Consider the following 144,179-nt stretch of genomic DNA (forward strand, 5'->3'; position numbering starts at 1 on the left):
TGGATGGCCTGTTCTACAGAGCCATGGGGACTGCAGCTTAAACATGTGCACCAAGAAAAGCAGTGTTTGGATCAGCTGGTTTTCAGGCTGGATCCCCAGGCTGGAGTCTGAGGGGCAGCTGGGGACCAGGGGCTGGCTGGGCAATCCCCATTTTTCTGCAGACAACCATCACCAGCTCCATGGGTGTCACTCTCCCTTTTTGCCTTCAACCTGGCTCCCCCCAGGTCCCATGGATCCCATGTCCATCAGCACCCACTGCTGCTCTGCTGGACCACTGGACACCATGGAAACATTCGGCTCCATCACACACATTTCCCCCCAAGAGCTCTGACAGCCCCAGACCCTCCATGAGATGTGGAAAACCACAGGGGACAAATGATTCTGTGGGGACATCCAGGTTGGATATTTGGGAAATTTTCTTCAGCATGGTCGGGCACTAGAACAGGGAAGTTGTGGATTTACCCTCTCTGGAAGTATTCAAAACTTGTGTGCATGTGGCCCTTGAGGACATTGGTTAGCAGTGAGCACAGTGGGGCTGAGGGGACAGCTGCACTCAATGATCTTAGAGAGTTTTTCCAACCTCAACTATTCTGTGATTCCGTGATCCTCCCCTACTGCTGTGGCCAAGAGGGTTTGCTCCAGCCCAAAGCACTCCTGGCAGGGTTGGCACTGTGGTCAGTGTGGAGAGGGGACAGTGGTGACCATCTGGGCTGGGGGACAGCAGTGAGCATCTGGGCTGAGAGACAGTGGTGACCATCTGAGCTGGGGGACAGCAGTGACCATCTGGGCTAAGGGACAGTGGTGACCATCTGGGCTAAGGAACAGTAGTGACAATCTGTGCTGTCACAGCAGCCCAGGCCCCACATGGGGAATGTCACCACCATCACCTGGGGAATGTCACAGCTCTGAAGGCAGCACAGAGATGTTCTCAGGTGCCAGAACCTGCTGCAGATCTCAGGATGTGCACAGAGGGACAGACAGCCACTGCCTGCAGTGTGTGACTCCAGAGTGGAGGCACAGACAGTGCTGAGGGCACTCAGGACTGCCCCCCACACCCCCCCAAAAAAAATTCATTTTGAGATGAAAAAATAAATTCATTTGAGGCCACGAGGCTGCTCAGGAGGCTCAAACAGAGCTGACTGGCCACAGACACACTGGGCTGCCCATGTTTGCCATCAGCCAGTGCCACCAAGGCATGAAAAGTGGTGATGCACATAACCCACGTCCCAGAAGACTCATTGGTTTGTTTAAGCACCGTATTCACACCCAGAGAAGAAAACTGCCTGCGTGAAGGAGAACAAATTAAAATTCAATTTCGTCTATACCAAATAAACGCTCTCATCAGTGGGAGGATGCTAGAGATATATTGGTGCTCACATAATTCCTTGGTGGATTTTATGGGCCAATTGATAAAAAATATTCTCATGAGAGCAATGCACATTATTTCTAGAGCTCCAGTATTTTACTAGCGAGGCAACGTAGGGATGTGTGATTTACACACTGTGTGCAGAGGGCTACCCCGTATGGGCAGCACAAGCACAAGGGCTCCGTGGGGAATTCTCCCCTGGAATCAAGGCACAATGCCTCTGTTTGGCCTGTGGAGAAATGACAGCCTAAGCCAGGATCTTTGTGCGTGTCTGTTGTGGGCCAAGGTGGCTCATGAAGCGCACAGGGTGCAGTCAGAGCTCCAGTGCACTTTCTGTGTGCACAAAGCCCTCCCTTACCCATGCTCTCAAGGGCATGAGCAGTTAAATAAAAGCAAACAAATATGATTTTTCTGAGCTCTGAGTTTCTGGTTTCTTTGAACCCACAAGTCCTGTCTGTGAGGAATAGAGCTCATTTAGTTAATTAGTGTCATCTACATAGAAAAGAGCACTCTGAAGCTCAAACTCTGAAGCACAAACTTAAAACTCACAGGAAATCCACCCTGAAACTTGGAAATCAGATGCTTGACTGATAACAGCATTTTTGTATTTTACTGCATCCCTGTTGTCTGTTGTCTGCCCTTGCTCTGCTGCCTCTGGCAGATCAGCAAAGCCCAGGACTCCAAGGAAGATTTTCCATGGGATTCTCCTCACCCAGCTCAAACTCCTCACTCCAGGCACAATCTCCCACCTCTGGAGCTGGGAAGGAGACATGGCTGTGACAGAGGACTGTGCCAGAAATATTTACTAATTTAAAATAGTAAATTTTATTTACTACTTATTAAATAAATATTTAATATTTATTTAATATTAAATAAATATTAAATTTATTTAAATTTAAATATTTAAATTATTTACCCAACATCCACCTGTTGGGTTTTTATTTATTTATTTATGTACCTTTCATTGATATATATCATAGCTCAGCCAGTGCTTTTTGGCATAAATTTATAATAAAATAATTCAAGGTGGTTTAAACCAAAACTGACTTCATTACTTCTGACTGTACCAATCACTGTGATCAACTTTGACATGTTTCAGGCCACTCAGCAGTTTTGTCTCTGCTCATCTGTACTGACACATGTATCTATTTTATTAAAATCTAATCCAGCTACAGAATAAATAAAAAATCCAATAGTAATACTGAGGTCTAATTAAAGATAAAAATCTGTTGCCATCTTTCTAGATTGAACTGTCTTTGTTTTACTTCACAGATTTTTCACTCATTCCAATCAGCTCATCAGGCTTTTCTAGGCATGTAGACAATTCCAGGGGAGGGATGGGAGTCCTGGAAAGGCACCCTGGTGATGGTGACATGACCTGAGCACTGCTCAGGCAGGTTGAGGTAAAAATGCAGCATTTGATTTTGCTGATGACATCTTGGGTTGCTTGAATCAAATCCTACTTTCTAAAAGGCATCTCCGTGGCTTCAGGGCATTCACCATGATTTTTGGTATTTCTTGGGTATTTTCAACAGCAGGAATGGAATGGCTGCTGCATCCCTCAGCCAGAGATACCAAATTTAGCCTCTCGTGGGAGGCAGCTGGTCACAGTTGGCAGGGCTGCCTTGGGGGCTGCAGCCTCTGTGTCTGTCACGAGAGAGCTGAGTGTTTGTGAGCTGCTAACACTGGGATCTGTCAGATCTCAACAGATTGTGCAGATCCATGTGCAGAGCAGACCCAGCAGATCAGACACTGAAGATTTCCAGGCAGAACACTCACTTTGAAATCAGATGTTGCTGCTGTGTCAGCCTGGGTCCTTGTATTCTCCCTCTGGCCTCCCATTCCTCTCTTTAAACTGCAGGAGTAACTTCTCAGAGCACCCAAACTGACCCAAACTGTGAGAAGACACAGGGATGTGACCATACACTTTCAGTGAGCAGTGATTGGAATCTCCAGGGCCAGCACCACAAGGATTTGCAGCAGTTCCCTCCAACACGACGTGCCTGTGCTGCTTTGTGGGACTGGGGGGCTTCTCTGGCTCCCCAAACTACAACAAACACACATAAAAACACATCCTAATCAATAATTTATTGCACTGAGAGGGCAGCATAATTAAGTAACCGGAGGGCTTTGGGCAAATACCTGGTAGCAGCATAAGGTGCGAGGGGATTTTGGCACGAGTTTTATTTAAACACGTTGGATCAATTTGAATCAATCTGACATGTACACACTTCAGGGCATGGCCAGTTTCAAATCAATTAAACTCCTTATGACTTTATGATTAGAAACCTGAGGTTAAAAACATTCATATAAAATCGCAGTTTAAAAAAGTGAAAAGTAAAATCCCAGCGTAATGTTTCATGAAGATCACAGGAATCATTATGTAAGCTTCATTAAACAAACAAGGTAAGAGTAATTAGGCTGTAAATTGAGCACAGTAGTTAAAAAAAGAGGAAACTATAATTAGGAGGTGATGGCCACTTAGCTAAAGATAAGGAATTATGGAGAACTGTGCAATTTCAAACAAAAACACAGTTGATTTCCTCCTGGGATGGTGTTTCCAAATGAAACCTTCCATGGCAAAAGCTGGTTGGAGCAAATAGATGCAGGACAAGCAAGCGAAGAAACTGGTCTGAAATTGGCCTGAGAAGAGATAAAAACACCACATTAGGCAGCAAGGTACTGATAGTGCTGGTATAAAATAGTGAATAAAATCCTAATTTGTATCACTGTGCTCTGAAGCTGTGATTGTGCAGAGTACTGAGCAGGTGCTTGGGTCTTCCCTGTGGGGACAATGTACATCTAAGTCCCACTAACTTACACAGACAGGACTAAAATGTGACCATAATCACCTGGGCTGATGAGGAATGAGAGATTTGGGAACATTTCTAGAGGAAGCCCTGCAAGTAGATTTTTGCCTTCTTGTGCATTTAGTGTAAGAATTGCCAAATGCAAACATGCCACCCCCTACTAGGACAATTAACAAAAATCTCACAAGAACAAAATCCTTCCAATCAGCATTTAGAGCATGATGATTTTGCTGGTTCTCTGGCTTGGCACAAATGATCCAAACAGATCCAAACCATCCCCAGCACAATCTGCATCCTCATGCAGATTCAGGCCAGCTCATCCTTCCAAACACTCTGAGAGAGCCTGTGAGTGATTCTCCTTCAGAAATACAGATAACCACGTTGTGTGAGTTTTATCTGCCCTACCCAAAACATATTTGTTAATACAAAAACCTGCTGTGGATGAGAAAATGGAAGGGGCTTCCCAGCAGCTCCCTCTCTCACCCACTGGGCATAAATCCCTTCTGAGGGCACTCAGCCACAAGTACCAAAGGGCAGGGTCCAAAGTCCTTGAAGTTATCAGAAAAATTCATCAGCCTCAGTGAGCTTTGCACAGGGCCTGGTGCCAGCAGATCTCCTTCACTCTTTGTTTTAATGGGGTTGAACAGGGGAAGCCCATATGTGGCTGTGGGAACTTAACCTTTGCTCACACCCAGATGGATGTTTCTGTGGAGATGTGGAGGGTCTGAAGAACAAAAATGGAAAATGTAGAATAAAAGAATCATTAGAAGGGTTAGAAGGGACCCTAGAGATCATCAAGGACAATCCTAATGGATTCCAGGCAGAAGAAGGACTTCCAGCAGACCCTGCTGTGCAGGCAGCCCAGGTCAGGTATTGTCCTCTGTGGTGGTGTCACAGGAAACCTGGGCAGACCAGTGTCCCCAGTGTCCCCAGTGTCCCCAGTGTGCCCAGTCTCACAGCCAGCTGAATAATAATCTCACATTGCAGCTCAGCTGTTTTCAGGCAGCCCCAGCTCCATGTCCTCCTCTCCCCATCCTTCTCCTTGGAGAGCCCAGGCTCACACAGCCCAGTGTGGGATGTCTGTCAGTGGCCAGATGGGTTCACTTCACACAAAAAGGCATCTGGGTTCCTTCTCCTCTCTCCTCCAGGCCTGCTGGGGGCTGCAGCACCAGCTCAGGCATCATCCTCTGCCCGGAGGGGTCTGCAGCCAACACAGGACCTTTTTCCCAGCCACACACCCAGCCAGGCCACCAGAGCCTCCCAAACTCCACCAACAGCATCCCCAACAGCTCAGAAAATAAGGTGACAAGGCTTGAAACAAACCCCAAATCTGCCACTTTGAACTTCTTGGCAACCAGTTCAGAGCCTTTGAAGCTTCGTCCCGGTCCCACCTCCCTCCCAGTTCAAAGGCCTCTCTCAGCTGGGCAGCACATGGGGACAGCACAGGGATGGGAGGCTGCAGCACCACAACAGACCCACCAGCACCCTAAAAAACCCACCAGCACCCTAAAAAACCCACCAGCACTTCATCAACACTCCAGCAGATGGACCAGCCCCTCAACACCCATGGGCACTCCATGGGCAAGGAGCTGTGCCTCGAGGGAGAAAGTTGTGGGGAAGCAGCAGCTGGGGGTTATTGCAGGGAATTAATAAACAGAAAGAAGGGATGGGCCACTGTGGTGAGGCATAAGGCCCCTGGGATCAGACCCTGAAGGCTGAGGTATCTGAGTCAGGCCCCACAGCCGTGACCTTGGGTTACAGCACGGGGAGGTTTGACTCGCTGCCCAAGGCTCGCCTGGTTCCCTGGTGGGTTTTGGCTCGGTTTTCAGGGGTGGGATGAATCATTTCTCCACGCTTTTCCTCCTGCCCGGAAAGGTGAGAAACTGCTAAAACCCAGAGAAACCCCTGAAGTCGGTGATATTTCCTGTGGCTTTGCTGCAGGCGCCAGAAACCATCTGACCCCCGGGGAAAGGGCTGCGTGTGTGCGAACGGGAGGAGAAAAACTGGTTCTGTCACACAAGTGCTGCTGCCTTGGTCCCAGTGACAGTGTCCAGCCTCCTCCCTGCAGAGGACAGAGCAATGAGCCTTAGGTACGACTTGGGGGGGCTCACAGAGACCCCCTCATACCTGGCTGTGGCAGCACAGGGATCTGGAGAGGGAAGGGGAGCCAGCAAGGGAGGATTTTACGAGCTGGCACAGGGCAAGTGGCCAGGGACGCCTGAGCTCTGGCCAGGAGCCAGCTCGACGCTCCTGCATTTATTAGGGGACCTGCTGGCTTGCCAGGAAATTACACAACAGTTAAATACTTTATACGCTGAACTAGTTTATTAAGGAACTGCTTGAGATTTTTTCATGGAGGGACCCTTCTGGAAATGATGATGCTGCGAGCAGGAGCCGGCCCCACGATGTGGCACAGGCTGTGACAGTGTGAGGCTCAGGGACATGGTGCTGCTGTGCTGCTGCTCCCAGGGAACAGGAGCACAGTGTGCAGGAAAAAGATTCATAAAACCAGAGAGCTCTCCCAGGAGCCTGCAAACAAATCCAGAAGAGCAAATCCCAGCAGGCAGCTACAGTTACACATCAGCAAAGTCACGGCTGCAGCACAGGCTGGCAAACCCACGTGGGTTTTTAATCTGTGAGTGTGGGCAGCGGTGGGCAAAACCCACAGTAGGTTAAATCCCACAGGAAATAAATGATTGTTCTGTGCCTGGAATGTTCACGTTCCCACCAGGGCTCCCTGTGCTCACAGCCCTGCCCTGCTGAGCTCTCTGGAGATGGGATCAGACCCCACTGTGCTTTCTCAGATCTCCTCTAATTTTTCATGGATGTAAACCCAGCTGTGACTCAGCCTGGCCTCACACACCAGGCAGGCTCCAGAGGCTGCCAGGATGGTAAATGCCAGCACAGCAACTAATGAGGAATCATCCCTGCAGGTGAGGAGTGACTCAGGTGCAGACCCCGGGCTCGCAGGTGCCAAAGCCAACACAGATAAATGACAAACAGTAAACCTTGAGACTGGGAATGAAACAATGCACTGAGTGAGAAGGTCACGGTATGGGCTGATCAGAAAAATCATCAAGGATGTTGCAGATAAACAAAGAAAGGAGGAAAAAAAAATCCCCACATTTTCTTATGGCAGCGAAGGAGTGCTGGGCTCCTGTCTGACACAACATGCTGGTGGCAAAGAGGAACTTTGCAGAGGGACATGACCATGGCCAGGGGGTTGCACACTCATCCCTACAACCCACCCAGCCCCAGGGAGCACCCAGGTTTTGGTCAGCAGCCTCAAGCACAGCAGCAATTGTCTGCAGGGACAGGGAGGGGAGGGAAGGGGAACCTTTTTTGATTAGGCAGGAAAATCAGAGAGCCTGTAACTGCCAGGGTGGCTCTGACAGGGAGCTCCTCAAAGGAGGGCGTGAAAATCAATCTTAGATTGGATATTATACACGAAATTACCTGAGATTGGCTATTAGGAAATGTTCTTCACTTGAAGGGTTGTCAAGCCCTGGAACAGGCTGCTCAGGGCAGTGGTGGAGTCGTCATCCCTGGAGGGATTTAAAAGATGTGGATGTGGCACTTGGAGATGTGGGATTTAAGACACATGGATGTGGCACTTGCAGACTTGGGTTAATAGCTGGACTTGATGGTCTTAGAGGCATTTTCCAACCTAAACGATTCTGTGATTCCATGAAAATTGTCCCTGCCAACACAAACCAGGAAGGTGGAGCATGGCAGGAGGGGCACAGCCGTCATTGAGGTAACAGCGGCCGCTCTGCACCTCCCACTGAGGAGCAGCAGAAAATGAGTTTTCTGTGGCCACAACAACTGTCAGCACAGTGTTTGCATCTCATCGATCACCTCTGGAGAGAACGGGGACAATGAGTGTGCTGAATGTGCTGACCTTTCCAGGGAGGCACCGCACGCCCACAGGCCGGCCCTGCCGAGCAGGAGTGCTCAGCTTGGCTGTCACCAGGGAAAAAGGATCTGTCTCGCTCCCCCCAGCCTCGAGGGCACAGGAATAATGTCCTCCCAGTACTGGAAGAATGGATTTCCCCTTGGCTTTGCCAAGAATTCACAGAATCACAGAATCACCAGGTTGGAAGTGATCTCCAAGATCATCAAGTCCAACCCAGCCCCAACATCTCAACTAAACCCTGGCATCAAGTGCCACATCCAGTCTTTCCTTAAACACATCCAGGGATGGTGACTCCACCATCTCCATGGGCAGATCATTCCAGTACTTTATCACTCTTTCTGTAAAAAACTTTTCCCTGATATCCAACCTGTATTTCCCTTGGTGCAGCTCAAGGTTGTGTCCTCTCCTTCTGTCAGTGCTGCCTGGAGAAAGAGACCAACCCCACCTGAGCACAGGCACTTTTCAGGGGGTTGTGGAGAGTGATCAGGTCACCCCTGAGTCTCCTTTTCTCCAGGATAAACACCCCCAGCTCCCTCAGCTGTTCCTCACAGGGTTTGTGTTCCCAGCCCCTCACCAGCCTCGTTCCCTCCTCTGGACGTGCTCAAGTGTCTCAATGTCCTTCCTGAACTGAGGGGCCAGAGCTGGACACAGCACTCAATGTCCTTCCTGAACTGAGGGGCCAGAGCTGGACACAGCACTCAATGTCCACCCTAAACTGAGACACCCAGAACTGGACACAGCACTTGAGGTGAGCCCTCACCAGTGCCAATTCACTACCTTGCTGCTGCACAAGACCTTCTCTCACCACCTGTGCTCCCAATCCTTTCCCTTCTGACTTTGAAGACAAGGTTGTGGGAGGTGCTGGTGGAGCTCAGGAGTGCTCTGCCCTCAGCCCCCTCTGCTCCTGGGCAATCCAGGCACACACAGCCCAGTGGGCACTAGATCATGAACAACTGCTGCAGTGTCACCAGCAAGGATGTGGCAAGCAGCAGCTATGGCCACTCACCCATGAAATGTAAATTTAATGTAACTATTTGCAATGTAAAGTGCTTTGCACTTTGAAAAATATGCTATTATTTGTGCCTTTTATTGGAGAGAGGGGGGAAAAATATATTCAGGAACAGTCTCTTGTGCGTGTTTGGTTCTTTCTGCCTCCAGAGTTACGGAGTTTATATTGAAATTTAGCAGCTGTGGGATCTGTGGACCAACAGTGCCATCACCACTAAATCATCTCTTATTTAGCTAATGCCCTTCATCGCTCGCACTCGCCTGCACAAGCTGCATCTAGAATAGAAAATTACCTGCCAGGCTCCCAGCACACTGGTCAGGAAAATTCCTCCTTCCTTCAGTTCCTCCAAAATGCATCATCCTAATAATACCAACAATGTATTTATAAATATTTCAGGACTAGTGGGTTTACTTTTAGGCAGTTATAATATTTTCCCAAGAGTCTTTTTTTTTTTTTTTTTTTTTTTGTCTACTTTTCATTTCCCTTACCAAAAATATCCACCTCCAGTGACATCCATTGTGAAAGAATAAATGCATTAAAGACTGTTTAATCCACCACAGTCATGATTTTTTTATTCTATTTAATATTATGGTAAAGACTTAACTTCTTAGTTAAAATCATATTGAGGAGCTATTTTTTTTAACTGTACCTCTGTAGTTATTAGCATAACAAGAAAAAAATGTTTGCCAACAGAAAAATTTCAATTAATTCAAAATATCACAATATCAAATATTGATTTTGTGATTTCCTGACTTTCAAATTAACAGAATCATAGAATTAGAGGATGGTTTGGGTTAGTGGGTACCTTAAAGGCCATCTAGATCCAGCTCTTGTGGCAGGTGGCTGCAGGGGACATTCATCAGGGCACAGCCACGCCCAGTCCAGGTGAGCTGCAGGAGTTCCCTCCATCAGCCCTGTGGCACAGAAAATTGAAGATTGATGATGCTGAAGGAGATTTTCATCATTTAGTGAGTTAAGAGGCAGAGATAAACACTCCTGGGGGCTGTAAGGCTGGAGGGAGTGGTCTCACACCTCGTTAAGTTTCCAGAAAGCTCCATCTGCTGTCACTGAGGGCTGCACGAAGGGACGTGGTGGTTTTCCAGAAAACAGCAAAACTTCACCTGAGCACTCTCTAAGCCATAGCCTTAGTGATGACTAATAGAAAAAAAAAAAATAAAATAAAGGGAGAAGAGCAAAATGTGGGTCAGTAAAAACTGTACAGGTGGTTCCCCTCAATTTGCTGCACCACAAAGGACAGTGGGAAGGAAGGAAACCCAGAGCAGAGAAATTCCAAAACCTCATTGCCACATCTCCAATGCTTCTGGCATAGGAAAGAAAGGAACAGAGAGCTGCAGGGCAGCAGGGAATTATTATGAAAGACCATCATTTTCTGGCTCAAATTGGTGAAAATTGGGAGTTACCAAGGTAAAGCCTAAAGTAACAACTAAGGGACAGAAATATCCATCCCAGAAAGCCAGACTGTGCTGAACTGACCCCAAACACGAGGATGTTGGTGCAGGTTCCCTCCTTGGGTGCAGAGGTGATACATTTCCACCTGCAGGGGTTTTGGGCAGGGCAGGCTGGGCTTGGGGAGACCCTGCTCATGGAGCCACAATCCTCATCCCCCAAACACTGGTGCCAGTGCCCCCAGCAGAGCTGTCACTGCAGGGACTGCAGGATTCAGACATCCAGTGCTCCTGTAGGACCTTGCAAGTGTCCAGGTCACTGTCCCCAAGGATGGCAGTGGCAGTGAATTGGGTCAGGCTTGGACTCAGCTCCCCTCACCCCACAGACCCCAGAGACTGGGGCCATGGAGTCCCAGCACATCCATCATCTCCTTCCCAAGCTTCTGCCACTTTCCTGCCTGGTTTTCCTTCTCATTCAGCACACACAGGGACGGGTTAAAACCTAAAGCCATTTATAGTAATTATGCTGAAGGTTGTCTACAGATAATGCAGCAAATAACGCTGGATTTGGAAAAAAATCTCCACTCTTAGCTTTAATAAAAGCATTTCAAAGCCCTGGAAGGTTATTTATAGGGTGTGTAAATGCAACTGGAGGGGAGGCAGAGTAAAGGGAGTTCAAAGGGTGTCTGTGAAAAGAAAAAAAACCCACTGTGTTATTGACACTGTTTCCTGCTTTCTCACACTCAACAACCTTCTTAAAACAAACTAAAGGAAACAACAACAACAAAAAAAGCCACTGAGAGCTATTTGAGATTAAATAATACTTTTTGACAGCTGGTAGGAAAAGGACTGGTTCTGCATTCATGCTTACAATAGCATGCTGCTCCCAACCCTTGCTGGCATTGTGGAAGCATCTGAAAGCCCAGAGGGAGCTGCGGGTCGGGGCTGGCAGGGACACAGGGATGGCAGGGACACGGGGATGGCAGGAGGATGAGGACAGGGATGGCAGGGACACGGGGATGGCAGGAGGATGAGGACAGGGATGGCAGGAGGATGGTGGCTGTGGGAAGAGCTGAGCTCTTTCCTGCAGCATCAGTGGGCTGATGTGCTCTCACAAGGTTCTCCCTTGGGCCATCATCACCCACAGCTCCAGGGGCATCTCTGTAGGATAAGTGGTTTTCATGCCTCCAGGCTGAGCTTGCCGCTCTCCATCTCGTGAGGACCCCGATTATTTTGGGATGCAGCTCTGGCCTCCCTGCCACACTCACTGCCACTGGGCTCTGGTGGGAGACAGCACCAGCTGCTGGGGGCTGCCCACGCAGGCTCAGTTCGGGATACGTGGGAGAAATTTTCCTGGCAGAAAGTTGGCTGCAGGCAAAAAATAAAATCATGTAGCGCCATCGTTTCCTCAGGGCTTTGGAGCACCCGTAGGCTGAACAGGGTGAAGAGGAAGGCTGAGGGCTGCCCTGCAGCTCCCAAATTCTCCAAGGAGCACCTTCCCACTCCTGATCCCTGGCCATGCCTGGCCCTCAGGAAAACCACCCCTGTGCACCTACAGAAACCCCTTGGATTTCTCCTTCACCTGCAAATTCACCCACAGCATTTTCCCTGCAGGATGTTTCCAAACCCAGTGGCTCAGCCCTTTTATTCTGGTCTGGCCGGGGAATGGCCTGAAGATCTTTGGCTGGCAAGAAGTTTAGTTGGAGTTGTAACAAATGTTCTCCACTGTAGCAGTAAGGAAATGAGAAAAAAAAGAAGTGATGGAGGAGGAAAAGAGTTAAATTTCTTGCAGGAATCGGGGTGGGGATGGAGGCACACCTGGGTAAGGATGAGGATTTTATCCCTCCAGTTCATCCAGCCCCAAGAGGGAAAGGGAGGCAGGGGCTCTGCTGTGTCCTCAACTCCCAGCTGGAAACCTGCCCTATCCTCCAGAGCTGACCTTCCACATCTCAAAAATGTTTGCACGGAGTGTTCATGCAGCTGGGAGGATTGGAATCATTGACATGATATCTGCACAAACACAGACCCTGTAAAGTGTCTTCTCCATCTTTTGCTGTTCCCTTAAAATACAAACCAATCAAAGCACATCGCACACGGACTCGCTGAACGAGCAGAGAGCCCCGGGGCACGGAGCCTGAATTCCAAACGAGAGGAAAATCGCTGTGGCCGGCCAGGACCAGCCTGTCAGCCCCGGGCTCTGCTAATGAGCTCTTCCCACAGCTTTGGGGGCTCCATCCCAGCCCTGCTCTCCCCTGGCTCAGGGCAGAGACATCCTTGAGCAGAGGGGAGGAGACTTTGGATGTGCTTGGCTGAGTGGAGCAGCTCAGAGAGGAGTGAAAACATCGGGATTTGAGGCAAAAAGCCAGGGTGGTGCAGGAGAGGCACAGGCTGGGCTGGCTGCTCCCCTCCTGCTCCAGAGATCCAGTGTGTGGGATATTCATCCATTCTGGGTTAACTGTCTCCTCCATTCCTGAACAGCTTCAATTTTCCTGATGTCTCAGGGAATGGTTTATGAGGTAATAGAGCCTTGAGGGTGGACAGATGGAGAAAAATCTCCCTTCTCACCGAATTGATCACTATAATCTTTCATCTGCTCAGCGCAGGCCTGGGCTGCTGGCATGGGGAGGTGGCACAGCTTTACCTGTGGATCAGAGCAGGGGAACTTCTGGAGTGAGGCTGGCAGCAGGATGCACAGCACAAAGCCAGATTATTCCACCTGACAGAAGGGGGGGTTCAGATCCAGGGTCCTGAGCAGCCTCAGGGTTTGCCCACAGAGAGCACTGACACAGATTTAATTGCTGCCCTTGCCCCCCCATCCTCTGCTGCTGCTGTTCTGGGGCATGAAGGAGCTTCACATCCCTGCTGTTAATAAGGAGAGAGGAGAAACCCTCTGTCCTTGTTATTAAGTGTTTGTGTAACAACACATCCACCCCACAGGCTGTAACCAAAACCCAAACAGTGCTGGCAGGGACACACTGGGGGATCTCCAGTGCTGGCAAAGCTCAGGAAGGGGTTAAGTAAACAGTTTCTGGGAATGATTTCGACACAGATCAACCTGCCTGAGGGCAGGAAAATAGACCTCGCAAAGTCTGTTCCCTTCTGGTATTCCCGATGGATTGACATTGCAGATACATTTTTCCCTGCCCAGTTCTGCAAAGTTCTGGGGTTGCTGAAAACATGACCAGCTCAAGCTGGTGCCAGTGGAAGAAACATCTTCCCTCAGTGGGAAACACTGGTTAGCTGCCATTGAGCAAAATAAAAAAGGAACACACAAGGAACCATCCTGGTACCCCAAATTCAACCAGGTCCATTGGGAAGAAGCTGATCTGACACAACCCTACACATGGTAATTCAAGTGCCTACACCCAGACTGGGTGACTCATTTGACCATCATCACCCTTCTGGTCCCCAGACAGTTTCTCAATCCTCCTCCTCCTCCCTCAGGGCTCACTTTTCACTTCCAGGCTGTCCAAGTTGCTCAGGAGAGCAGCCCCAGCCCGCCCAGCTGACCCCAACCTGCTCAGGGGTGGCACCAGGATGGCAGGACAGTGCCCAGCCACCTGGAGGTCTCATGCCAGGATCTCCAGCAGCAGAAGTGAATCCAGAGCTGGGGTGAACACATGGGAGGCCTGTTGGTCAAGCCATGGGGTGAGGCAGCCTCTGAACCAGCACCCAGGGAGATCCTCCACATCCTCCTCTCCTTTGGCTCCAGCCACTCCCACGACTCTCAATTAACATTTAAGATCTCACTGAATAGCTGGCTGATTTATTTCATTTCCAGGGCCAGTAATTTATATGGAAATATATTCTTAAAATCAAACAGAATGCACTTTACTAATAGCTGGGCCATTCTCTGACATTTTGCAGAGTAAATGAGCATTTGTACCCAGTGGCGTGTTGTCCCATGACTGAACCCCCATAAAGGGCTTCAAAAAATATCTATTAGCCAAGCTCATTAGCTTAAATATCATTAAAATAAATTATATTTCTCTACATATAGGCCCCAAAGTGAACACTACTTTCAGTGGTTACAGGTCAAACGCTCACTTACTCTAAGGACTCTGTGCTGAAAATAGAAGGGGTGTTAAAATTAGCTTACACATCTGCAATGGTACAGAAATGATGTGCCCGTGCCTCACTGAGCAGTTTAAAAGCGTTAACATTGCATATGCAGAATTTTCTTTTCCAGAAAAATCAACTTAAAGATTTCCTGCTGGTTCCGTGAGCATTAAAAAGATCTTTACTTTTATTGTTCAGCTTTTTAGATTTATTCATGTTACCCATTTCTCCTGTTTGGAGAGCCAGCGTAAGGGAATAATTCGAAGTGGGTTTATTTTGGTATAGCTCAGTTTATCCCATGTCTGGTTTCATTTCAGGGGGGTGGTTTGTTTATTTTCCCATTAACCAGGCATAGAATAAACAAAAGTAGCACCAGCTCCATTGAAACCACACCAGCTCAATGAGGCTGATTTAAACCACTCCCCATCAGCAGGGCTGATTTACGGCCCCACTCCTGCATCCTGCTGTGCTCCTCTGCCTCCAGCAGCTGCCACCAAGGGACTGGCTGCCCATCTCAGCCCTTGTCCCCAGCCAGGAGGTGGCAAAGGGCTCCCTGGTGGCGCATAAAGCACCACCCTCACACAGCAAACAAGGAGGGTGTGCTCAGGGATACCTGGAGATGATGCTCCAGCCCATAAAGCAGGTATTTTTGAAGAGCAGAGATGATGATTTGAGTTGTGGCGGCTTTGCTGAGCCCTGGGTGCCAAAAGGAAGCTTGTCCTTCTCTTTCTGGTGATGCCTCAACACCCAGCTGTTTCCAAAACTCAAAAAAAAAGTTGCATTTTTGTGGTTGTAGGGGCTTAAAAGGCTGGAAAGGGACTTTTCACAAGAATTGTAGTGACAACCTGAAGGAGGGCAGGTTTAGATTAGACACTAAGAAGAAATTCCTCCCTGTGAGGGTGAGAGGCCCTGGCACAGGGTGCCCAGAGCAGCTGTGGCTGCCCCTGGATCCCTGGAAGTGTCCAAGGCCAGGTTGGACACTGGGGCTTGGAGCAGCCTGGGACAGTGGAAGGTGCCCCAGCCCCTGGCAGTAAAGATGGAACAGGAAGGTCTTTAGGATCCTTTCCAACCCATTCCATGATTCCATGACTTTTGTTAGAATACAGAGGTTAACAGGATGCAGTGCCATCACCAAGGACATAACTAGTGGGGATGTGACTGCAGAGAGGTCCCACAGCCCTTGCTGTGCTCCACTCGACCCGTGTTATGGGCAGAGAGATCCGGGGTGGCTCCAACGGCCCTGGGCTGAATTTGCAGAAGTTCAAGTAACCGATGAATAATCTCGACACGGCACAGCGAGCACGGCAACCCACAGAGTGATTTTCACAGCCAGCTCCTGACAGGCTGAAGCAACAAGACCTTTTGACCTGGAAAGAACACCCTCCCAGAACACAGGTACCTGCACCCCAACCCCACAGCTGCTCTAACTGCAAACCAGGGCTGCATCTCAGTCATCTCAGGAGAGAAAATAACATGTCAGTACCAAAGCGAATTTGAGCGTTGCTATTCTCAAAGCATCCCATGAGTTGTATTTTCCTTGTTTAGCAGCACCTCGAGAACATTGCTGGCAGTGTAAGAGAAACCCAGCACTGAGGTCCCCCCGTCCGGGCTGTGACAGATTGCTCGGAGAAACAACGCGGTGATTGAGGACCTGGACTAATCACAGCAATTGATATAAATTACCGTGTCAGCTACACCGATGCCGCAGTCTGCGGGTTCACACCTCATTAAGCTTCCAAGTGCCAAATGAATCAACAGGGTTCAGCAGAACCGTTCTTAATTAATTGTTGTAGCAATAGGGAAAAAGTAACGGGAAAAGAGAATCGGAACTCCCCGGCGCAGGCGGGCACTGAAACTCTGCTCCCATTTAGAGTTGGAGATTAAAGACGCCCACGGATTAATCTCAGCCTGCAAAGAATTGCCAGGGGCTGGTTTTGGACTAGGGTGGAGTGAAAATTCAGGCTGGCGACTCGCAGCTTTTCCTCGAGTCGTGCAGAGTGTTTTGCATGGAGCTCTTCTGTCGCCTGTGAAATCTCCAGGTTTGGATTTCCCACCCCACCCACAGTGGCCACTGCTGGGCACCTCGGAGCCTCTTGGAGCTGATGGAAATTGCAATTCGGCAGTTTATTTTTAAGCCAGATGTGTCCATTTTTTCCCTGTCTATATTTCCCAAAGCAAGATGCAAATTTACCAGCGAGTGAAGAGGCCAGGAAAGCTGTGGTCTCACCTCTGGCCAAGCTTCCAGCCTCTTTCTTCATGAAAGAGAAGGACAGGCTTCCTTGAGAAGAGAAGGAGGCTGCTGGAAGGACACAAAGTCAAGCTCGGGACAGAAGAGCAGCAGCCACAACTGAGTTTGAAAAGCAAAGCACTCTCCAGCCACAATGTCCTTGTCCCCACAGGGGGCTTTCCTCCAGCACACGGTGTCAGAGTCTGTCCAGGGATGTGATATCCCTCACAACTGTCTCCAATGATTGGGGACTGGGACCCCAGACTCTGAAGGGAGGCCCTGGCCTGGCTGAGGTGGAACATTTGCCAAGTCTCGGAGGACTGGTGTGCATCTCCATGAGAACAGAGTGCAAGAACAATGGGACTGGTCACAGTGGACTGAGCTGAGGCTGCCTGTCCTAACTGGTCTGTCCATACCAGAGGCATGGCTTGCAGCTTGCTCCTAAGCACCAACCTCGACACAAATGGTTCCTGCCTTGGCTCTGTCCCCTCGCTTTGGTCCCTGCCTTGACCAACCTATAAAAAACTCTGGAGATCCCTATTCACTTTTGTGTACACCCCACTGGAGAAGATCATGTCTATGGGCATCTCTAGGCCTCGAGGACTCGTCCCTCCACATTGGTAGCTATAATCCCCTTCCCCTTTTTCTCTATCTTTCTCACTGTTCTTTATTTTCTCTCCCCACTATCGCATTTGTTGGCACTAAATAAAGGTGCGTTTTTTGTTTAAGTAAACTGAGTTATCCCCTGCTGTGTCTTTTGCGCTCTGAGATCCCTAAAACAAACCATCATATGTTTGTGGACCCTGACACATGGCAGCACCCAGAAGTCTCATCAAAGCCTGGAAGCTCAGGGAATGCTGAGGAAAGGCCAGCACAACCTGTGGCCTTGGCTCACTGCTCCCTGCTCAGCAGCTTCTCTGCTCTGCTCCTTCAGCCTTTGCAGCTCCCAGGAAAGCAGGACATGGTGAGGTCTCACCATATCCCAGTGGCAGAATGAGAATGTGGTTGAGCACAGAGCCAGCCTCCACAGGCACTTTTTGGGCCATCTTTAGGATGGATTCAACCCAGCAGCAGCTCCCCAGAGCAGAGTCACAGCAGCACGGCCATGGAATGGATCCAGCCGGGAGCGCGGCTCGCGCTCTCCAGGGGAGGGTTGGATATCTCCTCCTGCCTTCCCTCGCGCACGTTCCGCCAGCTTAAAGCCTCCCTGGAGCTCCCATCTGCTCACCACAGAGCTTGTAATTGCGTGTGTAATGCGAGGGGCAGTTCAGCACTCAAACCACATTCCCAGCCTTGGATGTCTCCGGGTATTTGCACTTTCCCCGCCGCTGCCACTCATCCCGTCCGTTTTCCCCTGATCTATAAAACATCCATCTAAAATTGATATCCCAGCAGGGCCCTGACAGCTTGTAGCTGTCACTGCTGTGCTCCAGCGTTCAGGCCCAGTTACACCAGATCACCCACTTTCTCTGCACCACTGGTTAACCTGTAATCTCAGTAATTTGCCAGCAAAATGTAAATTGAAGAGAAAAATAGAATATGAACACAGATTTCACTGCTTGTGACTGGGGAGCACCACTGCCTGGCAGAGCTTTACTGCTGGAATCTTCAGGGATGTGGGGTGCCAGGAGTGTAAGGGAGGCCATGGCCACTCAAGAAAACAGAGCAATGAGTCAAAATTACCTGTCCTCATCCCTCCTGGTGCCTGGGGTGGGTTCCAGTGGAAATACCCAGCCAATTTCAAGGAACTCGGGGCTGTTTTAAAGTTTTAAAGCAACATTAGCAGGCAGGAAAAGCTGATAGTGCAGCTCCAGCCCTTTGTGCAGGGTCTGGTCGGGTCAGAGCCCATGGGGAAGGAGGATGTGGATCCCTGAGCAGCCACAGGCTCAGGGCTGGGCATTCCCAGCACAAAGCCTCCTGCAGTCCCATGTGCACCAGGATCTGCTTCATATTATCAATGAAAATATCTTCCCATGACTCCCCCAAATCCAACAGATTCTCCTAATGGACTGGTCTGTGACTTTTCTCATATTGAATCACTTCTCTTACCGAGCTAATACATCACTGTTTTATTTAGTTTCTCTTTTTCCCATATAAATCTTTACTTAATTAATAAAACCAACAAATCTTTAAGAAAAAAAACCCTAAACCATACTTCTAAGCCTCAGAATTACTGTTCTAGCAACTAGCAGTATTTAAAAAATGTATTAATTGTAGTTTGAGAAAGAGGTTTTGATAAAGCTGGGTCCAGAAATACTTGTATTATGAATATTTATATTATAAATATTTTGTTCTCTCACACTTATTACTGCAAATCAGTGCGATAACATTTCTGCCCCTGTTTTATTTTAAGAGATTTGAGGTGCAAATTGGAGGATTAGCAATCCAAACAGAGTAGCAAGAACACAAACAGGCTTCCAAGCCCATGTGCAAAAGCCGGTTGCCAAAGAGTCTCTGCTCCCAAGCGAGGAGCCCAACAAGGGAAAGCAGGTTCTTGTGTGGAAAGTCTCTTCACACCTTAATTACAGCTCCTGCCAACCACTTCAGCTCTGGAGTGGGATGTTTTCTCTGGTGAGAGGATACCATTAGCACAAGGAGCAGCATCCAGGGAAATCACCTCGCAGGGAAATCTCCTCAGGCTTCTGTTTTTAGCCACTCTGAAAAGCAAATTGATGAACACACACACACACTCGTGTGGGTGCACACACGCCCTTCCCTGCCCCTGCTGGCTTTGCACTGACACCCAACAGCTTTGCAGTTTATAATCAAAGTGTGATTTAGGACTTTCCATTAGCGTTATTAAGAGCAGGATATTAAGGCTCCACAAGCTGTTTCAGCTATCAGAATCCTGGAATATCCTGAGCTGGAAGGGACCTGTACAGACCATCCATATCCAGACCCTGTCCCTGCACAGGACACCCCAAGAGTCCCACCCTGTCCAAATTGTGAGCATTGAGAGCATTGTCCAAATAATAAAATCGTCCTGTGTAATAAATAGATTCAGGAAAGGTGTATCAGTGCAATTGTTCATTGCTCAAACCTTCAGGATTTCAGAGCATGATTGTGTTAACATCAGTGTCTTCTTGGAATAGAGACTTATCCCAATTTTTAGGCAGTGCTATTCCTCCTACCCTCTGAGAGCCTCCACCCCCTCCACCACTGGCACTGATGGGGTAAAAGGCAACTTCCCCCTGGCGCCCCATGCCCAAATCCTTGTCTAATCCTTCCCACCGTGGATAAAGGACTGGAGCACTGCCAGGCACCTCGGTTCAGTCTCACAGCTCCTGCAGCCCTTTGATGCAGCCTGTGTGGATGCAGCCAGCTGGGATCCTCCCCCAGGGCGCTGCAGGATCACCTGGACACGGCCTGGATCGTGTGTGACTCCTCACAGCATTGCCCCCAGGTGCAGAAACCCACAAAAAGGTGCTAAAGCAATTTAAAACACCACAGGATACACAGCACGACTTTGGCTTTGACAGTGTTCTCCCTCCAGGTGTGCTATCCCCAGGACGTTCCAGCCCCACGTTATGATGGTACACAAGAGGCTCTGGGCAGTTTTTATCCCTCAGGTATTTTCCAGTCGGACTAACAGACTGATCTGCTGAGTTACCTGCTGGAGAACGAGCAGCACATTACCCTGTTGCCACCCCTGATCCATCAGCGACCTGGGAGCAGCTGTGGAGGAATAAAGCTCCTTGCTCAGGACAGCAGCCACTGACAGCTCATCCCGGGCTCTCCTGGCTCCCCCTGCTCCCACAGCCCTGAGCAACTCCTTAAATCCACAGCACAAAGCATCACACTTGGGGTTTTTTGTACTGTCATCCCTGGAACCCAGATTCACAGCTGGGGATGCTTTTGACCTTGGCTGCTGCACACCCACATTGGGATTTCAATATTAATCATCTAATTCCAGGTAAGTGCTTTTAAATTCGGCCGGATGGGGCATGAATCTCGCTGGATGGGAAACGCAGGTCTCTGCAGCGAGATGGATGAAGCCCTGCTCCTCTCCCTGTTTTGTTTCAAGGCTCCGGCAGCAATTGCCTGCTCTAATTCTTGGTGGGAAGACTCGCTGCAGGGTAATTAAACACGCGGGGAGCTCAGGAGAGCCGCCTGCCAGCACCTGGCGGTGGGATTCCCCCTTTTCAGAGGCACCTGCACGAGATGGTAATTCCTCCCCTCCATTTCCCACTCCTTCTCCCGGCAGCTCGGAGGAACAGATGGAGCAATCACCCTCCTCCTCTCCCCAGCACGGACCCCTGCTGCTACCCGCCGCCTCGTGCGGTTGTAATACACATAATTAGGCAAATCAATGGACAATGCAGCATATTAGAGGAGGTGGAGTTACATCAAGGCAAAACACGGATCCCTATTTATTTACGGCGGGAAATGGGACATTTTCTGCGTAATTGCCAAGAATTGCGGGCAGGGGATGAGATGCAATGGCAGCCCTTGGCAGGGAGGGCACAGCCAGCAGGTCACTCACCTGGATTGTTTGGGGGCACAGCTGAGGAGAGCTGGTCCCATCTTGATATTCTGTTGATTTATGCTTTAAACATCTCATTACCGTTTATGAGCTCCACTCCCAAATCTCTCACACGTCCATAATTAGGATTATGAGGGATGTCTGCAGCCATTCGCCCCATCACTGACTCAGGGCCAAAAGCACAAACCGAGGGCTGCAAACCTCAAGCAGCAACTCTCCGTGCCCTATAAATTAATATAATATAATATAATATAATAGTATAGTATAGTATAGTATATAATAGTATATAATATAATAGTATATAATAGAATATAATAGTATATAATATAATAGTATATAATATAATAGTATATAATAGTATATAATAGTATATAGTATATAAATATATAATATAAAATATATTGACATAAAGAGCGTGTGTGCTGCATCCTGTGAGCAGTGATGGGAGCAGGACGACACTCAAGAAAGGGAGTTTTCCACATGGAGAAGAGGGGTACAAACCAAATCAGTGATGAGTGAGAGAGGCTTTTACATTTCTGGGCTCTTCAAGGAAGGTGATCCTCCTGCCAGGGATCTGTTTCCAGGTCTTGCACACACCCAGTGGGTTTTATCCTGGGTGATGGACTCAAAGCCAGCTGTGCCCCAGAACTGCCTGAGGAAAGGACCCAAAGAGCCACCAAAGTCTTGTTCAGGTGGTGCTGAGGCCTCACAGGTGCTCTGGACAGAGGGCTCAGAGGTGTTTTTTGGAGGTACTGACACACAGTGGAACAGAGGCCAGGCCTTCAGACACATTATGGTTTTTAAGAGGTTTCTGGGATTTAATTTTGACCAGCTTTGTCAAATTTCCAGGGATTTAGAGGAGCAGTGCCTGCAGCTGGTGTGGGTGAGCACCTCAGCTCCCAAGGCACTGATGGCCTTGAGTCACTTGGATATTGACACACAGAAAGGTATTCAACAATACATCAGGAATGGCAGATTTTAGCTTCTCCCCCTTGCTCTGCCCAAGTCAGTGGCAGACAGAGAAATCTCCACTGTCAGATTTGAGTTTTACTCCTCTTTACTCTATTTCTGTGCTCCCCTTCCAGAGTCTGGACCTTCCTGAGTTTGGCAGCACATCAACATTAAAGACAGGGAGTGACCACAGAGCTCCTGGGGTCACTGGGGAGTAACATCATCACCTACTGACCTTGATGCTTTCTAGGCCTGAAACTTTTTGTCCTTTTCTGTGTTTATCAATTTTTCCCATAAAAATGAGCTGCTCTTGGGTCAGAGCTGCCCTTCACAGAGCTCTGCCAACATCTCAGTCCTCACCTGAGGGACTCGGGTCTTGTTTTTGTCTCCAAGCATCCTCACAGTGCCACCAGATGTGCTCAGTTGCTGCAGTAGGGTGGCTCGTGGTATGAGAGAACATTTAAAGAAATGCAAACCAGCATTACCAAGTGCATTTTGGATCTGATCTCAGTCAAGTCACCGAATTCAGCATTTGTCAAAGCGGGGCTGTTACTTCTCCAAAACCAAAGGATATAAAAATAACCTGATTTATGGGTACCACAATACTCCAAACCCAGAGTTGTGTCAGTGCAAAACCATGCCTCACATGTGCCCACACACCATGGAAAAGGGGAGGAACAGACCCACAACAGGCTCAGGAAACACTTGGGTGACTCAGACAACTGACACTGACACTGTTTGTTTGTTTGTTTGCTGTAAAGGCAGAAATATCCACTGCTGAAATGTTCAGGAAGGCTCTGCAAGTTCCCATGGGACATTTCCCTGGTGCTCCCCCTGCTCCCTGCAGGGACCCCGGGCTGGGGGGACCCTCTGTGCCCCCTGTGCCACCGCCCAAGTGCCACCACGGCGGCTCCACATTCATTTTCTTCTCCCAGCTTATCTCCCCGCGGCTTTGGAGTGCATTCTCCCTTATCTCGGAGACAAATGGCCTCCACGGAGAGCTCTAAACAGCAGAGCAATTTATCTGCCTGACATGTGTTTCCCTGTTTGTTTTCTGCAGCCTTGAGCCATCGGCTGGGCTGTGACAACACTCAGCTGTGGCACTGCTGGAGGGTCACCCGGCCCCTTCACTCAGGGCTGTGAATCAATGCCTTGGCCATATTTATCATTTATTGCAGTAAATCAACTCTAATCGATGCTTTCTTGTTCTGACGTGCAGCAAAGCCTTTACAAGCTTTTCACAGATCTGTTTGGAATTAGGGAAAGCCAGGGAAAGAAAAGATATTTAATCAATTCAGCTCTAATTTTTAATTTGGGGAAAGAGGGAAATGTGGTGCTGTTCCCATGAGAAAAAGGAATAAAAATCAAATCCTGCTTCTGTTTAGCGCCTTCTGATGGTTTCCAGTGTTTCACTTGTTGCTGTTAACACCTCGGTTTTAAAGTACTACATGAAAAAGGATGTCCCTAAGACATCTCTATCCTTTTCCAGTCAACTCCTCAATTCAAAGGCCTCCCTTCTCTCTTCTAAATAAATGTGACTTCTTAGGAGTTCCTTTTTTGTGTGTGTGTTTGGGGTTTTTTTGGGCTTTTTTTTGTTTTGTTTTCCCCAAGTGTTGATACTTCACAGACTCAGTGAGCCTCAATTTTGGCTAAACAGTATTAAAGCTCCACTTTTCTTTTTTTAAGTCTCTGTGCATTCTTTCAAGGCTTCCTTTTCACACAGACACTGCTCATCCTGAGCACTCCACGTGTGCTGGGGTAGCTCAGCCCCAGGTGAAATTCCAATCACCCCACATGCAAAAACTTCACACCCCACCCCTACAGAGGTCACATAAAACCGCCATCAATCAATCCACAACAATCAACATCCCTTATCAGCCCCACAACCAGAAAACAAAGAGTTTTGCACAGCTTTCTCCAGGCCCTGGTGAGCTGCACAAGTTCCTGAGCTCACCCCTGGACTTTGGGGAGAGCAGGACCATTGCTCTTTTCTCCTGAAGTGCATTTCCCCCCCTTTCTCTCAGACTTTGGCAGCTCCAGTGTGGATTTTATTGCTGGCATTTAGAAGAATAAGTGCTCCCTGCCACACAGGATGGGAAAGGTTTCTCCCCCGGGGAACAGAACACAGAGACTGATTAAGAGACCAGCAGGTATTTAAGAACATAAAACATATTGGCAGGTGAGGGTTGCAGCTCTCACTGAGCAGGAGCTGCTGCAGGAACAGAGCTCACCTGCTGATTTCCAGCAGGGAACAGCTCTGGTAAAGAATAAGTCCTTTAGCTTAGGATTTTTATACGCTTTTTCATAGAAAAAAAAGGTTGAAAAGTAATCAAAACTTGCTTCTCTAGAGGAGTGAATCAGATGCTCCTATTGGGTCTGTGCTCCTGCTGAGCCAAACGTGGTGGTCCAGTTCCACCTTCTCAAATCCTTCTGCAGAAATCAGGTAACAAAAGAGCAGATAATTGGGAGCAGGCCCCTGATTTCAATAACATAAATTAGCCAACAAACTGCACTAACCTGACTGGATTATTGGAACATTTTAAAGGCAAAAAATGAGAAATAAGTTGGGAAAGCTGTGAGCCAGACTAACAAAGCCAGGACTACCCAGGCCAGGTTTGCTTTCAGTCCTGTTCCAAGATCTCCAAACTGTGTGTTGTTCCTTCACTCTGGTTAACACTGCTGTGGTGGAACAGAGAGCATCAGCAGAAAAACATTAAATAATTGGGATTTCTGTTCTTCAAACAGCAACAGAAGTGCTCACATAGAAACATTTCAAAGACAGCACAAAAGAATCAATACATGACAAAACTGCTGAAAGAACTTATTGAAGAACTGCAGAAATATAAACTTCTATCTCTTAGACATAAAAGACACAACCATTGGATCTTGTATTGACAGCATAGACATTTCCTTTATTTGGTACAAAAAATATAGAATTTATATAATTTAAAATAATTTGCCATCGCTATTTAAACTTTTAAACTTATAACCATTACTTGAAGTGGTTTGCTATGAAGCATTTTAAAATAACAGTACAATGTCATAAACAAGTTTTTGCAAACATAATGAGGATATTTTTCAAGTAAATCCCAACAGCTAAAGAAAATTAAAATGAGTCATTTTGGTTGTATTTGATTAGGACATCATTCTATCACTGATTAAGCTTAATGAAAACTGTTTCTAGAAGTTTACTGAAATTATACATTCTCACAATAAATATGAGGCTTGAACTGGAGAAAAATAAAAAAATAACTGTGAAAGTATCACATAGTCCTATCAATTCTTTTCAAAGCAGTCTTGTCCTCCAACAACAAAAAAGAAAAACATCTTTGTGCAGCACAGGAGAGCCTTGGGACAGCTCATTATAGAACAAGCTGGGAGCTTTGTGGGTCACACTGTGCTCCTGCACAGTCCTTTAGTCTTCATCTTCATTTGTGCTGCAGAGAAAAAGCAACGGGTTTGGCTTGGGAGACACCTCCAAGAAATTTCCCTTCCCAGCAGCATCTTCTGAAAATCTGTCAGGCTCTGGTACAGGGTTTTCTTCTTGTTCCTGTGAAATGCAGCCTGCAGTAGCCAATCCTTCAGGCTGCTCTGAAAGTCTCATCGCAGAGCGGATTTGCATTTCTAATTCTTCCACCAGTTTTCCAGGAGGAGTGGTAGACTGCAAGGGAACCTTTGATTTTCCATCACTGACCTCCATTGCTGAAGTGTTTGTGCCCTGCCTCAATCCATTACAGTCAATAAGTGGAGCTGTCCTCTCCTCCTGGAGCACGCCTTGGAAAGAATTTATTTCCCCATCTTCGCTGGTCGAGGACTCCTGCTCATCTGAATCAGAGCCTTCTGTCTCAGATGATGAAGTGCTGCTGGATTCTTCAGAGTCACTTGTCTCCGACTCAGAGCAAAGCAGCTGTTGCTTGGAAACTGTGCCAGCAGCTTTTAACGCCTTCTCTTCCTCCTGTACCAGCACTGCTGCTGCTTCCAGCTCCTCCAGCTCCAGCCCCATGTGGGACTTGCTGAGCGTGGCTTTCTGCAAGGACTCACAGAGTGCAGCCAACTTTTTTGACCTTTAACAGAGAACAAGATATGTTATTGAACCTGACAAACAGAACTTTCCCATTCGATAATGAGGACACGAATCTTAGATGTTTCTTCCATTTGTTTGGTATGCAAACAACTTTCTTCTTCAACCCTGATTGCAAAAGAGGATGTTACAGGAGAAAAAAAAAAGCATCAGAATGATTCATAATTACAATTATTTAGGGCAACTTCTCCCACAAGGTTAGACAATAATATTGCATTGAAAGGCTTTGAGGATACCTTCCTGAATGACCCTGCTGCTGGATGCTTCAGCAGTGCACAGTGAGGGAGAAGAGATTTCAGAACAAACCTTTTCAGGTTTGCTGTCTTTAGCAGCACACTCTGCAGCACAGGCTTGGCTGGCTGAAGTTTATGTGCAGCAAAACCATTTTGGTTTCTTACCCTCCCAGATACATCTGTAAAATGCACCTGAGCCAAGAGAACAGGGCTGATTAGTGATCCTAATGCTGTGATCCTAATTAGTGATTAGATGCTCCTCCTCTCCCACCCAGCCCGGTGCACCCACAATCACAGGAGATGTTCAGTAACTCTGGCTGCTTCACCCTTCACTTGGAATTCAGCTGAAATGTAATTCAGCAGGAGGAACAGGAGCATTTAGATAAATGCCACTAATAAAGCAGACACACCACATTGGCTTCAAATCTCTGGTCCAGCCCCATCCATTTCCTCGAGTGTTGGAAGGCAGCACGTGCTTTACCAGAAAAGGGCACCGTGGATTTATAAATAGAGACTAAAAAGCAAGAGAGTGCCTCGAAATGGGGGGGGGGGGGTGAGGGCAGAGAGGGGAAAATGGGTCTAAAAACCCAAACCTACATCCTGTTTCTTGTTGTGGAGTTTTGCCTCAGACTATCAATCAGCTTTTCACCACTTCCTGCAGCAGCAGGTCTGCTATAAATCCTGCAGTAACTGACTGGGTTTCATTTCCTCTGCCAGAGCTGTGAACCTGCAAGGCACGACACACTGACACTGGAGCAAGGAGCTGGGCATGTAATACACGGCTCCTGCGAGGCAGAAGTTAAAGCACTCCTTCTCTCACTTGAATGATTTTAAAGATCTTTATATTCTATTTCCCAGGGGGCATAATTACTCAGTATAATATAGATGCTTCCACTTTTTTTTTTTTTTCTCCTAAAGGAATTGTATTTTTAAGTGGGGGAAGGGAAATTTAGTGCAGCTTCTTGCACGTTTTTACAGACAGTGCCACGTTTAAATGCTTTAAAAACTTTGAATAAAACACACTTGACTTCCTTAGTTCAACCCACTGACTAGGAAACGGAGAAAGAACTTTCTCAGAAGTAAAGCAACAGAAAACAATTTATACTTCTAGAATTTTTGAATCTAAAGCTAAGGATTAAATGCAACACGTTCTTACCAGCCTCTAATAAAAAAAAAGAGGTACTAAATTTTATGAATGTATTAGAATTATATTTTCTTTCTGGCAACTTATTTCCATTTTTTTTATCAAGTACTTGCATTTTTCTCAAAAAGTTATGGGGAATTTGAGAAATTGCCAACCTAATTGAGAACAAAGCAAGCCTTCTCCCTGCTCCATCAGTAAAGAGAAAGAAAAAGAAGCCAAGTGATACATTGAGAGGTTCATGGAGCCTTGCAGGTAGGTGGGAACAGAACAAGTGGCTGCAGGGAAATCTGTTTCCTGAGCACACTGGGGAGAAGCTGATTTATACCCCGAGTCACAAGAGTTTATATCCCTTTCAGAAAGCATTTCGCTTTGCTTTTCAAACAGCCTCTTTCCTTCCTTCTAACTCTGTCAGTGCCCATGCCCCCGTCCTCTGTGAAAGCTGCTGAGAACATGAAGGTTCAATTCCTTTTCCTCTCCTGTTCCGACTGCCCCCAGCCACAGGAGCTCCAAAGGCTGGGTGTGCCCTGTCACAGAATTCTGCTTTGGCCCATCTTAGGTGGTTCTTTTTAATTTCATTGACACCATGAGCAACTCACCACACACCCTCTGGCACAACAATTTCCCACTGCCGTCTCATCTCCCCTCCCTGTTTCGCTGCTGCCATTATGGCAGAAAAGCAATTTTCAAAGTCCTGTTTCTCCCCCCACTTCCATTATATCTGTCAATTTGTTTCCTAATTCTAATTTTGGTGGTTTTTTTCCTATTTTTTCATGCCTATTTTCCCTGCTCCAGACTCTCAGTCCTTTAAATTCTCTCTACCTCCTTCACTACTCTCTTATAATGCAGTTTGTATAGTAAGATATAGAAACATATCACAGAACTGCATCAAGTATTAAGGAGCTGTATGTCCTAATGTGCTTTTTAGGCATTAATAAATACTTAATTTATTAAGTGCAGGTTACTTAATGCCAAATGTTAAGGAAGAAAATACATAGTGATCAACTTGACTCAACACACATTATGCTACTAAATTTGAAGTGGTCCTGCTGACAGATAAAATAATGATCTCCCTAAAGCAATTAAATTGTTTTTTTTTTAGCTCTTGACCACATCAGGTATTTGGTGCTCATTGTGAGAGGGCTGGACTAGATGGCCTTTAAAGGCCACTTCCAACCCCAAATATTCTGACCCTACAAAAAAGTCTCATTTCAGTTCTCACTAGGTCAAGTGTTTCTTCCCAACTTTCACTCTGCTCATTCAGTCTCTATCAATCTACAGAGCTCAACATTTAATATGAGACAAACTGGAAACTGTCACTTCTTAACTATTTTATACATAAACCCAAAAAACTCCACTCTGTAACACTGCAATCTTGTATTTAAAAAACCCAAACCAACAAAGAACACTTGAACAGGGTTGTTTCGTTTCTGCCCCTGTGCAAGGGACTAAGAGAATTACAATTAGCCATCAGTTCATCTCCTCTAAGGCAATTATCTAATTTGAAGGAGAACCAACTTTCAGGAGTGCATTTCACATCAGCCTTAAGAAAAGGTGGCAGCACTCCCTGGACTAAAAACAAGGCAAACAGACAAAAAAATCAGCATGGAAATGCTTTCAAAGGAAGAACATAGGTCTGAGCTGATGGTTTCCCAAGGTGAAAGATAAGCAACAATTCAGGAAAATAAAAATGAGACACCAGAAATAAGATCTTGTGTATGAGAGACCTGCAGTAAACAGGCCCTGCTGTTTCCAAAATCTTTCGAGTAGTGTTTGAGAGATTAGACAGCAAATACTTTAATTTTTCAAGTATGATTAATGGAATCCATGATTACTTTAAGACATGCTCATTCAGTATGCACATTTGTGGTAATGATATCTTATTATTATGGTAATAGTGTTCTTACATAAACATGCATAATAGGTTTTAAAGGTGCTACACATGATAATTATTAGTTATCACGATGTCAGTTGCTTAAGGAAAATGTTTAATTACAGGTTAAACTGATCAGATGCATGTTTTGTTTAATGCATAGCTTTGAGGAACAATAAGAGAAGCATCTCGAGGCTTGTCCATGTAGTCTGGAATTAAAATTCCAAGACAGAACTACAGTAATCCTTGTCTAAGCACAGGAGAGTTTCTTCAGGTGCTAGAAGAAGAAGAAAAAAAAATCTTGTTCTACAGATCTTAGATTATAAAGGAGTGAAACTGGGCTGAAAAGAACAAAGAATCAAAGGAGATTTAGCAAATAAAAGGAGATGGATAGAACTCTGAGAAAAATAAAAAGAGGATTATGGCAACAGGAAAGGGAAATCATTAGAGGTTTACAGCAAAGGCCACCTGTGGCAGCATGAAGAGAGGAGATGGTGATGGGACTGACTGCAGGACTGGGACACGAGTGACAATCAGTGGGAAAAGAGCAGGACATGGCTCCAGGTAAAGCCCAACTCCTACAAGCTCCAGCTCTGCTCTCTGTTCCAGGGAGTACAGAGAGCACCAGGACCTGAGGAGTCAAGATAGCTGTTATCTCCAGAACATGGAGCTATGAAGAGAAGTCTCACTGCAGACAGACATCAGGGATTTGACTGTTTCCAAGGAACATTTCACATAAGCTGGAAGGGAGGACAAAGATCAAATGCAGGACTTTGGGGGGGGGGGGGGGGGGTTACATCCAACCACAAAATCCTCTAATTTTTCCCAAATTATGAAGTAAAAAAATAATTATGCTTCTGTACACTCTGTCTATCAGTCAGCACTATGTAAGGAAAAAGGTTTAAAGAAAGGGTGTCAATAGCTCAGACCTTCCCATCTGCCTGGTACTTTTCATACATGCAGTACTCTTGTTTTAGCAGTTGTGTTAAAAAGACAAACAACTTAAAGAGAACTTGAAAACACAAAAATCAGCAGTCTGCTCCTCATTCTGAATGATGGTGGCACTGCATACTCAATCATGGCTGGGGAATTGCAGATCTAAAACACTCTGCAAATTATTTGTAAACGTGGGAATGAATGTCACTGCCCAGAGCAGCTGTGGCTGCCCCTGGATCCCTGGCAGTGACCAAGGCCAGGCTGGACAGGGCTTGGAGCACTGTGGAAGGTGTCACTGGTTAAATCTGGCTGATCTTTAAGGTCCCTTCCAATCCAATCCATTCCATGGCTCTATGAAAGATTTCACAGTGCCAGCACAGCCTCCTAAGCTGGAGTCAGTAACATCCTGCTGTGGAATGGAAAGTGACTTTTCCTGCACAGGCACAAGCTCCAGCTTGCTTTTGTTGTTGCAAACAATAGAAGGATTACTTCTACTGGCTCATCAATTTGGCTTTGCATTCACAGTTGTATACAAACATCCCCTGTTCTGAAGTACTCTGTGTAAACAAGGTGTAAGACATGGCACAACCCAGCAGAGCCTCCCTGGGATCTCCCCTGGCTCAGTCCTGGCCAAGTGATGGCTCAGAGCTGCCAGGGCACATCGAGCTGCTCCTGCCCCAGCACAACAGGAAAGGAACCAAGCACAGGACCCTCAGTATCACAAACACTGGCAGCAGCTCTGCTGGCCAGCCTGGTGTTTGAATGGGACCTAACTGATCTTGGAATTCACTAAAAATTATGTTGCTTGCATGTGGTTAGAGCCCACTCAGTGATCCAGTGGGAATCAGTCCTCCATGCTGGCAGGACTCAGCTCCACAGGGCTGACAAGCCCTGTTTGAGAGTGTGAAACGCTTTACATTAATTATCTTTAAGCCTTGCAGGCAAGATAAACAAGTCTCAGAGGCAGCAGAGCCGTCAAGCACAGACGTGCCTTTGGAGCCGTGTCCCTGCCAGCAGCTCCTGGGGATGCATCCACACACAGAGCAGCAGCCTGCTGTGCCCTCAGCAGGCCTGACACACACTGAAAGGGCACTTATTTAACTTATCTCCACCCAGCAGGAGCTCTGGACACACAGGATCCATCTCATAGCAAAGCTGCTGCGTTAAGCTAAAGGCTTCCGGTCTGCTGCCTCACGAGAGCCTTAATTTTATATCTTTAATATACAAGAAAGTTTACCAAATTAGAAGGGAAAGTATCAGGCTATATTTACACTACCTTTCTCCACAAAGCTTGGCAAAACTCAGACTTAGGAGAGAAAGTTTCACAGACAGCCTCTTTCTTTGATAAAACAGATAAAATACCAAGCAATACAGCCAGACCAGTATCCCCACTTTAAATGTGTTCCAAATTACATACCTGGCAGCACTGCTCACAATTTCCCACAATTATTCATTTAGCCAGAGGCACTGCAAGTATTAAGACAATTCTAGAGTTAATATTATCTCAGACATCACCAGATATTATCCCAGAGCCTCAGCACTTCAGATACAGAGTGTGTGCAAATTTACTATCTGCAAGACATTGAAATGTCAGTTAAACTATAAGGAAGAATGAAATTTTCTGTCTTGCCACCAAACTGGTTGAGGACAGGCTGCAATAAGACATCACTGGTGTTTCTGCAGGGTCTGTCACTAGTGAACAAAAGGGCACCTGCAAAGGGACAGGCTCTCCACACCCTCCTGATGGTCTCATTTTCCCCCTGCCCACAAGTAGTTCTTGCTGGATTCCATCACTGTCCTCCATACCAAGCCTCATCTGCCCAGATATCAGGGACATTGTTCAACATCCAGTCTCCAGATAATGCCAAATGAACTTCCCACAGGAAGTCTGTCACCATCCTGATGGAAATTAATATCCCCATGGGAGTAAGTCTACAGCCTAAGTTCTCTCAAAGCAGAAGGCTCAACAAGTTCCAGCCAAACACGAAAGCAGAAGATAAGAAAGTGAGCTCATACAAGAATGACACAGCTGGCAAAGCACCCAACTAGTCCCTGGAGAAGAAAATAAATTGTTCTTTGCTCTAAAATTCAGATGCAGCTTCTGTCTAGTCCAGAACAGCTACTGGAGCAACAACACTGGTGATCTTTGGGGAAAGGTTGAAGCTGGTAACTGAGATCACCCTGGTCACTAATCAGTATATTCTGAAAGCCAGGGGTGGAAGATAAAGCAGAGGAAAGACACATTCTCAAATGGCTGTTACAGAACTTAAATTTCAGGGGTTTATCCCAAAAGTAGCACAATTCCTTCAGAAAGGCAACCAACAATGAGAAACAACCCTCTACACCTGACATGCACTTTCAGGCAGCTTGAAAGAAAAAAAAATCGAATTCTTATGATACAGAATTGACAGACAATTTGATTTTAATAAAATATTCAAGACATGAAAGAGTCTAGGTTTGATCAGCCCTGACTGGTAAGACACAGGAGCAATAACGATGATGGTGTTGAATACTAAAGCAGAATTCATTAATGCAGAAATAGCTCGAGTCAACAGGCACAAAATTGCATAAATGGCCCAACAATGAGGTTAGATCACAAAACCCCTCCAGTTCAAGAAAAGAACCCTCACAAATGGACATTTAGGTGCAATAATAAGAAACTCATCACACTAAAGGCACCATCCATTTGCCCAAACCACTCTTTAAAAAGTCATGGGTTACAACAGAATTTGAGCCTCAGAATCTGCCTGGAGACAAGAGAGTAAGGCTCAATTACACCTTTTAGAGTGTGTTTTATAGCATCTCACATATTTCCCCATTTATTATTTCACTTTCAAGGTTATTTATAATGAGTGCTTCAATTATACACTAGTCAGTGACCTCCAATCACTGTGAAACAGCTTTGAAAAAGCAAGTTCAGGATCAGGGAACAAAAATACTCCAAAGGAAGTTCTGAAGGAAATTCAGAACAGAAAGTAATCTTGGTAAGTGTTAATGGTGCCACCCACTTTGCCTGTCATGTACACTGCTGACATGTGCATGGCTTACAGACTATGACAACAACTAACTTTACACTGGTTTTATTGATAAAATACCTTACTACACACTTTTACCCCAATTCCCCACAAGTTTGGGCAATCTGTGCACAGATTTTTCTTCATCCAGATCTGGGAACACAACTACTCCTTTTAAGTGCTAAAACTTAAAGCACAACAATACTACCATGAAGTTTAAGGCATGAACTGAAAAATACACAAAGCACCTGAACCCTTTGATGGCAGCAAAAGGCCCTCACTCAGAAGAACACAGAAAATATTTTATAATCATCAGAAAGATAAATCAGTAACATCTACTAAGATTTTTCTAGCATTTATTAGCTGGTTGGCTCATCATACTCTATCTGGCTTAGGAGATCTGAAAGAATCATACAAGAGGTCGTACAATTAACAGAGATAAAAACAAACAGCACCATCCAACAGTTTCATGTGCTCAGTTTATTATACACTTTTATAGTAAGAAGGAGAAGCCATAAATAACTCCATTAAAATCTCATTAGCTCTGATCAATGAGTACAGAAGATAATGGAAGAATGTTAGGAAAGGAAAAACAGGACCATTTTCTTCAAGACTTAGGTAAAAATTGACCTAAACTTTAACTAATCTTCTACCTTATCTGCAAGAAAAGACAGATGAGTGTAAACACAACAGCAAAAACACAACATTTGTTCACAGGAATTAGCCCTGGATTAATCACTGTTTTCATAGGAAAGAAACAAACCATCTCCCCAACACATCAAAGACTATTTATTTCTAAACTTCGAGTCAGTACTCAAAAAAAAAGTGCTCAGTCTGTGCAAGATCTTTTATACAACTGCAGGTAAGAATTCATGCTGTGTCTCAATATGATGGATTCTGATTTTTAGCCTAAAATACCTGGATTTACACAGAGTTACACTGTCCATGTCCATACTGACTGCTAATGATTTCCTTTTTAACAACTCCTGGAAACAGCAGACAACTTGATCAAATTTAAGAGCAACTGGAATTTAAAGATCTTTGAATTCCCACATATTTCATGAAAATAAGCAGAGAGATGAATAATGAGCCTCCTGGGACAAGGGTGGCAGGACACAGCTATTGTGTTTTGACTTGGTAGGAGCCAGGGCAGGCACCCACCAGCTGAGCCATGATAATTCCAGCTGTGGATATGCCTCATCCCTGGTGGAGGTGTCAAAGGATGTGGGGAAGGGACAAGAGCACAAGGTTTGGGTTGGGAAGTTTATAAAGTCTTTTTTCCTCCTTTCCTCACAGACACCAGAAAAAGCAGAGGCTGGAAAAGCACTGCCTGCACAGCAAATCTTCACTGCAAACAGGAAAACCACACTGGAAAATGAGCGCTGGTTTCAAAAAAAGCCTGGAAAATGCATCTCCCTGTGAGCAAGATGCACCCACTTCAAATGGAGAGGAGCAGAAATGCAGCACCAAGAGACTTCTCTGGACATGAGAAACTCCCCCCCTTCTGTGCAGGTGACAAAACACAGCCCTGCCCCATAAACAAGGGCTGATGGGGAGAATCCAGCAGGCTTAAGGGCAACATAAAATGCTTTAATCTTGGAATTCTGGCTTTCAAAGGGCATTAGGGGGATTCTGAAACCAAGAGAGTGATGTACTTACACTGCAATCCAACTGGCAGTCTTGTAAACATGAACTGCTATCTACATAGCTTAAAGTATTACAGTTTGTTAACCATAAATCAAATATAAAACACAGCACCATCGTTTCAATTTAAGTGACTTCTTTTATGTTAATAAGTCAGAATGTTTCAAGTGACTTTCCCCCCATATTTATTCTGAAATTCCACAGTGCTTCTTTCATAATGAATCTAAATACTGCATGAGCTGAACTTCACATTTATAAATATTTAAAAAAAAGATGAAGCTTTCCAATATAACATCTTACTTTCATTACTAGGTCTTTTTGATAAGTTGAAGCCAAACAGATCATGGATTATAAAAGAAATCAAGTACAGCTTACTTATGTAGATGATATTATGAAAATATTCATAAAAGAAAACAGACTTGGAATTAATATTGGACTATAAAAAGAAACTCAAGAGTATTTATATGTTTTAAGAATAGTTTAACAGAGCTCTGTTGCCAAAACAGCTCCAGTAAGTTGCAGCCAGTCCAAACATCTAACAATGGCACAGCTTCCAAAGTCATATATGATAAACACAAATAATGAAAGATGAACAGATAACTCACCCCAAAACAGATGCAGAGAGATTTTATAAAATTATAGTAATACTGGCTGTGTTACAGAAATGGAACACTGACAACTGTTCTGTATTAGCCCCATCTCCCTCAAGTTTCTTTGCTGCCATTACCTAGAACTTGGTCTTCACCATCACTGCTGGTGATGTAGGAGAAAGCTCTTCTCATGCTGCAAATCTGCCAATTTGTGTGACAGTCTGGGAATGAAAGGTACTCACACAGCAGGGCAGAAAATGTGAATTTTAGTGTCAGGATAATGCCAGCAAAGTCCTGCATTACAAAAATAACAACAATAGCAGGGAACAGGCTTAAAGGCACAATTACAAACATTACTCCAACATGATCATTCCCTTTTATAACGGAATTTATCCACCAAACAACACAGTGGGGTTGATCAGAGTTTAACTCTTTCACTGCTCCATTGCTGTGACTGACACCCAGGACACTTGAGGGGAAAGCACCACCTGCAGCCTTCTCACTCTCAGTCCATCCTCAACTCACAATCTGAACAGGGAAAAACAGACACCAAACCCCAACATCTTGCTGAGGAGGAAAGCAGATTTTTGCAAGGGCCTAAAGTGAGCAGTTGCCAGTTCCTCCCACATCCCCTGTTGTGTTTGGGCACCTGTTCCCAGCTGCTCTGGGGCACCACTGAACAAGGGGATGGTCTGAAATTGCAGCAGGGTCCAGTTGGATTAGATAGAAGAACAGTTTTTAAACAATGAGGGTAATGCAACACTGGAAAAGGTTGCCCAGAGAAGCTGTGGCTGCCCCATTCCTGGAAATACTCAAGGCCAGGTTGGGCAGGGCTTGGAGCAACCTTACCAAGCTGAGGATGTCCCAGCTCATTGCAGGAGGGTTGGACTGGATGCCTGTGAAGGTCCCTCCCAACCCAAACTGTTCCGTGATTCCATGATCATGCCTCACAAAAATTATTATCATTACTGAGGCTAGCTGCTGAGCAGGTTGGAAACAAAGCAGGGAGATGTTTCCAGCCTGGAGCTCAGCTTCCCCTTTGGACCAGAGCTGCACATTCCACCTGCTCAGAAAGGCAACACTGCACGAGCTCATCCTTCCCCTCATCAAACCAGAAATCCACTCGGCTGAGCTGTGCTGCCAGAAAAGACATGACACAGGTCACTGACCCTTCTGCAGGCACACAGGAGCTGCCTCCCAACAACTTTGGAAAATCAAAGCAGTAGCCTGAGGGGGGGGAAATGGCTTTCTTCTTTGCCTTCTCTGCCCACAGCAAGGTGCATTCAGACACAGCCTGAAGGAATCTGAGCTATAGAAAAGTGATGGAATAAATAGGGAAAAACAACAGAGGGCAGGAGAGCAAAAACATCAAAGGAAACTGCAGCAAGCAGCTGGAAGGAGAGATTAAATCCCTTGTTAAAAATCCATGTTTCTACAGGGCTTGCTAAAACATACATGAGGGGAATTTCTGGTATTATACACACCTGTCTATCACCTTTCTGAGCCCTCGGGGCAGTGTTTTGCCTTAAGGCTCTTAAGTCAGTGTACTGTATTAGTTGGGTATTGTTATTTACAAGTGCTCTGTGTGCACCTCCTGCTTTACAGACACCTGAAGTGACAGCTCAGGCTTTAAACAAGATGCAGGACCTGAGGAGATTCAGTGGCAGCAAACAAACAGAAATTGTATTAAAAACATGCATCAAAACACTGAAAGAAAAGACACATGGAGAATGGGCCTGCAAATTATTAGTTACTATTTTTAAATCCAAGAACTGTAGTCTAAGGTGTAAGAGCAGATGACTTGGGGTGAAAATAAATAAATTAGGGAGTTTTACCACAAGTCAATATACTCTTTGATAAACTGGTAAAGTCCTACTTAAGTTTTAAGGAAAATGATAACACTTGCTGTTTTAGTAGCAAAATAAATTGCTCAAAATCTCCAATACTTTCTGCATCAGACCCAGAGCTCAGGTTTGAACCAAAAGGTGTTTATCTGAGCTGTGCAATTCTGACAGAAACAAGTAAGATTCTACAGAATTACCCAACAGAGGGAGAATGAGTCAACTCAATTATTTTTCACTAGGAAAATGTGAAAGCTTATTGCTGTCTGAATTTTTCCTGTTCAAATAGACCATGTGATTACTTTTTTTATACAACTCAATGGCTAAAATCTGAAATTGCTGTCCCATACACTTGTAGACAAGTCCTAATCAACCTTTAATTTTCTTCCAAAGCACTCCTGAGTTTATTTGATGTCTTGGCTTAACACAGGTCACTCAGCCATTTACATTCATGAAGTATGTTAGCCCCTAATCCACTCCATTTTTCAACATCTTTTTGAACAAGCACTAGAATCAGTGTTTTAACACAGCCTTACAAATGATGCATTTTAAGGTCATGCCACTTCCTTCTTCTAAATGATACTACTCTCCTTCTTCAGCTGAAGTGCACTCACCCTCTCACCTGCTCAGGTTCAAACTGCTCTCAAGCATCACCCAACCTATTTTTCTGAAGCCGTTGCCCTCAACTCTCTTTTATTCTTCAATCCATAACTGGGCTCTACAAGCTTTTACAGAGTGTGTCATTTTAGACTCACTTGTATTAAAATGCACATTGTTCAAATAAGCACTTATGGCCAGTCTGGGGGGCAGACTGTGCAATTCATTTTACACCTTTAATAAGTAACATTTAATGCCACTAAAAAAAAAAAATCCCAAAACTAACAGGACACATTATGTATTTTCTTACAGATTTTTAAATACACATTAAATTAATTTCAAAGACCATCTGAAATAGCCACTCTCATTATTGGTAAGAGCAGCTGGGACAGCTCAAAGTTAATTCAGCACTCCAGGCCACCAAGGAAGTGAATGGGAAGCAAACCCAGCACAGCACGAGCACTCCAGGCAGGCAGCAAAGGCAGTGTTCATGCTGCACACTGAACTCCCTGCCAGCAGCAGTAATGCCAGCTTGTAAAACCTGCTAAGAAGGAATTACAATAATTGGGGATTGTAGTCCTGAGCTACAATAATTAGGGATTGTGGTCCTAAGCTACTGCAGCAAGTCCTCACAGGGTGCAGCCTGAGGAACCCCAGCTGCCTCACCCTGTTCCAGGTGTGAGTGACCACGAGCAGCACCAAGGTTTTGGGGTTTGTCCTTGTACCTGCATGGCTCTTATCAAAGCAGAACAGCAAAGGAAAGATTAGCCTTCAAATTAAAAATCGTCTAAATAGGAGGTTTTTTGTTTTGAAGGGAGTGGGGGCAGAGAATTATGTGGCTTCAGTACATCCACAATGACATTATCATTAAAAAGCTAGCATCAAAAATATAATCTTCTCACTATAAAACAGATCAAACCAGGTCAAGTTAAGGGGTTTTGTCATGGGGTTGTTACACTACCTGATAAGTGAACACAACTGGCTACAGCAGAACATAAACTAAAAACACACGCTAATGGCAAAGCTGCCCTTAAAGCAGCACCATGAAAGCAATTTGACTTTTCTCTGTACCACACACTCTGAAAACTGGAGATTTTATCCAACCTAAAACTACTGGAGCCTCCACTAAACTAAGGCTGACATGGGCAGCAATGAAGGTGAAGTCAAACCCAAACCCAGGCAGAGCAGGGAACAGCTGCCCACGACCCTGTAACACACATGAAACTCGACACCATGAGGGGCATTTTCCCTCACGCCCCAACTGGATGAAGTGCTGTAAACGTGCTGTACAAATCAGATTAATCCCACAGAGCCAAGAGGCAGGATTTTCATCCAGAATATATTACTGCTTATGCCTTTGTTCTTTGGAATCATGGCTGCTGGATCCAGGAGGTTAACAGCTGAAAATTAGCATATTTCTCTAACATTTGAGAATGCTTTAAAGCACCAATTCATTTTTATTATGTGTTAACACATTCCCCTCTTCCCCCATCACAAATCAAAAATTTAATAAACTAACATTAGCAGTGCGCCATTGGAGAACCTTTCAGGGCAGTTTTGTTCCTGAATGCTCCTATCTGAACTCAGTATTTTCAGGGTAGAGATGCTGAGGCTACAAGAGTAACTCCATTCACTAATTTTAGTAGGACAGTCCTGAGTTTCAAAGGTTACAATTAAACCCATCCTAGGAATATGAAAATGGCATAAAGGTGAAATAGGACTTCATGAGTAAAGGCAGGTTTAGATGGGATATTGAGAAGAAATTCCTTCCTGTGATGGTGTTGAGGCCCTGGCACAGGGTGCCCAGAGCAGCTGTGGCTGCCCCTGGATCCCTGGCAGTGTCCAAGTCCAGGTTGGACACTGGGGCTTGGAGAAGCCTGGGACAGTGGGAGGTGTCCCTGCACATGGATGGGGTGGAATGGGACGACCTTTAAGGCCCCTTCCAGCCCAAATCATTCTATTAATCTATGACTATCAACCCTACAACCAGCCAAAAAGCAAATACCAAAAGACTCTTAAAAGCCTGGCTCGTGTCTTTTCAAGTATTTTGAGCTTTTCAAAACCCCAAAACACTTAAGAAAACAAAAATGCCAAGAAGAAACAGCTGCAAGAGTGGTACAATCAAGATCTTTTCTACATACTTTGAAACAATTATCTAAGTTTTCCAGATTTTGGCAAGTAGTAACCAAATCAAATTTCTTCAGTTTGCTGATAAATGATCCATTTCACAAAATATTTTAACATGCCATTGGAATGTATGTTAAAATTCTATTTACATACATTGAAAGATCATATTTGACTACAGAAGCTCAAGGATATTTACGTTACAAAATATTTTCCCAAATCTAACAAAAGCCTGAGGTAAAACCAATGCAATGGACTGAAACTACAATACTTAAACTTGAGTTCTTTACTCCCTTGTGCCCTTTAGGATCTGATGTGACATCGGCAGTAAAAACTGTATCTCACAAATCTTTTTTTTTCCCCTCGAAGTCCTGAACTCCTTCATGCCTTTGCAGCATCAGGCCTTAAACACTTCAGGGCAACATCACACTGTATTGATTAAACAAGGGATTCAGGAAACCTGGGGAAAAGAAAAGGGGGCCTGAACAATCACAGTCGATCTCATCACCTCCGTGACATGCTGTGAATGTAATTAATCCTACAGTTATTTAGGAGAAATTCACATCCTACACATCAAGCAGTAACTCCCTGCTGGCTTCAGACTGGGTAATTACAGTGTAACAAGGACAAGGCTTCGATTGTAAGGAAGAGATGAAAAGGAGAGCAGAGCTATGAGGCCAACCCACCTTTCAGGGGCTGCCTCACCTCCAAACCAGGAGAGGCAAATATGACACGCTCAGGAGTATCTGATTTTAATTTAGTTACTTCCTATATAGACAGCAGCTTCTACAGAGACTGTATAAATGCCACCAGGAATCCTGGCTTTTACTTTAAATCAAGGAGTCCATACTTGAACTGGCATGTTACACCTACAGTCACCAAAATTAGCAACATCCCATTTGTCTCAGGGTGCAGAGCACGTATTTGTGAAGGATAACAAATCAAGTTGCAGATACAGTTCCACAGAACACAGCAAGGCAATTTAACAGCTCAGCTGTCTTAGCTCACAGCTCTCCTTCACTGCACGTGTTGAAGCTACTACAAAATACAACACAAACAATGATCTTTACAATCTTTGATAAGTTAAAAAGTAGAAAAATAGTGATAATGAAAAATATACATGGGATCAAACATTCTCCTGCACACCTTATACCCATAAAACAATAAAACTATGAAAAGTAAACAAGTGTACAACAGGCAGGGGGGATGGATGAGTAACCTGGTTTTGTGGAAGCGTCCCTGCCTGTGGCAAAGGGTTGGAACTGGATGATCTGTACAGTCCCTTTACAGTCTCCTGTACAATCCAAACCATTCTGTGATTCTAGACTGAGAGCACTAAAGCCTGGAAAACAGCCAGCAACACCCACAGCTTCACCTCCAATTCAGGAGCACAGAAAATTCACATTTACAAATATTAAAGTGGTACATGTTTAAAGCTAAATATGCATGCAAATATTAGGTAAAAATACTTTAAATTGCCATGAGCTGGAGCTGTTCCCTTAAGCAGAGATGCAGAACTGCCTGTACTGCCTGCCTGGCCAAGGACTGGAGGAAAACTGTTCAGCCTCCCACCCATGTCATGGCCAGCAGGCACATATGTACAACAGCAGCCAAAAACCACCATGTGAATAGAGCCTGGCACAAAGGGGAACACAAAACACTGGAGAAAGACATCAGGCCACACAAAGGAACCTCAGCACAGCAAGAGACAGTGGGTAAACGATTCTGACTTCTGTAAAGGACACAGCTCCTGTGGGGTCACAGACACAGACTCCTGACAGGAGGGAGAAAAATCTCCCCTGCAGTAAATGCACACCTGGATTGCCCTGTCTCAGCTGCCCACATTGCAGCCATCAACCCACCAGTGGTTCCCCCAAAAATCCTCCTCCTCTCCCTCATCCCCTTCTGCTAAAGGCAGGTGTGAAAGATGGAGAAAACCCCAGACTTAGCACACAAATGCAGTTCTAATTTCACCTCGGAGAGGCTGCCATATGTATCAGAGTGGCTTGTAAAAGCTCGGACCTAAAGAACAAAAGCATGCAAACCAGGCAAATTAAATTTAATTTTATTATGGAAATGAAAGCAATAACAGAAGTGACAGCAGGGTGGATGATAAGCTCACTTAGCAGGGGGATCAAATGAAGTGATGACATGTCATTATGACCTCAGGGGTTAAAGATGCAATTTTCCATCTGGCTGCATCTGGCTTTTCAACAGAAATGTTGACACCACCTGCTGAGATTTACCACAAGCTGCCTCCATAGGTCTTTGTCAAGCTTTTGTTGCCCAGGTTAACATTTACTTTTCTCTCTTTTCTGATAAGTTTGGCTGAGCAACATGCTCCCTTTTCTTCAAAACCTAACAACACTTAAAAGGATTTACATGCCACTTTACACAATGGATGGAATTATTAATAGTCACTTCACAAGCAGCTTAAGGGAAATACTAGGAACCTAGAAAGCAGGTGAAACTGTCTTTAACATTGCAAGCAGAAAAATGAAATTTTAGCTACACTTGCCAATATCTATTGTCTAACACATTTGGAAATCTATTTTTCTCTTAGTAACAGGCACCTGAATTAAGCAATTTTTCTGAAAGAAAAAAAAACCAAAACAAGCCTTTAGAATTCCAGGCCTAGCTTGTACTCCCCACCCCAACTGACTATTAGCCACCTGTGTTTTATTCAGCATCTTCATCATTTCCAATTCCGGATACACTGTGTTTAAAATAAATCAGCTTTTGCCAGCCCAGTGACACATTCACTTATGCATCTAATTTACCCACAGCCAAACTATGATCTCAAACCAGATTTGTAATCAGCTATTGACACACTGCTGGCTACAAGGATTTTGTTTCCACATGGAATATTTAAAAGCTAATACCTACCAGGGGTGTTTCTCTTCATCTGGAATGGGACTGTGTGCTCTCTTTCACTGGATATATCCATTATGGTTTTGCCTGTGCCAAACTTTCTTCCTAAACTCAGTGCTCTGTGCCAGCACAGGTGAGCTGAAGAGCTTGTTTCCAGCTGATTTTAAAGTGCCCAGATTCTTCACTAAAAAGAACCTACAGCCTGTTTTAACTGTTTAAACAGAGGCTCCTGCCTCCATCAGGAGTTCGGTGCTTACAGGGAAAGGAGAAGAAAAGGAAAACACTCAATGGATTTTGAGAGTATCCTCAGCCACAAAAGAACATGAGGAAATGGAGACAAAGGAACTTAATGAAGCATGTATGGAGCAAGTAACAGTTAAGAAACAAAACAGGGAAGTATCCAAACTGACTGGTGATGGAAATAACCACAACACTGAAAGACCACCACAATGACACCTATAAATACCTTCCCCTCCCAAAACTCTTCCACCACAACAGCAATTATAGAATCACAGAATGGTTTGAGTGGGAAGGGACCTTAAAGCTCATCTCAATGGGCAGGGACACCTTTCACTACTCCAGGTTGCTCCAAGCCCAGTCCAACCTGGCCTTGGACACTTCAGGGATCCAGGGACAGCCACAGCTTCTCTGGGGGACTGTGCCAGTGCTTCAGAGGGAATTACCAGAGGGATATTACAATATTTTTTCCCCTGGAAAATGCAGCACCCTCCTCTGCAGGTGCCTCACCTTGGGGAGCTGGGACCCCTTGCCTTGAACAGACAAATCACCACCTTGACAAGCCACATCCTGAATGACAAGTGAGCTTAGCTGTTCCCTTCAACACAAAGGAACAAAACCAAGTGTTCCCATTCCCTTTGCACTTGCTGAACTTCAAACACTGCTGAACTGCACAGCAATGACTGCAGCATATGCTTAAATGCTGTCCTGATTCAGGCCTAAAAATAGGACTGGGTTCTACAGCTCCTCTCTCTCTCTTGCTCTCCTAATGACAGACAGCCATTGTGCCATGTCACTCTGACAATAAGATAGCTTAATTGCCCTCTTTCCAGCAGCTGTCAGTTCTGCTTAACTGGGACATAATGTGAGAGTCTGGGAGGAAATGTGTTAATCTATCAGTCACTTATAGCTACTGTGCATTTTCCTGGGCTGGATTTAAAGAAAACTGGGTTTTATGACTGACTTGCTAGACATTATATTCATTGATATGGGCAGCAGAGGTATTACTGCTTAATGACTCATTTCTTTGTGAAAGACCCATGAAATAACTTTCTCCTTTATTTACTGCACTTTTTCTAGCCAACTTCAACCTGAATTTCCCCATACCTGGTGAATTTCCCACACATTTAAGGTGTGGTTGGAAAAGGCCTTCTCAAATATGACAGTGTAAAATGAACTGGCTGTTTCAGGAATTAAGCAGGATTGATGGATCAAAATGTTTGGAAACACCTGTAATGTTGTTAAAGTATTTTATATCTTGTTACCTATAGGAACAATCACTGAAAGCACACAGAAAATAAGAATCAACATCTACAAACCATCATGAACAGCTATGAACTGAGGGCCTTTAATTCTCCAAGAAATACTGCTAGGGTCACAGCTGAACATAACAGCCTGTGCAGGCTGCTGCAATCCTGTCTCATTCCCCCTTCTGATCACAATTATTACCAAATTCCCTCTATATCCCCTTCAGTGCCTTGTGCACTTCAGATATTTTATCCCCCACAGCCTCTTGTGAAATACAAAGGCTATTTTAGCCACTGGTTTAGGAGGCTGCATTGCTGTATTAACAAATAAAACAATGACATTTTTTGTGTGTCTATTAGTCATGCCTGTTCCAGCTCACACCTTTTGTGGGCTTTCAGAGAAGGCTGTGAAGATATAAAAAGGAAGGAAAAATAATACAAAAGCTGCACAAAAAACAGAATAAATCTGACAAGAACAATATAAAGCTTAGTAAGATTTGAACATGCAGCTTGCTTTAATCATTTAATCCACTTCCCACTGTTTTCCTACTGATACTTTTGGTTTTAAGCCATTAAAACATGCTGGTATTCCAACCAAACTCTGGAAATAAGCCATGCTGGCTCCATGAAAAGAACACAGGTGAGACACAGAAGTGCAGGGGTTTTGTCTGGAAGTGGCAGAGTCCCTCCCTCCTCTCAAGCAGTGGAAGCCAAAGCTTCCCACAGTGCCAGGGAGAGCTGCAGGAGCACAGAGCACATGGGGATTTGTGACACTTGTTCTGGTGTTAATAATCAATTGGTGCAACTGCTACAGCCCATAAATCAATGTTCCATGCAGCTGGGAATGCTTTGCATGTGCTGTCAGTTTTGAACTGGAAGCTCCTTCCAGCCTTTATCCTGAAGTTATATAAGTGCTACATAAACATTTCTCTTCCTAAGAAAGATCACAATAGAATGAGAGTTCCCCAAAGGTTGTTTTTACCTCCCCAAACCCCTATTAATATATAAATGAAAATTCACATTTTTATTTAAAATCCAATCCCTCCTTCCCTTCTCCAGTGGTGTCACTGTATTAAAAAATGCACTGAATGTCTTTGCTTCTGTGTCAAGAATTGCTGGACAGACACAGTTACTAAATGAAAAAACTGATCATATTCTCACATATAGGAGAGAGAATTTATTTTACTGATATTTGTTCATGGATGAAGAACGTTAAAAACATCTCCCACATCAGTAACTACTGAAGAACTTACTTGACTTTCTGGATCCAGATGCAATAGTCTGTAATGAAGAGATCATTGAGGATGTAGGCAGGGTCACTCTCCATAAAAATCTTGTGAATGTCCAGCAGACACTTCAAAACTGCAGCTTTCCCTGCAGGAAACAGGTTTTGGTTTTTGTGACTCACAAGAAATCACAGCAGATGATCTTTATCATCTCCCACCTGACGGTTTAATAACCACAGTATCTACAACCACCTTGGGAACTGGGGCTGATTCCCAGGCTGGGAACAGCAGCACTGTAACTCTGTCCTTCAGCATCCACATCCCTGGGGAAGGGGAGCCTCTGGATCCAGCAGGAATCTCTGCAAGCCCCAAGCCTGCAGGCCCAGCCATGCGTGTAATTCTCCACAGCTGAAGCAGCCCCTTCCCCCAGCACCTCCACTGCTCCCAGCCCTGCTGGCCCAAATTTTGGAACAGACAGGCAGAGAACTGTGTTTAAAAAGAAACAAACTAAGCTGAGAAGCAGCTCACAAATAACAAGAAGTTATGCCCCATCATCTTTCTTAAGAGGAGCATTTTTCCCTTTATGCCTACACAAATATCAGTGCTAGGAAATAATAAGGCTGGGAACACAGCTCACAGCAGGACTAAGCACATGGAATTGTGTGAGGCAATGTAATGATTACCTAACAGCAGATGAGGGCCTGGAGTTAGGGAGAACTTTTCCTACTTTTGCTAGTCACAAAATAGCTTGGCAAAATCAAAAAAAAAACTCACTTCAGGTTCAGGAAGGAGCCATTTGACACACAGGCAATAAACACAGTGAAAGATTAAAAATGTGTTTTCACTCCACAACCAGAAAACTTTCTGTTGTCAGTTTGAATTTTCTCTTCACATTCAGGATTCCAATTAGCTGGAATCTCCCCCCTCAGTTTTCTGATGACAGTTGCTAAAGGGTTAAGTGCTGGAACACTTAAAAAAAATTATTTTCACCATTTAATGGTGGGGAAAAAAACCCCACATTCAAATGAAAACAGCCACCACTGCAAATGGAATCTAATAACCCTCTCCCAAGAGGTTGGCTCCTCCTAGGCTATGAAACCTGAACAGGGATGAAATTACATTTTACAGATTTAGAGGAGAGGAGAGGGAAAAGAAAAAAAAAAAAAAAAAAAAAAAAAAAAGGAAGAAACAAAAAAGATCAGCACTCCCCCTGCCGTTCAAGCACAAAATTTGTTTGCTTATTTGTAAGTAATTCCATGCTGAAAAAACAGGGAGAATAAAAGTTAAGGGTGAGGAAGATGGCAATAAGGATGGGGAACAGGGAGAACAGAAAGCCATGGCAAACAGAACAGAAAAAAATCCACCGGTTTTGGAAACCAAGTCAGCAAAGAATACCTAAAACCCCAAACATCACTAATAACTTTTAAATTGTATCCCCATCAATGCTTGTCAAACATCACTATTTTGACTAATAAGAAGTGTGCCTTTTTACAAAGATATGTGGGGAATTAAAATTTTGCTCATTTTTTCAGGTTCCAGCTGTCAAGCTGTCAGCCCAAACCATTTTCAACATCCACTCCTGTAACTCATCTGCCAAGTAACAATGTACATCAGTGAATGTTACACTAGTTCACAACTAAAAGTGTCTTTCTTCATAAATTAAAAGTTTTGGATTTGCAGTGGCTTAATGAGTCTCTAATGAGAGGCTGCAAATCTTGCCAGACTTGAAACAGGGAATCCTACATCAGACACTATCAAATGTCTGCTTTTAGAACATGGGCCCATGGGATTTAACAGTTTTTGCATAGTTACAGCTCTGCATTATACTGATCAATAAAGTGTTCTTTATGTGCAGATACTGCTTCCTGATTATTCCAAAAACCCCAGTGGCTGTGTTTAAAAGTACAAATAAAAAACTTCCAGCATGTGTAACAGGAAAGTCAGAGAACTTTGTCTCTGCAGATCACTGGATCCTTGTCAAGTTCCTTGCTGAGAGAGCTGCCAGACAACAGCCTGAAAGCTGAATTTTACAGATTCAGAAATTCAGTCCTCCTTCCACAGACTATTTCAAAATGAGGATGAAATCTGACCCCAGCTCTGTATGTGCCATTTGATATGAAAATCCGATTTTACACCCTCGTGAAATTCTACCAGCTTTTATCTTGTGTATTTGGAAGGAAAGTTTGTCATACTTCTCTATTTTACATTCTTTTTCCTCACAGACTTCTGTGTGTTTTTGCACATTTGCAAGGAGAAGCATTCATCTAAAGATAACCTGAATTTTGCTGTAATTCTCTCTTTTTAATGGAACAGTATTCTGAGACACAAGAACAGAACTCTACAAACTTTTAAATTGAAACATCCTGGTAAAAACTTACCCAGTCAGACAATATTTCACTGGATCACTGAATGTTCACTGCAACATCATTTTCTATTGTGTCATTAAAAGAAAAGCAAATTTCTTACCTCTCATGTACTATCCTCCTCAGAAAAAAAACCCCATAGGCTGTCAGCACTGCATCACTGCAGTTTTGTTATCAGAATTTTCTTTTTCACACTTATGAACAGCAACATAAGGCAGTGCAGATAAGTGAGGAGGGACAGCATTTATCTTCCCCTTAAAACTTCACTCCCTGACTGTTCTAATGTCAATAGGATTTTCAATCAGCAACATTTTTTGGCAGCAGTAAAGATTAATATTGCCATTTATGTGGGTTTTTAATCCTGCAACTCACAAACATTTAAAATAAACCACTGAAGCACTGCTTCCAAGTGATCCTTCTGTCCAAAAATTAAATCTAATGCTTTTCTCAAGGAAGTAACTCATGCTAAATGGAAAAGTTGCAGGTAACTTTAACAAGTCAAGGTATAAAGATGGTTGTGTACAACTTCCAGTCCCTGAACACTCACCCAGCTGCAGAATCTTGACTGTGTCATTGAAGGCACTTGTCACCAGCTCAAAATGCCTGTACAGGGGATAGCACAGAACTCTTCTTCCAAAAGATACCAGGACATCATGGATGCTGGAGAAACTCTGTGTGCATCAGTAAAAAAAATGAATTAGTCAGTGTGCTTGTTTGTTTTCCTTTAAGGAAAAAAAGCCATAGCTGAATAGAGGGAGGAGAAAGCAAATTTGATTTATTATGCCTCTAAAAATCTGTATTTGAATAGATATGGAAATGTACATGTTAAATAGAAACAAGATTGAACATTGAGTTTGCATGGCAAGATAACAGAAGTCCTGTACATTTTAGGGGTTTGGGATTAAAAAAAGAACATAGAGAACATGGGAATAAAACATCTCACTCGAGACTTTGCCATCCTTTAGATTAAAGCAATAAATTACATCTGTCCCACATTATTTCATATATATTAAGGAGAAGCTATAAAAAGCCTTTTAAGAATAAAGAAAAATTAAATCCATATGATATTAACCAAATACATGTGTACATATAAGATCTTTAAGAAATGATACATGACTCTGCTTTTCATGAAAAATCTAGACACCCAAGACAGGGATAAATATACCTGCCTGGGGAGAACAGTTCATTGTCCTCCTTCATGAGTGAGGAACACCTTTAATTTACTCAGGCCAGAGGCATTAAGGAGTTATTAAATAATTTCTTAAGAGTGATTTCCCTTCCGGCTTTCACTTTTCAAGACAAAATGCTCCATTTATTAATTAATTTTAAAAAACCCCCTATTTCATCATGAACTCTCAATCTATTAAAATTAATAAAAGCACTTTGCTGACAGCCAGCACCTCTTTTGCATTCTGTGACTACCAATGACCATTGTTCATTTTAATGGATCACCAGCAAGCATTTAAATCATTTATAGTTTGTGATTTAATATTTAGAGGCTAAGGTGTGTACATGGCATGGCCAGCAAAATGGCAGCTCCAACAAACCAGAGCTGAGGCAATTGAGGCAATTTTTTTTTTGTAGAGAATGATGAAAGACAAACCATCAGGGCTGGGAGTTAACAGAGATAGTTACTAACAGCTTGGTGCCAGGATTGTAAGTTTTCTAGGTGTGAAATACACTGTTGGCACAGGCTGCACCAAGAACTGCTCTATCATAGGGTAAACACATGCACAAAACTCCTCCACTATGTTAGATCGTGGATCTGAAAAAAAAAAAATCATGAATTAAGGCAGTGAGGGCATTTTAACTTGCCCTTTGTAACCTGTTACTGCAGGACTCAAAACAAAACTTGTTGTCACAGGACAAGTTGTAACTGAATATTATCATTCAACACTACAGGAAAGTTTGAAGGACTGGACCCAAAAATCTTGTCCAATTTCAGTTTTCATCCTGCAAAGTGAGACTTGGCTCAGTCATTTCAGGACTGAGCTGGGACAGTCCTTTCCACCTTCCTGCATTTTAAGAATTAATGGATTTCAGGCCAGGTCAAGTCCTTTCCACCTCCAGCTCTGTAACAATTTCTTTACACAAGCCTGGGTGAACAATCTGAATGTGGAGAGAATGGAATTCAGTGTTTCCTCTAATGTCTGTTGGTTCCAAAGGGTGAGCAGCAACCAAAACAGGCACTTGGACGCGGTTTAATGGTGAACGTGGTGATTGTGCTGGTAATGGCTGGACCTCAGGATCTTAAAGGTCTTTCTCAACCTTTATTATTCCAAAAATAAAGCTGAAAACCAAAGAGTGGGTAAAGCAACATGTGTCCACTACGTTCTGGAACCCAGAAATCCATTTCTGGTACCAGTAAAAACAGGAGATATAATTAATCTTCAATACTGAAAGAGTAAACTCAACACAGAAAACATAAAACAGCAAAAAAAAAAAAAAAAAAAAAAACCAAAAAAAAAACCCAAACAAAAAACCACAAAAAAAAAAAACCACAAAAAAAACCCACAAAAAAAAACACCACAAAAAAAAAAAAAAAAAACCAAACAAACAAACAAAAAAAACCCCAAGTAATCCAGCAAAAACATAACACAAAACTTTACTTTAACCTTACCTCCAGCCAGCACAACGTTGCACTCAACTTCCTGATGTTCCAAGATGATTCAACCTGATTTTAAGAGAAGACAGTAAAACAAGCATTATCTAATCCAACACTGCTGGCAAACTATTTAAGATAACACTCTGGCAGCAATTTAGGAACCTTTGTGAATAAGAAGCAGTAATTATACCATGTGCATTGAAATGGCCACAGGACAGCATTAAAAATTATATTGCAATGCAGATGTTGAATAACTGAGTTGGTTTCCATAGTGGGATGATCCACTTCATGCACAAAATCTTTAAAATATAATGGCAATACACAGAGAAATGATATTTTAGTGGAATTCTGTCCCTTTGCACAAAGCAAGAGAGACTTGAATTAACAAAAGCCAAGCTCAAATGCCTTGTTTCATGAAAACAGTTCAAGACTCTTGGCTTGCAGAGAGGGTCCTGAAGCCAGCAGTACATGTAAAATGTCATTATTCTTAATATGTGACAGATTCATAGTATTTGAGTGGAAGTGTGGTCCAGTGGGATGACTGGGGCAAAAAGCCAGAAAGCCTTGATCTATAATCCTGGCTCTAGTAAAGATTTGTGTGGCCTGAATGTCTTGGTTTTCCTATTAAATAGGAATAAAAAAAAGGGCAGGAGGGGAAAGGAGAAAAAACCTCACTGTATTTTCCACACACATCACACAGTTACTGCAAAGCCAATAAAGAATTGTACAACTGTGCTCCTGGCACATTTGCAATTCTGTGCAGCTCTAACACGCAACACAACAACAATCCCAGATTATTCTGGTGAATCAGCAGATCTGGACATTTTGCCTGTCTTTCTACAGCCCATGCCCTCCGTGTCAGGCTGATTAAGCCAGAATGGTTTTGATTACATGTGGCAATATTTTGGTTAAAAGCATTGAAAAAACATCTCTTTGGTTTGTATCAGCACAGGAGATGAAAGGCACAAAGTTGTATCTGGGAAGCAATTCCAAGAGGGCAAGGTATCCACACAGACCAAAAAAGAACAGTTATTTTATTAAATTTAATTTGCATAAACGAAGATACAAAAATCAGCATTACACAGAATTGTCTGAAATCTCCACATCTCTCCTATTACAATGCTGCTGCAGAAGAACACTAATATTTAGAAATCCTACTAATCCCCATGTGCACCCAATCTAGAGATATAAAGTCTTTAATTTTAACTCCATCATCTATGTTTAATCCCTGGGAGTAAGTTCACTTTAAAAGGTAAGTTCCCGAAATGGCAGTACAGGGTCCAGCATTAGATGGACTAAAAAATTAAATTTTTTTTTAAACTTACATTCTTGTCCCCTTCATTGACACGGATCTCGTAGCAATATGCCAGAAGAATATCAATTAATCCAAGATATACGTGCTGACGGCTCCTTTTATCCAGAAGGTAAGATTTATTTGTGAACTTTCTCATCTGCTCTCTCTCTTCCTCAGAGAAGACAACTATAAAAAGTAAAAGGATAATTGATTTTGAATTTAAAGCTGGCACGTTCCCTTTAATAGGTGGTAATACTACTTCAACAGTGTCTTTAAAAAGGAGCGTGTAACTAATCACAAGTCACCCATCACTCAAGAAAAAAGCTGAAATCACTCTCGCTTTCCTTTTTAACTTTTATTAAGCTCTGGTATATTTGTGTCAATGTCAGGCTCCAGCACAGCACTGCATGTACACACTGGTGATTTTGAACCTCTCCAGGTGCCAGGGATTTCTGTGGATGCCTGGGTATCTTCTACAGGGATAAAGGCACAATCAGGAGCAGAGTAAAATGAAGATTCTTAAGCCCACACTGTACAGGATAAAAATCCAGAGGCAAGTGACAATTAAGAAATACTATGGCAGTTCTGACTCTGTTTTTTCTGTTCATGCAAAGCAGGTGATCCCTTGAATCACAATTATTGGTGATGTATCTCTATCAGTAAATTTCTAAGTTGATTCTTCATTGTAAACATGAAGCGCACTTCACTTTTAAACAGCAAAGAAACTCCCAGTGAAATTCATGAAATAGAGCAGTAAAGTTTTCTTTCTTTAAATTTCAAACTCTGAAGCATCATAATGACTACAACTGGACTGTAAACACAAAAATTCCAGGTCTATTAAATAACAACAAACTAGATGTAGACTAGACAATTCCCAAAGGTAAATATTACAAGATGTTCATTAAGTTGCTGCAAAGTGCCAGGTGTTCTAAATAAAATCTTTCTCTGAGAAAATACTTCAATGTTAAAAAAAAAAAAATCTATCCATTGCCTGAAGTTTTTGAACAATTAATTATCCAGGCCTGAAACTCATTATTAACACGTCCAAACCACCACCTACTTTGTTTTCCCTGTTCAAAACTTCCAAGTACATGGTGTGAAATTATCAGAACAATTAAAATTGTAATTACATTTCTGCTGTACTAAGCCTGCACACTTCCGTACACTCACACTGCCAAATTTTAGCTAACAATCTGTATCACAATCAGTATTAATCTAATGCAAAGCAGCACTTGCTGCTACTTATCAAGCAAGTTAAATTGGCAAGTTTTTTGTAACTTTGATTTAAATTTCTTTTTGTGTATTTGCCAATGGCAAAACCATGCCAGAGTATAAATGTGTGTTAATATATCCACTTCTAAAGGAGTCAGACATTCATCTCACAAAGTTTCTGACAGATGAGACTGCAGACATTACCTTTACATTTTAATCACCTCTTTTACTTGTTTTAAGCAGGCCATTCCTCATGTTAAAAAAGAAGATACTTCAAATTGTCCTCCAGTAGCAGAGTGTGGGTGAAGCAGAGCTTAATCTCTGAGGGGAGGATGAGGTCTGACAGCCAGAGGGTGTTTTGTTACAGCCCTACTGCTATTTTACACTGTGATAACACCACTTAAATCACTGGGAGATCTGTATCTTCAGACTACTATGACACTTGCAGCTCTCAGCGTGTTAGGGGCACTTAGATAAAATGTGCTGGACCCACACAGAGAGCTGACTCAGTGGTCAGCCAGGAAAGTACAGGTCAGGAAGCACCTCTGACAATCTGCTGGTGAGAGCAGAGCCTCAGTTTATGATCCTGTCAAGCCAAGTCTTGAATCCCACAGCTCTCCCAAAGGAAAGAACTGAGGACAACTAATCCCTCCTTCTCTTTTTTTTTTTCCTTTAAACTAAAATATTATGTTACAATTTTAAGGTTTTTAAATGTGTGCTTCTATCCCTGTAGGTTAAGGAATCAGCAACATCAGATGAAGGAGACTAGTCAGCAGAGAGCAGATTAGTCAGAATAAAGTTAGTTATTGATATTAATCAGTAGCAAACAAGTTTCATTTCAAGCCCTTCCTAAGCCATCACAAGATGAGAGGCAGCACTGCTCTGAATGAAGTCACCCAAAGACTTTGTGCAGGGTCAACATCTTCCCCAGTGCTGGATACTGCCTTAAAAATACTCAATAATAATGTAAATTTAAACAAGTAACTGAAGTAATAAATCTGATTTTGTGTTAAATTGCTTGAATTTGTTGCAGCCAGCTGAGGCATGAGAGGTTAGTGGAACTTCCCACTTCTTCCTTCCTGCACAGACTCTGCCCCTCAAAAGGTGACACTGAAGTCTCAGCAAAAGCTCTTCCCCTCCTAAATTTTTGGAAAGCTGAAGATTGTGGCCATCTTTGAGACTCTCTAAAGCTCTGTCAGGTAAATTGTAATCAGAAGAGCCTCAGTTTTTCAGGAAATAAGCTGAAAGTCCTAAACCCACAAATCTACCCCCTCTGCAGACCCATACTCACAGTAACATGGTCACTCGAGTCTGATTTGTTCATCCCTCCCATATTTGCACTTCTCCCATTCAAATTTTATCTCCTTCATTTATCTTTTCTTCCCTCTCAAGCCTCCAGCTCCACTTCTCAAATCAACACTTCCAGCACATTTCCTCCCCATCACTTCTGACCTCCCTTCTCCAGGCATTCTCCACAGAATCACTGGGCTTGGACAGCCTTGCCTGGCTCTCACAATTTCCTTTATACTCATTTTTCTTACGGGTCTTTAAGGAATCCACAGCTCCTGCAAGCATATCAACACCATACATCATCCTTTCTTCCTACTGTTCTTGCCTTTTAAAACCTGAGATATTTTACAGTGGAGACTGATCATTAAGAGTTTTGCATGAATAAAAAGCAGAATTTCCTCACATAATAAAAACCTGTTATGCAGCAGAGCAGTGCCAGGAAAGAACACATGATGCAAAGCCCTGAAAATAGAGCAAAGCAGGTAGACAGCACAATTGCAGAAATTTGATGAAAAAAGAAAAGTAATCCATCTTAAACTTATGAATCCACCAGCAATGGCATATATTTGAGCCAAGCCTTACTGAAAGGTGGAACTTTGAAAGGAAATTGCTTCTCTTTCTATAAAGGAATAAGAAAGAGAACAGTCACTGTAAGCATGAGAGGTTACCCTGAACAAAATAAGATATCCTTGGAGCATATAAATGTTAGATTAAATACATATGTCAGCCTGAGCCTTTGAAGATTATTGTGTTGCCTAAAGAGGAGTTTTTTACAGTTGTGCAGTTGGAAGTAGAATAAAAATGAACTTTTAACCAAGGTGAATGTGACTGTTAGAAAATACAAACCCTTTCATCTGGAATCTGTAGAGAAGCAAGACACTAATGTAAACTTCAGCAGCAGCAGCAAGCAAGGTTTCCAAAAATCTTATCCCCTCATGGGAAAGGCTGTGCAATTAATAAGGCTTTATGGAGTATTACTTTACTTGAATGAGACATTGTAAGTGTGAACAAAAAGGGCTGGAAGAGAATACACAGTAAGATGTATAAAAAGGACAAAAGAAAGAAAAGACACTTGGGATGAGAAAAAAAAAAATTTAAAGGCAAAATACACAAACCAGGCACACAAGTTGGAGAAAAAGTAAAAAGGTCAAATAAAAATAGATTTGAAGTAAGGACAGAGAGAGATGAAAATGTTAAATGTTAATGAGATGAGCCAAAAAGAGAAAAAAAATTGGTAATGAGGCATTAGAAGGGTCTGATGATGTAAAAACAAAGAGAAAATAACCAGAGATAAATATAAGAGCAGTAATCAACCAAAGAAAATCTTCAGTTAATTGCAATGTCATGCAAAAAATAAAAAAGGCCATCTGTACTTCTAATTACTTCTTGCAGCCAAAGACATTATAAAGACAAAAGTAATCAAGTTTTTGATTCCAAGAAACCAATGAAGATAACAACTGAAAAAACATCAATGTAAGTCAGGAAAAGGAAGAAAAAAAATTCTCTTTATGCAGTGTTTCTGAATAAGAAAAACTTTTAAAGAATCTGCTAATTTTTATGTCTCTTTCCCACTCTAAACTCATTTTTACATTAAACTTGAGGAGCAACACGTCTTTATTCACAAAGAAATCCTTCCTTCACACAGGGGAGACAGGAATTCCTGATTAACTGCCCCATTCCTTTGGCTGGATAAAACAACATAAAACCACAGGGGATACATCCTGCTGATGATCAGATTCCAGGAGGAACAGCCTGGAGCCACCTCCTGCCCTTCTCTATTTCCATTCACGGGAGACCTTCAAATAGAACCTGCACTCCCTCTCATGGTGGTTTCCTTCACCACAGCTCAGGTTTAGGAACCTCCACTTATTTCAGTCACTTATTCAAACAGCACAAATGTTACCAAAACTAAGGTGGTTCCAAGGAAAAAGGTGGGGTTTTTTGTCATTAACATCATCCAAACTCCAGATTGCCTCTCAAATTACTTAAATTTCTTCAAGATTCACAAAACTGCAGGAGTCTCTCCACTCAACCCCATGAAGGTGAGATTTTTTTGATCATTCTTATTAAATAGATTCCTGTTATAGCAAATGGTTTGGAGCAAAGATGATCCTTTATAAAGTCCATTTTCTGTCTAATTTCCACTAGCAGACTTGCCAGGCTTTTGAGGGGTTTGTCTGTTGTTGCCCCTAAAACTCACCAATAGACATGTTTTTCCTCAGTACCTCAGTTTGGAGGAGAAACATTCCTTATCAATAAAATCATGCAGCAGCTCTTCAATTTATTTATATTCCTTATGCCAAGCAAACAGGAGTAGTGTTTCATTTACTAAGGAGTGAATGGATAAAAACAAACAAAGGAACCCCTCATTATAGTATTTTCAAGCCTCTTGTACCTTTGTCCAATGCTTTTTAAATCAAGTGTTTATGATGGACATAATTAACAATTTCTGGCTTCTCAGGCTGAAAAGACACCAGGAATGAAGATCAGATTACATTCACAGCAAAATACACAACATCTACCCAAATTCTATTGTTCTCCCAGAGAAAATGTGGAAGTGCAGGTATTATCAGAACTTCTGGTGAAGGGATTACCGTCATCTACTTCAGGAATATCAGATTTTCATACTACATAGGAAATGAACGAAGAACAATAGAAGAAAATGCACAATAGTAACTTGTAGTGGTTTCTGTAATCAGTGTGTGCAGGGAGGCAGCCTCAGTTATCTGTTGGCAGTGCTCCCACAAGGTCACCTACTCACCCTGGAAACATCCCTTTAGCTTTTCTAAATGGAAACAGAGAGTTTTCTTTGAAAAAAAGTCTCCAAGACCCACAAAGTAATAAATATTAAATGCATTAGAGTAATAAATCTCCTTTAAGAACAATAACCTATAACATGGCACCACAGCAGTTATCATCCAAGCAACAGATGTGTGTGTATTTATATATATTTATACATATATATGTATATTCTCACCAAATGGAGGACTGTCATGTTCCTGATGACTTTCTCCCTGCAAGGCTGTCATCTTCTTATGAGCATCAATCCACCAGGGTTTGTACTTTAAAAGATGCTTAATAGCTTCATCTTCAAAAAAATCAGCCCTAGGGAAAACAGAAAGAACTTTGAAATGCTATTTATTTCAATTCACATTATATGTGGCTACATAGTAACACATCCATAGAATACACCTCACTTGACTTCAGCTTATTTTCCATGTTGGAAATATGTTCTTTGACTTTAAAGCAGAAAATTATTAAAAAATCCCCAATATTCTCCTATCTTTCAGTACTCCTTCCTTACTTCCTCCACCTTTCCTGAGCCACCCAGAAGCTCAGGGAATTGATGAGTGCAGCATCACATGAAGCTGAACCAACCTGATTTGTTCTGAATGCAGCTAAAGGAAAACACTCCAAAGGCTTCTCAGACAAAACATTTGATTTTATTGGGTAGCTCTCCCACTTAAGACCCAGGGAATTTGTGGGGAGAAGTTGTGCAGCTGAAGGGGAAAAGGTGAAGCAGGGATGGGGATGGACTTCAAGCAAGGACATGCAGCAGCAAGGTGGAAAAAGAAGAGTTGTACATGAAGACAAGATCACCTCCATCTCAGCACAAAGCCACTGTGGTAAAAATCTCAATCTAGTAATTCTGGGAGGATTAATCCTAAAGGATTCAATTTCTAAGCCTCCTCTTACCATCTGAGCTTTTTCTTCAAGCCAAACAAATGTAAAAATACTGAGAATTGAAAAAAAAAAAAAAAAAAACCCACAGGAAATTTCTCAGTACCTTTTTAATCACCACACAAAACCTGAACACAGAATGCAATCTGCTTCCCTCTCACACTGACAGATTTTGGTTTTTGCCTCCCTTCAATGTCAAAGCAACTCAGAGAGATCAGCCAGGGTACGTTTTCCTCAAGGCCATCATAATAGCTGTTGGCCCCTATTTCTACCAGAGCTTCTGTTCCCCTCAGGAAAACAATTTTTGTTCAAGAAAGGCTGGTATCATCTGTTCTGAAACAACCAAGACACAGCCATTAAACTAAATAGTATTGCTCTACCAGGCCAGAACAGAGAGTCTAAAATTGAAACTTGAAATTACTGCAATTTGCATCTTATTAGAGGTTAGGAACTACTTCAGTTCTAGTGAAATGTAGCTCAAGAAAACTCTTCTATTTTTTGTGTGTTACAGGAACACATGAGGCTGCCCCTGAAACACTCAACTGAGGAAAAATTCCAGGTTTGCAAAGTTACCTTCTGAAACAACTCAAAATGGGTTAAAGCCTTCCTGTCCCCATAAAACACATCACAGGACTAATTCTCCCCACTGAGGACTACCCTCTTCTCCCACCAGATCCATCTGGCAGGAATCAATCTACATTAATAAAATCTCATGGCTTTCCTTTATTTTACTTATCTGAACCTAACTTGACCTGAAATACTCCAACCTGAAAGGCACAAAGAATCATTTTTACCTCACTACACAGAATGAAGCACAAAAGAAACAAAGTTTTGGTTTGGACATTTTCCTCATTCTGCTGTAAAACAAGTTCCACATGATGGAGGCAAAAACCAAAGAGGCCAAGACAAAATTTCATCACTTTAAAACTCAAATTCCCCCCTCCTAGACAAGTTTGGCTCATTAACCCTTTTTTCATAAGGCAAAAACAAAGTTCTGCATCTGTCAACCCAAAATGCCAGCAGGGAGTGGCTGCTCAGGTGCTGAAGAGATGAAGGATGAAACAAGGTTCTGCAGCAGGTGACAACAGCCCGTTAAACACAGATTTAATCAGTAATTAAACAGTTGAGTAACCCCAAAAGAGACAAGCAATGTTTTGTGTCAGTGTCACACTAAGAACACCCACTAAGGCCTGTTCTGATGAGACAAAACCAGACCAAAAGTACAGCTGTCCTTTCTAAAAGTGACCTTAAATCCAATCATTGGTGAAAAGAGAAATGTGTTTCAGAGGCTCTTGGCCAGGTGAAGTCAATCAGTACTCACAGGTAATGATCAGGCTCAAACTTGGCAGCCTCAGCTGCCAAACGTTTCCTCCTCCGTTCCTCTGCAGGAGTTTGGTCTGGATCCTTAATGTCAATGACATCACTGAGCTCATCCTGCAAAGGGGAACAGAATTGAAGGACCAAGCCACTGGTATGGCACACAGGATTTATTCAGGAAGAATTTAAGGATGCTTGGCAGCATTGCACTGAAATCCCTGGAAAAGCTTCAGCCTCCCTTTCAAGTCCTCCAAATTCAGGCTCCACTATGCAAATAAAACATCAAAATTCCAAGGAAATGCAATTATTTGAAGCTCCTTAGAATTCGTGATATTATCAAGTCTATTCAGGCCACTTTATCATAAGGCAGGGAGGTTATTTTGCATTATGATAAATCTGTAATGTTAAACAAAAGCACACAACCCCAACAAAGACAAGATAAGAATCACACACCATTCTTGTGACTTTTGAGAATACTCTCACTCTCTGAAGTGGCTGTACATGAATTAATAGGCAATTGCAGTGCCCTTTTAAACATCATTAAGTTATTTCCCATCCCATTAATGCTGATGGGAAATCAGCATTTCTTCACAAAAAGTATCAGTAAAGAAATGAGTATTTCTTCACAAACTTCATGGTAACAAAGCAGCAGATATCTCCTAACAGAATGTAAATACTTTCTCCACAAACACCAATCTTGCTCCAAGACCTGTGAATACTACAATCCATACAACAGTAAGTTAGAGTTACATCACTGAGTTGCACTTTTCAAAAGCTGTTGTCTTGTGAGCCAGGAAGTCTACACAGCAAATCACCCAGAATTTCTAACAGAGAAGACAAAATTCATCTACCTGCAGCCTCTGGAACACCCCTGTGCGCAAATTCCCAAATCCATAGGGGTGCTGCAGTGCTGGAGTGCTTTCTTCATAAGGAACCTGCTCCATTTCCCAGTCAAATTCTTCTTCATCCTCTTCAGACAGCTCAGCAGAGGCAGCTGTATTTATGGCATGGTCAGAAAAAGAAAATAATTACATAGAAAAACACGTATTATTTCCTTGAAAGGTTTATTGTACTGCTGGTGTTTGCCTTTCTCATTTTCTGCAGCTTTTAAGAAACCTCACTCAACACTGGGTCATAGAGATCTGTAACCCACAGGTCCTGCTTCAAACTCCCCAACTTTCAAAAATGAACATCAGGAACACTAAATTTAAAATGCACTCCCTCAGACTGAAATACTGCTCCACTGAATTCAACAAGATCAGCATCTGATGCTGTCAGGGAACCCTGACAGAATCTAAGCGATGTTATCAATAATTTAGGGCAGGCATTAAAAAAATCAGAGACAGCCAATCATTGTCTGTTAAATACTGATGTTAAGCAAGACATGCTCTAGAACCTGTGGTTTTAATTAATTTAATTAATTGAGCTAATAGTCTAATTGTAGTTTGTAGAAAGCAGAAGACTCAACTGTGTGTGTGTTCTACAGCCACTAGAGGGGTACAAAGACCTACAGAGCATTTGCATATTTTTAAAGCACATTTTAGGCATATTTTGGAAAACTTTAAACATAACTAAACCTATAAAGTCGTCATGTGTATCATCTACAGCATATTTATTTCTACTCTTATCCATAGTTTGATTTATTCATACCTTGGATTAGTCAATAATAAAAAACTCTGTATTTTTCTACATGTATCACTCCACAGATCTATAACTGTTTCATTACACACATGCATCACCTTGTATAAACAAGATTGATTTTGTCATACCCATCTCTTCTACCAAAGGTTTTGCTGATCTTGATTTCTTTGGTGCTAAAAGAGATGTCAGCATGTCCAGCCCCTCAAAATATTGGCCAGGAACCTCCTTGGGCAACTGAATGGTGAAAGTACCTTAAAAGAAAGTAGAAATATAATTTTTGCATTAAAATATCTGAGATAGAGAGAAGTGCATTTTTCCTCTAAGAGAGAGGCTCAGAGGAAGTAGGACACATGCAGGTGGCATTTCATTTTGCATTGATCCCTGTGCATGTTTTTAACCTTATTTCATAACAATTCAGGATTTTAATGATAAAACATGAAAGAGAATATTTAACTACTTGGAGTCTCCTGACTTACATTGTATAAACACAACCCAACAGAAGAAAGCAAGCTTTATTTAATTTTTAATCCTCCCACCAAACAATGCACAGAAGCTACATTCACCAATCTGATTACTGCCTTAGTCATGTAATAAAGGTTCTGCAAGCATCAATTTATTGCTTTATTGAAGTTTTTTTGTTTGTTTGTTTTAAAGTATAAACTACTGGAGACAGCAACATTTTTTATGACACAGATATCAGTAACATCAACCAATACCTTCATCTGTATTATAAGATGCTTTTTCTCTGCCATCCTCTACAATTCTTCCAGGAAGTGTCAATCTGCAGACAAAAAAAAAAAAAAAAATGAGATGCCTCACTGAAAGCCTGACTAATTCTGCAAGTTAATGTCTCAGCCTATAAAAATGTAAGGCACATTCCAAAAGCAGCACAAAGGATTTAACTACACGACTCTTCTTCACAGTAATGGAATCCATGCAGCTCAATCCCCCTGGATTTCTCCCAAGAAATGACACACTCTACAAAATTTACACCCAGAGAGTTGTCTGGCCATTTAAATTAAAAAGCCATTGTACAGTAAATTTAGAAAAGTATTCCTTTCAACACCCTTTAACATGATTTAATGCCTAGGAACAAAGAGGCCAGATCCAAAAAACCGAATCTTTGCATGAACTGAGCTGTAGTCAACAGAATAAAAGCTGCAGATGAAGAACATTCTGAAGGGACCAAAATTAAGTTCATTTCCTACCATGACGATCAATTTTTGAAACCTTTTTCCACTACTTGCCTGAGAAAGTATGGCTTAGCATAAAACTTGAAATCTTCCCCTTCAAAATAAATGTCAAACTCCGAAGCTCTGGCATAAGGCACTCTGATTTTTACTGTAAGAAAATCTGGATCCTGGGTCAGCTCAAAAGCTGGAGTTATCATGATGAATCCAGCAGGAAAAGCAAACACTGGTAGTGTGACCCTATAGAAATAGGAAAAGAAAGAAAAGATTATTGTAGCTTCCAATTTATGAGAGCAAGTGGTATCTCTTCAAAACTCTGTAAGAACATTTCAGGTTCCCACACAATTATCCTCCATGTGCTCAAGAAGAAAACACTGATGACAATAACAACAATATCAAAGTGTTATCAGAAACATGAAGGCACCACCTCTCTGCACCTCAATAAAACAACTGAATGAAGAGTTGGAGTAGAGGAAAGCACTGGCCACATTCCACACGAAAACCACACTAAAATTCAGTCCTAAAACTTTTCAGCTTTTTGTAACTGTTATTTTTAATTTCGCACACAGCACACCTTAGACCTGTGCAGTTCTCTAGTGAACTGAACACAAACCACTATTAAAAAATGCCTAAAAACAAATAATACTTGCAAAAAAATAGAGCTGTGTTTTATAATTCACACACATATTAGCCAGAATACGAGCAACAGATTCAAGGATAGTTTAGATAACATTCCTCAGAACCATATGTATGGATATACACCAGCATGTGTACATATTTAGCACAAGAAAATGAATTTATATAGTAGTTTTATTCACCTAATATACAACTGTCTGACCTTTCAATAGCTTGCCTCAGGTCTAATTCAGAACCCACTTACAAATTGTTTGGGTTTTGTTCCGTTGTTAGTTTGTTTTGGAAGGCGTGTTTATTAAAGGTCACAAAGTTTTGGAAACTAAAAATATTTTAAATCAAAAATATTTTAACATATAAAACAAATAGAACAATTATTTGGGAAAGAACTACTTTTCACTCACTTTCAGTTATCTTTACTAAACATATCCCCATTCTGACAGCCAGAATTTCATGAACAGCCAGAAATCATTAACCATTAACAAGGCTAAATTAACAAATCACCCTTTTTTCTCATATGAGTAACCAGCCTTGTTTAGCATGTATGGAAAGTATCAAATAAATATTACTATAATATTAATATAATTATTGTTACAATCATTAATATTAATCTACCTATACCAATATTATATATAAGTAACATATTAAGAATATACTATTATATAATTAATATAATATTAATACTAATATAATTAATATTAAATATAACTTAACTGTATTTAAATAAAATATTAAACACATCCCATTTCACCATATCAGGTGATTCCAGGAGCAACATTCCCGCCCATTCCAGGCTGAGAAGCCGCCAGGTGTTTTATGGAATTGTATCTAAATAGGAAACACCTGGCTTGTAGAACACCTGATGCATTTTCCTGTGGATTTTCTTCTCTCAACACCACAAGCACGGCTAAGAGGTGCTAATTGCTCATTCGGGCTCTTCAGGGATGACTTGCCACTGTGCATTTTTATTTTCCCCACTCAGAGGTTTATAAATAAACAGCAGCCCCAAAACCAGGCCCAGCACTCAGAGCATCCCTGGCCCAAGTTAATCATCCCAAACCCTTCTTGAGGGGGTGATATCAATGATCCCCAAATCCTTGATATCTCACAGCTGAGGAACCACTGGGACACAGCATTCAAACCCCAGGTATCCCAAATATTCACGTTTCCAGGCTTCTCCTGTGCATTAGGGAAAGGCAGAGGGAGCAGGGCTGGCAGGGACAGGGATGATCCATGAGTGGCTCGCGTTAAAACACAGAAATCGCTCTGTGGGTTGGGAAGGGGCTGGGGAATCCTCCAAGGCAGGTCATCTACAGCAGGGGACACAGGAATCCCCAGTGGGCTTGGAATGTCCTCAGAGAGGGCCCCCACACTCCCCGGGCAGCCGGATCACTGCTCTGCCACTCATGGAAAAAAGTTCTTCCTCATGCTGAGGCGAAACTTTCTGTGTTATTTTACAGGCACTGCTCCTCGTCCTGTCGCTGCGCGTCCCTGAACAGAGTCTGGTCCTGTCTTCTGACACCTCTCGGCGATATTTATATATATATTAATGAGGGCTTCTCTCAGTTTTCTCTTCTCCAGCCTAACCAGGCCCAGCTCCGCAGCCTCTTATGAAATAGATGCCCCAGACCCCTCATGACCTTCGCCCCCTCCGCCGGACCTTGTCCTTGCTTTTCCTACACTGAGCAGCCCAGAATGGTCACAGCCTCCCGCCGGCGCCCTCACACCGGGCCACGCGGCGTCCCGCGGCCGTACCCTCCCTCAGCCACCCAGCAGCGAGCCCTGCAAGGGGACAGGACCCTCGGGGAAGGCGGCAGAAAGCGGGAGAACCCCGGGAACAGCACCGGGAAGAACACCGGCCATGCCCGCCCGCGTCACTCACTGACTGACCCCCGCGCCGCTCCCGCCGCCGCTTCCCGCGCCCGCCCGCACCGGGGCGGAGTCGCGCATGCGCGCTCAGGTCAAAGCCGCCCCGCTGAGGCCGATCCCTTCATGGCCGCCCCTGAGCACCGCCCCGCGGGCTCTGCCCCCGCTGTTTATACAAGATTGTATTTATAGCTCCGCTCCTTTGCGGGAAACCTGCAGCGGTTTAAAGATCTGCTGTCAATTCCTGCTGCCCGTAAATCTGGCGAGGTGTCCTGATGTTGGCAGGAGTAGTTGGGAAAAGAGCGGTGAACAGCCAGTGAGGGTGTGGGCAGGTGACTGTGTGAGGCCCTGAGGTCGTTTAGGGTGAAATCATAACCCGTCATCAGGACAAATGGAATGAATTCTTACCTGCGAGTGCATAAAGCATCTTGAACAGACTGAGCATATTTTGTTTCAGCAGCTGCTTTTCATAAAGGAGCGTGGAAATTAAACTCGAGTGTGTTGGGGAGATGGTTTGTTTGTTTTCTGTGAAACCGCTGGTTAATCCAGTACTAATTCCTGAGAACAAGTGTGCTGTTTCTGTTATGGTTACACTCATCTGTCTTTTCCTTTGCTGCAGATAAGGTGGGAGATGAGTAAACACAAGGGTGACCCCACGAGCACTGTCGGAGTAGGAATTCCCAATTATGTAAAAATCTACTAAGATTAATGCAAACATTGACAGGGTGAACAGGCGACAGGTCCTGATGGATCAAAACAAATACAGCATGAAGGAGAACAAGATCCAAGAGCAGAAAAGTTGGTTTAAAAGCTGTAATTTATTAAATACATCACCTAATGTAGAGTTAATCTAATTTTTCTGCCTTGGGTCCATGAGGTGTTCTGGTTCTATATAATTCTCTACATTTTAAAATGCTGCTGTCTTCCTCTTACTGCCCCATCTGAAATGCATTCAAATATTTTTCCTGGAGGGAAAAAGCACAATTATGTAACCTCTCCTAATAAAGTTTTCTTAAAAAAAAAAAAAATAAAAATTCCAGGCTAGAAATCCACTGAACACAAATATGACATCAACTTTTGAGAAAACTTCTTTGCTCTTGTACTTAACTGAACCAGCAGTTCAAGAATTGCACAAAAATTTAATCATTTGCTTCAAAATAGATAGTTCTCCCTACTGATTTAAAATTGATGAATGGTTTTAATTTTCAGTGTCCCAGTTTTTCACATGCAGAAATTGAAGACGCATGGCACATAAAGAGCTTTTTTTTTTCGTGTTAAGAAGTTAATGATATCTAATTTCAAATGCTGATTTGTTTTGGACCCAGGCCTCAGTCATGTCCTCAGAAACTTTTGATGCATTTCCAGAGAACTTCAGCACTAATTAACTTTTGGACCTTACAAAGTGATCTGTAATAAGTATATTGGACAGGAAGCTGGATTATGAACCAGTAGGCACCATCTTCTCTAGATAAATTCAAAGTTGCAGGACAAGCCTGTGAAAGATAAAGAAGTTTCATCTGAGAATTTATTCTTGTCTAACTGACATTTTCCAAGATTGCCTCAGAATTATTTTATTAGAGCCTAAGAACTCCCAGCCTTTTCTTCATTATTTTTTTTTGTGCTGATACTTTCCTTGTAAAAGAAGTATTTATATATTGATTTTACTGAAGAAAGTGGTGCATCAGCCATTCTGCTTTTCCATCCAAGTAAAGGACGAAGTAGCATCTCTAAGGAATATGTGTTGCTTTCTTCTGTAAAGTACATACTGATTTTTTTTAGAATTGTAATGAAAAAGTTTTATTTGGAAATGTACAAAGAGTACATCTTTTAGTGCATCTTTCTGATGAAGGGAATTTGGCTGGTATATTTAAAGAGACACAGAAGAATTAAAATGCATTTTCTCCAATGGTTTGGGCAAGTAATTAGGACAACTTGCTTGAGAAATAGAAACATGAAACCTTGCAATTGATAAGCACAATTGGCTCTACATAACTTATAATAATGACTAAATCTGACAACCTTGGAAATGGTAATCCAAAACAAAATGATTAAGAGGGCTTAATTGACACATCTAGAGAAGAAAGTGATTGCATTGATGATACAAAAATCACACATTTGTACAGCTGGAGGATTTCAGCACTGGTGCTCTTTTTCATTGAGTATAAAGTTTGGTAGGATTTTATTATAGTGCATATATTCTTGGGAAAGAGCATATGTTTATGCATTGTGGTTTTTCTGTAGTTTCTCATTTAGTATTGCTATTTTCTCTTAGCATGAAGTAATTTACATTTTCATGTCTGGCCACAATCTGAGTTGGACGAAACTCTTGAAACAGTAGTTGTTCATTGCATTTGAACTGATGCTAAGGGAAAGTACATTTTGGGATACCACGGGTAGAGGCACGTGGTGTGAGCAGTGTAAAATGGACAGGCTGTACAGCTCCACTGCCAAGTGAAAGCCAGTGTCACTTCCAGTGGCTCCATGAGGGCCAGAGGAGGTTCCTTCAGTAATAAACTTGTGAGGCTCCACTTTCCCTCCTCTCCCCTTTCCAACATTGGTGTCTCCATTCTTTGCACAGCTTCTACTCCAGCTCCATGGGGCAGCAAGAATCCTTATATTTCTGCCATTCTGTACATTTCGAGGTTGTAAATCAGATTATGACCCCAACCAGGATTTACTTCTGTGAAGTTCAGTGTTGTGTGATTCCTGCTGATGTTCCCCAGCAAGACTGGCTGGGATGGGTCACACGGGGACAAAGGCACCCACAAGTGAGTTGAGCACCTTGTTCATTCACAGTTCTACAAGGATTGCACTTTATCATTTACCTGCCTTCAGTGGAGATGGAATGAGGAGTTTGTACTGTCTGTGCTGATAAACTGGGGCCACCAGGCAGAGGGAGAGTCGGCTTCCCTGCTGGCACAGGCCGAGGAAACTCACTGCTGGACACCTCAGTCTGGGCTGGACATTGAGGGCTGTGTCCAGCTCTGGCCCGTCAGTTTAGGGTGGACATTGAGTGCTGTGTCCAGCTCTGGCCCCTCAGTTCAGGAAGGACATTGAGACACTTGAGCACGTCCAGAGGAGGGAACGAGGCTGGTGAGGGGCTGGGAACACAAACCCTGTGAGGAACAGCTGAGGGAGCTGGGGGTGTTTATCCTGGAGAAAAGGAGACTCAGGGGTGACCTGATCACTCTCTACAACTCCCTGAAAGGTGCCTGTGCTCAGGTGGGGTTGGTCTCTTTCTCCAGGCAGCAACTGACAGAAGGAGAGGACACAGCCTCGAGCTGTGCCAAGGGAAATACAGGTTGGATATTAGGAAAAAGTTTTTTACAGAAAGAGTAGTAAAGCACTGGAATGGTCTGCTCAGGGGAGTGGTGGAGTCACCATCCCTGGATGTATTTAAAAAAGACTGGATGTGGCACTCAGTGCCAGGGTTTAGTTGAGGTGTTGAGGCTGGTTTGGACTCGATGATCTTGTAGGTCTCTTCCAACCCAGTGATTCTGTGACTCTGTCGAGCTTCCCCTTTTTCTCCTGATCACCTCGCTGTGCACACTCAGGTTCTCCCAGCACTGCCCGCCCGTGAAACCAAACCTACCCCTGATCGCCCGCGGTCCGTGCCTGGCGCTCCCCGCTGTACACAACCCCCCAGCCCGCGGCACGGCGCGGTGTCCGGGCTCTCCCGCGGCCGGGCGGCTACTCCAGGCAGTACGGTAGGCGCGGCCCGCCCCGGCCCGCCCCGTCCCGCCCCGCTCGGGCCGGGCTGTGCGGCCACGTCCCCGCTCGGGCTGTGCCGTGGGGATGCGGGCGGCGGGACGGGGCCGAGCCGGCCATGCGGCGGCCCTGCAAGGTGGCGGCGGCCCTGCTGTGCCTGGCCGTGCTGCTGCTGCTCTATCTGCTGGCGGGCAGCGCGGCCCCGCCGCCCGCGCCCTCCTCCTCCTCCCTCCTGTCCACCGCCCGCCGCCCGCAGCGCCTCGGCCGGAGCCCCCCCAGGAGGAGCCCCGCGGGCGGCGGCAGCACCAGCGCCAGGTAACGGGGGCGGCTCCATCCCCCGGGTCCGTTCCCTCGGGCATCCCCCGGGTCCGTTCCCTCGGGCATCCCCTTGTCCATTCCCTCGGGCATCCCCCGGGTCTGTTCCCTCGGGCATCCCCCGGTCCCTGCCCTCGAGAATCCCCCGGTCCCTGCCCTCGGGCATCCCCAGCCGCTCTGCCCAGCCCCAGCCGTGACCCCCCTCGGCGGTGTCGCTTCGGTCGGGCAATTCTCTCTCCCAGATGTTCTTCCCCCGCTGGCGATGGGTGATGAAAGATCTCTGCGCGAGCTGCTTGAGGTTCACAAGTACAAACTTTTCCCTGCGTGTTTCCCCCCCTGGCAGCGATGCCGCGGAAGGTTTTCGCTGTGCCCGAGCTGGCGGGGGTCCCTCCTCTGCAGGAGAAGCTTCTGAAATAGCGGCTTTTCCATTAGTTCTGGCCTTGTTTCGGAGGTGACGTGGTGCAGGAATAGGTGACTCTGCTGTCACCTCGGGAGCGGCGCTTTGCGGGTTTTCCAGGGAAAAGGGAAGGCTCGTCATTGCCCTGTGGTGCCGGTGGGTTCCCGAACTGCTGAGGTGTTGGCAAATCACAAGCTTTCGAGCTTTTTGCTTTTGAAGGTTTTTTTAATATGTAAATCAACTCAGCAGAACTTTAAAGGTGTTTTAAATCGTGGTGTGGTGTGTTTCCTTTCCCAGCACCTTACAGGCAGGGTATTTTTTTTTAAAAAAAACCTAATTAGTTGAGAAAGGGCAGCTTTCAGTGGGTGGAGGACTTGTTTTCCCCTTTGCATTCCAATTATATTATGGTCAGTGTGACCTCATATATCTAATTAACTTGGTATGTCTTTGTGTCTCTGATTGGTGATTTCACAGAGATGTTCTGAATGAAAGACTATTCCTGTTCCTTGAGCTCTTATACTCCTTAACTTATTAAAGCAGTTGGTTTCCCCCCAGCATTGTTACCCCTCTGAATGCAGGAGATGTTTTCTGGGGCTCAGAGTGGGCCACGGGCAGAATTCAAATGCCGGTATTAAAGCAGGATTATTTCCACTAGCAACTGTACCTCCCGAAGTCATTTTTCTTTAAGGCATATCTCTGTGATTATCATGGAAATCGAGAAGAACACTGAAGGAGGGAGCCCGGGAAGTATGGAACTGCCAGCGAGTGTAAACAACCATTCCACCTCAATGCGCTTTCCAGTGGCATCTTCATGTTTCACAACCTGACGTTATCTAACTTTTTGATTATTTGTTGACTTTGCAAGTCCTTTTTACAAGGTCTGCAACACAACAGCAAAAAAAGAGAGAGGAATTTAGTATTCAAAGTGTACGTTTTTCTTCAGAATTTTGTTTGTGGGGCTTGGTAGTTCTTTTTTTCCCTCGTCATCCTGCACCATCAGCCCCAGCAGGGGTTTGTATAACTGAGAAGCACAATCCTGTGGCTCCTGTTCAGCCATTTCCTGAAAGATTCTGTGTTATGTTAGTTACCACTAAAATTTATTCAGGTGAGGGTATCCATAAAAAGCGTGGGGAGGGTGTGACATAAGTGGTCCAAGTGGAGGTGATGCTTGCCTGGTTGGAAAGACATCAGGTGGTGGGATGTGCTGGGCTTAAAAAGCCTGATCCAAGATAAACTGAAAGCAGTGTGGGGGGCTTGAATTTGGATTGTAAGAAACAGGCCATCGTTATCATTTTAGTTCCTCCTTATGAGCAAAGGAACATTATTTTTTTATTTGATGAGAGAGATCCCACCTTATCTAACTGATTCATGCAGGATAATAACAAATCCGATTAAGACTGCTTAAGATCTTGTTAGGTGATCACAGTGTTCATGCTTGTATGAGACTGCAGAATTGATTAACAGAACTTTAGTGAAATTTTGTCTGTGTGAACATCAAACGTTTCAATTCAGTTTTGTCAGGTCAGTTTGTCAGAGGATGCAAGTTTTGGGCTCAGCTCAAAAGTGTTACTTAGGATTTGTGTTTGCTTCATGAGAATCAGCACCTTACAGGGAAGAAGAATTGTATTTTGACTGGGATTTGTAATATTGCTTTCTGTAGTCACATAATATCAGAAGACATTATTAGGTTTTAAGTTTTAAGAAGTGCAGAATTCTTTTAACATAAGAAGCTATACATAAAGCCTAATGTAGGCACATGCCATCAGCTGGCTGGTGCTTCGCAAATGTTGGCAATTACATTATGTGTCCTGCTTTGGTCATTAGATAATTTTGACAAATCTGGGTAAGTTTTGGCTAGCTTTGAAAACTTGACTTTTGTGGTGGTTTTACTGCTCATTCCTGTTGGAAGTAGCAAGTCCTATGCCTTCGGTAAGACTTTTTTGTATAAAGAATTTTAAATGTGTGCCAAACCTCTGTGTGCAAAGTATCAAAAAGAAGGAGGATTGTTTTACATTTGACAGGCAGATGTGACCATACTCTCTCTTAAACCAGCGTGGCAAAGCTGAGGAAGTGAACCTTGGCCAGCACATTTAGTTCCCTGAAAGTAACTTTTTCAATGCAAAACATCCCTTGCATGGCAACCTGTCAAGATACATTTTCCTTCTGTGCAGCCTGTGCAAGTTTGGCATCAGTTTGATAATAACATGCTGAAACCCCAAGTATTTCATACTTGTTTCATAAAGAGCCCACTTTGTAAAAGGAGAGAGAAACCATTCTGGTTTTGGGTGGCTTTTTCCCCTTTATCTGAGAGGTAAGAGAAGGTTGAATCTTCAGCCATTTTTGGATTGACAGCAGCTAAAGTTGGTTTTGTGCAGTGGCTGCAAAGTGAGAAAGGTTGATATAAAAACATTTGTATTTCAGAGCGTTCAAGAAAATGTGTTTCACATCATGGAGCTGTTGTTGGGACCTTGGCTCAGGGGTGGCTGTCAGGGAAGGAGCCTGTTCAGTGAATCACCACTTTTGATACAATGCCTAAATCTACCCTTGTTTGTGCTGCAAAAAGTAAATGAGATCATAATGGGAAGAAGGTTTCAAAGATTAACAACTATGTTGCATTTTGAAAGTGTCTGCATGCATTATCTTTCAGGAATAAATTTGAAGGCTTGAATAGATTAGCAGGCTGTGTAATGAGGTGGGAATGCATTATTTTGAATGGATTTGGATTGATTTAGACAGGTTTTGGGTTAATTATGTTTGAGACACTTTGGCTGTGACTAATAAGAAAATTACATGTAATCTAAACTTTAAGACCTAGGAATGCACACTGTTGTGCTTGAGCACTCAGGCTGCTCCTGCTGTGTTAGTGCTTTTCTGAAAAAAATTTTCAGTATTCAGAAAATAAAATATGAGTGAACAACTGGATGGGTGTTGCTCTGTATTGTTGGAAAGTCTTTGCTGTAAACATTTTATTGTGCTCCACCTTATCGAGTTCAGTCCTCAGCCACTCCATGGAGATGTGTTCTGCAAGTATTTTGTGATGTTTTCTGAAGTGCTTAATCTTAGTTTGTGTATTTTTTTCTTGTCAAACACATTAAACTTTAGGGCCCAGGTCTCTGCATTGCTTTCAGTGTGTTTAAACATTTAATTTAGGTTATAAAATCCAGCTACAGACTGTTCATAACAGACCAGTTGAACTATAAAGGAATGAATGTAAATGTTAGGAAGAATTGGCTAATTATAATAATTGCATCACTCTGTGGGTCTATGGGCTTTTTAATGTCTCGGGAGTCTCTTGAGGTAGGAGATTCTTAGAGCTGTAACAGCTGTTCTCATTTAGAGGTAGGACAACTTGGTTGTGTCCTGCACATCTTTAGGGGGTGTCCTTTCATCCAGCTGTTGTTCTTCCTGCCCCTTCCATTCTCCTTGCCCTGGATGAGGTGCATGAATGAACAGGGCAGGGAAGGGGAGCTGGGATGTTCTTTGCCATGAGCTGCTTGTTTGGCCTCCAGGCAGTTTGACTTTGCCTCTTCTACACCTGCCCCTTTCTCAGGGTTCTGGGCAATTGTTGTTTTTTAAAGGTTAAGTTAAAATTGCAGTCAAATGCATCCTGCTGTGGCACTGTTTTATCTCCCATTGTAGTTCACCTTTGTTTTCACTGTCTCTCTAAGTTTCTTTACATACTTACAAAGAAAATGCAAAATGTCGTGTCCCAAAATTTTTCCGTACCTCATTGCTGCTTCTCTCACTGGTTATTGCCCTCAGTGCCCCAGTATGACTGATGTAGTTCAATTAGCTCCTTTTTCTGGGATTTTTAATCCAATTCAGGCCACCCCAGGCTCTTGAACCCCGTGTACTGTTGGTAATTCCTCACCTCTAAGGCTCAGCTTTGTCCTCCACGGTGTCTGTGTTGGATGTGTGTTGTTATCCCAACTCCTGTGGGCTTTCCAGGCATTCTGCCTTCACCAGGGATTGCTTCTGCTCAGTCTGTCCTTTGGAAGTCTTGTCTACACATACTGGATTTTCCACTGCAAAACAGCTTCGTAACACAGAGCTCTCTGTGGCTAAAACTGCCCAGGAGAGCTGAGGGCTTTGGTGTGGGGTTTTGAAATATTGCAATAAAAGTGCAGGGTTTAGTCCCTCTCCCAGCAAATTCCATTGCCAGAAACTACATCAAAGCAGCTCCCAGGCTGTGCATGGCTTGATTTAGAGACTCAATTAAGGGGAAACATTACACAGATAGGGAGAAGGGGGAAAAGGTGATCTGTGTGAGCAGCTAATTATTCACGTCAATAATTCAGCGATTTTTACACTAATAGGTTGGAAAGTAAATAGCACTTCACATAGATGTAATATTCTATTATTTATGCACTGATGAAATTGGGGGTTAATTAAGACTACAGCAGAAGATTTTAAACTCTTAATGGAACGTGTTGTTTTGTATAGTCAGTGAAGTGTCAGTGCCTGGTGTTCCTTTACATAGACCTGGGTTACTCTGAAGGGTAAAAGGCTGCCGTTACACAGAGAAGCAGTTCTATGTCTGGAAAAAAAAATAACAGCTTAAAACTGTCATTTTTCTCTTTATTTAGAACTTCCTTTTGTAGCATTAACTCCAATGATTAATTGTGTGTAATTGTGTGTGCTGAGCAGGGCTGGGATTGATGTCCTGTGCTCAGAGATATGTCCAGAGCAGGCAGTGATCTATGATTTGCCTTTTGAACTCTCCAGGAATGATTACTGTGCCTGGGATTTAGTTGCTTGGTCAGCTCCATCCTGTGTGATGGAGGCCAAGTGCCATCTGTGTTGGAATGTGGGTACACCATGGTGCAAGCATTCCTGGAGGATGCATTTTTTACCTTTGTTGCAGACAGGTAAATAATGTTATAAAAGAAAGGTCTTATAAAATATAAAATTAGACCTTGCTCTGCTAAATTGCTAGCTAGGCTGTCACTTCTTTTAAGTGCAGCTAAGTAGTTTGCAAGTTCCCATGTGAAAACAATCTTGGGTCTGAAGAGTTTGTTAACATAACAGCCTATTCCTGGGTGAAAAACAAGTGTACCTGCAGAAATATTAGATCTCTTCCATGAGAAGACACAAAGGAAAAATATAAACAACCTAAATCTTAGCACCTACATACAAATCACCTTATGACCAATAAATGAAGTAGTAAGAAAAGTACCAGGTGTTGCACACAAGATCTGTGAAAACTGTGTGAAATAAGTTATGTGAATAAAGAATTGGCTTTTCCTGCATGAAGGAAATGGAGTCCCATATGATTTGTTACAACATACCTCCACACTAAACACAGAACTAAAAGACTGTTTTCAAAAGGTCTTCAACTCCCCAGGAGAACCTGATTTTTCTGGCCAGCAGGAAACTTCGTTGTGCCTCTTACTGTGCTCCCTTTATCTGAATGAAATGTATTTAAAGCCCACACAGGTGGGTGCTAAGTGGAAATCCCACAGTTTGGCCCTTGGAATATAGTCTGATTCATCTGGGATGTGTGACTATATTTGTTTTCAAAAATCCCTATTTTAGCAAAATCTCATGGATTCCATGGGGTGAAATGGAGAGCAGTCCTTTGAAACTCTGCCAGTGCCTTCAGGCCAGGATTAAGGCATGCATCTTTAATAGCAAAATTAATTAACTGTTAGAACAATTTACATATGGATGGAATGTGGTTTTTTTTTTAAAAAAAAAAAAAAAGTATGAATGTCTTCTTCCAGTCTAGCCATTATGGGCTTGGAAGTAAGGTTGCTGGATGCGATTGTGTGATCTGCACTGTGTTAGAAAGTTGGCTGGGGAGTTGGAACTGTGTTCTGGCTTTGTGATCTCTGGGCTGGGGAAGGACCTGTCGTTTGCACAGGGCAAGGTGGTCTGCTTTGGGGTGCTGTGAAATTGGCTTAAACTGTGTCTGTAGTGCAGTGATTTTTGCAAAGCCAGAAATGTAGGAATAACAGAAATAACCATTTTCTTTATGCTATAATTGTAGCACTATTAATCTGTACCATGGACAGAAATTACCACGCTTGTTCTGTAAACATCTAACCAGAAAAAACCTCCTGATCTCTTACAAAATGATGAAGAAAAAAAGCACCAACCCTGATTTAATGAGGGATTCTATTCATGTCTACCTCGGTGATTTTTACGTGCCTATCCCTGAATTTTCAGGAAGCCTGGAGAGCAGAAGCATCCCAAGGAGCCCTCATCCCTGCAGTGCATGCATCTGGCAGTGGTGGCATGTGGGGACCGGCTGGAGGAGACGCTGATCATGCTGAAATCAGCAGTTCTCTTCAGCAACAGGAGGCTCTGCTTCCACATCTTCGCCGAGGATTCCCTTAAGCCTGAATTTGAGAAGAAGGTGAATTTCTCTGTCATTTGGTAAATAAATAAATGGGTTAGTCATAAGTTGTAAATCTCTGAGAAAAATTACATTGACATCAACAAGTAGCAGCTGAGCACGTTGTTTACCGTACAGTTATAAATTCCTTATGCATGCATTTTTTTTTTTACAAAAACCTCTATAATGTGCAGTGTCTGATTTCCTCCCACCATGTCTTTCAGTTAAAGGAGTGGCCTTCCTCATATACAAAGAAGTTTGAGCCCAACTTTTACCCAATAACCTTCTCGGTAGGAAATGCTCAGGAATGGAAAAAGTTATTCAAACCATGTGCTGCCCAGCGCCTGTTTCTTCCGGTAAGGCACCTGGATTTCTCAGTAGGTTGCTTCAGGAAAAGGTTAATTCCACAGAAAGGAAGCTTTGCTGGTGTAATATTAAAACCGTTTTTAGGCTGAAACGTCTGCTTAAAGATAATTTTAGTCTGTGCTTTAAGACACTGTAAAAAAAACCAACACAGAAATCCAGCCTGGCTTTTTCCTGGCTAACAAAGGATGTGTGTTTCTGATTTGACTCTGGTTCCATGAGCCTCTCAGGCTCTCCAGACTCCAGAGAGAGTGTGAGAGCTCTCTCAGGGCAGATCTTTTGGAGTAGATGCTGTGTGCCTTTTGTAAATAACATTCTTGACCACACGCCCTCTTTACCCACCATCTTCCTTTCCATATGTTAGCCCTCAAATTGATGCTCTCAGCATTCTCTTTTCCTGAGTTTTACTTCTTTTTTCCAAGACTGTCAGAATTGCCCATAAGGTAATAACTCCAGTGTGTTTGAAGTTGGATTTCATGCAAGAGCTTGGTGTATCCTGGACTCTTCAAGTTCACTGAAAAGTTGTATTCTACTCAGTGTCGTAAGCTTGGAGAGAGGGGAGGTGTTGATACCAATTTTACATATCAGAAGTTGAAAGAACGTTTGCATAAAGCAATTTCTGTGGAGCTGAGAACATCTATCAAAAATATCTTGTGGGTTGCTGTTGATTGGGGTGACTCCAGTGAAGTGACAAGCTGTTTGCATGATCCAGATTTCTTCATCGCTGTCTTAGGAGTAGTGAGGGGGGAGACAAAGCAATCTTTCCCCTCTCAGATGGAAGCAATCAGGAGACAGCTGCATGTCCAGAATACATATGTGAGAAAATATGTGCTGTCAGCAGTTCTGCTGGTCTGCCATTTAGGGGTGGACTATCAACAGCACAAAGGCCAGATGGGCTGGAACGAACTCCAACTGCAGCAGGGATCCTCTCTCTCCTGACTAAATATTTGCATCACCTGGAAAATAATCCCTAAGCATTAGCTTATTCCATACAGGGTGTCAGGATGTCCTGGGTAAACAGAAATCTCTGTTCTTCTGTGATACTTTCTGTCATTTTGGGAGACTAATCATAGGAATGACTTAACTTTTATTTATTTTCACTGTTCTGATGACAGAAAGGGTTTATGTGTTCAAGCTGATTCCTTCAGGCTGGGCAGTGCTTCTACTGATTCCTTATTGTCACTCTCACATTGCTGAAGTTCTCCAGTAATTTCTTTTAAGGACTATTAGACTGTTGCATGTTGTGCTAGCAGAATGAAGGGACAGCTTAGACTGCAGATGCTTGTTTCTGCAGGGGCAGTTGCAAAATGCTGTGTGTGGTCAGGCTGAGGTTTCTGGCTTTGTGTAGGAGGGGCTGTCCAAGAGGAGTTGCAGCTGACACGGAGTTGATGTGGGTATAATAAACAAGTTGTAGTCATGGCTGAGGTGCCAAATGTCCTGTGGGACCCTCGAGCTTTTGTGCTCGAGTTCAACCTTGGGCTGTTTCTGGGTAATTCCAGCCATTATTTTGGATTTTTGGTGTTTGATAACTGGGTTCTGATATCCCACTTGAACTGTCTGCACACAGTGGGAGCAGAGGGTTCCAAGTGTTACTATTTAGAGAAATAGTTTGGCTTTTATTTTTAATAAATACCAGCAGAATATCAGGATTTTTTTTTATCTTTCCTCATACTGAGCTGCATTTTTCCCTGCACCAGCATGAAATGTGCCTGGATTTAGGGAGGACCCCAGGAGAGCAGCAGTTATCATCTGTTTAGCTCTCAGTTGTGCAAATTGTTTTGCTCCTGATAATGCTAAGCCCGAGTGGAATGCGAGTCTTTGATTCACAAGTGCCTCTCCTGCCAATGAAATCTCCTCTGCAGCACCAGCAGGCGTGTGAAAGTGGACAGGAGGGTCTGAGGAATGTGTCCAGGAAAAATTGGGTAAGAACCTTTCAGTGGTTTTACCCAGAGATGAAAATAGAGCTGTGGGATGTGACCCTGCAATTTGCAGCACTGAACTGTTCTGTCCTGGGCAACAGGTTGAGGTGCACATTCCCAACTTGTTGGCTCTACCCAGGATGCTAAAATATTAAGGAAGGCTGTAGAGAATCCTGCATTTTTCAGAGGCATTCTGAGACATCTGATCACATTTGTCACTTAGTTGCAGGGGACTTAGATGGAGCCTCTCACAAGTCAGTCTCTTGCTCCACTCAGCTGCAGTAAAACCATCCAGGGCATTTGCAGAGACACAGGGAGGAAGATGTGGATCTTTTTGTAAGCACAGAATGAAACTTTAACATGAAACTAGGAGGGCAGTGCTCTCAGCAGTCACTGGGGACTAGTTTGTGCTCCTGACATGGGTGTTAGGACAGCAGGTGAGGAACATCCTCTGGTCCCAGGGATGCTGGTCCCTCAGGGCTGGCTGCAGCTGTCTCTGTGCTGCTCTTCTGCAGCTCTGAAAACAATCAGCTAAAGTATCCTGAAATGCTTAAGGGATTTTTGGATGATTTTCAGATGAACATTTAGAGCCCTTCTCAAAACACTTAATCTACTTAAGAGCTTTTAAGATAGATTAGCAATATCCCTGTGTTACAGCTTTCCTCTTGAGGGATGCTCAAGTATCCAGCCCAGTGGGAATAGATGCCAGGGCCTTATCTAGACAAAAGTCTCTGCTGAAACTTGAGATAATCTCTTACTACAATGAGGTTTAGTAACTCAACTTTGTGGCACTGTTGCTGTAGCATCAAGCTTAGTGATTTGTCCCTAATTTTGGATAAAGCTATGCTAAGCTGCCACATGAGCCCTCACAAACCCTAAGGTAGCCCAGCTGCACAGTACACCAATGTGTGTTTACTCAGGAGTGTGTTATTCCTTGCCAACCTTGCTAACACAGGGAGAATCTATGGAGACAGAAGTTGTGAAATCAAATTACAGATAATTGAGTATTTAAGTGAAGTGCCAGGCTAAATATAGCCAGTTCTGTGCAGAGCTTTTTGACAGATTTACTAAGAATATTCTATATAGCTGCAAAAAAAAAAAAAAGGAAAAAAAGAAAAAAAAATCACACTTTTAAGCTGTAAGTGCCTGCAGAGCAAGGGGAAGACAAGCAGAGCAAGCCATGTTTCTGGCTATACCTTTCCCAAATCCCAGGCTGTCAGGTGTGTGTGCATGGTTTGTGTGAGCTCAGACCTCCAGACACAGCCTGGCAAAGCTCCTGCTCCAGCTCACTGTGTGTCACTTTTAACCTGCACTGCAGGTTCCTGCTCTCTCTGAGGAACTCCTACAGCTGCAGTTGGGGAAATTAAATCCCCCCCCCCCCCCACCCAAGGCACAGACAGGAGAGATGTGAGCAATTCAAACTGACATCTGCAGCTTTTAAAGGAGTCTTAACACTCAACATGTGAAAGTGGGAAGGGCTTAGAGGAGGTGGCACAGCTCTTTTTTTAGCCAGCTGGGTGTCACTGCAGGGCAACACCTTGGACACAGGAGAAAGAAGAATCTTTTAACCAGCAGAAAGGAGAGAATGTGAGTCCTGAGAGGAGGAATACAAGGTGGGGTCAGGTGCTGGTAGGCACTGCACAAAGAGCTAAAATACCTGCTTCAATCTGTAGGAAAATTATTACAGTCCATAGACTTCCACAGATTAAATTTATTTGTGTGTTGAAAGCTGCTGAAAGAATGTTTTTCTGCTGTAAGAAACAGTGGCCAGGCTGTCACTTATGCTTGGGAAGAATGAGGAAGGTCTGTAGACCCCTCTTAAACTTCCCCTAAATGAGGGTTTTTCCTGCTGGAAAATGCCTCAAAAGTCTTTAAAATCCCCCTTAAAAGTCTTACATGGTGTGCAGTGTGCTGTGGATCCACAGGCAAAGTCCAGTAGCTTCTGCTCTGCTTGTATTCCAGTCTTACCTCCTGTCTCAGACTAAATTTTGGGATGATTTTTCTCTTTTTAATATCTTTTGATTTTATGTGACTTTATATAGCAGGTACCATGAATCAGGGCTCCTAGTCCTAATACACAATACCCAGGATATCCTTAAACTGAAATTTTTTGTCCTTTCAGACTGTCTTTCTTCTATTGATTTACTCTTACAGTAGCTGTCTTTTTTTATTGGTTTGGTTTTTTTAGTATTGGACTTGAGAATACTCAACATCTGCAAATATTTACTCTGAGCTCTTAGTGTATTATTGAACTATTTTTGTCACTTAGTTACTCATAACCTCCCCAGGCAGGTTTGTGGGATTTTTGTGGGAAAATGCTGTATTGCTATAATCTTCTATCCAGCAGAGAGATCTGGATTGTGTTGAATGTGTTTACTCAGAGTTTGTTGTAAGCATAAGTTTTGTTTAAAATGCAGAGACAGTTTCTTCTCCTGCTTGCCCTGTTCTGTAGGAAGAACATGTAGTTATCCTGTCAGAAATACAGGTCAGGGATTTGTTAAACTTGACTAAATGTCAGTCTGAATCCCAAAGTGCTCAGTCAGGTGAAAAATCTCATTTAAATCTTTACTCACGGATTTGGCATCTTAGTGGATTCCTGTTGAGCATGCTTAGAGGTGATATTTTTCACCCACTTGTTGAAAATCCTAATGTTGTTCACTCTATTTCACAGGTAATCCTCAGTCACAACACATTAGAATTTATGTAAAACCCAATTTCTTTGGTAGAATTTATTGTAACCTGCATAAATAGGAGAGTTTGTCGTTAATTTCATTGCAGTTTGATGAGAGTGTGGTTGTTGTGTTCCACATGGTGAAAATCCAAAGCCTTTTGGGTTTGCTTTTCAAAGAAAGAGAGAGAGGTAAATAGGGTTTTTTGCTAGACCAAAGTAAGAAAATTTCAGTCCTTCAGGAAATTTTGGACAGTTTTTGCAAATAATGAAGAAGAGCAACAAAAATGCAGTTGGAAGTGGTGGTCAGCTGTGGGTAATGGTCTTTATTAATTTATAAAGTCTTGGAGCACCAGGTCATTTGTCTCACTGTGGATATTAATGAAGGAGTGTGTAAGGATTTGGGCAGCCACAAGGGGGAACATGGTCAGCAGGAACTTCTGAAATATCTTGGCTCTAATCTGCAGTTTACACCCTTCTGACCTGCCCAAGTGTACTGTGGTTATTCCTCATACAGAATCTGGTAACAGAGCTCAGAACACAACCTGGTGTGTTTTAATGTGACACTTCTGTTTAACAACCAAATTTTGTTCTTCAGGGGGATGCACTTATATTGGTAATCAATGGGGTTGTCTTAATTAATGTGAAACAGTTGTATATATTAATTATATATGAAGGTAAGTCTAAATATTCTGGTCTCCTGGGTTACCCTTTCTGCCAGTGGAGAACACTGTATGCTTCACCACTTACAGATCTTGAAAATAGTTTTGTAAATATATATTATTTACGTGTAATTTCTGAACAGTTACTAAGTAGTCCTTGCAGGTATTTTTGGGAGCTCAGTGAATTGCTGCTTCATAAAAAGGTTAATCCAACCTCAGGGCTCTGGTGGCTCTTTTATTGTGCAGTTAAAAAAATCCCACAGCAAACAACAAGCCAATATTCTGATAACTGTAGTTCCTCTGTGTAATTACATTTAGCCGATAAATCAATAACCTCCAAATTATCAGCTTAAAGTAAAAGTGCCTTTTGCCAATAATCCTTGTGTTTTTTGTCTCTTTGGTTTGTTCCCCATCCCATTGCTCAAACCCCAAAGGTGATTTTGAAGGATGTGGATTCCCTGCTTTACGTGGACACTGATGTGCTGTTCCTGAGGCCCATTGATGACATCTGGCAGCTGCTGAGGGAGTTCAACTCCACCCAGCTGGCTGCCATGGCCCCCGAGCACGAGATCCCCAAGATTGGCTGGTACAGCCGCTTCGCCCGGCACCCCTTTTACGGCACCACCGGCCTCAACTCCGGCGTGATGCTGATGAACCTGACACGGATCCGCAGCGCTCAGTTCAAGGTGAGAGCTGTGGTAATGCACCCCACACACCCAGCAAATGTTTCCACATAGGGAAAGTTTAAGGCTCACCTCTTAAGGTAAAGAATCCAGAAGGTTTGATACCTTTCTGAGAAGGATGGGCTCAGGGCCAAGAGAGAAGCATCTATTGGACTTTGTCACTATTCTTCAAACCCTGTATCTCTCTCTAATGGCTGCAAGCCAAGTTGTCCCTCCTAAAGCAATCAGTATCTAAGAAAGAGCACAAAAGGAAGTAAAGGCATTTCGAGGTGTGGTAGCAAGGTGTCTGAGATTTCTCAGACTCCTGTGCACAGCTTATTATTTGTTTTCTGCAACATTTTGTTATTTTTTCCTTATTAAACCTTTTGATTTACAAACCACCTTCAAGAAGCAGTCTTGCTAATTGTTATAGCCATTTTTCTACAGGCTGGCCCTCAGTGTGAGGCAAACCCACAGAGAACAAATGCAGCTGTTGCAGAAACTCAGAGTTCGTGTATTTGTCACATTGTGGAAAGCTCAGTGTAAAATTGCATAAAGTTCGTAATACAGAGAGTCAGAGAAATACAGAATATTATAATTGGGTACTAAAAGCTGTTGTGAACATGATTATTAAAATAAATGAAGCTTCCTCAGGGCTGTAGCAGTGAGAACTTGCAGCTGAAGCAGTCTGGTAGCAGTGTTAAAAATGGCTTCCCCAACTTGTTACATTTCCCTGAAAAGATTCATGGAAGAAAAAAACTCAGAGATCTTCACTGCAGTCGCGGTGTGGTTTTTAAAATTGGAAAGCTTGATGTGAACACCCAGAGAACTTGGTGATTTTTGCATCTGTTGTGAATAGACTTTTGCATCCTGCTGCAGATAAGTGACTCTGTGAACTGGTGTAAGTGAGAAGGGAACATTTTCATGACAGATCTGTGTCTTTGAGCACATATTCTGTAATCACTAAAACCTTCCTTACCCCAAGTGGTACCTCAGGCAGTACCAGGGGTTTTCCTGCACTGTTAAGGAACAGCTGCAGAAAAAAACCCCAAACATTCCTCTTACTACAATAATTCCCAGGGAAGATAGTCTTTAGTCAGTAATTTTTCTTGCTTTTATATCTTGGTTTTCACCTTGTCCCTGCACTTTTTCCCCCATTTTCACTTTTTTCCCCTCATGTTACTTGGAATAGGAAGATAGTGAATAGCAGGAGCTGACATCAGAGCTGGGCCCAGGGGACTTTGTTTTCCTGTTTAGATAAACACAGTGAGTTCTGCTGTTACAGCCCTGTCCAGGTCTAATGTTTCCTGCCAGTTTTTTGTTTTTCACCTGGGTATCCAACATTGCTTAACAGAACTTAGAGATTTGTGTGTGCCCACTCTGAGTCAGATACCACAGCACTGATCATGATATTAACCCCTTGTTTCTGTTTTCCTGCCTTGCAGAACAGCTTGATACCAGGTGGCTTGACTTGGGAGGAAATGTTATATCCATTGTACCAAAAGTACAAAAATTACATCACGTGGGGAGACCAGGATTTGCTAAATATCATTTTCTACTTTAACCCAGGTAAGGAATGATTCTCAGAGTCATCATTATCTGAGTTGAGAAAACACCTTGAGCTTGATTTTTTTTTTTTTAAACTGCTATTTATTATTTATAATATGTATAAATACTCTGGTATGGAGTTACTGTGTAACTGCATCCTCAAAGGATTTATAACCTGTGAAAATATTTCTGACATTGCTGCAGGTAATGGGGCTTGGACTTGTTCATTGAATATGTAAATCTGTTTTCTGGAGATTTGAGAAAATAATGAGGTATAAAATTAATGAAGTGAAGGGATGAAGTTTGTGTCGTGTGTGTGCTTCAGGGTGTAGCTGCAAAAATGTTTTTGTTTCAGATATTTATCTGAATGTGAAAGTGCCACACTTTCTGCAAAGCTAAGCCCCATTTTTCTGAAATTCAGCTGACTTGTGATACTTATTTGCTTAAGTAACAAGCTAATATAGACAGAAAGTGGATACAGCCATTGGAATATCTCATCTAAAGCAGCTTCCAGCCTCTGAGCTGAGTGACCTGGCCTCAGCAGGCACCAGATGATGTCATCGATGTCCTGCTGGTGAGAAATGCAGAGATTTAAACACTGGAGCATAGCACACACTTCCCAGAGAAGCTGAGAACCTTATTTCATGCTTCTAACTGGATGCTGAGTATCCATCCCTACTGCTTCTCCTGGTTTCCTGTGACCTTGTCACCTCCAGTGATCATATGAATAAAACAAATTTGGAATTATCTTTATTTTTTCTGCTCCCTTTTCTTTGTCTGTAAGGAGTCACAGGGTAGGTAATTGGATATACCCAAATCCAGGCAAACTGCTGCAGTGAGGAGAAGCAAAGCAAAAAGCAAACATCTGTTTATTACAGACAGATGTCAAACATCAGTGTTGCTGACACCCTAGATTACCCCCAGTCCTAGGGAAAAATAGAGTGGCAATACATTTCCAAAAAGAAACGAATATATATATGGGAGTGTGGTCTCCTGGAGAAAGAAAACCATGGAGCCAGATTAATTGTGAAGTCAGATACAAGCTGTTCACTGGGGTGTGCAGAAAAAACAAAGGTACCAAAAATACTTCAATATTGTGATGAGTATTCTCTACAAAAGCCACATGTGGGGACTCCTCTGCACCACAGTCTGTCCTTTCCTTGGAACTAGTAAAGAACTTTTTATGAATTGCATAATATCAGGCTCCTCAAGAAAAGAAACCAAAAGAACTGAATACAATTAACACAGACAACTGGGCTTTTTGGGGGTTTAAGCTCTGGGTTGTTGAGACTGCCTGGGGAGAGAATTGGCCGAGACTGCTGCAGGTGCCTTTTTTATAAATGTGGGATAAAACCACAGAGAGCTCTGTTACCCAGGCCTGAGGAGCTGCTCCCTTTGCCCTTCTCCAAAGACTGCTGTCCCTTTCTGGAGAACTCTGCTCGAGAGGCCTTAAGGGAAGAAAAGTTCAGAAAGTTTTTCTCCTGCTTTTCAAGAACCACACGGGACCAGCTGCAAGCTTCCCAGGAATATTGGAAAGGCCAAGGGAAGAATTCAATCTTCAGTGCTTCTGCCATGCCCTGCTGGCACCAGCCCTGATTCATTGTTCCCCAGGGCCAGGCAGAAAGGTTGCAGGGACTGGAGTGATTTATGACAAGCAGATTGCAAGCACTGTGTGCACAGAGTTTAAAAAAAAAAATCACCAGGAGAAAGGGAGTTATGAGCCTTTGTGAGAAATTAGGCTCATCTCTAAATAACCTAGACCTGCAAAATGAATGGATGTTGGCTCTTTGGAGGGCTGTGGATAAAATACACCAGCCCTTATGCTTTGCTGTGTAACAAATTGCCATAGCCTTTGTGACAGCTTCAGCAGCAAACACTGGATACGCTTTGCAAGTTTTCCCATGCTGGCTCCAGGAGGAGTCCGGATTTTTTATAACCCTCAGTGCTCTGTGTGCTTCCCCTGTGGTTCCTGTCACTCCAAAAACTCCTTGCTATGGCAGAGGGCGATGGACAGTGCCACCTGCTGTGTGCTCTCTGGTTTGATCCTTCCACTTCAGCTTTCTAAAGGGCTCCCTTGGGTTGTGCTCGGTCCCAGGTTTTGTGTTCTCCTGTCTGTTCAGGACCAACATGGGGAGTGTAGTCACCCACGAGGGAGGGAAATGTCTCTATCGGGGTTACTTGCAAAAGATATAACTGAATATTCCCCGATCATCAATGCCAGGCTGGTTTAAATTTGTTGTAGCTCTTGTCTGACATGTCTCTCCTCCTTCCCTGTGCCCTGGTGCCGTGGGCAGAGTGTCTGTACGTGTTCCCCTGCCAGTGGAACTACCGGCCTGACCACTGCATGTACGGCAGCAACTGCCGGGGCGCGGAGCAGGAGGGCGTCTCCATCCTGCACGGCAACAGAGGCGTCTACCACGATGACAAGCAGCCCACCTTCAAGGCCCTCTACGAGGTGATCCGGGATGTAAGTGCTGCCTCCACAGCCTCTCTTTGTGTCCCAGGGTGGATTCCTGCTTCACTCCTGCCCTGCCAGCCATCAGCTGCGTGGTTGTGTTTGTGTAAAACCCACCAGACACAAATGAACGTGGTTGTTTTGGCCTCTCGTGTGTTTGAGGTGGTTTAAACATTTCACCTTCGTGTTATGGTAATCAGAAAGGCTGATAAATTGCTTTTCTATAATGCTGAAGGTAGAAAAAAGGTGCTGGAGTGGAGTTTCTCATGCTGGGGCTACAGCTCTGGTCCGTAAAATCCCAGAGAAAGCTTGTCCTCCTTGAACACCTCAAGCCTCCAGGCACAGGGAGGGCAGAAGCTTGTCCAGAGACACAGCTGTGTCCACTTGGGATGCTGTGTGTTTACAGCTCTGCTTGCCAAAGCTCCTGTCCCCTTTCATTAATAAAATTCCTGACAGTGCACACTCTCAGGCAGGTAGGGTGTGAAGTGATGGGTTGGTGATGGAGGTGAGGGACAAGACATTCCCCACCTATGGAAGGTTTTCTCTTACAGATTTCATAACTAGTGAAAAACTAAAAACTCTCTTTTTTTTTCTTTTCCTTAGTTTCCATTTGAAGACAATCTCTTCCAGTCCTTGTACTACCCTCTGCAATCGAAATTTCTGGATACAGTGCACACTTTATGTGGGAGAATTCCACAAGTATTTTTGAAGCAAATTGAGAAAACCATGAAGAAGGTGTATGAAAACCGTGTCATTGTGTACTTGGGAGCCAACCACAGATATTAACTGTAGCTCTCTTCTTACACAGAAGTTTTAAGTCTTGTACTCCATTTCATGAAGGATGTAAAGGAAGAATATGAACTCTTTTATGAAACTCAGAATTAAAATACTTCTTTTTCCAAATTTTTAATAACCTTTGAAATTACAAAACGCAGGAAATCCTAGAAGCCTACTGAGATTGTTGCTGAAAACAGCAAGGAGAACAAACAAGGAGAATCCTTTCTTTGTGGAGTACAGTTGTGGCCTGCCTCCCCAGTCCCTTACAGTTTCAGAATGTATTCTCTGGCTTGGTAATGTGAATTTCATTAGGCACAGTCCAAGACTATTGTCAGTAAAGGGTACAAACCCAGGTACTGTTGATCCATTTTCCTGTTTAAGTGCTATTCCCTGCACAGTAACAGCACCATTCCACTGCCAGACAATTTTCCATCCCTGCCTTGGGAGAGGGACAGTTCTGACTCCCCTCTCCTGCATGGAAATAGGTTTCTGCCTGGCACTTCCATTTCTGGGATCACAGAACCACAGAATTCTAGAATGGTTTGGGTTGGAAGGGACCATCATGGATATCTTGTTCCACACCCTGCTATGGGCAGGGACACCTTCCACTAGACCAGGTTACTCCAGCCCTGTCTAACCGGGCCTTGAACACTTCCAGGGGTGGGGAAGTTGAGGTCTTTATGCTGGGATCATAATGAATAGCCTCAAAGTGAAAGAGGATACAAAATGGCTTTGATGTTTATTTAAAATACTTAATTTAGCTTAAAGTGCCAAAGCATGATCATCATCTCGTGATATGCACAAAGAGCTTATTTAAATTGCAGTAGCTGAAAGGTGCCTGGGACCATTCCCTGGGGAACTGGAGGTGAGGACACTCCTACAGAGCAGCGAGCCAAGAGCAGATTCACTCCTGAAGAGCAGTGATCCAGGAGCAGACTCCCAGAGGGCATTTTCTAGGTGCAAGCCCCAAGGGTGTGTGTAGGAGTGCTTCAAGGAAGCAGCAGAGAAAATTATCTTACTTTTCAAGTCTGTTCAGCCATGACTCGGAACTGCTCACTTTTGTATCTAACAGGCAAAGTAGGAGTGGGGTGAGCAGGGTGAGATAATGAAGCCTTCCCCTAATGAGAGGGAAACTGGCACAGATGGGGTATCCTGTATATGTATCATACATTTGTTAGAGAGATGTGGTTGAGGACTGTGGGTGAGGGAAAGGATGTGTTCCCAAATAGGATTAAAATAGGATTTCTGAGGAATTGCATTTCTGGGCTTTCTCCCCTATCCAGTCAGGACTAATGCAGAGTTTCATAAGAAAACAGACTCCAGGAGTCTCCCTTTTATCTTGCACATTTTTCTCTCCTTGTGTGGCAGCTCCTGAGAGGAGGGAAAACATGAGTTTGGTGCCATCCCAGGCTGCCAGGTAAGAGCCTGTGCAAGGGATGGAGTTCCAAGAAGCTTTTCCCAAGCTCTGGAGTGTGAGAGTGTCTGTGACACAGCCTGGCAGAGAGCAGGGAGCTGAGCAGGGGAGTGGTGAGACAGGCACTTGGAGTAAGGGACAGTGGAACTGCCAAACCTCACAGCATGACAGAAACAGAAACCTTGTTTGCACCTCTGCTGCAAATGGAAATCACAGTTTGATTAAGTAATGTGTTCTGACTCCAGCCCTTATCTCCCAGTGTTTGCCACTGGAGTGTAAATTGACATCTGAAGGACAGAGGCAGCTCGACTGTTGTGATTGAAAGCCTGGGAGCCAGAAAGTCATTTAAACTTGAGCAGAGATGCCTTTCCAACTTGCCTTAGGATTTTCTGTTTCAGCTGAAGTTTCAGTTGCCAATTTAAACAAGAGTACACTACTTTCTACTTACTGAGAGAAGTTTGAAATGTAACCCAAACGAGCATGGAAGATTTCAGAACCAGAAGACAAAGAAAAGAAGGTAAAGCCGCTGATTTTAAAAGTTTAAAATAATATATGACAGGTAAACCTTTAGGCCAGCAGTTCTGAGAGCTTGTATAAAGTATTAGTATTAGCTTGCTTTTGGTCTTTATTTTCAAGTATCAGGGTAAGGCTGACGCAGGTCTAACGAGGCTGGTGGAGCTGCACGCTGGGCAGGCCAAATTCCTGATTTCCATGGTGTCTCCAAGCCACAGAAAGCTGCAGAGCAGAGTTTTGCTGCTCAGACAGTTGCAGCCCCAGTGCTGAGGCTCTGGAGTTTCAGAGGCTGTGGTTGTGTAAGCTGTGATTCAGCAGAACCCTGCAACTACGGGCACATTCAAATGAAGGAGTGGAATTCATTACAAAACAAAGGCATTATTGCATATGAACTGATTAGAGATTAAAGCAGTGCTTTTTATGTTCACAGGAGGTGCTGCATTTTGTTTAGGAAGAACTGAGTTATGTTCTCAACAGCTATTAAATATATGAAGTATTTGCTTTAACATGAAGACTCTTGTTAATGTAATATCAGCTGGCAGGAAGAATGGGGGAGGTTCCCCCCTGCTGGGCTTTTTCTGAGGAAAAAAGCAATAATTTGAGCTCTCCAAAGTGTTTTAAAACAATTATGTAACTTTGATTTTTGTTGTTGTTAGAATTCTTAATTTATATTTCACTACAGCTTCCAAAACCATGTTATATTTTAGTTTTAACAGTAGTTGATTATAATATTCATCTTACTTTGAAACCAGTTTTAATTCATTTTGTATTTCATACTTGTGGCTAATTCCATGTTAATTAGCCTTCATTTATCTTAATAATGGGATGTGTAAATACTTACAAAGACTTTATGTCCTCATTTCCCCTTCCTCTCCAGTGTTTTAGTTAATTTCCAGTGGTATAATGGATAGAGCTCACCAGCATTTTGCTTACAGGGGAAACTGGAAACTGCTCAGTGTGTGTGTGTGCGCAGCACGACCCTGTGTGTAAAAAATGTCCCTTTTCTCTGTCACTGAATTGCTTGTGGATTTTTCTTTGACAAGTGCACTGATTGTTACAGCTCCCAAGGAGGCTGAGCAGTGCATTTCTGGGTTGAGGACCATCCTTTGGCTTACAATACAAATAAATGAAATTTTCTACAAGCTCTGTAATTTGCTAGCTTTCTTTTAAATACAAGATTTTGTGCTGCTCTGGTTGGGATAGAGTTTTGTAGGTGTGATGTTATAGTGTGTGTACACAGGGTTTGACAGCAGGGAACACAGATAAATGTTCCTCTTTTACAGTTTTACTGTAGTCAAGAGTCTGATATTGGATATAAAGAGACAAACACATTTAACTTCCCCCAAAGTGCTCGTGTGTCATGCTGCAGCTCCAGTTGTGTTACGGTGAGCATAGATCAAAACCTTCTCTCAAAGGAAACTGGAGTTTTATCTTTTATTCTTTATTGTTTCTCCATTATGTTTTACTCCTAGGAGGTCATTTAGCATCATTTCCTCTCCCTCCTTGTATGCATTTTTGGACATTCTTGTATGGTCAGTGCTGTGCTGTCCTGGCTTGTGACATCTCTGTGTGACAGAAGCTCCTGGTGCTGACACTGTTCCCAGCTGGGTGATGTGCTGGGCTCAGCCTCAGCTCTCTGAAGTCAAGATAAGAATAAAGCTGTCATTGACATGGAGGGGCAGAGATGGGCCAGCTGTAAAACACCAGCCTGTGTGAGTTCAGGGAAGGCTGTGAGTGTGTGGGGTGTGTTACACGCTCACAGTCACACTGCTCGGTGATCCAAAGGTTTTCACTGGCAAACGTGGCTCCAACCAGGATTGCTGTGGGGAGAAGAGAAATTTCCCAAGCCGGGAATAAAGCACAACTAACTGAACAAAATAAATCTTGCCACTTTATCAACTGTCAGAGAATCTTCTTCTCTCCATCAGGTACAATAAAATGTGATGGTAGGAAATCATGAGCACCCCTCCAGAGGTGAGATGGGACAGTCACCAGGATTGTCCCTGCAGAGGGTGGAAACATTCCCCCACCTGTCTGGGGCAAGTGCTTGTGTGTGCTGGGATCAGCCCTGGCATGAGGTAATTAATTGCTATCTGAGCAATGTTGGGAAATTTTGCTTTCATTCAGGATCAGAATACAAACCAAACTGTCAACACTTCCTTTGAAATGAAAATGGAGACAAAACACCAAAATGAGACTCGGCATTGAAGATGAACAAAGCACTTTGTTAATTTTTTTTTTTTTTTGAGGCAAAATATTTTGATTTGACTTTCACATTTCAGTAAATGTACCTTAATTGTTGCTGTTACTTTGTAAAAACTACACTACAGCCCAAAGTATGTATGTATAGTTTTGGTAATTAATACTGAAATAATGATGCAGAAATGACACAACTCTTCATTTTAAAGACCTGTTCTTGTAGAAGTATCTTTTCCTGAATCCTCCTGAAAACGTTAATTCCCTCCTGTGAGGGTTAGAACTGTGCACAACAGGTGCCTTCTCAGGGTTCACACCTACAAGGAAACATCTTCTTCCCTCTGCACTTCCAAAGGGCACCATGGTTCCTCACACCCGAGGCTCCAGGTGAGAAAACAAGGCTGGGTTTAGTCTTGACTGATCCCATAGTTTGTGCAGTGATGTCAGGAAGCTCCCCTCCCAGGGATTTACTTGAAGGAAGGTGTGAAATACAGCTTGGAAAGAAAACTGGCCAGTTTGCCACGGGCTCTTGGATTAATAGGAGACAATCTGTGGGGACTTGCTGGGGTCAGTGGCTGAGTCAGGTAAAGCCTGGAATGTTTGTCACATCTGACTATTCCATGGGGGTTTTTTTATCTCCTGTGGGTAATCTTTCAAAGGAAAGACCAGCTCCCACAAATATAATTTTTCTGTTTTCAGCCTCTTTTTTTAAGGCACTGTGTGTGAGCTGTTCTCGTCTTTCAATACTCCCAAGTCTTCCAGATTTTTTAAAAGCACAATAAAGATTTTTAGTCATTTTCTCAGAGGAGAAACATAATTTGTCTCGAGGTGGCTGTGATATACTTCAAAGAAAAAATAAACAACTTTCCTTCTTTGGATGCTTCAGAGATCCATGATTTTTAGTGTCAAGTTATGTACCATACTCAGGTTTCTGCAGCTATAAATTTAAACAAACCAAACAAAATCTCTGTGCTCCTTTTGTAAATCCTTTGATGTGTATCGATGTACAATATTTTCTGAAGACCTAAGTGGGTCTTGAAATATAAGGTTGGTCTAATTTTCTTATTGTTCTCACTGGATTCTGATGCATCTCCCTTGCTTGAATGCAGTATTGAACTGCCACGGATTGTTTCAAAGCACAACAATCAATTTTGGTTCAAACTGGGTGGAAATACCTTACAAATTGCTGTCACACATCAGCGGAGGGAAACTGCTTTAAGTCAAACTGGGTCAGGGATCTCTAGATACCTAATCTAAGCTTCATTACTAAGAGCAGAAGTAGCTGCTGGTTTTATACCACAAATAATTTTAATTATTGATCCATGCCCAGGGGTTGGACAGCCTATAACTCTCAAAAAGTATGTTTTTAAATCTAAAACGTAAATCTTAACAAGGCTTTGTGTAAGTTTAGTGCAAGAAAAAAGAACAGCCTGGATTGTAAAACAGTTTGTCATTGTTCTTTAGTTAGATGTTTAAACCACCACATCTTCCCCAACAAGGTGATTATTCTTATTATTGGTCTCAGTGAATACTCTACAAGCAGGCTGGGAACTGACACAAAATGAAATCATCCTGCGTACATTTTTTTATTACAAGGTGTGTCGAATACCTTACAAGGAGTAATTATCATTTATGTTTCATTAATGAAGAAGCTCAGGTGTGATTGCCTCACCCGTTTGCCTGAGATCACACAACAAACCGGTGATGAAACTACCTACAACAAGCTTTTTGTGTTGTAGGATTACGTTTAAATGTTAGAGATTTGAAAATGGAATGAAAAGGGGGTTTGCTGTGAACTGAAATCTTTTGCAGTTAAGTTAGCAGAGGGAGGCTGGGCTGGAGACTCTGATCTGCTCCTTGCCTCAGCCCGGGGCTTGGCCGGGAGGGAGTGATGGCTCTGCCAGGGCTTCACATCCTCTGCTCAGAGCCAAGTGCTGGCACAGGATGGGCGAGGGGATCATCCCAGGAGCACAGGGAACGTGTCCCAGGCGGGAGAGGCGAGAAGAGAGTCTCCTGGAGGAGGCTGAGGGGAGACATCACCGGCATCTTCAACATACTCATGAGGGGAAGCGGAGGGGGCCAGTGGCGATCTCTTCCCTCTAGTGACCGGTGACAGGACTCGAGGGGGTGGCATGAAGCTGTCGGGGAGGTTTGGGCGGAATATTAAAAGATTCGTCCCGCAGGAGGGTGGTGGGGCACTGAGCAGGCTCCACAGGGAATGGTCAGGGCCTCAAGACTGCCCGAGCTCCAGGAGCATTTGGACAACGCTCTCAGGGATACACAGGGTGGGATTGTTGGGGTGTCTGTGCAGGGCCAGGAGCTGGACTGGATGCTGGGCCCCTTCCAACTGGGGATCTTCTTGAGAATAAAAAGGCACGTCCTTGCACAAACAGGGACCTGGGGTGGGCGGGGGGAGCGCGGTCATTCTCAGCTTGAAAGCGGGGAGGGACGAACAAAAGCTCTGTGAGGGGCCGGGGCGTGAAGGGGGGAAGGCTCTGATTCCCTCCGCCGAGGATCTGCATGGCGGGGCCGGCATGAGGAGGAGGATAACCCGCGGCCAGAAGCGAAGACCTGAGCCTCCCTCAGACCGTCCGTGCAGGTCAGTCGGGAGAACACTGCGGCCGAGCCTTTCCCTGTGACTGAACCCTTTCCTATGGCCGAGCCTTTCCCGCCGCCTTTCCGCCCCTCCCTCACGGCGGCCCGGCCACGCCCCCTCACGCGGGCCCGCCATTAACCCCGCCCCCTCCCGCGGGCCCGCCCATTGGCCCCGCCCATTGGCCCCGCCCCCGGCAGGCGGGGCCGCGGGGCCGCGCACGGGCACGGCGCGGGCGCCATGTTGGAGCGTCGCTGAGCGCGGGGTCTCGCTGTGAGCGCGGCCCGGTCTGCGCGGGACTGGGGCGGGGGAGCCGCGCCGAGCCGCGGGGGAATCGCCCGGGCGGATCATGGACGTCGAGAGGCTGCAGGAGGCGCTGAAAGGTGGTGGCGAGGCTGGCGGCGGGGGGTGGGCGAGCGAGCGGTGTCGCCGCGCCGAGGGGAAGACCGAGGTCCCTCAGCCCCGGCGGGGGGAGCGCCCCTCGCTGAGGGTGACGGGGCCCCGCGCTGCGGGGAGGGGGCGGCTCGTTATGGGGGGTCCCGCAGGGTGGGGACAGCCCGGGGGTGGTTGTGGGAAGGGGAGGGCAGAGCCCCCGATCTCCCCACCCAACGACCCTTGGGGCTGCGTGAGGGGGGATCAGTCAGTGACTCTGGGCTCTCCCCGCTCTGGCCGCCCCTTCCCCCCATCCCGGCCCCTTCCCCCGCATCCCGGCCCAGCCCGGACCTGTCCCCTTCTCCCTCCCCAGCCCTCTCTGTTCCGGGCTCGGCTTGACGAAATCGGCCTCTTTACTGCGCCGTAGCTGCTCAGAAGAAGTTGCAAATCAACTTTTGCCACTCTGGTGCGTGCGGTTTCTCCACAGGAAAAATAATAAGTGTTTCCCAGGGCTGGGGAGCTGGTGGAGTTCATGGGAACAGCCGGAGCATTGTGAGAGCTCAACAGTGTTTGTGTGGGAGCTGTACTGATAGGTGAAGCAAATCGCTAATTATTGTGAATTTTTTGTTCTGTCCCGTCTTCTTTTACCATTCTTTTTGTGTCGTTCTCATGCCAACAGATTTTGAGAAGAGAGGAAAGAAGGAAGTGTGTCCAATACTGGATCAGTTTCTTTGTCATGTCGCTAAGACTGGAGAGACGATGTAAGTGTGACTCTTTTCGTGGTCCTCAGTTGTGACTTAAAACAATTCCTGCATTTTACGTCAGTGAGATTTTACCAGGATTCTTTTTTTTGCGTGTAGGTTGCTTCAGTGAGCTCAATAAGCTTTCCTTAGTTCCCACTTAATTTTGTGCGGATTAATTTAGTTTGCTGATACTTTGATCTTAGGAGGGGAGACTTCTCATCCAGGCTTTGCTCTGGCGTGTCTGTCAGGTCTTACTGACCCTGCTCAGCACAATAAAAAAAACCTGTTGCTTTCCCCGGATTTTTTAAGGAGAGATTCAGGTTTTGTAAGCGGCAATTCGAGCTGCTGTTACAATGTGTGCTATACGCTATTGTATAACTCTGTTTGCAGTATCCAATTGTGTTATTTACACAAAGATACCAGTGGCTCGGATTGTTTCTTTCTGTAACCCTCCTGTGGTTGTGTCTGGTGAGGAGGGGACAACCCGGCCGCGCTTTTGCGGGCGAAGCTGCGGGAAGCGCTCCGAGCTCCGCCGTTCCTCGGCCGGTGCGGGAGTTTCCCTCCTGCTGCCCTTCCTGTGCCGCTTTCCCGGCGGTTTCCCGGAGCTTTCCCGGCGGTTTCCCGGAGCTTTCCCGGGCTCCGCGCTCCTTCCCGGGATCGGGGCCGGTGACTTCCTTGGGGATCACTATTTGGCAGGAAGGGGAAAGGCTTCCCCGCCTGCGCTGCCGGAGTGTGGCTCACTTTCTGGCGCCCCGGCTGGCTCCTTGTTTTTGAGGCCTAGTGCCAGACTACGGCTCCAGCAGGGGAGATGTGCTTTTACGAGTGTTTTGTGACCAACCAGCGACCGCACGGCCTTTGTTTGAGTTTCTAGAGTCCCTCCAACTTGTAAGGGCTTTTGTAATTTTTTTTTTTTTTTTTTTTTTTTTTTTTTTTTTTTTGGTAGCTTGCTAGTGCTGCTTGGATTAATGGTTTAGAAAGAAAAACAAGTTCTGAAATGTACTTTGCTCTTTGAATAGAAGGCTCATGCTCAGCAGACATACACAGCTGTAATGCTTAATATTTTGGTTTAGTGCTTGTTATACAGAAAAAACCACACCATAGTAAGCTCATACTAAAATATGTTTAAAATATTTTTCCCATTTTGAGATGTTTCTTCAGGTTGTTTTTATTGTTTCTGCCACTATCACGTATATTTCAAAGTAATTTTTAAAAAGTGGTTCTACAGGGGCAAGTTCTTGGGAACATTATTTCCTCTCTGATGTTATTTTCATTTAGGAAATCTAGGCTTATTTTTGTATTATTTTTATTTTATTTTTACAAACTTAAACCTGAACTAGGATCTGTCATCTGATACACAGATCCTGCCTTCTGTTTTCTAGTTTTTTTTTTTTTTTTTTTTTAATGTCTGTATCTCTTTTCAGCCTTCTTGAACCTTTCAATTTCATTAAATTTTTGGGAGTTTTTTTAAGTGTTGGATGTGAACATCAGAAATGTCTAATATAATCTGGAGATAGGCATGGAAATACTGTTTTATAATATTAAATTTGCTTCATATTATCTACCAAAGTCTGTTCATGTTTGTTCATCAAACATGCTTGTGTGTTCACTGAGGTGTTATATATCAAAATATCAGGGAAGAAATGAATAAAAATTAAAATCTCCCTGGAATCACTCATATGAAGATTGATAATGTCCTTTTAAGAACTTCATGTATTTTTAAGCTGGTACATCTTGACTATTGTACAAGTATTCTGGAATAGACAAACCTACAAAATTCCAACAAATTAAATTTTCTCTAGATAGTCTTTATTTTCATCCATGCAAAAGTAACTTTATGTAATAGAATCTAAACTATTAATAAATAGATACTTTGAAATGAGAAGGTAAAATACTTATTTTCAGTGACATTTGTTAGGATTTTTACGGAGTTCAGAGTATAGTTTAGAAAAAAAAGCAAGCAGCAAGGATGATTTAGTCAGGGGTAATTACACCCATGGTTTGCAGACTTGATTATTGAAAAACAATGGATCTTACTCAGTCACAGCCTGTTCCTTGTGTAACAAACAAAAAGTACTGAGGCAAATCAGGACAAGTGAAATGTGCAATAGTTTTGCTTTCAGTTGTTAGTTCTGGGAGAGTTACATGGTTTTTATGGGGGTTCTGTCAGCTTTTTAGCTTCATCATGAATAGTGATTTTTAAGGGATAAACTGCACTCTGCATCCCGGGGTAAATGGTCTCATCCCCCATACATTACCAGACAGATCTTGGTGATTTAGTCAAATTAATTGGAAAAGGTGGTAATGAAGTAAATTAAAGTGACTTTTTAGCTCACTCCAAGCTTGGTCATGGCACACACAGCTCCTCACAGATGGAAGCTCGGGCTCAGGTGAGGTCTCTGGGCACGTCCCTGCCCGCACTTATTCCAAAGTGTTTATTCATCTCCGGGAGCTGGGAGAAGGTGGGTGCAGGTTTAGCTGAGGCTCTGATCCTCCTGGGGTGTCTCTGGAGCAGCCCCTGGGTCACTGTTCACTGTTGAGCTGCTTCTGCAGCTCCAACCTGGGGCTGGAACTTGTCACAGTCCTGCTCCTTTGGCCAAGCTCAGCCCATTGATCCACGTGTAGCTGGAACTTCCAACTTCAGTGCAACTGGAGAGGTGGTGGAGGAACAAAGGGTGAGAGCTGTGATAAGACTCTTAGTATCTTTATTGTAATTAGAGATCCTTTTCACTTACAAGGGAGGTGTGGAATGAAAACATTGCTAATTTTGGTTCTGTTATCAGTGTGAGCTTAGTCGTGTTATCGGCGCTGTGCAGTAAAATCCTGAGCATACAATGATGTGCATTCACTTCATCTTTTTGAAGTTGAAGTTTTCCTCTTGTGCCAAGTTAACCATTCACTTAATTGTGGGTGAGATGATGGCCTACATTTATAAAAGCCAGTCTAAACTTCCTATATTAGAGGTGACAGAAGGAAAAGCCTGATTGCTTGGCTGCTTGGAAATATTTTTGTTTCTTAACAGTTGCCATGGTAAGACTTAGCCTTAAGTGAAATATAATATAAAATTTGTTGTTCAACCTTTTTTAAAGTTGTCTTGAATCTTAGGAGTTGTTTTTTCCTTTTCAGAGGAGTGACGTACTCTTCAATTAACCAGACTTTTTTTACTGAGATTATAACAGGGAATTTTCTTAGTGAGACCAAGTGCAGTCAGGGAAGTTTGTTATGACCTCCTTGTCTCCAGTTTGTAACAGATCAGTGTGACTTGCCACACTGAGGAAAGTGAAGAGAGAGGAGACTTGTTAGTCCTGGTACTTAACTGTGTCTGAAAGACCTCTAGGAGCAGGATGAGTCTTTGTGCCCTTTTTTTTTTTAATAAGAAATCCACTTGTCTATTTTTTTCTGAAGTAGAAAGAGCTTTAAGGGATGGGGTGGAAGTCAGAGCACTGCAGTACTAAAAGTGAAGTGCAACAGTGAAACTTTTTTTATTGTTTCTGAAGAATTCTTAAAAATAAATATGAGGATCACTTATCAATTGTGATCTTGTGTCCTGTATTTAAAATGTTTTCTCTTACCTCTTAGAAAATTCTCTTGGGTTAAAAGTCACTCTGTCCCTTCAATAGCAAAAATATTTTAAAACCATTTATTTAGGTACTTCACCAAGAAAATCCAATGTGTTGGACTGGAAAGGAAAACTAGATTTTTCTAAAGTGGAAAATAAAACCTAGAAAACTAAAACAATCAAAAATTTTATGTTGGTTTTTATGCATTTCCCCCACTCCTGCCCTGGGGCAGGGAACCTATAAAGTGCAGTTTTAATGGCTTACTGTAGTGGAAAGTATAATGCAGAAACTTACTGACAGTGAAGGAATCCAGAAAGTAATGAAGGACCAAAATGTGGAGCAATGCAGTTCATGGGCAGAAGTGATTAATTGTAAAATCCTTCCAGGCCTGAGCAGAGAACACAGCCCAGGATGTGATGCAGCTACACCAGTTCCTCCCCTTAGTGCAGCCATTAAAATACATTCTGCTTTTATTTCTTCCTGTAGTGAAATTCTTTTGGAAACTCTGAAATATTAATTTGAACCTCATTTGAACCTGAAAACAGAAGTTGTTTCTTCACATGTTTCCTTGAGGGCCAATGTCAGTGGGTTTTGCAGAGTTTCGTGAGTCAAGTTTAATTTGTGTGATTGTAGAGCAGATCTGGACATCAGTGCTACCATCATAGAATAGTTGGAAGTGACTTCTGGAGGTGATGCAGGCAGACCCTGTGCTCAAGGGGAGCTAATTCCAAAGTTAAATAAAATTGATCAGGACTTTGTGCAGCATTGCTGAGAATCCCCAGTCATGGCAATTCCACAGCCTCAGTTTGGTTCCCTGTTTCACTGTGTAACCACATGCACTGGGAAGAAATTTCCCTTGGGGCATCCTGGGCCCAGAGCTTCTCACCCTGCACTTGTGCATCTCAGACAGGAGCCTGTTTCCATCTCCCTGGCTGCAATCAGCCCTTCACTGGTGGAAGGCAGAGCTGGGCTCCAGCAGCAGAGCCTGTTCTGGAGGCAGCTGTGCCTCGGTCACAGCAGAGGCTGCCAGCACAGGGGGTGCCCTGCTGTGGGCTCTGAGCTCCAGCCTTTCCATCTGGGCGTGGCTGGACTTTGGCTCCCTGGCACCAGGGGCACTGCAGAGGAGCCTGATGCTGCTGCACTGGGGCTGCAGCTTTGCCAGGGCAGACTGTGCTGCTGTGCCTTGCTCAGGTTGAGCTACAGCTCAGTTCTGGTCTTCCCTCCTCGGCAGTCAGTCAGGTGGATCAGGGATGATTTGCCTTTGGTGAATTATATAACTGTAAATGTAAGTTACATAACTGCAGCTCCACCAAAGATAATGGCAAAAATACTTTTGACCTTTTGATGCTGTTTCATGTACATTATGTAGCAGTGAACCTTTTTCTTATTATGCTTTTAAGCTTTTTTGTATCAGTTTAACTTTTCTATTAGTTTATTACAGCAGTGAAATAGTTTGTCAGCTGTGGGAGAGCTAAATGAAGATACAGTAGCCATGAACTCCTACAAGAATAAGTTTGCATCTCAGTTCAAGTATTTTAACTATGTACTCTGAACACTTGTATAATATCCTTTCTCTTGTTACAAATGTATAGGTTTTTTTAGCCATATGTCCTCTGGCTTATTTCACATGCTTAAATTTAAATCTATTTTTTCCCCTAAAGTATGTTCTCTGCTTTTATTCAACGAGCAGTTTTCTTGCCTGACATGTGTGTGCTAGCATTTTTTCTGATTTGGAGACAACTTACTTTCTGGAAATCTCAGTGCCTATTTGGGGAATGTAATTCCTTATGATTTTTTTAAAACATGAAATAAAACAATTCTCAAGTTTCTGCTGCAATGAGCAGAATCGTATTTTTCTGAAAGAAGTTTCTGTAGGCCTTTGACAGCCTAAGCCTCTTCCATTTCCATGTTCTCAGTAAAGCAAGAGATGTGAGCAAACTTCCTTGCATTGTTGTCCACTATTATTCCTCACTCACTCCATTCCATTCATCATCTGGGAGTAACCCCACTAATTCCCATTCCACTGTTTTCTGTTCCATAATCCCCTGATGTCTCGAGAGGACAGGGATCTTTGGTCAAAAAGCCTGCTGATGTACCTATGTCAACACTAATTTAGCTCTTTTATCTCTATTCTAAACAAAACTTTCTGTATGTGTGAATTGTGTAGCTGTAGTACGTCAGAGCAGTCGGTGGTGATGTCGATGAAATCACTCGCTGCTTTGGGAAACACACTGTTGTAGTGTTTTATTTTAAGTGCTGCTGCTTCATATCTATTGGGAGTGGGGTTTACAGTGTAAAGGTCAGACTTTAACTGCCATTATAAAATGTGTGTGATGAACTGAGTGTAATAAACATTAGTCTCTCTATGGAATACACGTGTAGGGAAAGGCAAAAGGCAAACTCTGATTGCAGCACTGAGGTTTTTGGGGTGATTGGACTGTTTTAATAACAAATGTAACTCTTTGCACTTTCAGATTTGCAGTGTTACTGTGGCTTCCTTCCCTGTTGCTATACACAGTTCATTCCTGTAAGCACATTTCCTGATAATCTTTTTGGCAGCCAGTCCATGGCACTCTGCAGAGAAAACCTCCCCACTCTGTATTCTCTGTAGTTAATGCAGCTGCACGTGTTTCTGATGATCACTTTTATTTGTACTCTGTGATCATTCTCCTCCTCCAGCTCAGTTCTCTGCCCTGCTTGATGGGATTTGTTGTCATCCTCAGGGTTTCTCTTGCTTTGTACCTTCACCTCTCAGTGACGTTGCAGCAGTGGCTGCCTCAGTGTGACCTCTCATATTTTCCAGTGGGCCTCAAATCTCTGTTCTGTGGAGACTGTGCTTGTTAGTATCTCATCTGAAGGACTTTCCCAGGCATTTGGGTATTGTTCACTCCATATTACACTTCTCCTTGGCAAGGATGGTTTTCCATTTTGACTTTGTAATTGGTGAGCCTTGATCCCTCTTCCTGTCCAAAGCTTTTGGAAAAGTTTGTGCCTGATGGTACATAGGGAGAAGGAACAAGGTAATGGTGCACACAGAAGGAGGGATACAAAACAGTCTGGTTGACTTGAGAAAGTGGATTATCAATTTGTGGATCAACCAGACTGATGCTGCTTTTCCACAAAGCTGATACATGTCTGGCAGGTCTCAGCTTTAGAAATAAAACTGTTTGAAGGCAATGACAAGTTTTCCATGATGGCAGTACCTGGTGGTGCTTGGCTTGGAAGTGGCAGGGGAGTGTGGTGATGCACAAACACCCAATGCCTGTGGGTAGGGTGACCTTGTCATCCCAGGCTTAGCTTGTGTCAGCTCAGCTGCCTTGTGGAGAAGGCAACTGGGTGGCTTTTGTTTCTGGTTTTGGAAGGAATCAGTAACAAGTGCAATTTCCCTGATCCCAGTAGTGGTGCTGTGAGACCTGAGTGAGGCCTGTGGGTTTTTGGGCACTGCCTGAGGTGGCAACCACAGGGACTCACTGCAGTAGGGCCAGGAATAGCTGCACAGGGTGCATTTTCCTAATCTGGTTCCCAGCTTTATTGCTTGATACAGTAAACATCTGATCATGTTATCTCAGTGTGGCCTCAGCTCCTGTAACAGTGACAGCTACACTTACCCCAGGAGCTGCAGCATTTCTTGTGTGGATTTGGTTATTCTGGGCAAACCAATGATACCTGAAGCAACACTGGTATCCTGTATTGCTCTCTACTCTGCTATAAGGAAGTTAATTTTTGAATGAAGAATGTTGTAATCTTGTACTTTTTCATTCTGTGGTCAGTTTTTGACTTTAAAATAAAAGAAAATGAAAGGTACTTGTGTTTAGTTTTAGAGATCTGTATTCACAAATATACTTCTTAGAAAGTTTTGGACTGAAATTTTTTTCTGTTCTGTGGGACAGCTGTATTCTGTTAGAGTCAGCTGAATATTTATCAGCAGAGATCAGAATTAGTCCCTTGATGATTACAGATAGTGCTTTAATGTCTTCTTCAGCTGCCTGTTTCCATAACTAAATCTTAATCTTTGTTGTTCCTGGCAAGAGCAGTAGTAATTTGCAAGCAGCAGAGGTGAACACTCACACTACTGAAGTAAATGTAGTTCTAATGTCTGACAGTTTCCCTGGTTCTGGAATGAGCTCGTTGTGCTCCCAAGGAGAGCAAAGGCTGGATTTAAACTGACAGCAATCAGCGAGTGAAAATGGAAAAACACCTCCTGTGCTTGTGGGAAATACCAGTTTTTCCTCCTTTGAACTCTTCAATATATTTTTAATTAAAGTGAAAGGTAACATGAGGTAAAATCCTACTGAAGATAAAATGTGAGAATGTTTAATTTTACATGAGTTATCAGGTGAAAGAGAACAGGACGCTCCCCCAGGACAAGGCTTTGCTGGTGTTTTCCTGACAGGAGCAAACTCTGCAGCAAGGCACAGTGTTCCAGCAAATTCACCCTACTTGCAGCACCTCAGCTTTTAAAATTGATTGCTCATTTAGAAACACTCATAAAGGGTCTAGCACTTGCTTAAGGCTTTGATTTGATGTGAGGTTGAGGCATTTGTCTGCTTCCCAGAAGCATGTGAGAAGCCAGTCTCCACTGGTGTGAGGGGATTTTATTGTGTAAATCTGTTGTCATTGTTTGGAATTTCCCATTTTAATCTGCACTGTGTGGATGGGGAAATAGCAGCAGCGTGCAAAAATCATGACACTGCAATGGATTGCATCAAAATACTGTTAAAATAAAGCATGGGAAATAGAAAACTAAGTTTAAAATACAAAGACTATTTGAACCAAGAATGGAATTAGGTGGGGTATCTTCTTTTATCTGATAAATGAGTGCTGCTGCTTAAAGAAGTGGCTCAGCTCCCTACTAGTCACACCACACATCTCACTCTGCCTTATCTGCAGTGTTGATTTTGTGGTTAGATCAGTGATGTGCCTCACCTCCTAGTGTGTGGGATCACAGGAGTGTTTGGGAGCAGCAGGGCAGGCTTGCCCCTTTTTGGTGTAGACCAAGGACAAGGTGAAGTGTGTGGTGGGCCAGCACAGCCCCCTCCTGCTCTGCACTGAGGTGGGATCCCTGTGGAACTTCTCCCTGTTAGTGGGAGTTCAATGCTGCAGCTTTTCATCCCAGAAATTTTCAGAGATATTTTCTGAAAAAGTTGAAAGCTCACCTGTTTAAGAAGCAATCTGTTTATATCATAAATAATGAAATAGTAATTCCTATATGAAAGCTAACATGTCAAAGGGCAAGAGGTTTGGGGTTTTTCATTTGTTGGTCTGAAAATGCTGGAAATTGTGTTTCACAGGCAGTTCTTAAGGTTTTTAGGTTGTGCACCCCTTCTGTATAACTCTGTGTGTCCAGATATCCTTGTTTATTGCCACTGAAGAGATCTCAAATTTGGGCGTGCTGGGTAAGGCAAGGATTGATACAAAACCGCGGCAAAAAAAGGTGGAGGCAGTAGAACAGAGAAACCCGAGGGAAGAGCTGAGTGTGGCCTCTCATTCTCCCACAGACCTGCAGCCCAAGGGTTTCCTGTGCAGCTGCAGCTCCATTGGCTGCTGGAGAGGATCCCTGGGTGCTGCTCCAGTGCTGGGGCACAGGACGGGCAGGGGGACAGGACAGATGGGGGACAGGATGGGCAGAGGGAACAGGCCGGACAGTCCCAGGCACGGGGACAGGACAGACGCAGGGGACAGGATGGACACAGGGGACAGGCCAGGCAGTCCCAGACAGGGGGACAGGACAGGACAGACATGGGGACAGGCTGGGCTGTCCCATGCAGGGGGGACAGGACAGGACAGACATGGGGACAGGCTGGGCTGTCCCATGCAGGGGGGACAGGACAGGACAGACACAGGGGCAGTCCCGGTCAGGCTCCAGCGCTGCCTCCCCGTTGCTGCTCTTTGCACAGCCTGGAGAAATGGAGCCTTGCTGGGGCCCCTCGTGCCTGGCAGGAGTTCTGTGCTCCCTGGTGGCAGACACGGGCCTTGGATTTGGGCAGGCATATTCCATCTAGTCCTCAGTATTCCTGTTGGATACATCTTGCATCCAGGCTGTGGAAGAGCATGCTGGAAAGTTTGCTGCCTTGCCAGGGGTTTGAATTGGGTATGTGATTGCTGAGAGCACTTCATTTTCTCTGCCTTTTCACTTTCCAAATAGTTCTGGAGATCCCATTGATAGACCAGAATAGAAAAGGAATTCACTTGTTTTGGATGAAACTTTAATTTTGCCTTTCACAGCCTGGGGGAATTACTGTGTCTTAAGAGTATATCTTAATCTCCTAGGGAGCTCTAGAACAAGGCACAAAAGAAAAGAAACAGTTACTAAAGTTGGCAAGTTATTTCACTTCAAAACACCTGTTTCCTACTAGCAGGTCTCTGTGGGAGTGTAATGTAGGTCAGCAAAAATTGGGGGACAAAGGTAATACCAGTGACTCACATCTCTTGCTCCATGTTATGGGATCCCCTCAGAAACTGTCCTCTGGTTCTTTCCTTCTGTGTTCTGAGGACATTAAAATCAGTTTAGCTGGACATAAAGTCCAGCAAACTAGTGCAAACATTAGTTTGCATCCTAAATATACTAATTTGGTGGGGCATTTTTTGTTTGTTTGGGGGTTGTGTTTTTTTTGTTGTTGTTGTTGTTGTTGTTGTTTGTTGATTTGTTTTTGTGGTTTTTTTTTTTTTTTTTTTTTTTTTTTTTTTTTTTTTTTTTTTTTTTCCTGTTTGTCAGAGAGCCAATAGTAGGAGAAGCATGGAGAGGGAAATATTTTCTTTTATTAAAATCTGATACTTCTTTTATAGCCTGTTCAATGAACAGAATCAATAGAAGATCTACTTTGGTTTCATTTTATGTGCTGTGTGGTATTCAGCATCTCTCCAAAACAGATGGCATCCTCTTAAAATTTAAATCAAGTAATTTTTGTAATGAACTTAAACACTGTGAAATCTGAAGACAGACATCCTACCAGGACTCCTGGGACTCTTCATGTTTTAAGTACATAGCTGGGTCTCTGGAAGCTTAACATCTCTTCAATATAATGTTTTTCTTAATTAAACCTGTAATCTGTAAGGCAATTCCAGAAAGATTTATGGAATAATTGCGGTACTTTCATTTCAGGAATTAGCCTCGTTTCAGGCATTCTGAATCCTTCCTCCAGTTCTTCAGTCAATTTTAGGTTTTGTCCTGCTTTGCTTCAGTGGGTCTTACTGGAGTTTGAACTTTAAAATCTTTAGTTTGTCTAAAGTGTATGAGCCATATGCACTCCCTTAGGGTTCTTCTGATGTTTAATGACAGATTTAAAAAGGGAGATGGGTAAATCAGTGTAGTTGTTTTCTGCACTCCTGGAGACTTGGCAGCTCAACCTCCACCTCGTGTCCAAATCGTGTTGGTGTAGGGATGGACTCAGCAAAGCCTTGCAGTGCTGAATATGTGAGAGGGAACCATATAATTTGTTCAACATGGATAGTTTTCCCTTAAAAATAGTCAGGATTTTCACCTTTGTCAGGTCTTGCCCAAACAACTTTGTTAAATGTTTCAGGCTTTTCTCTCTCGTTGACACCTCCCAAAGTGACTATACCAAATGACAAAAGAATCAAGTATAAAAACTTGTCCAGTGGTCAGAAGAAAATATCAGTTAATTTCTGACACACAATAGGGCAAATGTTGAGCTGGTGGTTCTCCTCCTCAATAACCATTGTGGTAAGAGAGAAAGCTGCTTTCACAGTTTCTCCAGGACAAGCGTTTTGCATAAGCAGGAGATAAGGGAATGAGGGGATGTCTTTTACACTCTGGGAATGATATGATTAGATTATTTCCATGTAAAATGCAATTTTGTTTGGATATGCATGTTTGGAAGGATGAATCCTATGCAAATCATGTTAGTAGAGACAAAGTCATTCCTTGCAAGCAACTTTGTGCTACTAATTCTTTGAAATCAAAGCATTGCATCAGATTGCTTGCCCTGCTTTCTGTCTGGGGTGGCCTGTTCCCTGTTCATCAAGTAGAATTGGTGCATTTCTGGACTTGGTTGATGTTGCTTGGCAAATTCTGTTGATCTGTAGTAATGGATTAGTTCCAAGAGCAAATCGTGTAGTTCAAGTCCAGGTGTGAAATAGATTGATTGCTTTTGTTAGAGATCAGAGCTGTTTAGGATTGTGTTCTTTGTTAGATTGTGTCTAAATTGATCTCCCTTCTTTTTGTTGTTGTTGTTGTTTATTATTCTTCCCTATGCAGTGGAGATGTTTTTGCTGCTTCATGAACTCTCAGTGATTCAGTGTGTTACTGTTGCACCATTCTGACTGGAATTCCCCATCCTTCCTTTGTGGCTTTCATCTTAGAGTTTAAGTTTCTTATCTTATCTTCACCTACTAATTTTGATCCTGTTCTGGGGTTTTATGTAGTTCTGTGTGGGATTTTTTGAGAAAAAAAATTATTAGCTTTTTTTTTTGTTTGTTTGTTTTGCATAGTCTGTAATTTAATTTAATCTCTACTTACTCATTTCATGTCTCACGTCTTCCCTCACCCTTCCTCACCCTTCCCTCACATTGTTGTCTCTCTAATTACATGTAAATCTTCTCAAAGCTTGTGGGATTGGCTGTTTGCTCAGGTGCTGTCTGCTGTCCTGATTGACCAAAAAAACACAACTGAGTGTCTTCAAACACTCAAATCTCTTCCATCCATTTCTCTCTTATGTTTCTAATGTTTAATGAAATTGCAAGGTCAGGGACTGCACTGGGGTACAATATTAGGGTGTTAAACATCCTCTCATACTTGAAGCACATAATTAGCACGTATAAAATGTTTAAGTAAGGTAGAAAGACTGAATTGTTGGACTCCCTGTGAGCTCCCATGCTGTCATTTATTTGTTGCTTGACTTCTAAAGGTGCTTTTTAAAAAAGAATTCAATTTTTGAGTTAAACTTACCAGCATTTGTGTCTGTCCTGGGAAAATGTGAAATGTGTGGTGTGTATTTGGATACAGGCTGTAGTTCTGAAGTGCTGTGATTGTTTCTCTTCAGCCTTGCCTTTGCCTTTTTTTTTGTTAGATGCTTTTTACTTGAAATCAGTTTCTTCCTCTTGATTTTTTTGTACCCCAGAGTGAATCATTTAGGTTGATTAAAGGGAAGGGTGGTGCAGGAGCTGGTGGGAGGGAGGCAGAGGACTCTTCCAATGGCATTTTTCCCTAAATGATTTGGAGCATGTGTGGAACTCCAGGCTCATTATCCCAGGAGAGCTCTTTGTACAGCTGCATTTACACAGGGTGACCCAGATATTGTAGTGAAAGGTGCCTTGATGTACAGAAAATGTACATAACTACAAAGGCATCATTCTCTAGAATAAGAGTACACTGAACCAAAACATTTTGGGGTCAGCTGATTTTTTTAAGGATTATTTTTGAAGGTGTTGTTTCAGAACATGCAGCATTCTCAGTAAGTTTTTTTTCTTTGAGTGTCTCTAAAAGCTCTCAAAGTTGTGGTACAAATTCCCAAGTCAGTGTAGTGGACAGGAAGAGCATGGTTTGGAAGAAAAGGCTGATTATGTGCAATCCTGAGTGGGAAGAGCAAGTATTTATAAACAAGTCTGCTCTGAAAAAAAAGTATGAACAGTATTTTCTCCATGGAATTTCTTCAATTTGTTATTCTTACAGAACTTAAGATGTTTATCAGTTATTTTCCAGTGTATAAAACTTAATGAGCTTGTACATAAAGCAGAGAGTAGAAGAATGTTCTTTTGCTTCTATTTGGCTCTTGATCTAACTATAGAAGGTATTGGCCAAACTTTTCTCTTGGTTTTGGGTTCTCAAAGCAGAGAAAACAGAGATCTTTCTCAGGAAGCTTCTGATACATGTAGAATAATTTTCTTTTCCTAAAAATCAGATATTTATACTTGTTTGTCTGTCTTTCTAAGCAACCAGTCTTCCAGTGAATGGAGATAACATTTCTAGAGGTGTAGATAAAGATTGCTTTGATATGCAACTTTTAATCGTAATTTTGTATTGCCAGGCAGTTCTGCCCATTGTTATAAAGGAACTGGTTTTCTCTGTGGATGACACTCGTGAGTTTGTAAAGTTCAGCTGGTGCCAACTTCTTGTACGTGTCATTTTCATAGACTGGTAAAACAGGAAAGGTGACTCGGCTCTTGTGACACTCACTTTTGATCACTTCCACTAAATAAATGGGAACTGAGAAATTCATATTGTCCCTGCAGAAGTAATTTTGATTTTTTTTTTTTGGTCAGAAGTGAGTTGATTATTTTAACAACACTGATGTCAGGAGATGCACAGGACTACTGTGTTTATTGTGTGAATTGCAGGTTGAGAGATGCTTTCTGTGTCTGTAGCTCAGTATGGTGCAGATGTAAGTTCTTTTTATAATGGGAGAAACACTAATTAAAATTTGGAGTTTAAAATCCAAGTGATAGTTTTCTCAACTTCTCGATGTGGGGAAAATGTTACAATGTTTGTTTTCTGTAGTTTCAGCATTATAAAGGAGCTGGTGGGTGCTGCTTTCAGACAGTAAATTGCCATTTTAACCATCATGTTGTTGATTTATTTCAAACGCTGATGGGTTAATAGTCTGTGAAAAGATAAGTGTTACTATTTAGCAAGAAATAAGTAACAATGAAAACAAAGAACAGCTCAAGTTTTAAAGTGTGGAAATATATCCAAATGGGGTTGTCAAAGAATGTTTAGAATAATGGTGGAATCCCCTTTCATGAGGCAAATAAAGCTCTTGGGATGCTCTGTGGGGAGTAATTCCACAGTCATGGGATTATTTACTGTGGTTGTGGTGTGTTTATGTATTAAATCTGTGATTTGTTACTGACACTTTGGTTTCCTGGTGGTAACACTGCAGAATTGTACAGCCTCTTAATTCAGCATTTGTGGTGGTAATGGCTGATATTGTACAGTGGAACATTATAGAATTCTGCTTTGGGTGTAGAAAGCTGAATGGAGACAATCCAGCAAGACTCAGTGGTGCTCCTCAATCCATGCCATTTCCTTTTGGGACCTTGATGTTTGTTTATTTATTAGTTTTTATTAATATTACTCACGGAGTCCTGCAATTCCCTCCTGTTGTGAGATGCCTAAAGGTCTCTTGTGAAGGAAAACAGAGGATTTGGAATCTTTGGAATTCCCTTATTCTTGCAAATTCATCATTTCTAGTAAAAGTTTGGGGCTTTGTCTTTGGATCTCTATAGGTAAACGTAAGCTGTATTTCCCCCCTTTTCACCTCATAATTATTTTTTTGAGACAAATGAGAAAATCAAGACAAAGATGATGTGGCCCTGCTTTTCTGGTGCGGGGAGGCTGATGGAGCTTCCTTGGCCTGTGGTTTGGGATTTGGTGCTGCTGGAGGAACAAACATCACTCGTGGTTCCCAGCACAAACAGCTGGGTCAGCCCCACAGAAGGGCAGCAATAGTCAGGGCTACCAAAGGCAGCCTGTGCAGATAAAGCCTTTGGCTAAATACTTCTCTGGATAGTTTAATATTGCTTTGAGCAGGAGCTGAAGGGCTGTCCAGGGGCTCACATTTTACACTCGTTTGGTTCCAGCCTGCTCCTACCAGATCGTGTGTGTTACAGATAAATGTCAAAGATCATTTTCTCTCTCTCTTTATTGCTGGTTTGTTATTCCCTGTTTCTTCTTTTTCTCCGTCCTGGAGCTGTGCAGGCTCCTGCATCAACAGGAATAGAAACAAATCGATCCTGAACTGAATCAGTTGCTCTCATGTGGCTCCCTGTGAGACATTCACCATCCCAAGGGGGCCCTGAAGGCTCCTGTGGCTGCTCCGTGGGGCCACGGCTGTGCAAGGGCTGGCTCAGCACTTCTCTGCTCTGCCCAGTCAGAGGGACCTGTTTGCTTGAAAGTTTCAATATCTAGAATTTTATAAATGATGAAACTGGAAGCTGTAAGGCAGGAGGTAATTTGGAAACATCTTAACAGCTTACTGCTGTGGGAATCTTTATCAGGAGTCAAAGTTGTTTTGCTCAGTTATTCGTCAACAAGTGCCAGCTGTGATACAGAAAATACTTGTCTTTTTGAGAAAAAGAGGTGCCATGAAATGTTTTTTAAGGTATGGAAAGGTCTTGTGAGGGAAGCAGATAATGCTGTGTGTAGTTGCTCTGTGGGTTCCAAACTTGAAACACTTTGTGTTTTGGTGTGGTGGGTTTTTATAGAGGGGTGGTAATGTTTGTTTGTTTGTTTGGGTTTATTTGTTTGTTTTTTTTTTCTCCCGTCCACCTCTTATGAGCTCAGTGAAAAGGACAGGCAGCACTGTAGGCTCTCTTTACATCGTATAGACACGCGTATATTTCACATTTAGGTTTACATTGTCAGTGGATATTGGTTCTTTAAAGAAACACCTTCACCTGCTGTTAGCGGGAGTTGATTTCTGTTACATCGTTCCAGTGTAATTGTTGAAATAGTCACGGTGCTTTAAATTCAGGAAGGAAAACAGCCCAGCAGTACTTGCCTCGTTTATCACCCTCAGCATACCAGGGTGAGCGTTGTTATGCAAACACAAACTTACACTCTTGTGCTCTGGGTTTAGGGCTAACTCGCCTCTCTCTCAATGCTTGTGTTTTATCCAGGGTTCAGTGGTCTCAGTTTAAAGGTTATTTTATTTTCAAACTGGAGAAAGTCATGGATGATTTCAGAACCTCAGCTCCTGAACCAAGAGGGCCCCCCAATCCAAATGTGGAATATATTCCCTTTGAAGAGATGAAAGAAAGAATCCTGAAAATCGTCACTGGATTTAATGGGTATGTATCCTTTGTTTTCTAAAATCAGGATAACAAATGTATTTTCCCAGTTTTTAACACAGTAGTTTGTATTGTCTCTGTGACTTCATTTTGATTCCTGGAATAGATGAGCAGAAGCAAATATGCACCTTGAAAATACATGACAGGAGTTTCTGAACTTTATTATTGTGTCACTGAATGAAAGGTGTGACGTGTGACATGCTGTGGTGTATTTCATTTTGTTTTTTCAATATCTAGTTAGCTTTTGAACAGTGCAGTTCAAAGAAGTATCATATTACTGTGTACATTTAAGGGGTTAAATGGACAGTAAAGTCAGATTTCTTCTAGTGCATTTTGGAACACCAAATGGAAAGAGGTCCTCTGGTGGTCAGTTCCTGATTGTTTTGTGTTCACTGGCTTTTGAAGAAATCATACTGTGGTGACCAGGTGGCAAAGGTGTACCCAGGGTGGAATTACTAAATTATGCCAGATTCAAATTCACAGCTGAAGTGATACTGATGAAGGACTTGGAGTGCTTGAGCTGTTGCTGACAGTTCCTAGACTGAAATGTATCTGTGCCCTTTGCTGGTTTCTTAATTTTGGAAGTTTTTTTTGTTTCAAATAAAGCTCCTGATGTTTTTGTCCTGTTTGGTGTGTCCTTTTTACTAGATTACATAGTATTTTTGTTGTTTCTAAACTAGATTACATACTTGCCATAAGCTGAGTCATCCTGGTTGTGGTGCTCAGTGCTTGTTAAGAGACTTTCAGCATTTTTCTCAGCTTGTTGATAAATGGGCATGTTCTGAGTCTTGCCTTCCTGATACTCTGGAATTTCAGGTTCAGAAGTGCTACTGACATGTCCTCAGTATTGTATTTGATGCTGTATTTATAATTTATACTGTCATTGTTCCATGCTACTTCATTTATTTGCAGTTTAGGAGTGTTAGGTCAGCTCTCCTCTTCCCCCCACAATTGCTCTCATGTAGGAGACTTCCAAGAATGTGAAATTCAGCTTGTTCTCAGCTCCCCAATATTTATACCGGGCTGCTTCACTGCAGGAATTTAAAAACAAACCTATCCTTTATGCTCGAGTCTGCCTCTCTGCCGCCTCCCCCAGCTTTTTGTTAATGCTTCGTTGCCCACAGAATGGGTAATGTTCTCCCAGGGACAGCTAATGAATGGGCTGCTGTTATCTGCTGTTGTTCCCAAGAGCACTGAACAAACCTCTGGATGACGAGCCTGGAGCTGAGGCTGTGCCTGTGCTATTTTCATCCTTTGCTGTAACACTTCAGGGAGCTCAACTTCCTCATACTTTGCAGAGAAACTCTCAGGCTTTGAGGAAACAAACTGCCTCCATTAGTTACCTTAAAGGAAATCATGCCTGGGGATGTTTCAGGATCTGGGATTGCAGAGTGGTTCATTTAGTAAATCCTGGAACCCCCACAGGGAGGATGTGATTGTAAAAGCCGAATCCTGTGGAGATCTGTCCAAAAAGCAGCAGCAGCAGGTTTTAGGTTGTGTGATTTGTATATTCAGGATTCTTTAGAGCTCTGGGTGTCATTTCAGGGTAGCAGGGCAGACAAGGAACCTACTTGATGTGACTTTATTATTGGGATGTTTTTATTAGTGTTTGTTTAAGAGAGAGGAAAAGAGTTCATTCAATGTATCATATTTGTAGAAACTTTTAATTTGAGTTGAAGAAGTAAAACACATTAAGAATGACTCCTGTTTTGGGGTCTTTCTAGCTAAAGTCCTTTTTAATGAAAGCACAAACTGGTTCTTTTAATCTGTCTGTATTTTACTTGACATTGTGTCTGCACGGGTTTGCAGAGCCAGATTCTCTCTACAATTCTCTTACAATTGCTTTGGAGTAGAAACTTCTGCCTTTTTTTTATCCTTTTTGTCATTTATTAGTGAAACAAGGAAGTTCCAAGGTAAGTAATTGGGGATCTCTGATGACAGAGAAGTTTTCACAGCATAAATAAAATAGGTCACAATCCAAATTTCATTTACAGGGTTGGTTTGGGGTTTTTTTGCTACAATTTAATATAGCTGTTACAAGTAATTTTCTCAGATCCCTCTTCAATCCTGTCCAAATCAATTTTTGTTTGTAATTCACTCTGGACTGTAGTGCTGGAAGTGCAGTTTTGAGTGTGTTGGTATAGAATTTGAAGTGGGCAGATCAGGACTATTCATGCAGCTCATGTGCTGAACTAATTAAATTTCTGAGCATTTACAATCAGCTCTCCTACTGCTCACAGACTTTTCATTGGTGATCCTTTATAGATTTACACCAATTTAAATTCCTTCCATTTTAAAATCACGTTGTTGAACTATTTTAAAACAGTAGGGTTTTTTTCACCAGAAAGAGTTTCTGAGGTGAAGTTAACTTTGGCTTTTGCCAGCTAAAAACATTTGTAACTGTTGAGGGAGTTCCCTGCAGAGGGAGATTGTGTGATTCCGGGTGCCATCTGCTGCTCGATGCACAAACTTCACTTTGCTGTGGAGAATTTGGAGGGAAATGAGTTGTCTTGTGCCTTTTTCTTTTTAACTTGTTATAGCTGAGAGTAAAATAGGACCACAGCTTTTCCTTTTGCAGTTGCAGGCTGCACATTTGAGTTTTCTGTCTTACTTGGGGAATTAGCACTGTGTTGATGTTCCAAAGCAGTTCATGTCACAGCATTCCAGGGGACCAGTTAAGTACAGCTAAACCCAAATTAGCCAGGTACTGATTCCCCAGGATGTCTTAGAGATCTGGCTGATGGAAAATAATTTAAAAATCTGTATGTTTTTGTTTCTGTTGAATAAACGGATTTTTGAATGGACTGTCTATTCTGTTAAAAAAATAGGAAAATCTCTTTATTATGAATTTCCAACCCAAAACTGAAATGACCATCACAAGAAATAGTAAGATCAACTGAATATTTTTCCTTTATGGAAAGATTAACAGATCAAGTAAATCCTTTGTGACTTTAAAGTTGGGAATTTTGTTAAAAGAAGGCACTGGGCAGAAGCTGAATATTGTGAGTATTGATTTGATCTTAAAGGTCTCTTCTAAGCTTGATGATTTTATGAAGGATTTGGGTGTCAAAGATTGCTGGTTGACCAGCGAAGAGCAAGGGAAGGGAAATTAATAATGGCAGAACTATTGACAAGCTTAAGCTTCATGTAATAAACTGAATTAGAAGGAACATTTGTACCTGTGGTTTTTCTGGTTTGTTGAGGATTAGGGTCTCAGTAACAGAATGTACAGGCAGTTCTGAAAAAACATCATTAAACTGTTGCTATTAGTCACTCTCTGAGTACTGCAGGCTTTTAGTTAAAGTGAAGTGTCATGTGGGGTGATGGATTGGGGCTGTGCTGACCTCTTTGCACTGAGCTGGTGGAGATCTGGGCATCTCTCATGTGGCTTTTTAGCTCATGAGCAAAGCTGGAGATCTGTGCTGTGTTAGCTCATGACATGGAGATACCATGGACTGACTTCCTCAGAAAATAATAAACCTGGAATTTGGAAAAAAAATCACAGTATAGGGATATACACACACAGGCATGTCAGTCTGCATTGATGCTGCTCTGGGTTTGGTGTCAGTTGTGTTCCCAACCACAAAATGGTTCATAAATATTGTATTGTATCAAATATTCTTCTTAGATAACTTCTTAAATTCCTGTGGCTTCAACTTCCAATAGTTAACTGTAAAAATGCCTGGTACTTGATAATTTTACTGAAATATTTTTGACAGAAATTTGTTAAAATGTGACAGTGAACTTTGATTGAAAGTGTGTGACACCTCAGGTAACTGGGAATTGTCTGTAAAGTGTTGATTGTCTGAAAGGTCAGTTTCTCATTTCAGCAGGGATGAAACTGAGTGCAGAATTGAACAACAAAAATGTGTTTATGTGGTTCCTATGGGCTTATGCATCACTATTATTATTATTATTATTATTATTCCTGATCCGTTCCTTGATAGAAGAGTACATTGTCCAGTTGTAGCAAAATAGATTATTTGTAACAGTTAAAGTATAATGGTTCTACTAATTCCAACATTTACTGCTTTTTCTGTAACTGTGTTTTGTAAAACCCGAAATAAACTACAAGTTGAGACTTTTTTAGCTCTAGTGTGTATGACTCAAATTTGTTTTGAATCCCTTACAATTTCTGTTCTGTATACTGGAATAGCACAGTCAGAAAGTTTACTGATGATGATCTGATTTCCTTTTCATTGTTTAAATGAATCCTTTGAGTTGTGGGGTGAAGCATTTGAGATTCTATTTGGGTTTTGTGGTGGTGAGCACAGGAAACAGCTTTGTATGAGATAGGGGAAAATAAAGCCTTGAGGTGCCACCCACTATTGCTCATGGTAACAAAAAATTTCAGTACTGGTTTTGTTCCACCTTCTCAGTAAGGGGGAGAAACCAATAATGTTGTTGCTTCCTAACAGTCGTGCTTATTAAAATAAAATTAAATTGTTATAAATCTATTTCATTGCAGCATCCCCTTCACTATCCAGCGACTCTGTGAGTTGCTGACAGATCCTAGGAGGAATTACACAGGAACAGACAAATTTCTAAGAGGTGTGGAAAAGGTATGTATTTCTCTGAGAGACAGCACAGCTCCACAGTCACAGCCACCACTTAATAACTTCCCAATTGCTCCCAAAGGTCTGCTGCTTTCCTTGGGGCTCAGAGCCACTGTACAGCTGGTGGCTCTTCTTAAGTGTCTGAGTTTGTTTCATACCTTTCAGCAGCAAAAAACAGTTTTAAAATAACTGCAGACATAAAAATTAATCTCAGGGCTGCAGCTGCTGTGTTTCCAGTCATTGTGCAGTATTCCACCTGTGGTTTGTGGAGGGTGGATTGGCAGTTTTTGTGTGGAGTCCTAGTTAGAAGTGATCAGATGAAATACCCTGAGTGTTTTATCAGGAATTTCTTCCCACATTTGGTTTCAGAGTAGATCCAGAGGTGAAGAAGAAGGGAGGCCCCTTCTCTCCAGTGTCTTTTGTTTCATTATTTAAATCCTGTGGTGTAGCTGTGTGCCTTCAGAAGAACACACAGGTGTCTTAACTGGCATTTCATAGCTTGTATCAGAATGTGGGATCCTTCAGAAGCCAGGAAGAGACTTTGAAAATGTGGTTCCACAATAAGATGTTCAGCATTTCTGAATACTTTGTTCTCCAGAGATCCCTCCGTTAGAAATTACAGACACTTGGGCCTGAGGCTTCATGTGCTGGTTTCGTTAGGACAGTAACAAACTTAATGAAATCCTGACCTTGTAAGAGGGAGCAGAGGTATTTTAACAGATAGGACCAAAATCCTTTAACTTAAAAGTTCTGGGATGTTGTCAAGAGCTGAAGCTTCTGTTTCTGAACTCCTGATATGTTTGTTTTTTGTATATTACAGAATGTCATGGTTGTCAGCTGTGTATATCCATCTTCAGAGTGAGTATAATCCTCTTTTCCATGAAACTTCAAGCTTGTGTTAGTAGCAGGAAGGATGCATGTGTGTGTCTGATGTATCTCTTGCTGTCAGTAGTTGTATCTAAAAGCCAGATATGCAAAGTTCAGATTATCTTATCAATAGTTCAATCAGCAGGGATGGTGTCTGCAAGTGTAATTAATAATTAATAATATTAAAAATAAAAAGTCCTTGGGGACCGACAGTGGTAAGACAGCTTTATAGGTTTGGGATTGGGAAATTCTATGTACAAACAAGCTTAAAGTGATTTAAAGTTCCTTTATTCATAACATTTTGTTGTTGTTTTGTTTGTTAGGAAAAATAACTCCAGTAGTTTAAATCGGATGAATGGTGTTATGTTCCCCGGAAATTCACCAGGGTACTCTGACAGGTGAGTTTAGTTCTAGGGGTTACTGGATAAAAGCAGTGGAGTTTTGGGAAGAAGTACCCTTAAAACTGAGGTGTGACATGGAATACTGGGAATTGGGATAGAGATGAACATGTATGCCATGTATTTTGATATCTCTTTAACCTTATTGTTGAGAATTTATTTCGTTATTTAAATTTTCTTACCAAATTTGTGCGTTGTAGGCAAGGAATATTTTATTCAATATAAAACAGCAAAGCCCCTCATCCATTTGTTTCATTTTGTTGATCTTTTAAAGGAAGAGGGGTATAACTACTTTCTGCCAAATAGGAACAAATTATTTTGCTAAAAGGCTGGATTAACTTTCCATTATTAATTTTAAAGATCGAATGTAAATGGCCCTGGGACCCCCAGACCTGTGAGTCGGACGAAGGTTTCGCTGTCAACTCCCATGACAACCAACGGTTTGCCAGACAGCACAGAGCATAAAGAGCCCAGCTTGCAGCAAACAGAGGAGAAGAAACACAGGTTTGTCAGGAGGAGTGTATTCTGAGTTTTTATTACTCTTAGTTTTTTTTTATTTATGTTTTAAAACAGTTTTAAAAGACTGGCCCTCTAAGGGATGCATAATGGAGTCTTAAATCAGGAGTGATGACTTGGAGGTTTGTTCTGTAATGAGTGAAGCAAATACTATTGTTATCACTTAATGTGTTTAAATCGAAGTAGTTGCTACTTTTTTCTTAAAGTGTGAATGTTTGTCTTCAATGAAAGCTACATCTGGTTTTGTTGCTTGTAGTGAATCACCAGCGTCTGAATCAGAAGGTGCTCAGAGCAGCCCAGTGAAAAATAAACACTCTGAGGATGATCCTGCAGAAGCAGAAGGACATGAGGTAAAAAGACTTAAATTTGACAAGGAAGGGGAAGCCAGAGATGCACCAAACCAAACTGCGTCCAGTGAAGTCTCTTCAGGCATGGGGGAAGAGACAGAAGCATCCTCTACATCTCAGGATAAAGAAAAAGATGCTACCTGTGCCAGACAGCACTGTACAGAGAAAGAGGAGGAAGGTATTGCAGATTTCACTGTCTTCTTATACTTCCAAGAGTTGGGATTTTCTTTGCTGGAGACCAGTGCTGCTGGAAGTGCTGAAGGTCTCCAGTTGTGCTTACAGAAGAGCTGCTTGTTCGTAATTCAATTTTGCATAATTTAGCAATTCTGTTATTTCTTTTTCCTTGGTCCTACACTTAATATGAAATTTAGGCAAGGGTACTTAAAATCTTCTGAGGCCATGAATTAAATCAGGTTCTTAAACCAAGAATTCAAGAATCCCTGTGTTGGGTTATCATCAGATGTTCTAATCCTTTCTCCAGAACAGGGATGGGTCACAGCTCTGTTTGACTATCTTTATTAATTATGGAATTTATTTAAATACAGATACAAATTTGTGCTCTTTCACTGAGGAGACTGAGCAACAATATCTCCACATCCTACTAGAATAGTAAAAAATATCTTACTGTAGGGCAGACTCTGTATCTAAGTTGAAAAAAGGAAATAACTGCAGTTAAGAGATTAATCTATTTTTTTACATATTCTTCTGTGTTTCCTTTGAATTCTTTTTTGTGGCTCATGTATTTGTACAATGTTCCTGTAGACCTGAAACTGCCATGGTTTCATGATTTCCAAAAAACTGCTGCTGAAGGCAGATGGAGAATGTGGGGAAGCCAGAAAAAGTTATTTCTTAATCTTTATCCAGGGAAGCTTAAATAAATAAAGCTACCTGTTAATTTTTTTTTTTTAATTGTATGTGGGCATAGTTTGGCTATCCTCACAAATTATCAGGTGGCTCTAATTCTTTACATCTTCTAATAAAATTGGGATTTGTCTGTTTTTGCTGTCCTTGACTGTGTTGTGGAAGTTTTGCTCAGCATAGCTCAGAGCGGAAAGTAGAGGGATTGAGGAGTGTTGGAAAATCCCTTGGTAATCCTGTACTTTCTTTGTTCCTAGAGTCCTTCATGTCTCCCAGAAACGTTGGTCAGGACAGGAAAGATCCAGAAAAAGACAGTGACTCCTCGAGTGTGGCTGAAGAGAGCTGTGAGGAGAACAATCAGATGGAGGAGTCTGAGCAGCCCCGGGCAGAGAAGGATTCCCACTCTGCTGACAGTGACATCAGTGCATCTGCCACCAGTGGAGCTGACTGCAGTGACACAGAAGAGCTGGGGTCCTACACCAGTGAAACTCCAGAAAACTCCTCAGAGACCCCCATGGAAAACAGTGATGAAGCCACAGAAGCTGCAGATGAACCTATGGAGCAAGACTAATTTAAATAAACTTAGAGGCAGTATTTTCCATAAGGCTCCGGTTTTACACTGTATAAATAATTTTATGTAATAAAGTGGACCTTTAGTTTTACAAAAAGAAGCAGGTTGTAAAATAAACTTCTCCATGGATTGAACCTTGAAAGAGTTGTACATGATAAGAACTGTGAATACCAGCTCCTTCAGGTCCTGCTTACCGCTGAACTTTCGTTTGGTCAAATCAGTGGTTTGTGTATAGTTTTTTTTATTTAGAATAAAAGTTTTTAAACTGGAAGGTAATTATAATTTTGACAACTTTTTTGGAGATCACCACACCTAGTTGTATGTAAGCAAGAAAGCTTTTTGTCTTGTCTTTTTCTGACAGCTCTAGCAGTTACTTCATATTTTGGTTACAGTTTCAACATTTGACATGTGAAATTCGGGGTTTCAGGCTGGTTTCTGGATTTTTATTTAAATACACACCAAGAAACCTTCTGTTGTGTGTTTCAAATGTGTTCCATTTCACACACACATCTCCACACAGCATGCACACCTCCGTGTACCCTCGCTGTTCTAAGGGGGAAAGGGTATATTTTTCTGTTTCTATAAAAGATAAATACAGCAAATACTTTTTCTATAGGAAAAGACTGAGTTCACCTCTCAAGGCACTTTGCTTTGCCTCTGGAAAAAAAACAAACCACATGAAATCTGGCCCATATGAAACCCTGGAAGTACTAACATTGTTGAAAACACCAGAGTAAAAGACATTCCGAGAGAACTGTTCCAATGACAACATTTTTGTATACTTCTGAGGTGCCTGAGTGAAAGGAGTTCATTTATTTATGAGAAAATGTGCTTTATGTTGAGAACGTTGTAATCAAAACAATTAGCTTAAACTTTTTGTAGAAGAAATGTTTGAAAATAAAATACCTTGGAAGAAACGAGCAGGTATTTGCCTTTTTGAATGCTTCTTGGAGCTTGTGAATATTGTAGAGAAGTCTCAGAGTCCCTCCAAGATTTGCAGGTGGAATTGGGCTGATCACACCACAGGATGGGAAGGGAGGAGATATGACCCTGGTCATGTCCCTGAGCTACAAGGGTTAGGGGTGCAGAGGAATCACCACGATTTGTATAACATTTTGGAAGTGAACGAAATATTTTTGAAACATGCTACTTTGACAGCCAGTGTTACATTTTTTTCAAACCAGCTCAAAGCACAAACTACTGCTTTAAACTCAATATTTTCCAGTTCCCATATTTAAAGACATGCAAGCTGCAACCTCCCAGTCACGATTACTGGCTGCCAAATTTATACCTGTTTCTTCAACTGTACCTTTTTGATATTTAGAATTTTTAAATTTCTGTAAAGTAGATTTTTTGTAGATTGTAATGAGTGCTCACTGCCATTGTGAAACGGTATATAATTGTATAATTTCTGTGTGTAAACTGAATGCTTGGGCTTTCAATACAGTATTCATATAAAGCAATAAATATTAATGTTATGAAATATCTGAGTACATTTTTATCACACTTGTCCCTCTTTGGTTTTAAGTTTATGTACCTGAAGTACAAAAATGACCTCTAAAATGCATGCTGATAGTTCATTGTACTACATGGTCTGCTTTGTATTGTTTGGGGGAAATTTAGGTTTTGATTAATACCAGAATTAATTTGGCTCAGTTGGACTATTTATAAAATTATTTCTTGCTGATGTTACCTATCAAGTTGTGAGCAGACAGGATTCAGGGAGACGCTTGCAAAAAAAAAAATCTTGATCGAGATCCCCTTGCAGAAGGAAAATTGTACTTTGACTCATTTCCATTGTGCTGAAGGGTTGGATGTGTGCTTTTAAATTAAAGGACTGAACCAATACATTGAAATTAGGAAAGTTTAAGAATATAGTGACATCTTACACTTCCTTTTTTTTTTTTTTTTTTAATATTTTGCCAATGAGAAAATTTTAAAATTTCTAAGTTTAGAGATTTCTGAAATTTTCTTTAGATTGTTTTATTTGTGACAATATTGTCAATAAACTTGTTCTTTAAGCACCTGTGACCTTTCCAGATGTTTGTTTGAGCAGTGTTAATGCCACTCCTGCAGAGACCTGCAGAGGGATTTTGAGGTATGGATCCGTTTTTGTATCTGCAACTTTGTTCTTCAGAGTACAAGGCTGAAATCAACACTTAATTCTGCTCTTGATTAAAAAAAAAAAAAAAAATAATTTCCTTATGGTATCCAAGATTCTCTGTCAGGCTTTTTAAACCTCAGAGAATACTTGAAAGCTTGCCCTGGGAAGAGCTTCCTAATACAGCATGGATTTGGGATTGTAGAGACTGGATTTGGGACTTTAAATGTTCCAAAAAAAGTCTTTTGAGTTTTGTGAATGGAGCAGAAGCTGCTGGGTTTCAGGGTTAATTTATGGGCAGCAACTTCTGCTGAGAGACCATGCAAGGGCATTGCTCCCAGTGGGAGGGATTTACTGTAGGACAAATAAATCCTGGAATCCTTTTGCCTGGAATCCTCACGTGTCCCAAGTGGAGCTCAGGACAGCAAAGCCCGTGGACCTCTGGGGCTGTTTCAGGCAGCACAAAGCTTTGGGACAGGGATTATTGCTGCTTTTTGCATTTCTGACCAACTCCAGGACTGATTGGGATTTCTTTTGAAAATCCTTTTGGATCTACTGTGGACTCCCACAAAGAGAATTTTTTTTTAATACAAAAATTGTTTTCTGGAGGTTTCCAAGGCTGGGGCACCTCTGCAGCACCAAGTATTGTTTTTAAACATTTCAGCAGGAAATACTCATAGCTGGAGGAGTAGATTGGAATTGTGTTTCAGTTGATGCCTGGCCTGGGGGATGCAGGAAATGGGCTAAAAAAATTGGTCTACTTCAGCCTGTGAGTTGTTTTGTGTGTGTGCTGCTTTGCTGGAGCAGTTCACTGAGAATCTGCATCACCACTGTCCTGGGTCTGGTGCAAAAGAATCAAGATTTTTTTTTTTAGCTTCTTTGTTAATTGTATGTGAGGAGAAAAAAACCCCCAACCCAGAGCGAAAGCCTGATAGAATCTTAGTTCTGTGAATTTTCTGTTGCAATAGTTAAGTAGCAACACAGTGATTTATTAAAAATAAATAGATTTTTTTTTTCCTAGAATGGATGCCTTCTATTGACTGCAACTGTACAGTTCTGCACTCCTTTTGCATTTTTCATGCACTTCTAAGAAGAGTTTAAAGGTCATTTGCATCTCAGTCTGTCTCAGGTCATGTTTTTCAGTGAGACAAGGGTTATGGATTGCTGCTGGCAATCCCAGTTACCTCCCTCCATTACCAACGGGAGGCCCACGTTGTGTAACTTGTAAACTCTCATTAATCAACTTTTCACCTTCATTCACCTCAAGGACTTCCTGAAGTAGTTCTATAATGCTGTGGGAAGCAAAGTAAGGGGTGTAAAAAGGGTTGAGGAGAAAGCAGAGCTGTGTGGGTGTCATGGTTTGAAAGCAAAACGAGTGAGAGGCTCCAAGTCAGAAATACAATTTAATAAGAAGAAAGGTAAAAATAAAATAAATGCAATAATGCAAAAGAGCACTGCCAGAGTCAGAACACACCCTGAGCAGGGTGGGGGGAGCAGTCCAGGTGAGGGGCTCTTCCTGAAGCAGTGATCCCACAGAAAGGTCTGGGAGCTCTGCTCCTCTGGGAATCCAGTGGCTCAGGGCTGCTTGTCCTGTCCCAAATCCCAGATTCTCTCCAGGTGGGAATGCTTGGCTCCTCCCCCTGGGCATTGGGAGCATCTCCCAATGGGATGAGGAGTCGTGCAGTGGCTCCTTGATGGCCCATTAAACAGAGAGAGCTCCTGGAGGGAGTTCCCTGTGAGTCCTGGGCAAGGCATTGATGGGCCATGAGCAGAAGAGCCCAAGGGAGGGGCCTGGGAAAACACTGCCCCACCTGGTTCCAACAGCTCATGGGGATGGGGATGGAATAAATACTTTGTGTACATCCTACACCACAGCCCAGGACAGTGGGCCAGCAGCACGATGGATGTGCTGGGGTGACATGGGCTGGGACAGAGAGCCCAGCATGGCCTGTCCTGTCCTGTCCTGTCCTGTCCTGTCCTGGCAGGGAGGTCACACAGCTCAGCACGTCCATGAGCAGGGCAGGATGAGGATTCCTTGGATAAGTGAGAAAACTCTTGTGCAAGCTCCTTCCCATGACGGGAAACCCGAGCTGAGGAGCTGCTCCGGACACGGGGCAGAGCAGGAGGGGAAACTCGAGATGCTGCGGGAGCGGGAACGGAGTGATGGAGACAGCATTCCCTGGGGATGGAGACAACATTCCCTGGGGATGGAGAGCCACGTTCCCGAGTGATGGAGAGAGATATTCCCTGGTGATGGAGACAGCATTCCCTGGGGATGGAGAACGGCATTCCCTGGGGATGGAGAATGGCATTCCCTGGGGGTGGAGAATGGCATTCCCGGGTGATGGAGGCAGCATTCCCTGGGGATGGAGAATGGCATTCCCTGGGGATGGAGAATGGCATTCCCTGGGGGTGGAGAATGGCATTCCCGGGTGATGGAGGCAGCATTCCCGGGTGATGGAGAGAGACATTCCCGGGTGATGGAGGCGGCATTCCCGGGTGATGGAGGCGGCATTCCCCGCTGACAGTGGTGTCCCGGTGGTGGCGGAGCTCAGGGCCCTGTTGGTACAACACCCCTGTGCCAAGGGCAGACAGGGCCGGGCTCAGGGACAGGGACAAGGAGGGGACATCGGCCGGCAGGGGCCGCCTCGGGAACGTGGGATGTGATGGGACTTCACAGGACCTGCCACGGCAAAGCTGTCACTGATCCCTGCCCGCAGAACAAACCACAGATCGGGACACCTTCCACTTCACAGGAACCGGGGATGACTTTGTAACTTGAAATCTTTAAACTCCTCTAAAGTTCACAGCTTTGCAAACTTCCCTCTCAAACTCCCGGGCTGGTTTCAGCGAGAGCTGAGCCGCTCCTGTGGTAATTCCTTGGCTCCAGGAGATGGAGCTTTAGAACAGACAAACATCACACTGTGGGAAAACGGGCTCGGAGACGCTCCAGGAGCAGCTGATGCCTTCAGTTTTCTCTTTCATGTATTTCAGGTTCTGTGGTGCCCAGGGCTGCAGCTCTGAGCTCACAGTCAGTGTCACTCAGCTCTGCACACAGCAGGGACACAAAACAAATCCTTTTCCTGCTGCACACCAAGGACAACTCTCAGCCCCAAAAGCACAAACAAGGCTGGGCTGGAGGGAGGAACAAGAAGGATGGGACCTCCCAGCCTGGAGCTGGGATTGGACAATTCAACCCCAAGGTGCAAATGGACCAAAACTTATCAAAGTGTGAGACCTGGTGACTGTTTGTCCATTTTGTGCCCATTTTGGGTGCACCTTGGGTGTAGCCCTGGCCAGGCTCTTGTCCTGCCCAAGGTGGATCCTGGAGGCCTTTTAATAAATCTCTACTTTATTCTCCAGCTCTGTCCAGTCTCTGTTCCAGCTCAGCCTTCCCAAGGCACCACAGCAGCCTGAGAAACGGGAGGTGCAAAAGTTTTTTGTTTGTTTGTTTTTTTCCTGTCCTGATTTAGAAAGATGTCAAGGAGCTGCTTTGTTCTCCATCAGCTGAATGGGTGTTTATGTGGGAGACAGACGCTCCTGCCGCACTTGGCGTCACTTATCTCCCCGGGAATCTCAGCAGGAGTGACAGTCCCTGTCACAGGGGCCTCTCTCAGGCAGTTTCCACACCCAGGATCTTCCCTTTGGATGTTCTGTTGTTGGGGAGTCCCCAGAAATCAGCCCCTGGTCAGTGACTGTTGCATTTATTCCAGGAGTGACCCATGTAAATTCCCCAACAATTTGAGGAGCAGGAGGTTGGCACAGGTTTTCCTGGGCTAGAGGGTGATGCCCAAATTTGCTTTTTTCTTTGTTTCCCTGGGCCAAAGAGACAACTTTGACTCTTCTGTACAAGGCAAAACCTAAAGTCATGTGGAAAAAAACTCTTCTCTCTCTGTAATTGTGTAATTTAGAACGAAATTCACTTTAAATGGCAAAGGAAATGCCTTGTATTCCTTGTGCTTTTGGACTCTCAGAACAGACCTGTGTATCTCAGAGTCTTACTAGCTTCTTTCTACTCCTGGCCTTTTGATTATTTATTCCTTTCTGCATTCTCTTTGACTTGTGGAGGAGCTGTGTGTGCCCTGCACCAAAGGCCTCCTCCTCAGATCTCCCTCTGCTGTAACATCCCACAGAAAACACAGGTCCTGCCTGTGTGATCCTAAAGGGGGTTGTTCTCCAAGCACAGGGGTTTGGCTTTCTCAGGGCATTATTGCCTGAGAAATACAGAAATACAGAAAACACAGGTCCTGCCTGTGTGATCCTAAAGGGGGTTGTTCTCCCAGCACAGGGGTTTGGCTTTCTCAGGGCATTCTTGCAGAGCTCTCTGGGCTCACAGAACCCTCACCAGGCTCTCCTCAGGCAAGAGAATGCCTGAGGCACCCAGAGCTGCCCTGTGTATCTGTATGGAGAGGTGAGGACCTTCTGCAGCTGAGTTATTCTAAATAACCACCTTCTAAACATAAATATTTTCTTCCTGATCGTTTAAAGTGTTTACAGTGGGAATTTCACCTTTATGCAGTTTCAAATCTCACAGCATTTTAAAATAGTAACAGGAACTTCCGATTGAGGAACTTTATGGAAAATATTAACCTAATTTTTGGATTTTCATGAGAGGGACTGTGTATTGATGCATTTTTAGCTGTGCCTAGCAATAAACCTCAGGTGTTTCTAAAACGGGCTTGTGAGTTTTCAGTCATAAAGGCAAATAAAACAATGAAATAAAAAACAATTCCTCAGTGAAAAACTGAGGGCTGAAAACAGCTTTTGCCATGGGGAGCTGGGAGGGATCTTCACCACTCACACCTGATGTGTGTAAGGGGAACATTGGTGTCAGCTGGGAGCAACACAAAATCCCCAACCCAGAGGGATAAAAGAGGTTTGGGGAGAGGTTGACCTCTTTAGAGGTGTGGTGGAGTTTGCTGTTTCCTTTGGAGGTGTGAGGGATGGTGAGTTTGCTGCTTCTCTGCAGGTAAATGCTCTCTTAGTAGAACCTCAGCTCCTTGTTTTAAGGATGTGAATTCTGTTTTAAGCAGAAGGAAGGTGATGTGTTATTAAACAACTGGGGCAGTGACACAGCAAATTATTAAGGATGTGGTTTTTGGGAGGTAATGGGGATTTTTGTGAAAATGCTTTATTATTTTAGGGCATAGAGGTAGGTACCTGCTGGCAAAGGGGGACTGTTAGCCCAGGCCTGGCTGTGCTGTGCTCCCATCACTCCTGTGGGTGATGGAAAGGCTCTGGATTGACCAGAAGCTGCTCTGCCTTGTTTTAAGGGGCTAAAAAGAGCATTTGCTCAACTTCTGCTAAGCTGTGGCTGCTTCGACTTTAGCCATCATCTTTTAGGAAACTGCAGTAGCTTATGGAGAGTTTGATGAGATTTTGTTAATGAGCAAAGGAACTAATTACACCTCATCTTGCCACAAGAGTATCTCTTCCTTATGAGACATTGAAAAACAGTTTTGTAGTGTTTTATCAGGGCTGAAACAGGGCTCTTGTTTTCCCATTGGGTTGCACAGGAAAAAAACAAAGTATTTGGTGACCTCTTTGGGGAGGTGAAGCACCTACACAAAATATGAACTCTGTGACTGACATGGAGCATTAAAAAAATGATATTGTGGAGGTGAGTTAGGAAGTACAGGCAGATGGACTGGTGAACTCTCTTCCAGGCCATCTGATGGAGCTGTGCTTTCCAAAAAGCAGAGTGAGGAATAGGTGAGCTCTCAGGAACAGCTGCACTTTGAGGAGAAACAAGTCCCAGCCATCAGGTGTGGTGGTGCAAGCTACCTGTGAGCACAGGGACCTCCCTTGCTTTTCTGGCTGAGGCAAGTAAGTGTTTGAGTCTGAGTTTCTCTGTGGTATGGCTTTGATTTCTTTTTAATGTTGTTTTGACTCTGGTCAGTTCCCACCCTGCAGGAATGAATGACCAGGTTTGCACTTTCCAACTGAACTATGGAAAAAGATCATCTGGGACTGAAGCAGCTTCAGCTTCTGTGTGTGTGCACCTGAAGACAGACTGGATTTTCTCTGTGAGCTGTGAAAGGGTCCAAGGTGGGGGTGCTGAATTCCTTATTATGCGGGTAATTAAAAAAGCACAGTCAGCCCATGGCTCAGGTGGTTTCCCTGTGTAGCAAGGGGCTAAATCTCCATTTCAGCTCCATTTCTGTCTGCAGGCAGGGGCAGCCCAGGAGCTGCAGGGTTGACTCTGCTGTGCTGGGTGTGTCACAGGGTGAAATATTAAAGGTTTGGGGATATAGAATATAGTAATATATTTAAGGGACAATATGGAGGAATTTGGGTGTTGCCTGAGCCCTTCTTCTTGACTGTCATCTTCCTTCTTCTCCTGTCTGGATGATCTTTTTTGGTTGGTTAGTGAAAGCCCACATTGCAGACATTAAGTGACCTTTAATTGGGTTATAAATAAAATTAACTTAGGTGTCAGGTTTTAATTGGTTTTGCTTATTGTTTAAAAGCCCTTGAAACAAATGGGAAGTGGCCATTTTCTCACCTTGTAAGACAGAGCTCACATGTCCTGAGATTGTAACTTGCACAAAACAGACTAAACAACCAAGTCTGAATGAGACACCATTGTGTGTAGGGTCTTCTGGCCAGAGCCAACCCCAGCACAGGTGTGTGGAGCTGAGCCCTGGATCTGGCAGTGCAGGGCCTTGCCTGTGTCCACGGGGAAGGAATTTGCATTTGTGCATGTCTGATGTTTCTCTGGAAAGCTGCAGCTCCATTCCAAACTCGGCTCAGCTGCACTTCTGCTGCAGGAATCTCTGCCTGGGACTTGCACTGGGACAGAGGTGTCAGCAAATCCATCTCCTCCCACCAGGGTGGCTGTGCTTTGTCAGCCTGGATGGGCTCTCCCCTCTCCTACCCAGCCCTGGAGTTATTCAGCACAGGCTGAGCTGGGCAGGGCATGGCAGATGTTCAGAGCAGCTGGGCTGGATGAACCCTTGGGGTTCATGGACAAACTCAGAGAGGTCAGCCCTGGGATCTTTGATCAGGCAGAAAACCCCACTCACGGACAGACTTGACAGGAATGCACAATTAAGCCTGACAATAAAAGTGGCTTTTAAAACTTTCTCTTCCTCACAAGTTCCTTTAACGGGAGTTCCAAATCCTGGCACAATCCAAGGCTTGTGATTTCTTCCATAAGTCACAGGGAGTGAATGTTTTATACAACTGCATTTGAAAGAGGGGTGTAATTTTATGTTGGAGTCTGATGCTTTGAAAGTATTTATGTGCTGGGGAACTTGTCAGTTGTGGCTGCACAATCCCTTTGGCTGGTTGTTAAAAGCACCACCCCAGAGCCAGTGGTTGCACTCTGGACAGACTTGTGCACATCTGGTGCTTTTTAAGCTTGTGGGAAGACTGGACAGCTTTTTTTAAAGAAAAATCAGCATTATTTAAACTAAGACAATATTTCCAGAAGTGTAACAAGAAAATTATAATGGAGGAGAAAGGCAAAAGAGAGGAAAGGAAAGACTGGAGGTGGGTGAGAAAAGGGAGAGGAAACAGTCTGTGGCAAGGTGGGAATCAAGACTTTTTACTTCTGAGTAAAGGAAGCAAAGCCTCCTGGAGCTCAAAGCATGAAATTCTGTTTAACATTACCCTGTCCTTAGCCATCAACTGGCTGTTCAAAGGATCTGAGTGTGTCTGTGTGGTGTTTGCTAATCTAAATCTACCGCAAATGGATGGAGGAGCTGGTTAACTTCTTGTGTGAAAGGTTATTCTGTAGCTGAAATTGCTTTAGGTGGCTCAGCTGTATTTTGTCAATAAAATGTGCCATCAGTGGAGGAATTGGCAGTAAAGTTGCTCCTGTGAGCTTGTAAATGGGAAGCACGTTTGAAGGGCAGCAAGAAAGTGTTTGGGAGCTGTAGCTGGCAATTGTATCATCACAAAGTCTGCCTTCTTTTGGAGTTAGGGTTTCAGTGTGTTTAATTGCAGTGGGCTGATATGATTTACAGCCTGGACGTGGTTCTTTCATCTCTTCTGGTGGCTGTAAAGGGAACTGTGTGATGTGTACGAGTTCAGAGAAGGGCGGGAAAGGCTGCATTCCCAATGCACTTATGGATGTGCTGGGAATACAGGCTGTAACACCTCTGTAGAGCACAGTGGATGTGGGGTGGTTGTGGTACAAGGTATCAAGTCCTTTTTCATTTGAGACACATGAGACGGGAGGAGAAGTCTGGCCAGGCACTGACCTCCTCACACACTTCAGCAAGTTGAAGAGTTGATTTCTGTCTCCAGCATAACCACACAGGCCATGCTGCTCCTTAGTGCAGCTCCTCCTCCTGCTGAAAAACAATTAGTCTTGATAATAATGCTGGAGGGTGGTGCCTTGTGCTTTTCCCCCTAATTTTAAGAGTGAGAAATGATGCTCTTGACAATAAGACACTGGGAATCAAATGTCCTTCTTGGTTCTGGTGCAGACTTTCTATGTGACCTGGGATGAACTCATTTGTATTTTTATTTGCCCACTTCTGCTTGTTCTATTTATTTAGGCTGCATTGACTGGCACCTCCAGGCTTTTCCTGCACACTGTGGTTAATGCAGTGAGGCCTGAGCTCCATTATGGCCTTCAGGTGTTGTGGGCTTGAAAAGCTTTTCAACAGACCTTGTTTGTAAAGGACTTTGCCCAAATGTTGTCAGGGAGCAACAAGCTCTGGTGTGAGTGGAGGGAAATATCAAAATGTGGTGCCTGGAAGTTTCCAGCTGCTGTGATCAGCTCTGTCAGTGTCTGCTGCAATCCATAGGGCAGCAAGGGGACCCTGCCTGTATTTGGAATCTGGCCCTTGAAACCACACTCTGATTAATTCTTTGTCAGTGTTTAGGAAATGATGTCATTAGCTGACAGAAATACCAAATCTGCTGTAGCTGGGCTGTGTGAATATTCTAATGTGTCAGTGCAGCACTAGGAGTGTGTCCTGTACAAATAATTCAGGGTCACCCTTGGGCACCATTTGAGTTGTGCAGAGGGTTCTGTGGGTCCCCATCCCACAGGTTTGGGCTGCACAAACACCACAAACAAGTGGGTTTTGGAGCTTGTTACCATTTCAAGGTGAGCTGAGAAATGAGCTGAGCTGCCTTACAGGGCACAAATCTCTTTTTTTTTTTTTTTTTTTTTTTTTTTTTTTTTTTTTTTTTTTTTTTTTTGTGGGAATATGGATGTGCCCAGGCTTTGTGATGACTCTGGTTCTGTGAATCACTTCTCCCTGCTGTAATACAGTGGTGGGAGAGTGCTGCCTTTGAAAAAATGGAAATACTTGCCTGTGGGTGGAGAGGCTCTTCCACCTCTGGCTTTATCTGTTCCTCCTGCTGCCCTCTGTGTGAGCAGCAGCAGCTTGGGCACTCTGGGACAGAAGATATGTTGGTTTAGGCTTTTTTTTTTCAACCTCAGCTCTTTATTGAAGAGTCCTGAACAGCGGAGATGCTCTGGGATGTGTCACCCCAGCAAGGTGGTTGTGCTCAGTTTGGCATTTTGGAGAAGGCTGTCCTGCCTGGTGATAAAAAGCCAGGATTATGGAGCAGCTGTGTTCCCTCACCGCACGGAGGGGAGCAAGGCTGGGCTTGTGAAAACTGCTGGGGGATCAGGAGTCTGTTTAATACCAAACAACCTAAAATAAAAATGATCCACATCCAGCCTAGGGAACTGATTCAAGGAATACAGAAATACTAAAACAAATCCTAATTATAACTTTCCACAACCCCCAGGAAATAAGTTTGTTCTTTGCAGCTTCTATATTATATATTTTTTGTCATACAAGCTTTTCATGATTTTTTTTTTTTCTTGTTACAGCTGAGTTTAGGCTTAAGGAGCAATACAATTCCTCTGCTCAGTTTATATTCATGAAGCACCTAGCAGCCTCAGCCAGGGATCAGGGCTCTTTCAAATGAGATATTGTGCAGTTTCTAAAAGAACAGTGAAAAGCCCTTCCACCACACTCTGCAGTTTATCAGTTTCCTACAGCTGAGGACCCAGGCAGCTTCTCAGGGCATGTGCTCAGTGGAGGCTTAAATCAACTGTGAGTGCTGTTAGGTGGGAATATCAATTGGGAAAAATGAGTTTGATGTCAGCAGTTTTGACCAACGTTGGGGTGGTTTTCGGCTTTTGCACAAAAGCTGGTTTGGTTCTCTGGTGGCTGCTGGGGAAAGAGAAGGAGCCCTGTGGAGGTGGAAGGAGGGTTTTGGTGGGGCATTTACTCACTGCCAGGGCAAGGTGCTTCAGGAGCATTGAGAGGGGTGGGCAGGCTCTCCCCAAATCCATGGGATATCACAAGAGTGCTGATAAAATAAGTAGAAGAATAAAGTAGGTAGAAGAATTGGTGTGTTAGCTGTAGATGAAGCCCCGTTATCTGCTGGGGGAGTGTCTGCAGAGCCAAACATTGAATTAGGCTGGATCTGGTGGGCCCTTGGACTTGAACTTCTGGTTTTATGGTGCTTTGTCTCATTAGATAAAACAAAATTGGAATTTATAAAGATCCAGAGTCCACAGGTTTTTGAGCTTCCTGGGTGAAGGTCCTTGCAGCTCACAGTCAGTGAGAAATGACCCTTACAGCATCCACAAAAGTAAAATTCCTTGATCTTGGGGCAATATATCCTGGTTTTGATGAGTGAGTTAGTAAATATTCCAGCTGGGCTGTCTACACCTCTGCTGGGTGGTGTGTCCAGGATTATTTTCCTGTGCTTGGCCAAGCAGCAGAGTTGGGTGGGGACAAGGAGGGAGCACAGAGCCTTTGCTGGAGCCTCACTGCCCCTGTCTAAGGGACAAAACATGGAATTTGATCCTCACGCATTGTGACAGTGCCATCCTGACCAGTGCATTGTCTATTCTGTGTTTTCCTCAGCCAGAAGATCATGTTCATGGCAGGACAAGAGTCTTTGTGATCCAGAAAGGGCTTTTTCAGCCAACTGTGAAGGAAGGGCCTGGTGGTTTTCTTTTGCCCTGGGGAAAGACTTAGAAATATGAAATTTGATATTGCGGTGCTCAGGAAATAGATTTTTTTTTTCTTCTGTTGCTCTCCTAATTATACAACCTGGATAAATGTGTATTCTGGTATAAATATTACTAACGTTGGCAGTAATTGAAGGTGAACCTGGCAAATGTATCTATCAAGCCATTTCACAAAGTAATCATTTATGAACATAGCTCTATTAATTTGTTTAGTCAGATGCAGAGAAGCAATAAAAGTGATTGACTAAAAACAATTAAAACAGTAAAAGTAAATTGTTGTGTGCATTAAAACCTGCTGAGCCTGTCAGATGAAAATTGTAGGTTTAAATGTGAGAATTAAAGCTATTGATTTTAGCTGGTGTGTATGTGGCTACAGAGTCCTAATTTGTTCTAGTTTCCTTAGCTAAAAGTTGCTGAGACAAGAATAAAGATAATCCTAAAACTCATTCCCAAAAAGGCATAACCTTTCAAAAAGGCATATATGATAAATATTTGTCTTGTCTTGGGGAGATGGGAACGTTTTTTGGAAGACTTAACTGTCAGTACCTCCACACTGCAGAACTGAATATAAATATTTACCAATAATGGTAACTTACTGTATTTCAGAGAAGGTGAGGAATGAGACAGACACCATAGGAAATGCAGCAGTGGTACAGACCAGACTGGAGGGCTTCTTCCTTAATTTACGTGCGCGACTTTATTGTCATTTTATTTTTATGCCTGACAGTAAATCTTGCATTCCGTGAACTATTATTTTTTAATATTCAATTAAAAGGGTAGCACAAAGTGAGGGCTGTATCCAGCCAGGTGTTAAGGGATGGTGGTTGGGAATGAGGCTCCAGCCTGTGCCCAGGACTTGTGTCAGGAGCTCTCTGAGCCAAAGCTTTAAATGAGTATTAAAGGTGTTGGCTTGGCAGTGCTGAGCAATAGGCCACTGTGTTATTTCCTCTTACATATATATCTCTTTATCTATCATCCCTCTAGACTGTACAATGTGTTATTTGATAGTTCACTATTTGATCAATAGAGTTTAAGTCTTGTTTGAGGAGTGTAAAGCAGATTTTCTGCCAGCCCTGTTTTTTCCCCTCTTCAGGAAGCAGACTGAGAGTTGGTGTGACCTACAAACACTGAATGTATCTAGACTCAAGTGAGAGATGGGGAAAGTTTGAATTTTTCTGCATGCTTGAGCAGCCCAGAGTTCACAGGGAGTGTTTGTCTCAGTAGGGGACTTTTTAAATGAAAAATTCAGATACTGGGGCTGACTCATCTGAGCACTGTGGCACACCACGGGTTCCTGTGAGTCTGTTCCCCCAGATGAACCTTCTGAGCACGTCCTTGCAGAGGATAACACAGTGGAGGCTCTAAGGAGCTTGCAGTCACCACACAACTCACTGAAATATCCCTTTAAGCTTGTCAAAACACCCAGCTCTGGCAGCAGGGCAGCACCTCAGGGGTGGTGTCACCAAAATGCCATCGAGGGAGGAGTGAAATTTTTGATTTCAAGGTGATTTTTTTGAGCAGCAGCTCCATCACCTTTGCTCAGCAGTGACACTGGGTTTGTTCAGAATGAGGTGTTTGAGCACAGCTGCTGCAGGGACAGAGTCCCACAGGGGCACTGTCATTGTTATTATTTATTGTGATTATTAACATTGTCATTGTTAGGGTGGTCATGACACACAGAGTGACACCATGGAAGTCCACAAAGCTCTTTATGATGTCCCCATGCTGTCTTTTATACAATTTTTACAAAACTTGAGGGCAAATTCTAATTGGTTAATAGCTTTCTTGTTAATTATTCTATTGGTCAGTAAAAGGTATTTTACTTGTCCATTGAATCTCTCTATTCTCAGAGTGTTTACATATTTTCTTTACTGATTCTCATGGGACAAATCCCTTGTTATTACAGGTGCATTTGTTTTTCACCCTCAGAATAGATTGCTGTATTAAAGGAACCTCTCATTCTCAAAACAGCTTCATATGGGAACTTACTGATTAGTTGTTAGCTGTACTTAGAAGAAATGACAGACTTAGATAAATGACTTTTTAAAATAAAAATAAACAACTTTTTTACCCTATTCCTACAGGACACCTCCAGCCAGATGTCCCCTCCACCAGGCTGGGAGGGTCCCCACATTGGGCTGGCTTTGGGTGGTCACAGGGAAGTTGTCACAGGAGCGTCACTTCTGGGCTCTGCTTCAGCAAAGCTCAGGAGTTGTGGCAGTTTTGTCTTCTTTTCTCCCTTGCCAGGGTCAGGATGAATAACACAGGAAATGAAGATGTCGAGTTTGGACGTGGAATGTTTATTATATCTCATTTATTTACTGTATTTACAGGCTGATGAGCCATGAGCTTAACTAGCAAGCCAGGGAAATGAGGTAAAATGGAGAGCTTCTAACTCTTTCCAAGGTCTTTTAAGCAATAATATTAAATATAACATAAATATAAATAAATTACCCAATAAAAAGGTGACACCTATATTATTTGTTTTTGACCCAATAATGACCACTCAAGGCCAGCAAAGTGGACCTTTTTCACTCAATTACAGAAAACCACCTAAACCCATGGAGAAGAAGAACAAAGACAACACCAAAATTCTTCCATCTTGACTCACATGTATCACTATACACTAAAACCCCAAATTCTCAGTTTCTAGGGCTCCAACAAGAAGGAGCATCTCCTGAGAGGGTTTTCTGAATCAAGTTCCAGCAAAGAAACTTGTCAGAAGCGTTTTACCTCTACCTGTGCAACTGTCAGGGTGATCTTAATCCTTCCAGAAACTTGTGGGAAGTGTGTTTTCCTGGCAGTGACTCCCAGTTTGCAGGAAAGTTTATAGTGTGTTTCAGTTGAAGACTCAGAGTTAAGCCATATTAGGTTTTTTTTCTACTTCTGGCTTTTAGATCGATATTGTTTTCCTGGAAAATAACAAGGAACATTTATTTAAAATAACATTTAAGCCTTTGTGTCCTGTTGATGCAACAGCCTATGTCACTGCATGTTTATAAAGGCATTGCCTCATGCATCTATGTCATCTGTCACCACCTCCACCTCTGAAGAATTTTCATCTGAAGGAGGAAGAAGAGGAGCAGTGACAGAAAATTATGCTAAAGCGATTTTCTGGTGGAGCATGTTCCCTTTGTTTTAAATTCCTGGTAATAATACAAGTGATGACTGGGAAATGTAGTGTTCAAATGCAAAGGGGAAACAAACAGTATCCCCATGAGCTGAGGGAGTCCAACAACTCACAGCTTACTCCTAAAGCAGTTTTACCTCATTTCCCATTAAATACTGGAATGCACTGCTCAGGCAGTGAGCCTGGTAGACAATGAGGATAAATGTGTGGCCACAGATGGACAATAGCTTTCCCCCAGTCTGCTAAAACAACAAAGTGAGACACTTAAATTTTATGGCCTTACATATGTAGTCGTTGTCCTGACTGTGCATTTTCATATAAATAATTTATTCGCACAGATTTTTATTTTCACCAGTCCTAAAATTCGATGTGTTTTATGTTTAGCATTATCACAGGAGGAAACTATTCCCCTGAGGGCAGGAACTTAGTGAATTTTCACATAAGCACCACAGCAGCATTTCCTTCCTCGTGGAGACTGCAGCATTCAGCAATTCCCACCCTCCTGGGAGCTGTAGTGTGCCACCTTTATAGCAAATAATCGGAGTGGTTATGCTGCTGTGTGCTGTCACTGGCAATGCCACGCTGAGCATTTCAGGCAAAGCAGGTGTGATTTTGAACTCTGGTTTAAGAATAAGAGGGTTGCTTTTCCTATTTGTAAGGATGTGACTTGCTCAGGATGAATGTATTGAGGTGAAGGTTAGTTTTAAAAGCAAATCGAGCTCACCTGCCTGTTTGCAGAGGGAGAAGGGATTGATGTGTGGAGCTCTTGTTTCAGTTCCTGTGAGCAGCAGGTCAGTGGTGGCAAAAGGATAATTAATGGCTGTGAGGCAAAGGACTCTGACCATGGATGTGAATTTCTGAGGCTGTTCCAAAGGGGAATGTTCCCACTGAGGAATGGGGCAGGTGGAAATAACGCTGATTTTTTTTTCCCTGAATGGTTTACTGGAAGCTGGATAGGATGCACCTCCAGTGGGGTATTTGGACTCTTCTCCACATGGACTCTTCTTTAAGAAACACACAGCAATTAAGAATAAATACTCATTTCTACACTGGCTGTGTCGCCACATGTTTGGTAACACTGATTTTGATGTGAATTCAATTTGGTACTGAAAGTTTGGCTCACCTGTGCAGATGATGAGGTTTTGAGGGACCGAATTTTGTGATTATAAGTGTTGCAGAAATTCCTGTCTGGAATTGTGACTCCTCCTGGTATTGAGGCTGAGATGCAGTTAGAGGTGCTTGCAGTCCTGACCCTCATTCCTACCCAGAAAATTACTTAGTTGCAAGCTCAGTTCCCAGGCTTTACCCCTCCTTCAGATTTAGCCTTTATATTTTGGTGAGATGAACACAAACTTTTTGTAGAAGTGGATCTGTTCTTTAGACTCTTAATACACCACCCTGCTTTAAAATGTCAAGTTGAAATACTGCTTAGTAATTGTATTTTCAGTCAAGATTGAATAACCTGTTACTTCAGGTATTGCAGAAACTCAGTTTTAGTTCTTTTTTTTCCCCCCAAATGTAACGATAATACAAAATTCAACTTTGTTACAGAACATTAATATGTAACTTTCCCTGCAGTTTTAAATGCAAGCTGTAGTTAATATATATGCAAATGACCTTTTTCATAGAAGTAAAATTTTACATAAATTGATAATTAGCAATTCAGCTTCTGCTGTGTAACGTGCATTATGACATTAAAGTGCTAAACAGATCTGATTTTTAAAAAATTCATTGTGAACTATGACTTTTGGCAGCACATTATTAAGCAGTGAAATGAAGAAATAGTAAGTCCTAAACATATAGGCCTAGTCATTCTAAAAGAAGTTTTTTAGGATCATTAGAATGGGTCCTAAAGGCTAAGTTTTGTATATGATCACCCCTGAAGTTTTCTGGTTGGTCTTTAAGTCTTTTGGGATAGATGGAAGGTTATTACATGTGATTTGCAGGCTAAAACTTAAAGTGAAAGCAGAATGCCATTTTTATTTGTGTCAGAGTGTCCCTGTGGCAACTGCACTTGTGGGGCTGCAGATGGGGATAACAAAAGGTATCAAAAATCTGCTCAGGAGGTGTAAAATCTGCCCAGGAGATGTTGGCTCCTCCACCATCTCTCAGCCTTGGAGGGTCCTGAGGGTTTGCACTCCTCAGGTGGAAAGTGTGGATTAACTGTGGCACTAACTGAGGGCTTGGGGGATGTCTTTAAGGTCCAAGCCCAGCTCTGTGGTTGGGCGTCGTGGTTTGAAAGCAAAAGGAGTGAGAGGCTCCAAGTCAGAAATAGAAGTTAAGAAGAAGAAAGGAAAAAAGGCAAAATAAAATAAATGCAATAATACAAAAGACAACTGGCATAATCAGAATATGACCTGAGCAGGGTGGTGGGAGCAGTCCAGGTGAGGGGCTCTTCCTGAAGCAGTGATCCCACAGAAAGGTCTGGGAGCTCTGCTCCTCTGGGAATCCAGTGGCTCAGGGCTGCTTGTCCTGTCCCAAATCCCAGATTCTCTCCAGGTGGGAATGCTTGGCTCCTCCCCCTGGGCATTGGGAGCATCTCCCAATGGGATGAGGAGTCGTGCAGTGGCTCCTTGATGGCCCATTAAACAGAGAGAGCTCCTGGAGGGAGTTCCCTGTGAGTCCTGGGCAAGGCATTGATGGGCCATGAGCAGAAGAGCCCAAAGGAGGGGCCTGGGAAAACACTGCCCCACCTGGTTCCAACAGCTCATGGGGATGGGGATGGAATAAATACTTTGTGTACATCCTACACCACAGCCCAGGACAGTGGGTAAAGCCCTGCCCAGCAGCCCCTTCTGGCTCAGTCAATGCTCCCTCCACTGCTGAGCTGATTTTTTCCAAAAAAAAGCATCTGGTTTTCTAAGAGCTGCTCCCTCAGATATCAAAGGGGAGAGGAATAAAACAGGAATGTTGCTGTGGAACTGCCTTCCCCAGTGTCAGACTTTTGTCCCACTGTACTTTGCTCAGATCTGGTGGATGAAGCGTGAGCTGCTCCTCAGTGGGGATATTAATCATGAGGAGCACAAAGCTGTTTTGCTGAGTGCTGTGTTATACATCATTGCCCATGGAACCTCTTTTTTTGGTCATCATGACACTCTGTGGAGAAGCTTTCTGCACATCTGCCTCCTTTTGGAGAGAAAGCTCCCATCTTCCAGGAAAAATGAGACCACTCCATCGAGCTGAATTGAGGGGCTTGGTGGAAACCTTACTTAATCATAGTTTTGGGCATCATTTCAAACAAAATATAAATCAGGCCAGATCTGTTTGAGCTAAAGCTCAAATCTGCCAAGAAGATTTGCAGGCTTGAGAAAATGCAGTCCAATTTTTACATATTACACTGAAACCCAAACTTGCTACGATTTGATCACCTTCACAGAAACTCAGACACCTTTTTTTCAAACACTTCATTTAAACTTTATGCCACGAGGAGATGTGAACTCCCACTTTCTCCAGCTCTGCAAGGAAAAAAAAAATGACTGTGGCTGTTGTGTTTGGAAGTGTGTGTGCACTTACAGGAGGGGTTTGCAGAGGAACAGAATTTGTTTCACTGCAGGGCTGGGGGAAGGAAGAAAACACTTGTGAAGTGTTCCAGTCCTAATTTAACATGTGCTGCAGTGGATAACTGCAGCACTGCCAAGAGAGGAAATGGAACAAGATGTGATGTAGAGCAAGATAGCATTTCCAGAAATGAGGAGCTGTTTCTTCTGGAAATTGCTGGTGGGATGTGGTTCTCCAGTGGAGTAAGAAGAACTGAAATGAAATTCGTGTTTTGTGTGAAGGGCTGAGGTACTGAGCAGTGCTGCTATGGAGAGGCAGAATAAATTGAGAGTTTAATGTGAGTGTTCTTGTGGACTTCACAAGCTCTGGGATTTCACCTGGTCTCTCTGAGGGCCCTGGTAATCCTCTGAGTGGTTGAAAGATGTGCCGTGGCAGAGATGTGTGTCCTGCTTCTGGGCTTTGAGGTCCTGGCTCTGCAGTTTAGACCCAGCTTTTCTGGCTTTCAGTGGCTCTCCCTGGCTGTGGTGGGTTTAATAAAGTTTGTTTTATGCAGGCACTTAATTCCCATCCTGCTTTTCTGCCTTACTCTAACTTGCTAAGGAGTTTGCTTAACCATTTTACACGAAAAGATCAAATTGGGAAGACAGTCATTGTCAAACACCACCTCTCTGGTTTTGGCTAGTTAATTATTTTACTTCTGTCTTTACTCTTTAGCAAATGCTGGGAAAATAACTATTTTACAGTCCTATTTTACTTTTTTTTCCAGTTCTAAGAATGCTTGAGATAAACCAATAGTTGTTTGTTCTTCAAACTACTCTATGTGTTATAAATCAGCTTTTATTTTTAAATATTTTTGCAGCAATAAGTTGGAGGGTGAAAAAAAGTGCCTTTGTTTGCCTAATGACGTTGGCTTTATGGATCCATAGAACATCAGTGCCTTAATTACTACAAATGGATAATAAACACTTTCCTGGATATGAGGATGGGAGAGACACAGTGTGACTGTCATTAGGAACAATTGGATTTTCTCATGATAAGTTGGTAAAAAATGTAAATACTACAAATAACTGCCTGAGGGCTTGTTTAGATAACGGTGCCAGAAACCAGGCAGCAAAACTGGGTTTTACAGAAATTGCTTCCTCTGTTGGAGCTGAATACAGAACAAGCTGAATGTACACTCTCACATAAGCTGTGATGATTTTCAGCTTCTTTTTGACCATTTTGGATTAAGATTTCTGGTACATATTTTCCTCAAATTACTGAAAAACCTGAATATTGGCAAAGGATTAGTTAGCATCAAATTTTTTTTTTAATTTTTTTTTTTTTTTTTGTCAAAACCAGCACAGAGCTATTAAAATCACTGCACTGCCCAATAATTCCTTATCAATATATTTGGGAAATTTCCCCCTTTCTGGAGTCCCTGGGGGCTGCCAGAACACACAGGGGAGAGGGAGCTGTGCAGGGCTGGTGGCCAAAAACCTGCCTGTGGTTTGGGGGTGCTGATGGGAGCACTGGACAAGCTGGTCCTGATGTCCAAGGGATGTTTTGTAGGGAGCTGCCACCCATGGGTTGAGGAGGAGGAAGCACAAGATAAATTAGCTGTGCCATCCTTTATTGGGGAGGTTTTATGATGTATTTTCCCCTGCCTGGGACTCCCATCATACCTACTCCTTAAAATGAAGGCTGGTGAATAATGGCTTGGGCAGGCAATAAATACATAATGCAATGCCACCTTTGAACCTTGTAGCTTGTGTGTAGGTCAAAGATTATTTGGGTTGTAATCATGATTTATGCCTTCAGTCTCTTGATATTTTTTAGACCATCTTTGCTTGTCTGCTGGTATGACTTTAATTATTTAATTATTCTATTTCAGGAGGCCACTGTGATCCTTCTGATACTGCTACAAAGTAGGCTTTTTATTTTTCTGAATAGGAAATAATGCAAACTTTGTGTTCCATGTACAAAAACTTGTGTTTGTTAAGACAAGTGTATTCAAAAAAATGTCAATAAGTGCATCCATAGGAGTGTCTATATTTAAGTTTAACAATTTGTTAAAAAGGGAACTTGATTTATTACTAGCACCAGGCTTAGCAATTGTCTGTCTCTGAGCAAATAATATAAACTTCCTAATTGTTGCAGAACAGTAATTACACAAAGACATCTCGACAGCTTCTGTATTAATTAATCTCCCAGTGGCTGGTTTGAAATTTTTTAACTGGTGAAGGATGGCTTGATCTCAAAGCTCCCAAGATTAATGTTGTTTGATGTTAAAAGGGCATCAATCAACCCTTAAGCAGAACTTGACAAAATAACATGATTGGGATGTTTCCACATCTCCCCTGGTCCTGTTGCTCTGCTGTCCCTGAGCTCTGGGCTCACCTGGCTCATTCTGAAGGGATTCCTGATGATGTGAAAGGAAATATTGACATTTAGTTCCACTCTGCTGTTCCTGCTGTTCAGCTTGCAGAAGATGAATGGAACTTGCTCCCAGTCCTGCAGAGAAAAGGTGTTCACACAAAACTTCCTCATTCCCACTTTCCAGGCTGTGCTGCTGGATTTGGTGATGTGCGATGTGATCACCTTGTGTTTGCTGCTGCACAGCAGTTCCCACCTTCCATTCAGGTGGGAGTCCTGAGTGCATCCTCTTGGATGCACTGTGTTCCTCTCCTGGTCATTCCCTTTGCTCTGATGTTTGGAGTTACTTGTTCTCTGGGTGCTTTTAACTCTCCTTATTTCCTGTGGGATCCCTCAGTGTGCAGCTTTCACTCTGTGCCTTGTGCTGCATTTGGCAGACTCGTTTTGTGCTCCCTGAGGATGCTGGAAGTTATCTTCTCCTGGGAGAGGTTGGGTTTATGGTATCTATGCTCAAACAGTGATGCAGCAGCCAAGGAATCACTGCATTCCTTCTTCAGTGGCATGCTCTGGGTGCTTTATCACCTGAGGGGAATGACTGATGGGATCCTTTCCCTCCTTTCCAGGTTTGTGCTTTTCCACAGGGGTGATTGTGGTGTGTTACTGGAAACCTCAGACTGTCCCTCAGGAGGATTTTCTGTGGTTCTTGGCAGTCTGTGGGGTTCAGGAGGATGCTGGCAGTGGGAGGGATGGTGCAGTGTGTGCAGCTCTGAGGGGCTGCTGCCCTGGCACTGCCACAGCCACGCCAGGAGGGTGTTGGCACATCCACATCCTCAGTGCCAACTCCCCTTTTAAACCTGCTGCCTCTAAAACACACCACCAAAAGATTTCAAAGCCATGCTGCTGTCTGCCATCACTGATATTTTAATCCACCCTTAGCTATGCTAATGTATTTTCACTTTGTGTTTCTAATGATCTGGATAATCCCATTAACTGTCCAGGAGCTCGGCCCATCAGAGGAAAAGCTCAGCACTGCAGCACTCAAATGTAAGTGGTCCTGAACATACACAGTTAACAATCAAGTGTAATTGCAAGGAATAGTGCTTGGAATAGATGAGTGCACTCCAGCCCCAGGGCATTGTGGCAGATGCAACATAAGGTTTAATAAACTAGGTCCCTGTTGCCACTATTACTATATAAGAGTAATAATAGCAGTGAGAGTGAAAACATCCATCAAAAACTGACAAATCTGACACAGATTATACATATGCACATGCACAGACTAAAGATGCCGTTTAAATCTGATGGAACTGCTAATAAAAAATCGTTAATGGTCTTAATGAAACATCATTTTGTGCTTATTACTCCTTTCACGTGAGGTTATGTTTGTGGAAACAATTATTTGAGTGTTGGGAAGAGGTGTTTGTAATTACAAAAGTAAAGAGCAATATGTTGCCTGATAAATCATAGACACAATAACTCCATTCAGGGAGCGCCTTGTAGTTAAAGCTTAAAGTCAAAACTAGCAGCCTGGTGAATATACACACTTATTTTTAGCACAGAGTCTGTGTCTTTCTTGTTGTGTATTCCACCAGGAAACCCTGCTAGACAAATGACTCTTATTCCAGTTTGTGGGTGGCCTCGTTGCAGATGTGCTTTTTTAAAGAACCCAAAAAAGAACATGTGTGTGATTATAACAAATTTGTGTGTGGGAAGGTTTCCTTTTTTTAAACAAAGAATGTCCCAAAAGAAGCAGCAAGGAGGACATTCCTTTGAGCTGATCCAGCTATTGCTGCTGGTGGTGCCATGAGTATCCCACTCAGGGATTGATGTCCTCATTGGGGCTGGCAGTGGTACCTGCAGGATGCAGCTCTGACATGATTTAGGGAGGTGACAGCTTTGGCAGTACCTCATGGGCCAGGTCATCCTTCCTCCCCTCTGGAATGAAGTGCTCTGAGATCCACTGGTGAAAACCAGTCTGGGTGTGAGTGGGTTGGGGGGGAAGCTGTTCAAATAATTCCATTTTTATGGCGAGATTCAGTGCCAGTGTCCTATTTAAATAAGAGCAAGCTGCATGTCACAATTGAACCTAAAACAGTGTAAATTAAGGTCTGTGGTTCAACTGTGTGCATGCAGCCATTTACCATCTCTTCATTTGCACTGCACACTCATCTTTGGAGTTCAACCTCCAGGTCAATGCTTCTGCCCTGAATTTTTGAGGTGTAAGGTGAAATGCAAACCCTGTGAAGTGCTCATGAGCTGTGTGCCCTCCCCAGGGCTGGAATAAGATACCTGCAGCTGGAGATCCCACCTGGCCAGCTCTGGGGTGTGCAGCCTTTTCTCCATGTGTCAGACACATCACTGCTCCCTGCAGCAGCAGCTGCCTTGGGTGCTCTGGGGCTGTGCAGGATGGGAGGGACTCCCTCCCACCAGGCAGATCCCACTAGAAATCCTGTTATCCCTGTTTTGTGGTCTGGTTTAGTAATTTTTCTCAGATTGTCAGACATGGTGGGCAGTCACACCCACGGGCTTAGGGACTTCCTCTTGTGTGATCCAAGGGTTCAGAGCAATTTTTTAGAATGTTCAGAATTTTCAAAGTGTTCAGCAACATTTCCTGCTGGTGGTACTGGGACATCCAAGGGATCTGGGTACCAGTGTGGTTGTGCCTCATCACAGTCAGCGGGAGGTGAGATCCTGGTTTGTGCAGTAGGGCTTTCTTTGGAGCCTGTTGCTGAGAAAAAAATGCACTTGTTTTCAAGCAAACATCCTATGTGCATTCAAATGCACATAAATTCAAATTTCAAGTGGAAACAATTGTGTGAACCTGTTGCAGGTGCTGGAACGTGGCACTTGCTCCAGGGGGTTAATAACACCAGTAAAAGAAAACGTAGCCATGAGGTTTGCTTAATATGGCCTCAGAGACTGGGTTTGTTCCTCTGGAAATGAATGCTAATGAGAGAGCTATTCAATAAACCTCCACTTTTCTACTGCATAAAATCTGTGACTGCTGGAGCATTTAGTTTTTGGCTTTCCAAATTAATACCTTGTAGAATGTCAGTGTTGTACATCCCTGTGGGGGAGAGTTAGGCAGGGATAGAGACACCCTCA

General features: G+C 43.2%; 3 protein-coding genes across 3 annotated transcripts; 2 read left to right on the forward strand and 1 right to left on the reverse strand.

The window, feature by feature from the left end:
• Positions 1-25,224: 25,224 nt before the first annotated feature.
• SHQ1 (SHQ1, H/ACA ribonucleoprotein assembly factor) lies at positions 25,225-65,034 on the reverse strand. The gene is made up of 12 exons (XM_083869314.1): positions 64,991-65,034; positions 62,533-62,715; positions 62,002-62,066; positions 61,414-61,536; positions 60,496-60,638; positions 59,649-59,761; positions 57,624-57,751; positions 52,176-52,330; positions 50,866-50,919; positions 48,793-48,916; positions 45,910-46,030; positions 25,225-26,291 (listed from the first exon to the last, which is right to left on the reverse strand). Exons 2-12 carry the CDS (start codon positions 62,673-62,675, stop codon positions 25,643-25,645), a joined length of 1,818 nt encoding a protein of 605 aa, XP_083725440.1. The 5' UTR covers positions 62,676-62,715; positions 64,991-65,034; the 3' UTR covers positions 25,225-25,642.
• Positions 65,035-68,800: 3,766 nt separating this feature from the next.
• Positions 68,801-89,921, forward strand: GXYLT2 (glucoside xylosyltransferase 2; the record flags this gene model as incomplete). Its single annotated transcript, XM_083869686.1, has 7 exons — positions 68,801-68,997; positions 75,563-75,752; positions 75,956-76,087; positions 81,778-82,029; positions 83,451-83,574; positions 85,848-86,020; positions 86,612-89,921. The coding sequence occupies 7 exons, from the start codon at positions 68,801-68,803 to the stop codon at positions 86,792-86,794; spliced, it is 1,251 nt and encodes a 416-aa protein (XP_083725812.1). The 3' UTR covers positions 86,795-89,921.
• A 3,816-nt stretch (positions 89,922-93,737) lies between these two features.
• PPP4R2 (protein phosphatase 4 regulatory subunit 2) lies at positions 93,738-121,057 on the forward strand. The gene is made up of 9 exons (XM_083869395.1): positions 93,738-93,884; positions 94,553-94,634; positions 110,750-110,920; positions 115,389-115,482; positions 116,297-116,334; positions 116,667-116,741; positions 117,102-117,245; positions 117,514-117,782; positions 118,720-121,057. Exons 1-9 carry the CDS (start codon positions 93,851-93,853, stop codon positions 119,031-119,033), a joined length of 1,221 nt encoding a protein of 406 aa, XP_083725521.1. The 5' UTR covers positions 93,738-93,850; the 3' UTR covers positions 119,034-121,057.
• The last annotated feature ends 23,122 nt before the right edge of the window (positions 121,058-144,179 follow it).

Source organism: Zosterops lateralis (genome assembly GCF_965231275.1).
Source record: "Zosterops lateralis genome assembly, chromosome: 11".
NCBI lineage: Eukaryota > Metazoa > Chordata > Aves > Passeriformes > Zosteropidae > Zosterops > Zosterops lateralis.

Coding starts and splice junctions, on each gene's coding strand:
- SHQ1 (XM_083869314.1), bottom strand. CDS start 62,675: ATGATAACTCCAGCTTTTGAGCTGACCCAGGATCCAGATTTTCTTACA. Junction 61,537..62,001: donor ATCTTATAATACAGATGAAG/GTATTGGTTGAT, acceptor CTTTCTTTTAAG/GTACTTTCACCATTCAGTTG. Junction 60,639..61,413: donor ACCTTTGGTAGAAGAGATGG/GTATGACAAAAT, acceptor CCATAAATACAG/CTGCCTCTGCTGAGCTGTCT.
- PPP4R2 (XM_083869395.1), top strand. CDS start 93,851: ATGGACGTCGAGAGGCTGCAGGAGGCGCTGAAAG. Junction 110,921..115,388: donor ATCGTCACTGGATTTAATGG/GTATGTATCCTT, acceptor ATTTCATTGCAG/CATCCCCTTCACTATCCAGC. Junction 115,483..116,296: donor TTCTAAGAGGTGTGGAAAAG/GTATGTATTTCT, acceptor TGTATATTACAG/AATGTCATGGTTGTCAGCTG.